Source organism: Drosophila ficusphila, unplaced genomic scaffold, assembly GCF_018152265.1.
Source record: "Drosophila ficusphila isolate 14025-0441.05 unplaced genomic scaffold, ASM1815226v1 contig_127, whole genome shotgun sequence".
NCBI lineage: Eukaryota > Metazoa > Arthropoda > Insecta > Diptera > Drosophilidae > Drosophila > Drosophila ficusphila.
In genome coordinates this window covers 2,017,914-2,162,092 of record NW_025064016.1, presented here as the reverse complement: position 1 = coordinate 2,162,092, position 144,179 = coordinate 2,017,914, and the positions used below count along the sequence as shown (strand labels likewise).

Genomic DNA, 144,179 nt, shown 5'->3' with positions numbered 1-144,179 from the left:
AGCGGCAACTGCGCCTTCCACTGCCTCGACTTCCTCCTCCTTGCCTTGTCTCAATTGCATTCCCTCGTGAATTTGACGCACACAACGGATGAAGGCGGCGTAATCATTCGTGTGACTCAGCGCCAGGATCAAAGGTTGTCTGAACAGGATGGGCACATAGTAAGCCCTGTTTTGCTCCATAATCTTAGCTGCATCGGCAATTTGATGGGTGACCAAGGCGGAGTAAACAGCCGAGGTGACAGCAGTGGAGTTGGGAACTCCAGCATCCCGCAAAGAGGTGACAACTCGCTCCCAGTTCTTCTCCTTCAAGTTGGGAATCACATAATCCCTGACCGTCTCGGAATTGGGGAAGACTGAGAACTCCTGCTGCATGCGACGCACAATTTCCAAAACCTGATTGGATTCAGCAGAACAGATCAGTGGCCAAAAGTAGTGCTGTCTGATGGGCAAGCCGGCGTTCTTCATCTCTTGCAGCAAAGGAAGGGCATTGTTCACCACTCCATTGGTCAGACCAGCCTCGGTGGCGATGGTCAAAGGCCTTGGGATTAAGACCCTCTGATTGCAGGGTTTTGCAGATGGAAAGGATCTTTTCCACTGGGCGATTGGCCTTAACCATTTGCCTGATGAAGAAGGCTCCCACATCCACAGGTTCACCATTTACACGACTGCTTCTTGGCATCACACGAAGGAGCTTGAGACCCACATCTTCGTGTCCCTTGTTCACCAGGCGAAGGATCACATTCACCGCATCCTGATTGAATCCGGGCGAGAGTCGCAGCTTGGGCAGAATCTCATCCACATGCTCTCCGTTGCCATTGATGGTGAGGGTGTACACGATGTCTAGCAGATCCTTGTCCAGCAAGATGATCTCCTTTTGCTCGCATTCGGCTAGGGTTCCCTTGAGAGCAGCCAGATCTCCGTGGCGAGCAAAGGCACAGAGGAGGGTCGTATAAGTGTCCGCACTGGGTTCCAATCCGGCCTGCTTCATTACTCCCAGGATGCCTTTAGCGGACTCCAAGTCGTTAGCCTAGAAAACCATTATTTATAATTGTTAATAATGCCTAATGCATGGTATACCGTATCCACTAACCTGCGAATGTCCCAGGATCAAGGAGTTGAAGACATTCTCATTGACCGGCAGACTCTTGGCCCTCATAAATTCCAGAATCCTGGTGGCTCCCTCGATGTCTCCCTGCTGGCAATAACGAGCAATCAACCGCTGGTAGGTCACCCTGTTGGGCTCAATGCCCTTGGCCTCGATCTCCGCCAGAAAATCAGTGGGAGCGAAGCCATGCTCGTTCTCCAAATAAACTCGCAGCAGGGCATTGTAATGGGAGATGTCCATGGGCACATTCAGGGCATTCAGGGTCTTCCAGATCTCCTGGACCAAAGCCGTTCTGACCTCCGGCAGTTCCTCGGGCACCAGGTTTCCGCAGCAGCGGATCACCAGCAGCGATTGCGAACTGGTGGCCGTCCTGTGCGTACGAATCTCATCGAGCACCTCCTCCAGATCCCGTCGAGAAATGCGTCCAACCCGGCGAACATCCTGGTCCAGTCGGCGAATCTGCTTGTCCAGACTCAGCTCCGCTTTTGCCGCCGCATTTGTGGCAAATCCACTAAAAGAAGAAAATCATTTTATTAGTCAAAGGAATGAATAATTTCAACAGATTAAACAAGTTCGTTTGAAATCGACTGGATAAATCTAAACTATTCCAAAAAAAAAGCCCTTCAATAAGGTTTCACCATAAATATTTGCTTTTGAATGTAATACTAAATTCTGTACTTCTAAACACATCTATTTAGCACCAAATTGGATGACTAAATAGATGGCTCCATGGGTCTCCCATCCTAATCCAGATGAGGTTATGTAAATATTTGAGACATTAGTTAGCCAAGATTGCTCTGAAACTGTGTGACATGGATCCTTTTCTTCGGATAACAATCAACTGAACATTTCTATATCCCCCACCATTTACATAAATACACGGATGCATTGCGTAATGCCGGTACTTTATATGGTTTTTACTCACTTCTGGAACTGCCCGCACATGCAGGGCGCATTGTTGAGCAGATTACTGGACTCGTTCTCACGCACAGAGTTTACGACCACGTTCCTCGTGAAGCCGGCGAAGTAACGCAGCAGTTTCCCCGTCCTTAGGATGGATGCCATTGCGGATTTGCTCTGTTTTAATTAATAAATTCAGTTTATTATTAAAAAAGATTCGTTCGCACGAGTGCGATAGAGGTGGAACAAAAACCGTCTTTGCTTCGATAGTATCGAAGTAACAGGTACTAACGCTTGAAAAAGAACGTGTTCTGGCTTATTAAATAGTCAATTTTATACCAAAAAAATATACCATGGCGCCACTTTGAAAATACAGGTTGGTTTTTATACATTTTAAACAAAAAAGACAAAATAAGTTCAAAAGCTGATAGTCCTGACCCTCTAACTTTTGCAATTTTTATCTGATCACAAAGTGACATATCTCAAAACGTTTGTGTTCGCATTTTTAAACGAACTGCATAAAATTTCCTGATTCTAGATGGTCGATATTTTGACCCCTGCTCATATCAGATTTTTCCAAGTTACCGATGATGTGCAGTCAAGTAAAGGTAAAAAATCGGCCACCGAGGGACAGAAAACTTTATATGCAGCTTGTTTAAAAATACGACCAAAAACGTTTAGAGGTATGCCACTTTAGTATCGGACTGAAATTAAAGATGTAATTCACTATTAAAGATCAGATTTGCGCCACCCAAACGCGCATAATGCAAAAATCTTTCTTGGAAAGAAACCTCTATGAATTTAAAAACGCAAATTTGACTAAATCGTTATAAGATAAAATCGTGTTACAAACTTCTTATTAAAATTAAAATGCTTTTTAAAAAGGTATAGAAAGAAAGGTTTTGTGTTTGGAACTGCAACTGCACACACACTCTTAAAATTGAGAGAGTCCCACACCCACACACACCTGGTAAAGAGAAACCGCGAGCTTTGGCGGCTCTCTTACGCCTTGCAACTTCTTTTTACTGCGTTTTGTTGTTGTTTTCGCTGAGCTGACGCTCAGCAGACGTCGGCGTCGGATTGTGGCGAAAATTGCACTCATTTGCAAAACTCTCGTTGCAAACGGCGGTTTAGAGTTTAAATAAAAAATATAAAAATTTACAAATACAAATATAATTAAAAATTGGTTCGATTTTAAATTCTTTAATTTTGAAGGGAGTGTTCACTGATTTTATTAACATTCTTCGGTCTAAAATACTAACTTATTCTTTATAAAAACTTCTCATATACACTTCCCAAGCCATTTTCTGTCGTTTTCAAGGAATATCAATATCAATAAATCGTTACAAAAACATGATCCATATTCGCGTGTGTGGGTGTACGCGTATTTCCGTATGTGTGTGCGTGCCTACACTGCAACTTGTGACGGATTTTTGTGGTTTTCAAAGAGAGAAAATTTTGTTGTATTGACAGGTGCTCGATCAAGTGCCCTGAAAAATCCGAATAAAGTGTGGGTGAATCGACGTTTTGCAGCACTGGTAAGCGAGAAAATTGATTAAAATACAGATTACTAAGGGGGAAATATATTTAAAAAATATATGTGCTTAAATCTTAAGTACTTGTGTGTGTGTTTTGTGTGAGAGAGACAGAGAGCGCGAGTGCAACCAGAAATTGCAATACACACAAACAAATTGCCACGCAAAAAGCGGCCGGCTTGCTCTCCGCCTCCTCTTTCCACTCTTCTTCCCCTTCCTCACCCTTTCTTCTGTTTCCCCTTCGTGTGTGTGCACTGGATGCACTTGGTGCGATTCATTTGCTTTTATTACCATTTTTGCCCGTCTCTGCACTCTTTTTTTCCCATTTTGTGGGGGCTTTCGGCTCGGAGGCAACCCTGGCAGCCAAATGCGTTGGTGAATAAGTTCTCTACCCTTTTGTCAGTGTGGGCCGCGACTTTGAAAAGCTTGGAGCTAGCGGTGATGCAGCGCAAAATTGCAATAATTGCATATACAAATACTCAGATTAACCCACAAAGAACCTAAAATAAATAAAAGCTACCAAAGAAGTGGTTGTTTTTCTCGGTTAAAGTGTGTATTTGTGGAAAAAAACATTTATTTTCAAAAAACTGTTAAAAAAATCGAAAGTGCCTATAACAACGACAAATAACATAAAATAATAAAAAACACTAACAACTTCAGTATAAAAGAGGAACCAGTGAAAAATTACTTATAAATTTTTGACGAGAATTTTACACAATAAATTCTCAATTAAAAATTTAATTATTATCCTTTTTTACATAAAACAATTTAAATCCGATTTCAAGCCTTTATACATAATTATTTTTGTCATGCATTTTGTTAATAATATTGAGTTCAAAAATAGAAACTTCTTATTTTTCAAAGATTCTTGTTTCTAGTATTTATATTTTTTAAAAATCAAACAAAAATGTTTTTTCCTAAAAAAAAACTTAAATAAAACATTTCTATGCTGCAACTTTCATTGTGAAAACCAATTGAAGACAATTAAAACGCATTTTCTCTGCAATTGATGATGACCTACGACAAAGGAAATGAAGTCATACCCATACACACATACGACTGACACGCACACATGCACAAACCGAAAGGCAAAGTGCAGGCCAAAAGCGAATAAGCAATAAAGAAGAACAAAAACAACAAGCAGGGGCCCTACGAATCGCAACAACAACAAATTGAAAATTGCACTGCGCATGCACATGCACACACAAACAAACTCAAAACACACAAATATACTCGAACTGAGCGATATTGCAGTGGTATCTGTGCGCTTTTGTTCGCTTGCATAAAGAAGAAGCAGCTGGAAAAAGTACTTAAAATATAATTAAAATTGGGAAATAAATTTATAGGTGGTTTTAAAATACGAATATACTTCGGGAGCTGGTTCCTGATTTAATTTTTCGCGTTTTCCACACTTCTTGTTTGTGGTATATTTTTATTTCATTAAAATGCGCGTCATGCCAACGGCAGTTGAATGCACTCGGCCTTTGCCTCGAATGGCTTCCATTTTTGACCGATAATGATAATGAACAGATTAAGCGCTTTTTCCAAAGCATAAATATAAAACAATCATTTAATATTTATTGTGGTTTAAACATTTTTATGCCAAAAAACTTTATTTGAAAGCCATTTTTAGAACTTGACATTGCAACCAAAAAATATCTCCGATTTTTTCAAAGCTTTTTTTTACTGTATTTAGCGTAATACCTAGACCAGCGTTTCTTTTCGACCTTGAGTGAAGTATTTAAAGTAGAATGAGCACTGCAATTATTAAATTCTCTGCAAGCCCCAAAGGCATTCCTTTGCACTTAGTGGCTGTCCCTCTCTCGTGCATTTCCTCATGTTGTGTATCTACAACTGGAATTACTCATCATCAGCATTTCCATAGAAATCAAAGCTCACAACAAAAATAGTGCGACTAAAGTACGAAATACTTAATAAAAGATTTTTAAGGAAAATAGCGAACTGGGAAGCTTTGGAGGAACGTTTAGAATGTAATCTTTTGAGTACATATCGAATCCCCACTGCTTTGAAAAAAACCAAGCATGATACTAAAATCGCAAAAGAAAACTTAAACTTAATACAGGAAAACTAAAATGCATAACAATAAATTTCTATAAAAACTGAAAAGAACTAGCAATGAAGCTTTTAAAATAACCATAAACCAAAATGTTTACAAAATTACAGACAGAAATCAAAGCAAATATGAATTTATAGAAACCTCTTAGGACTTGAAAACTTCGCGAACAAAAAGGCACAAAAAAACATATAGAAATGACAGTACTTTTTCCACTTCCTACTTCTTTCGTTCAATTCGAACTCCCTATATTTGTTGGGAATGCCAGAAAGTGATGGGTAGAGGTGCCAAAGGACAATGGTTCAAGTGCAAAGAGGATGCCAAACCGCATGCAACAATGGTAGCAACAACAAGGACCGGACGAACGCCGAAGGACATGCCGTGCAATTTCCTTTTCTGTGGTGAGTTGCAGCTATTGCGTATACGCCGTGTGGTCGGGTGTGGTGTGTAGAGCGAAAGAGAGAGGCGACGCTTCCGTCTCGCCAGACAGAGAGAGAGCAGCTATTTATAGCAGGGAGCTCCAAAACCGAGCTCAGCCTTGATACCGCCCTTGAACTAACATTGCTGGGGAACTATTCCTGTATCTCCGGTCCTGTTCCGTCCTGTCCCGTCCTGTCCTGTCCTGTCCTGTTTTCGTACCCTTCGATTCGAGACACACACACACAGTCACACACAACCATCACAGCTGGAAACCAGTTGGTGGAGTGGAGGGGGAGGGGGATCGTGAGCGAGGGGAATATGGAATGTATATGAAGGTCTGGGGACCGCCAGTGCATATGTCACCAGTCGAGCGGTGATTTTGTGTTTGCGGCTCGCTTCTTCACGGTGCCCCATGTCCTTGCCCCGCCATCTGAACTCAGCAGGCTTTGACATTGATTTTGTGCATCCTGCAGATGTACTGTGTATCTGTATCTGTGTCCCCCCTTCGCATTACAACCGAGAATAAAACTCCCACTCAACTGAACTCAACTCAGCTGTCGGCACTTTCTGATGTCATGGCGGTTTATTTATACAAATAATTTTATTGTTTAGCAAACACTTTGAAATACAAGCGGCTACAGCGGAAAATATGATATCTGATTTAGGTATGGAGTAATACGAGGAGTAAAAATCTATAACCTTGATTTGTTGCCATAAAAAATAAACGTTTGGGTTCCCAATTGGAGATATTGTCAATGTTCGGAGGGCAGTTAAAAAAAAAAAAGATTTCATAGAAAAATTTAACCGCAGTCAAGTTCAAATAAATATAAAATTGAAATGGAAATATTTTTATTGATAATATTTTTAGTATTCCAAATGTCTATGTTGAGTAAGTAAAATATTTTCAATAAATTATAATCTGGTACGAAGTAATTTGTTACCTCGTTACCCTAAATCACTTACCTTTAGTGCTTAAAATCAATTTCTCGTTGGCAGCCAACCTGAATGATTGATTGGCTGCAGAAATTCGATGCATTCCCTTTTCGCTATTTTTATAAATTATTCAAAACTGATGCGTAATAATGCAAAAATATATACAAGATAAAAAGAATGAGCTGCGAGATGTAAAAGAAATAAGAACTACAATTGAAACTTGAGCAAACAAAGGGCTACGTAAAATGTTTGCAAATTGAATTTCAAGTAAATATGAGCAATGCGATGTGAAAAGTAAATACACAGAGAGAAACGCACACACACAAAACGCCGAGAGACTGTCTCGCCAAAAACAGCGATGCATTCGGAGATAGAAGAACTGGCTGAGGAAAAGTCTCTCAGCTTGTATCTTTGCTCTGTGTGTATGCATGCATGTCTGTGAGCATCTTTGTATCTATCGGATGCAGTTTTACGCTTTAAAAGGAATTCTGTAGTTTATGCATGCGATGCGTTGTCTATATAAAGTTTTTTCCCCCTCCCCCCTTCTGCCGTCTCTTTCATTCGCCACGAGGCCCTCTCTTTCTATGACTGTACTCCGGCAGCCATGGAAACGACGTCATCGCATCATCGTCGTGCGTTGGGATGCCGAACCTAGTCAGCAATGGCGGCCTCTCCCAAACCCATAACCAAACTCAAAATTAAAAAAAATTCTAAGAACTTTAACAAAAATGGGGAAAAAATGGGAAAGAAGTAAATGATAAAACAAAATATTGAAATTGAATTGAAACACGCAAGCTTTTGAAAAAAATTACAAAGTTATCATAGATGGCAAAAAAGCATAACCAGTAATAAAGAGAAAAAGTAAAGAAAAAATCGAGGAAAAAAGGAAACTCAAAGAATAGTGAACGAGAAAAAATGCATTAAAAACTTGCAGCAACAACAATGCAAGTGCAAGTACTTCAAATTCCCCACCACCCGCCGCCCACTTGCCCATTTCGCATAGAGTCAAGTCATGTTCTTGGCTCTCTTTTGTGTATCTGTAGAATACGTTGTCTTCCTCTTGAACATTTTGCCAGCTGCATCTGCAAAACTACGAAAAAACACGATCTGAGGGGGCTCATAAGCAGCTTAGTTCACAATTAAAGCCCTTTTCCCTTTTTTCTTTTTTGATTTCAAGTCAGTGGCGTTGGCAAAGTATTTCAATTAGAGGCTAAAACATATTACGCATACGCCACGTTGCCTGCTAGTGAGATAAAAGCGGATTAAGTGGCGCGCTTTTGAGCTACGAATTCATCAGAGAAGTTTATGAGAGGTATATAGAAAAGATGGAGAAATCTTTTGAAATTTATTAGAATTTTCTTAAAACCAATTAAAGTTGTTAAATTTATTTTAAGTTTATGGATTTATTTGTAACTAATACAAAATTGCTTTAAAATTTTGCGCATTTTAAGTATTAAACGATATTGTAGTGGTGCCATAAAGCCATTGAAAGCTTGACAAACAACCTAATCCTCTAATCCCCCAGATATAGATTCTCAAGTGACATTGTTGCGGCCACAAATTGCTGGTCACAGTTGCGTATACGCCATGTTGACTGTCACAAACTGACACAGCAGATGCACCTGTTCAAAGCTCGCTGCTCTCCTGCTGTGTCATTAATAACTAACGACCATAATCCTGGTCACCGGTTGCCGTTTCTTCCCCCTTTTTCCCCTTTCATATACAAAGGAGCACAGCAAATGGCTTTTGGCTGCCAAACATTTGAAACGAAGATGAATTCAAAACGGTAGATTGACAGCAACGGAGGGTCGACAATAGATTAACCCTTGGCAAACTCCTTGGTTGACTTTTATGCGCATGTGCAGGAGGATCACCCTTTTCGAAAAAAAAGTTCCAAACTTGTCCTATAACTGTACTTGTTCAACGAGGAAAAAAAACCGTATTCAGAGCATGACCATCAAACAAAAGGGGGAATCCTCATCAGAAGAAAAGGGAAGTACAAAGAAGCGTAAAGGGAAATAAAGGGGGAGAGAGGGAGATTGCATTCCAGGTCGTACAAAGGGTTAGCTTTGTCTACATTGCAATTTGCAAATTGTACTTTTTTTCTGCTGCTGTCCCTGGTTTCGTTCAAATGCATCGTAATGAATGTCATCCGTTTCACTTTGAATTATGTCATCCACTGTGACACACATTTCCAAACACTGCCAGCTTAGACACACAAACCCAAGTGCATATATATAAACGTGTATACTATATATGTATATATATCAATCATATATGTAATGTAAACATGCATAGCCCAACCAACTGTTTGTCATTAGCCATAGAAAATGACCGCTTCCTTCGCCTGTTTTCCCCATTTGGTCTTCGGTTTCATTGAGGCCTTGTTTCCATTTTTGATATACAATACTTTACTTAAATATTTTCTAGTGAATGAAATCGAGACGGTTAGGATTACTGTTCAAAGAATTATAAAGTAAAATATGCTTTAATATTTTTAATTTAAATGTAACAAAGGGAAGAAATTTTTTTATTTCTACATTTAAATTCCAAGTAGTTGTAAAATATTTTTCAATTTGGCTGTATCTACTTCGACTCATTTGTTAATTGTGTAATCCAAGTTGACTCAACAATTTCCGCGAATTGCAATCAATTATAGCATGTATTGCTAGGTCGACCAGACACAATAGAAAAAAATTTTAATCGTAAAAAAATGCACTAGCCGACGTCTATAAATTAATTCTCACAACCCAATGTATAAATGATTAAAATTGAAATTTATGTGCACAGTAATGGTGTGAGTTAATACGTTCTGCCTTCCTATCTAATTTTTTAATATTTGTATTTTATTTTGAGAATGTTTCTTGGCTTGATATCAGCATTTTTGGTTACCTCAAAGTGCAAGCAATAATTTCGGTCTCAATATCATAAGATTTTATAGTAATCATCAACCAAAATGGCAGCCTTCATTCAACACCAGTAAAAAAATTCATTGTAAGAACACCATGCTTCGCTTGTTCGGAACTAAAATTACTCGAAAATTATATAGCTGGTGCTCTTAACCCTTTCTCCGATCTTCTGTTGCTGTCCAAGTCGCTGAATTTAACGGTACAACTAATTTATGCCGCCATCCGAAGGAGAAACTTCTAAAGAATTGGCCCGAAACAAAGTCAGAAAAACAGACAATGAACTCAAACTGAACAGAACTCGACTAAAGGCGGAAGTTCGCGAAAGAAGCCAATTGAATGCAACAAAGTTGAATCGAAAAAAAAGAAAGACACAACTCAAGTTAAAGAACAAGTGCAGTTCAACGAAGCTTTAAAGTTTTGGTGAAAGGGGCGAATCGAACAATTAAGGGGAATAACCTTCTTTAAATACTCTTAATAAATTAAAGCTCATTATTGTAAAGTGCAATTTTATTTAATATATACAGAAATGGAAGTCTCTTTATCAGCTTACTATCGGAACCCTTTGTATATATTTTAGATAAAACATTAGACCGTTATGAAAAAGCCAACTTTTCTTTTTGAAACCCTTTTTGATTAAAATAAAGAAGAGACATTTGAGAAAAGAGATTCGGGGAAATGATGGTGAAAAGAACTCCAGTTAATTGGCATCTGGTTGAGAAGTCCAAAAGAAGGACCAAGGAGTCCGAACAAGTAATGAAGAAGTGAAAGAACTGCAACCGGTTTGAAAACACTCTTTCCTCAGCTTCTTGGCTAAATTTTGTTTGTTTGGTCTACACGGCGTATGCGTAATTAGATCTGTGTGTTTGCACCAGCTTCGTTCGCTAATTGGACTAAAGGTGCCTAGCACATTGCTCTCGGAAGCTAACAAAAGACGCGGAATAAAGCTGGTAAAGCGCTATCTAACATAGATACACTGGGGATAATTATTTGTAACTTTCTAGATAATTTTAAAACACTTTCCAGACTGCTATTGCCAAACCAAGTGATTGTATTTCTGTTTAATAAATTAAAGCACTCTATGCTAACACTTTGTGGATTCAATTTAATTTTTTATTAGTTGGAAAATAAAGATCTGGAAATAAATGTCAAACGAAAACTTATATAACTTGCGAGCACGAAGTTTATTTCACTATTAAATATCTTAAAGATCTTGTTTGCTGATTTACGAGATCGTTTATTTTCCGGTAATTAAGATTTTTTAGTGCTTTACTATCGTCGTTTTATAATTTATACGCTGATTTTTTTCCAGTGCTTAACAGACATTGGCAATGCATTGATGTTGATAACGACGATGATGAAATTCAGGTTTTGGCTTTAAACGATCCTCGACCCTAGGGTGCTCGCCAGAATTTTTTTGCCTTCTCTTTGACTCTTCTAAACCCCGTTTTTTGCGCCTCTGCCCCTTTTCGCAGTGACGTTGTATTTATATTTTTTTGCAGCGGGTATAAAACGAGTTTTCGCCACTGTTCTTCCCGCTTTTTTTCGCCGCTTCCTTACCCCGTTCTTCTTCTTGTTATCCCCTCCACATATTCACATTCTTCTGGTACTCCCCGCATAGCCCCCTTCCCCCCATTTAACCCCCGTTCTTCTTCTTACCCCCTTCTGTACTCTCCTCTTCCGCGTGCCACGCTCTATTGGATTCTTGATGCGCCGCGACTTTGGTTCGTCTACCTTCTGGCTTTTGTTTAGTTGCCATGTTGCATAGGATTTTGAACCCGTTTCGCTTACCCCCTTTCCATCCCCCTTCTTGCCCACCGCCCATGGCCCATTGCATGTGGCGTCCCTAACCTAACCCAACTTTTTAGCGCAAAGCTTTTTGTTTCTCCCCTTTTCTGCTCTTTGTTGCGGCTTTTGTGTTTGTTGTGTTTGCTTTGCACGTTTTGTTTGTTGTCGTCACACACACACACAGTTACAAAAGGTATGAAAACCAGAAGGAAAATCAACAATATTTTATGGGTTTCATTGTAGAAATTGCATTTGTCGCTATCTCTCATCTGGTTTGTCGCATTGTGTTAATTGTTTAATTAACCCGATTTGCCCAGAGACTGTTGACATTTTGCCAGGGGCTTAACGATGGATAAAACACGGGTTAAACGTGGGATCTTTTTTGAATTAGGAGTTTCATATAAAATTTTATTATAATTTTTGAGAGAAGTAGCTTAAATCTTTTTAAAGCCCTTATTAATATGCATAATAATAAAAGTGTTTAGTTTAGGTTAAAAAAAAAAAACTTTAAACATTTCTTAAATCAAAAACCATTAATATTACTTCCTATTTAACCTACATTAGAAACTTTGAAAGTTCCGATCGAATTTCCCTTCCTTTTAATTTCATCAACGTCACTAAAACTAATTAAATATCCGTTGAAAACTTCGCTTGATTCCCCCACTTTGCCACCTTTTGTGGACTTCTTCAAGTTCTTGGAAACTTTCCTGCCTCCTTTTTATGGCCAAACTTTGGCCTGTCAACTGCGAGAAGACTGCTCCCACATGAGAAAGATCTCGTTTTAATGGAAATAATTGCAATTTTGTGCATAATTTATGGCTGGCACCCACACACACTCGCAGAAAAGCCGGGCAGAATCAAAGCCTCCTGCATTCACACTCATAACTCACTCAAGCCAAAGACAACGGATGCTCTTTCTCGCTTTTCTGGCGTATGAAAATGTGGAAAAGTAATTTGTGGCACATGTGGGTGGGCTGGCTCTGAATAAATGCCAGTTGAGGGTCTCAAAAGGGGGGCGTAAAACGGAATCAACTACAATGAGAAATTACGGCCACCAAAAGCCAAAAGGCAACAAACAAAAAAGACAACAACAAATGTGTGTAAGCTGCGCGTATTTCCTGTTTATCTGTGTGTTTGTACGCAAATATGCAAAATGAATGAAAACGTCAGCGGGCACCAAAAACCAAAATGCACTGTCAAAAAAGTTTTGCCGTTTCAAAATAACAGCAAAAATATCCCCGCTCTAAGTAAACTTTTTAGAGGTTGAATGCAAATAATAATCTAGTAATAAACCTTAAATCTAACATTTTGCAAATTTAGATAATTGCATTAAATATTAAATGTTGAATATCTCGAAAAACATTTATTTCTGAGTGTTACGATTTTGGATTGTGAATTCTGCAATGCAAATTTAGCGAGCGGATGAAAGAGAGTCGAAGAGCGCGCTGAAAGCTCACTCTCTTACTTTCTCTTTGCCGCGATACGCTGCTGTCGCTGCTGCTGCTGCGCTGCAAGTTGCGTGTCATTGACCTTTGGAGTTGCATGTTGCTGCTGTGCTGCCGGCGTCGCTTTTTCGCCTTTTCGCTTGTGTGCCGCTGCTCTCCTCCGACTACGTCATTCTACGCTAATTCGTAATGGAATATTGCCACTGCCACATTGAAGCTTTCCACATGGGGCATCCTGCTGTCTGGCCGCTCACGTGCGCCCTCTCTTTCTCTTCGCTCCGCTCCGCTTCGCCGGTCCCGCTCGCACTCGTTTCCCAGTGCGAAATTATATCAAGGAAGGAATACTTTGCCGCTTATCTTCCGCCTCCATTGTTGCTCCCGAAAGTTATTTCAATATCTCCGGGGTCCCTTACTCCACGGCTTCTTTCTTCCCTTTTTGTGAACTTTTTTGGCCAATATCTGGAGATTTCATTCGGTTTCAATTAGGTGCTTAATCTTGCACTAAGAAAAATGATAAGGCACTTCTGAACACAATTAAATACAATTTTTTTTTGAATTTATTGGTATCGATGTACAAATTTTAAATTTTATTAATACTAGATATTGGAAAGGGACAAATAAAATATACTTATTTTATAGAAGTTGTTTCGTTGGCGTTACGTTTTAACATCGAATTGAAATTGTTACAACCAAATAAAAAAAGTTAAGCCCAATAAACTTGCTCATTCCATTGCAATAAACCATTGACCATCCGGCCAATAATTCGCGACAAATTCCAAAAGCGAAGGCAAGTTGCAGGAAGGGAAAAAGTTTGCCAGCGATTGTCTACAGAGTCTTGTCTCAGAGTTTCAGTCGCAGAGTTTCCGAGTTCATTGAACGCCTTCGCCTGCGCCCAGACATAAAGCAAAGGCAAACTCAATAAGCGAACGCAGCGAGCAAATAAACAGCAGCCAATAAGAGATACGAGTGTGCAGATACAAATCGCAGCCGAAGATACTCTTCTTCTGCTGTCACAACAGGCCAAAAGAGGAGTCCAAGGCGGCTAAGAAAGATGGAAAAAACTGCAAAAAAAAAAACGTCAAGGGAACAGGTTGAGGTAAGCTCAGCTACCAAATCCAAAGCCCTTGGGGTCCATCGATCAGTAGAGATTTATATGGTGACTATTAGTTTGAAAAACACTGATCGATTTTATGGGGTTCTAAATCAAAAATTAAAATAGAAAATATTATTTATCTAAAAATATACAATATTTTGTTTTAAGTGTTATTTTAAATTTATAAAAAAAAATTTGGAACATTCTATTTATTTGACCTAAAGATATCAATAAAATTCCGAAATTAAAAACACTAAAAAGAGATACACGTCATCCGTTTTATGATTTAATTGGCGACAAAAATATTGCACAATTTTGTGCCTGCAGCCAACAGCCGAGCAGCGACAAAAGGCCAGTCAAAACACGGCAAGTGCGGCTGTCCCAGGCCCAGAAAAAAAGCCAGACCCAGACCCAGACTCGGCCATAAAAAGGAGCAGTCAACGTACCCGAAAACCAAATAAAAAAGCCCAGAGAAGCATAAAAAGAAATAAGGCAAAAACAAAGCGGAGTTAAGAGGAACCGTAGCATGACGCGGCAGCCATGACCCACACCAACAAACAGGAAGAGCGGAGCGAAAGGCCAAAACAACTTTTGGCCAAAAAGCGGCAACTGTAATAAAAATGCAAGCCGGGGTGCGAGTGAGATGGCAACGGCCAGTGGGAGCGAGAGGGGAAGTGTGCATAGAGAGCGAGCATTTACTCGCTTCAACGCCAAATTTCAATTACAATTACCAACACGAGCGAGAAGGAAGGAAAACGGCCAGGAAGACTAGGAAGTTTATATTTCGGGGATAAAGAGCAAACGGAGGTAAAAGAGGCACAGATAAGAGGTTTTTTTTTCGTTTAACCATTTTTAGAACGGATTTTCGTGGCTTTTGCTGAAACTAAATTCGTCAAAGGACTTTAAAAGTAAAGCTTTGTTACTGGTTTTTAAGAAAGTGCTGCATACTTCTTGGAGTAACGGATTTTACTTAGAAATCAAACCTTTTATTATTGGACTCCCCTAACAATAATAAAAGTTAATATTTTGGGCTCTTAAAACTATTTTTAAAAAATATTTTTTTAAACAATGATATTGTGGGATACTATAAAATCTATTAATAGTTCAATTTGTAACTTTATTTTATTTTTCTGAAAAGTAACTATACTTTTTCTCTATGTGTAAATGTTTATGCTTGGGGCTATAAGGAGTTTTTCGGCTTAGAGTGAATGGAGCATAAAGTGAACTGAACTGCTGATGGAGGTTCGTTCTCCGGATTCTCTCTCTGCTCCGCTGGATCCGTCCTATAGTCGTATATGGCCATTAAAAATGGCTGCTAACATGGCTGCGAACAACACTCTCGCGCACACACAAACAAAAAGAAGAGCAACAGACACTGCAAAAGGAGACACATAGCACGCACACAAACAAACGTGGCACACCAATACAATTGCCACATGGGGCAGCATTTAAATCGGAGCAGCTCCACGAATGAAGTTGCAAAACAGAACGCCCAAAGGTTAATCAACTCTGCAACTCTGCGACTCTCCCATCTGCAATATAGGGTTGCCATCGCGCAACTCCACGATTTGTTGTTGTCTGTGGCACGAAAAGGGGAGAAAAGGGGAAAGTGGGGGGGGGGGGATCCGGTGGAGTAAAAAGAGGGGTAAAGCAGTGGATCAGCGAAGGCCAAGCGGCAGAGTCTAATTGAATTGGTTGGTTGATGTTGACTCTGGTCCACTCTTTTTTTTGCTCCTCTTCTCCCTCCACCCTTTTTCCTCTTGTTATCCCCCTCTTACTCCCCCTTTATCGTCACGTTCGGCTCCCATGACAATGGCATTGAGTGAGAATCAACAAAACCCCAGAGGGCTCTCTTCAAAGAGCGCAAAAGAGTTAGAAGACCGCAAAGAGCTTCGCGTATTGCATAATTTTGTGCAACTCCTACACACATGGGTTATGTGTTCCGTGTGTGTGTGTAGGTTCCCCACTGTTCATGTGTGTGCGTGCGTGGCATTGGCTTTGCTTGTGTGTAGGTGCTTTGGCCTTGGTTTTTTACAAAACTTGATGCCTGGAATTAATGGGGAAAATTGTCAAATGGCACAGAATAAAGTTAAAAAACTTTTATCACGACAGATTTTAAAATCAGAATGTTATTTAAATGTGGACTCAAAAAAAGAACACCAATGTTAATTTATATCAATAATTAATCTGGGTAACATAAACATATTAAAAGTGTAGTACAATTTATTGAATATTAGCATACTTTTCTTAGGTGCTTAACAATTTTTAAACAAATTACATATTGCTCTCCTTCTGCTCTTATGAATATTATAAAAGATTTAATTTGTATGCACAAATAAATATTCCCTATTTACTTCCAGAATATAATCAATCGCAGCATATTACTATTGAAAATATTGCATTTTTAATTTAATTTTCAGCTGCCAGTGATAAATGAAAATTAATGGCAAAAATTCCGTTTGACAAGCAGCAAGTGAAAGAAAAGCAAACAGTTTCCAGATGATTGCATCCTGCAGACTGGACACAAATGAAAATGTATTTTTGATTAATGAGCCAAGGGCCAAAGGATGCCGCATAAGTGATTTTTCCCCATAAATAACGAAACTTTAATGTATTTGCAAAGGGAGGAAATTAATTTAAATATGAAAAGGAAACTCAAACTGGTAACACAGGGCGAATGTGTAATATTTATGATTAAATTTAATTTATATGATATAGCGAAGGTAAACAAAAAGAGAACAGAACGGAGAGGGTTAAGAGAGCTTAAGAGAGTTGAGAACGAGTTGCATAAAAAAGCATTGTGCAAAAATTTGCAGCGCTGCTCTGCCGCTGCTGCTGCGGACTGTTACCGGTTTTTAATAGGAAGGAAACCAGAAAGCAGCCCCTCTTGCTGGTGTTAGTGTGTGTCTGCGAGTGTGTGTGTATGTGAGTATGTGTGTGTGGAGCGTCTGTCTGCTGTGAATTTGTTGAGGCAGGTCCTGGCTGAAATACGCGAAAATAGGTACAGCCAACGAACTGCGCTCCAGACGGCTGTATCTGCTACCACCGAAAGAAGCATTGAAAACATGTGGAAAAGTGGCAGGGCCAATGGGTGAAGACGGCTAGAGAATCGCATCAGGCAGCAGCACCAGTATACCCAAGTACCCAGTACCGAGTTTCGCCTCCCCCCCTCTCCCTCTAGTACATATGTAGTGTAGTATGCTGCAACATAGAACTGGCAACTGGGAACTGCGAACTGCGAACTGGGAACAGGGAACAGGGAACTCGGGACAACAACACACATATAGCCAAAACACTCGATAGATACAGCCGCAGTCGCCGCTCTGCCGGCGCTCAGCCGAGCATAGTGGCATAGCTATAGCTTCAGGTTCAGCCTCAGTTTCGGTTCTGAGCTTCAGCTGCAGCAACGTTTCCTCACCCAACCGACCAACCAACAGTCCATCCATCCATCCATCCATCCATCCATACATAATATATATACTCGTACCCCCCTTGGCCATATAGTTTATACGGTTAGCTTTGAGTCGAACTATTTCTTATGGTTCGTTGTTTTTTTTCGGTGATTTTCCCGTCCGGGCAAAAAGATGAATATGTAATGCAATTTTTCCAACGATGGCTTTCCTTTGTTGCAAGCTGAATCGAACTGCAGCGAACTGGGCGATCGGCTTACGTGGCCAGAGAGACAAATCTATCGGGGATTAGGCCAAGTCAAGTGGAATTGTTTTTCCATAAAGCTCCTCTTGCAGTTCTTCTGCTGGCGAATGTGGATATGAAGAGGAACAAACGGTAAACAATAAACTCACATAACAGTTTAATAATAGTTTTATTATAAGGGATTCGGCCAAGTTGATTGATATTTTTGTTCATAGTTTTCTCTTTTTCTTTGAAGATTATTGGAACTATAAGGTCACAAAAAGGAAGCAATTGTAAGCTTAAATGTGTGGTAAGAATTATTTAATTTAACATTTATGAAGTTATGTTCTTCGCTTCTTAATCACTTTTTAATTGTGAGATACAAACTAAAAAACATATGACGAATTTATTGAAACAAGTAATGATTTGAGTTTTATTTCATTATTTATTTTTAGTAAAATTTAAACTTTTTAACAAGCTAATTAAAATAATAACTTTTGGATTTTGTTAGTTGGGATTATTTTTTATAAAATACTTTTGATGCTTATAATAATCAAAAACAATTCTTTTTTTATTATTTTGCAGATTGCGGCTTGACGAAAATAACTTGAAAATCGTAACTATAAAATCCCACAAATAAGTTGATATCTAATATTCGCTATCCATTTCAGATGACTCAGATCAACCCGGAACTCCTTCCAATTGTCCTTTTGGAATTTCACAACTTTATCAAATGGATTAAGCCGTTTACGCAGCCAGATGGGGTGGATTTTTGTTTCTCAAAAAAGAAAACAATTTCAAGCACCGACTAAACGATTTCTAATCCAACACGAAATGGTGCATACTTACATATGGACCATTAACAGAAACCCGTAAATCCGAACTTGTGCTGTTTTATATCTGTTACAAGACCGGCATTATGGGAGTCTGTCAATGCAAACAACTGGTTTTTGGCAGCAAAATCAAATGACAGATCAATTAAATGTAAAAATTGTGGAGTATGGATAACACGTGGGTTTAAAGCGCTATTAAACATACAAAATCACATAATGAAACAAAATAACTATAACAACGAATAATATAAAAAAATATATGCAGTGCAAAACAGGAACAAAAACACCAAATTAATTATAATAAAAATAAATTAATATAACTTTTTATATAAATAAAATGTGTGTACATCTGAAATAACTCAATACCAATAATTTATTTATAAGGAAAAATGTTTAAATCGTGTTGAAATGAACCTCAAAATATTAAAAAAATTAAATGCATTTAAAAAATTTTTAAGTAAGTCATGTATAAAATTTCAAAGACAGCATAGGTATCAAACTTTAATATGATTTCTCCCCATTATTATTGTTTTTGTTCGCCATCATCTTATCATCCAAAAACCTATAAAACGACCCAGAAAATCCTTTAAAAACCAAACCACCCAGCAAAAAGGACTACACCAAGGACCTTTTTCTCTCTGGCAAATTGAGGTAGTAGGTTGTATAGTAGTAACTACAAATCATACTATACAATGTGCTAGCTTTCTTTGCTTGACTACAAGCCGCAATTGATTAAAACTCCCAATCGAACTTCACCGCCAACCAAAACCCATTCCCAGCCATACAAAAGTTGGCGGTGCAAGAAAAGTTGATTGTGGACAACAAGAAAAGTGTTCTAAGCCAGACTTTCACTGAACTTCATTAAGAATGCCTCGGATATAGAAATTCAACACACGGCATATGTAAATATTGGCATTAGTGACATGTGCAAATGTTTGTATGGCTGATTCCCTGAGACCCTAACTTGTGACTTTTAATACCAGTTTCACAAGTTTTGATCTCCGGTATTGGACGCAAACTTGCTGATGTTAATAAAAAAAGGCAAAAACTATAGCTGATCGAGGGAAGTATTATCGGAACTACTAAACTATTCTTTAAAAGGTAAAAGCTTACGAACAATTATACAAGATCACAAGCTCTAAGATTCAAGTTTCTTTTACAGAAAGATGTGGTTCTGCTGGTTTTAAATGGTGAGAGGATCCTATTTTAACACCTTTGGAATAACATTTGGATTGGTTGGTACTCAAGACATTCACTGGATTATATAATTTTGTATTAAGCAAAAAAAAAAAAGGATTGTTTCAAGTATCAAATTTTTCCAAGATATTTTTGGAAAAATATTTCTTTTAATTTTGCATACGATTTTAGTATGATATTTCTTTATTATTTTTTTTAACTGATTTTAGTATGATATTTCTTTATTATTTTTTTTTTTTAACTGATTTTGTTTTTTCCCCAAATAACAAATAACGTTTAGATCAGTTGCCTATAAAAAATCTTTATTGTAAAGCCATTGACTTCAACAGAACTATTACTGAAACCACACATCATACATATACATACATAATTTTGATGTATTTAAGCTACAAACTACTCCTAAGTTCTAGAGATACAATGTGAGAGGATTGTGAATAAACTGATAAAAAGTATGATTTGGATCTGAACAATTTCATTGTCGAGAGAGTACAAAAAACATTCGAATATTCTATTGGACTGCATGGATGCATGGATGATTATGGTTCACTGATGCGTGCACTTGTCCTTGGACTTCTTTTTACGATCTTCACTTGAATTTGATCTTCGAGTACCCTGAATTGGCATGTAAGGCGGCGTGGGGCTGGCACTTTGATCTGCAATCGGAATACACATCAATATATAGCGAGGCAATTCAACGAAGGTGGGTTTTATACATATATACCGAAATTGCCGGACTTGGAGTATTTCATGTGGGGCGATATGTCCTGGCCACTAAGATGTGAACTATCATGCGATCCAGCCTCGGACCCATAATGTTCAGATCTAGAAAGAGTTTATATATATTTATATTATAGAGTATTTATCAATTTTTGCTTTAAATTAAGGTACAACTCACCTCGTCATGGAATTGTGGGCCTGAAGTTGCTGCACCGCCTCCGCCGCCATGTGAAGTGAAACAGGTCTTTGTCCTGGCCTGCAATTGTCCACCGGCAGCGTGTAGATCTCATCCTCTCCCCGAATGGGGGCCATGCTCCGCTGCTGCCGCTGCATGGAGCTGTGGTTGGAGCCCCCATCTCTGGTCAGGCTGCCGTTGGTCAAAGGTCCGTTGTGGGTCCGCTGCTCACGACTGTTGTTCAGCACATCGATGGGATTCGAGTAGGCCTCCACATCGATGTCGACCTGCGAGTGATTGGCGGCAGTGCTGGCCAGGCAATCGGGGGGCAGGGGCAGCAATGGACCGCACTGCGGATTGGTGCCACAGAGCAGACTCCCATTCCCATTCCCGTTGCCGTTGGCAGCTTCGGCGGCTTCCCTCTGCTGGGTTTTTCGCAAACGAGCTTTCTCCTTGGCCCGCTTGGCTTTGGCCTTCTCCTGGAAAGGCACAACGTATAAGTAATTTAGCATTTAATAATTTAGTGAAAGAAACTTTAAAAAAATTCATTAAAACCCAATAAATATTAAGCTCTGAAAAACAATTACTTTGGCTTGCAAATGGAATGCTTATGAGCCTAACAAATGTGAAAGTACAAGCAGCAAAATAAAGCCAATTTTCGAGGAAGCTGCTTTTAGAAATGATCTTATTTACTGAAGTATGATTAGTTAACATTAAACGAAACTTTATTCAACTTTTTTGCTTTCTGTTTACCTTTCTGATTCCTAAATAGTTGTATTTTGGGCAACAAGATTTTTGTGAATTCATCTTTAATTTTGGTAGCAGTCCAACAAATAATTGTTAAGATAAAAGTTAAATAGTTAAATTAAATATTATTTATCTCCCTTATATACAAAAGTGATTTGATAAATATTACAAGGTCATTAAAATACTCAGCAGAAAATAAGAAATTTATATTAATTTTAAGATAATATAATTCTGTTAAAACATAACAATTTCTCAGCTTGCTGATCTATTATCCTATAAAAATTTTTGTAGCCTAAAAAATTTTCTTACCCTGTCCTGCAGCATTTTGGCCAGCTCCTTATCCTGGGCCTCAATGGCCAGCAGTCGATCTCTGTGCTCCTGTCGCACGCAGTCCTTGGATTCAATGGCCTGCAACCGGCGAGCCAGCAACTGAATTGGAATATCATTATATAGCTTTGTAATTTTAAATAGTTTTTAAATGAAAGGTCACCTCATCCTTCTGCTCCTGTTTGAGCTTCTTGCTCATCTCCTGGATCTCCTCCAGTGGCAGTCCGATCTCCCGCAGGCTGGCATAATCGCAGGGATCCACATACAGCTCGATATCGTCGGCGTGCTGTTGCATGTGCCTCTCGGCTGCCTTCGCCGATCCCGAATTGGAACCCAGACCGAAATTACCCACCAACTGATCGTATTTCTCGGGTGACAGCTTCTGAAATTTCGGTTCGGTTCTTAGGAGATTTTCGTGTGACGGGGAGCGTTGTTTTTGAAGGGATGTTGCAGCTGCTGCATCGACAACACTGGCCGATGTTGCTGCTGCTGTGCCGCTGTTGGCAGCGATATTGTAGTCGCGTATGCTATCAGCAACATCGGCGTAGTCCACCAGCTCATCGATGTCAGCGTTGTCAGTGGTGTGTGCGTTGTGTGTTGTGGGTGGGTGCTGAGTAATGGATGAGGTGCTGTTCATGTTAGTTGTTGCCGATGCGGTGGCATTTGTTGCCGCTCGACGTGCCGGCGATGATGATTGATGTTGCTGCTGATGCTGATGCTGATGCTGCTTTTGCTGTTGTTGCTGTACAAGATGAAAACGTGAGTGATTTTGCTGTTGTTGTTGTTGTTGGTGTTGCTGCTGCGGTGATGATAAGACATCACTCACCAACAGCTGATTGTGTGCCTGTGCATTTCTACTGGGATTTGTGCTTGCTGTTGCTGCTGCTTGGCTTGCTGTTGCTGCTGGCATATCTACAATATTTGGTATAAGCGATAATCCTACATAGTTGTCTGTTTGTGAGAAGTGTTGCTGCTGCAGCAGCAATGGTTGCTGCTGCTGTTGACTGTGGTATCTAGCCTGCTGTGAGGTGCTCGGCTCTGCTTGATGTTGCTGCTGTGTCTGGTGTTGCTGCTGCTGTTGCTGTTGTTGTTGCAGGTGTATACTTGCTTTGGCAGGACGCGGCGGCGGTCGACTCCTGTCGCGTGTTGCTGGCGGCGGCACAGGCGGCAGATTAACGTAGATTTCCTGCAATCGGTTTAATTAGTCCAGGGATTTGATTATACTGTGAAATATTAATTGCTCACCTGCATTTGCTTGGCAATCAACTCGCTTTGTTGCAACTCCCGCTGCTGTTGCTCTCGCAAATCACGCTCCAGTTTGTCAGCTATTTCTTTGGCCACACTCTTGTCATGCTCCTCCCTGTTGAGAAATTTTGATTAGTTCTATTGAAAATCGAGAATAGTGATTGTATGACTCTTAAAAATGGCCTCTATGTATGTGAAGAATAGCAATCATTTGTGGAACCTCTTTTATCAATCAATGAATACAAAGTAGCTAATTAAGAGACTATTAATTTCTTTTTAGGGGTAAAAGTGAGAATAATGATTCAAAAAATAAATTTGAAAATCAACTATCAAGTCTTAATATTTATTTTCTCTTGGTATACTGGTTACTCTTGGTTACTGAATAAACTAGTAAAATGTGGAATTCTCTATATAATATCTTAACTATTTTAAATATTTTTTGAATAATTTTTAAATTTCTATGCAGTACTTACTGTTCAGTCAATCGTCTCCTGTAGGCATCCACCCTCCGCTGAGCCTGCTCCTTTTCCTTGATCTGTTCGTGGAGGGCGGTGGGAAAATCCTCGCGAACCACCGCATTCCTATAGCGATTTCCCTTGTAGAAGTCATTAACTGGGGGAAATAGTTTCAAGCATTATTCTGATGGCTCTGCATTAACCCACATCGGGTACTTACTTTCCTGGGACTGGAGTTTATAGGCCAGTGCACCGTCCTCACGCACGAGCCACTCCTTGCACACTGAAATGCGGAAACGATAGAAGAAATCGGTTGTGAGTAGCTTGAATCACCTTTTTTATGGCCCCCAACTGCAGTATCTAATGACATGTGATATTAAACGCTATGGGGTTACTGGTCAAATCTCTAATGAAGCCCTGCAAGATCGTTAAAATCTGTTTGCTGCACTTGATGCCCCGGTAAACCGATGAGTCATTTTTCGAGATGCAGTCTTTCGAATTGGGGACAAAACCGGGTTCGAACAAAGGAATTCCATTGAAGATGTAATGCAGCTTAAGTGGGGGATTATTTTAAGGAGTCGGGGCTGCAGTTTGATCGATTTAACCGAGCGTGTAGCGATTTCAGCTCGTTGATAAGCGAAAGCGTGGTAAAAACTTCCTCTTAATTGTGTGTGTAGAATTTCGTGTGGGGTTCGCTTGGGGTTATTTTTATGTTTTTGTTACTTTGCTTTGTGGTTCGAGTTCGGGCATGTGCTCATATGTTTACACAGAGAAAAATATTGGTTATTAGTTACTTTACTAGCAATTTAAATTAAATGAAATATATTTCGTAATTAACTTAAAGTTGTTTGGAAATGTTTCCAATTCCCTAAATTCCAATAAGTTTTGTATTAAATTCTAATACAGGTCATATTAAATTTTAATACATATTTTTTTCTCTGTACAAATACACGATCCACGCAATTGGAAGCGTCTGGTGTTCTGGTCTCTGTTTGAGTTGCTGTCATTTATCATTTCATTTAGTTAGGAGCCCCGACTTTCAGTCACTGTCTCTGGAAAGTGGAAGTGAGCAAAGCGAAAAAGTTGTTGGCCTGATGAGGTTTTCGGTTGTATCTTCAAGTACGTCTTGTTATCGGATTGATAGTTTGTTTCTAGGTAGATGTGAAAGTGGTCTTTTGATTGACAGAGACAGCGGGACTTATTTATAGGAAATTGAGAAAGCCTTTCTAATTAGTTTTGATTTTTATATTCTATGTTAATAGTATCATCTTGAGTTACGCTCCATATTTCCTTAATTTTCTGTTAATTTGTGGAACTGATTAGATCGTTTCACTTCCTTAAACACGTTTTTAAGTTCTCCACATTGATGTAATCATTCTTAATCACTTTTGACCCAACAATTTCCCCCGACCTCCCACATTATAGCTCCATTAGTTTCTTCCTTTCATTCTGTCATCTATTAACATGCAAGGCTTTCTTATCTTTATACTGCGATCTCCCCTCGGAGGCTCTAATTTAAAGGTTCTCTGACTTGAAACTGTCAACTGGCAATTAGCTGACCCCTGACCCTTGATTTCTACGCAGTCAGGGCGAGTGCAATTAGAACACTCCAGTTGAAAATGAATTATGGTTCAGACCCTCAGTGCAGCTAATGCGTTTAAAGGCGATTTCACTTAATTAACTGCAATTTGAAGAGAAATTGCATTTGCAGCAGGAAGAGCAGAAATGTTGGGGCGTCGCACTGGCAGACATAATCAATTTAGTTGTTTGATTTCTGACTGCACTAAAGCACTATATATACACATAAATATATAGCTAAGCGGATTCTATATATGCACGAGCATGCCGCTACGAAAAAAAGTATATTTTGTGCCGCTGCATAAACTGAAAAACAAAGCACTTTTTTGCAAGTTCGCGCTTTTCTTGGGCCGCTCGGTCTGCTGAGTGGTTCGGCCTGATTGCTCAGCTCAGGTTGCTTACCCCGCCTGGCCCCAAAACCCGTCCCCAACTTTGTTCTTACCACTCCCCCTAGAGCGGAATCAACACTATGCCTATACCCTAGAATAGAGAGGTAATTCTAGACAGTTGTTGGCGGTAATTACAAAATAGATATGGTAACACATGTTCGCATCTACAACAGAAATCTTAATATGATCTTGCTGACATGGCAAATATTTCGTATTTTTTTTAAAATTTATTTTTAATGAGGTTAAATTAACTATTCCACTTACCACCACAAGATAAACTTGTTTATCAAACAAAAAACTTTACTAATTTAAATTTTGTAAGACAAGATAATAAAAATTAATTATTTTTTTGTTTTCATTTTTGCAGATCATTGAAATTTATTATTATTTATCCATATGATAGAATAATTTTTTTTTTTAATAGGGTATGCAAATCTTTGCTTACTTCGAAATCCATTCCCAGTTTCTTGCTATTTCGCACTGGCAGCATATAACTTACAAAGTCTCGAATAAGTGCCAGTATGTGTATATGATTTTCCTGTTGTTCCTACGTCTCTGCGCTTTTGCTTTATAATTCTCCGGGTAAGCACGGCTTTTTTATATGCACAACGGGCAACGGGCAAAATACGAAAACAAATTATACAGCAACAAAAAAAAAAAAAAATAAATAACATATGGGGAGAAAAACAAAGAAAACCTGTGCTGAAATTAACTTACTGTACTCCGTACGCTGGCCGTTAAATAATGTTTCTTTTTTTTTGAGTGAGAGAGGAAATGACCGAGGCATAAAATTGTGCAGCATATAAGTCTAGGAAAATGATGGCTAGTGCCACTTGAATTCGCCAGTTGCTATAAAGTCACACGACAAATTTGGAATTCTTTCAATTTCCTGTTTCGACGTTGACAGCTGACTTATTGGGGCTCCATGTGGGGGAAGTGAAATATTTGAGTGGCCCTGAAACGGGTTTTGGCCAAAAAACCATAAAACGGTTAACCTTTGCTGGCCCGAAATTCACGCTACAATGGGTGGTGCAATGTGGGTCACCAAAAGCATTTTATTGACTTGACCAGAAAACAGCGAGTCGAGAACGGGTTAGTAAGTCAAAAAATGCATGAATCATTGGCTTGGTTTCCGAAGAATTCTTTTAAATGGGGGCGAAAACAGGTGGGCTGGGGGGAGATATTTCAAAAGAAAACCACTAAACGAGGTTTGCTAATTATTAAGCTTTTGGTAAACAAAGAATAAAAAAAATATATACTTTTTAGCAAGAAAACGGGTTGAAATTGTTATTCTTAATTATTCTATGTAGAAACCTTGGTGATAGGATTTTTTAATATTCTTTATTCATTAAAATAACAATTATTTCTTGGGTTGAAATTGTTATTCTTAATTATTCTATGTAGAAACCTTCTAGCTAGGATTTTTAAATACTCTTTTTTCATTAAAATAACAATTATTTATTGAGTGAATTAACAAGTTTACAATTTCTTCTTTTTGTAAAAATCCTTTTTATTTACGAATATATTTCTATTTTATTTCCTTTTTATTGCAAACTTTCCTGTTCGTAATTTGGTAAAGTAAAAGTAATTGAAAGTTGTTTCATTCCCCTTTCAATGAACCCGCTTAAATGGGGCACTTAATTATTTATGTGCAGCAACAATTGTTTAGCTGCCGTGGCTCTGCAATTTGGCCAAACTGTTTGCATTGCAACCTATACAAATTTACCTGCCACATTCAATTAACCTTGCCGGCCAGTCGATTTACAGTTCACAGCTTTTTGGTCTCGGCCTCTTGGCATTTGCAGGGCTTCGCCACCACCTTACTTTCAGGTCGGGTTTTCCCCCATTTCTCCGATTCATTCTCCCCGATTGGCAGCCAAGTTCAGTTGGCTGAACACGCATGAATGGCCCGCCGATCGCGTGAAGAGTTACACAACCCGAGATGGTAATGAATATATAAAGCTATGCATATGCATAAAAAAAAAGAAAAAAAAAAAAACTATAAACAAGTGTGGAAAGCCAAAATTAGAAAGCAGTTTGACGGGAAAATTTATGAGAGAGCCCCCGAACAAAATCCAGGAAAATATGTGTGGCGCGGTGGGGAAAAATGCTGTTGACGACGCTTGACGACTGCAACTGCAACTGCAGCGGCAGAGGCAGCAGCAGAGGTGGCAGCAGCAGAGGAGACGCGGCGCCGAAAGTGGAAAAACCTGACTCAAGGTTGTTGAACATGCCACTCTGCCACTGGACGAGAAATGCGGCCTGCAATGTCGACTATTTGAATTTTGTGTCCGACAGATACAGATACACACCCGCCGCAGCCGCGGCAGCAACAGCAGCAACAGCAGTATATTTAGCCAGCCTTACATTGACTTTAGCCATTCGTGCCTCATCTCGAATTTATTGCATTCAAATGGGCCCACAGTTCGGGTTCAGTTTCGGTTTTCGTTGATTGATTGAATTGCCTCTCAAACTCTCATAAATTACATTCATGCATATCCGAGGCAGAAAGGCCCATAATTGTCTATTCGAGTGTTGTGGCAACAAAGCGGAGCCCAGAAATTAGCTTAATTTTGTTTTCATGCCACGATACTTATGAATTAAGCCAGGCAAGCTTTCTCTGCTTTTTGAAAAGAGGAAGTTGGCTGATTGCCTGACAGCTTTTATTTGCCAATAGAGTGCAAATAAATTTGCTTTTCGATCAGGTTGAAAACGAGTCGTTAAAATATCTATAAAAAGCAGCTGCCATTAGTTACAAAAATGTGTGTAAATATTTACTGCTTTTTAATTGTATTTTAGTTAATTTGTAAGCTTTTCAAATGTTGACTTTCAGTTAAAAATGGATTGCAAATTTCAAGTAAGCTTACTTTTTAAGGGATCGACTGGCAATTCAATTCTTAAGTAGGCCTTCCCCAAATGTTTCTCCCAAATATGAGTGCAGTTTTTTGCATAAAGCTTTTCTTTCTAAAGACCAGCACTTTACGTGACTTGTCCAACTCCTTGGGATCCCCATTATTTTGGCTTCTCAAAATTCCGTTTTATAGGCCACCGCAAGTCAAGACAAAGAGTCAGAGAAACGGAAAGGAGAGAAGTGGGGCCTGAGTTTCCTTTAAGTGCTGTCCCCATAGAAATGCTAAGAGCCAAATCCAAATGGAGGAGACCTCTCTCCTGGCACTCGCACATCCTGTCATCGTGGCAAGTGAATCATTCCTGGCATGCAACAAAAAAAAAAAGGAAACTTAAAGGAAAGAAATAAACTGCATTCAGGCGGCTCGTCATGCAACTGCTGCTGTTTCTGTTGCTGCTGGGGCAACTCCACCCCTTAAAAGCCCCCCTTTCCTATCGCATTCCCCCCTAAAAAAAACCCCCTTCACTTGTCAGTCAGTCAGGCTGGCTGGATGGCTGGCAAAAAAAAAGAGGCCAGCAGTTGTGCGAGCTTCAGTCGGAGGCAGGGCTATTTCAAACCGAGGGCCGACTCTTTGTGGGGGTCTTTTGTCATGCGTGCTTGGGCGCAAATGAAGCGGCTGCAATCCCCTCGGCTAACCGTCAGCTGTTGCCTCTGCTGCACGCGCTGTATCTTTAAGATACAAATGCTCGGAACCAGCTTTTTTGCATCTCTGCACTACAAAAAAAATCTCAGCTAAATCGGTTATCAGTGGGGATTTTTCATAAATAGTTACCGCTTTCCAAAAACACCGTTTATGTCATAAAAAACCATTCATCCATCATTTCTTCTTTAAATACTTATAATTTAAAAAAATGTAAAAAATATTTTCACATATTATTCAAAACTTGTTGTTTTTTTGTGTTCTATCTAAATGATGTGTATTACTAATATTCTATTTCAAGAAAATAAAGATCTAACTAAACCACTCATAACCTTTTCCCAGTGTAACCATTAAATGGAAAGTGCTGGCGGCAATCATTTTTTTGCACCTCCAAAAAGAAAAATACAGTTTATATTTTCCCTTTCTGTAAAGCGGATCGCCTGGCTCCCCCTCGATTGCTCCAAAATAAAATTATAACATAGAAGAGCTCGGTGTTTGTTTATTTTTCAACTGAAATCTCTTCTTCACAACTTTGTCCGCTTTCGGTCGTTGGTCTTCAGTACACTGTGCGGTTTCTTTAGCTGCTGACTGGCAGTCTTTGTTTTTGTTTATCGTCTCATGAAGACTTTCAAAGCCCTCCCAAAAAAAAAAAAAAAAAAAATCAGGGAACTCGCCAACTTCTTGCCATTGTGACTGAGCGTCGAGAAAGTTTTTTTCTGCCCGTGTCTTCTGTGTATTATTTCTTCTGCTTTTGGGCAATCTTTTTCATTAGCATAACAACAAATACTACACAGTATCTTCAGCGATTTGCACAACAGCCATTTCTTTGTCATCGGGCATTTCATATTCGGATTTCAATTAATTGGGCTTATTCAATGTGGTGAATGAGCTTTTCATGTTGTAACATTTTCCTAAGCAAATGTTTTGATTATTATATAAGGTCAAGTCGTAAGCGATAAGGGGAAACGTGCTCCCAGGCGTTTGTTTACATCTGACTCAACAGAAATATAGCTTACATTTCAGCCCCAAGAACATACGATACTCGAGAAGTTCTGGGAAGTTGATTGTTTGTTTTGGCTGATGTTGGCATTCAACAATATCAGATCGGTGGAATTAGTGGGGGTTTTGGGAATGCTAGAAAAAAGTCTTCAAAGAGGATGAAAAAATATGTGAAGGGATGCAGAAATCTTTTGTGACCAAAAGGAAAGCCTTTTAAACACTCAGGCAAAAGATTGATATCAAATTCATACGTTTATGGATATACAATCTTGTTAAAAACAAACAAATAGGTATTGAAATACAATTTTTTGTTTAGATACTGCAATTCTTTTAAAGCTAGTCACAAGTCAGGTTTCTGTTTTGGAGGAAAGAATCTCAGCTTTTTGCAGGAATTTCAATGCAAAAGAATTCTAAAAAAATCCCTTAAAATACACATTTAATAGCAAACGATCGGTTTTTTGTCAGAGAGGCAGAGAGGAATTCTAAAATACCTAAATTAATCACTTCTATGTGGTGAATTGCCCTTGTTCCTCCGCTCAACTCGATAGCCCCACTCAAACCCAATCAATTTCCAATTATCCAGGGCCCCGTACAAAATTGTTCATGTTCAACCAATTTCGATGGGCTTTGGGTTCATTTTCAGTTCAGTTCGGTTCGGTTTGGTTCGGTTGGGCTCTTAACCCATGCTTACCCTCATTAACATGTCCTGATCGGGGCAGCGCTTCCTTTGGTGGTGCGGCTGCTGTTGTGGTTGTGAAATTGTTCATCTCTCTCGCTCGCTCGCCCTCTCTCTCTATCTCTTTCTAACCGGCTCTGGTTGCCTCTTTCGGCGGCTCAAATCGCAATTGAATATCTGCTTGGTTCTAAAACAGGTGTTTAATTTGGGAGCCCAAGGACGCGCCTTCCACTTCAGTGGTTTGTGTTTAATTTCGCTTTACTTGTTGAAGCGTGCTCGCGCACAAAAGATACAAAGATACGGTTTTGGAGCGTGTGTAAACTATATTTTCATCTAATTGCGTCGCTCTGGGCGCAACTATTTCACTTTCACACTTCCACACGAGAAATGATTGTTATAATTCCACAATATCCATCGGCAACACGCGCGCAACGACAGCTGCAATATAAATTCGATTCGATTTAATTGTTGTATCTCGAAGATACGCGACGCACCGGCGGCCGTTCCACGGAAACAGCAAAGCAGCTCATTCAACAGCGAAAGCCGCTCAGCGAATGGATGTTGTTTGACTTGGCCATCCAGTCCAGCGAGCTGGAAGCCACAATAACACTGCAAGCGGCGTTGGAACTGGAAGCAGATACAAAAGTATCTTAGAGTTAGCACTGCAATGGAAGCGAGCATAAGTGCGGGAAGAGAGAGAAGGCCAGAGAAGGAGAGAGAGAGAGAGAGAGAGGTTGGAACGATTGGAAGCGATGAGCGGGAAAAGTGCTGCCAAGTAATCGGGTAATTTAAAAATCTTTACAAGTTGGTTGAATCAAGCTTAATTTTTCGATTTATTTTTAAAATATACAAGAAGTGGTTTTATTCTTAATAAAAGATTCTTAAATCTGCTTGTTACAAAAAGGTTTTTATTTTTGAATTTAAAGTGCTGCCACACAATTAGCTAAGACATGAACCCAGTCATTATCGTGGCCTAAGTTGCATACCCACTTGAAATATACACTTAAAAAATATACACGTCGATACTGAGATGAAAAATAAAAAAACCTAAATGTGTTGTAATATTGTAAATAAAATTAACTTTAAAAAAAAAATAAATAATTCTTGCAGTTTACATGTGTTTCTTTGTTCTTTTAATTCACTTGTTCCTCAATAATTAACTGCTGAGTTAGTAATATTCAAAAACAACATTTGTTTGGGTTTCGCTCCCTCGCTGATCGGTATTATTATTTGTATAAGTATTGCCGAGATGAAGGAACTGAAGCCGGGTTCAAAGATTTCCGAAGTCGGTAAGAAATGGATTCAAAACAGACTCAAAATCAACAAACGATCGTGGATACACAAACACTAGAGTTACCTGCCACAGCATAGATATAGAGATACTTTCGCATCTACGATCGACGTGAAAAAAGGTAAACAAAAGTCAAGTCAGTCGGATGTGAGTGTATTGGATTCCAGTGGAGGTGTGTGAGTGCTGAGTGGTTGGTAACAGCGAGCGATCGACGCATTTTAGCCAGTAACGAGTTGAATGTGGCTCAAAACGCTTCGAAAATCGCTGGTCAACAACGTCCGTAATTTTAAAAAGGGAAAACAAATGTTTTATTTCGTGTAAAAGTTATAAAAATAAGTAAAATTATAAGGTTTTCAAAAATCTTTAAAGAAAAAGTATCAAAATGTGTCATAACTAAAAGAAAATTCTATAAATAAGCTGTGAAACTTGGCCAAGATAAACTCGTTTACACAAATACAGAAGTGTGTATGTGTAAGGGCAACAAAAAATACTCAGACTCCAGAAGCCAACAATCAAAAGAGAAGTTAGTTAGTCAGAAAGCCTCTGGGCCGCGTTATTGGCATATGATTCATACTGATACTTTGGATACGTCTAAAATAAACAAAACCTACTGAGGAGAAAAGCAGTTTTCACATTGCTTATGTAAACCGCGCAAAGCCAAAGCGGAAATTACACTCACAAAATCAAAGTGTAATTAACAAGATATAAAAACAATACCCCAAAATGTCGGTCAGAAAATTGGGAGCCCTGTCGCTCTCCATTAGCGGAGTTCCACTTTTGCCAAGTTTTTCCTTGGTGGCAGCGGCAAATGGAGACAGTAAGGACTGCCATGGAACGATCTGTCATCCGGTGGACGAATATTGCTCCGTTGCCTCGGAGGCCTGTCTGCCATGCGTTTCGATCTGCGATAACAAGACGCACAACTATGATGCCACACAGTGTGGCAGGGAATGTTCGGGTAAGTTTAATCCATTCATGACTAGTAAAGTAACTCCACGGGGTTAATTGGTAGGTTTAATACGGGTTTGGGTATTTCCAGCCGGATTCAATTGCCTGGAAATTACAATGGCTGTATCAAGTGATTAAATCATCTTTCATGAGTTGCTAAAAAAAGATGTTAGGTACCTTCAAAAGCTATAGTATACATATATTTTAATTGATTTGTTAGAATTCGCACTGCGTACTCAAGTTTCGCACTGAAATCAAGGAATATATTTTGTTTATATAAGTTTATATGTAGTACTATAAAATCAAGTGCACTACTGGAAGATAAGATCAGCTAATATATAATATATATTATTATAGTAGTATAAGAAGAGGTTAAGATAAGGTCAGCTAACATTAGACGCTAAATCTTAGAAAAAAATCTAGCTTTTATTTTGCATTTTTTATCAGCATGCAATTATCATTTAATTAAACACAACACAAAACACGCATTTTCACTCATCTTTGCGCCTTATTAGCTTGGCTTATATCTCTTCAAACCACAGCTTACAAGACGTTCGGTCCTCTGAAGGCGGAGATGATGGACATCCAGAACACCCAGCACCTGATCCTTCTGCTCCTGACGATCCTCCTCATCCTGATCGCCGCTCGCTGTGCCTTCCAGTGCCTCCGTTGGCTGATCGGCCGGCGATGCTTCCACAAAATGCTGCGCAGACTCCAGTCGAAGGCCTTTCCACAACCTGTGACTGCGAATGGAAAGGAGCTCAATGCCACCACCATACAGAACCTGAATGCCATCAATCGCATGGGCAGCGACCTTGAGCGGGCGCAGTCGCAGATCTACAGTGTGGCAGGTAAGTGTAAGGACCTACCTGTTCGGTTTTCTGTTTTCTGAATTTTCAAGCATATAAACTAATCCTGATTTATTGCAGGTGCAGCCGAGGGTTCGGTGGTGACCATGACCACCCCGGTGAGCACTCGCTATCCGGCGGAGAACAGCACCACGCCCACTACGGTTATGACGGATATCGCCTACGGATACGACAATCAGGCCATGGTCGTAACTCCGATTACCGAGAAACCATCAACAGCGCCTGCTTTCTAAAGCCATACACTCAAAAACAAAACCCTCAAACTGAAATGAGTCCAGCGAAAGCAAAATGTGCATCACATTGAACCTAGTGATATTTTCGTATTCGGTTAAGCTAAAAGTCCTTTTTTAATACTTAAGATCTAAGATTTAATAATAGGTATATACTTACTTGTATCTTCCCGAAGTAATCCAATGCGGTCTGATGTACTTACATAAACTTAAACTGTATAAAATGCACTTCTACTTTAAGTTAACATATAATTCGGATTTACTCAATGGATTCAAGATTGAAATATTTTCCTTATATTTTTGTGAGATCTTAATATTTAAATATATAAGTTATCTTTAAGTCTGGGAACATTATAAAAATCTGAAAGCGATTATTCACCCTTCCAAGTTCAAATTTTAAAATAAAACTCTGATGCTTCGCTTAAAAGTATTGTCATTTATTGTAAAAAGTATTCCATGTTGGCAAACACAATGCTAAGGCTAAGTTAAGTTGGCTTTTGAGTATAACTCTTCTTTTCGTTCTTACCACTAATCGTTTGTATATGACACGCCAGATATGTATGTACTTGTTGTCTACATACTAATATAAACTTTTTTTCCAGTGTATAAAATGCTGCACTTCCCCTAACGAATCTCATAAATCAGCCTTAAACGTAAGCTTAAACTTAAATAAATAATCTAGGACTACATCCGATCCGATTGGAAAAATCGTTTACCCAGTTAAAGGTGTATTGATCCCACTGATCCCACTGAGTATATATCTCGGATTCTATAACTCACACCCAATACTGATTCCGCCTCAGCAGAGGATTTGTGGGCGGGGCCGAGGGCGGTGAGCTGACCGAACCGGAAATACTCTGCGGAACGGAGGAGTAGCCGGCAAAATCATTCGCCATGTCGCAGGACGAACTCCAGGCATCGTGTTCCGGATGATAGGGATTGTATCTCTGCGGCAGCATCATCTGCTGCGGATCGCAGTGGTCCTCCGTCTCCTCCTCGTCGGGATCGTAGTCGGGAAACTCGTGCTTGTAGGACTCCACGGGTATGATTTTGCAATGGGGAATATTACTAAAACCAGGTAGTGGAGTAGAACTTCCCGTTGCAGGTGTGGAATCCGCCTCGGAACTGGCGTACTGGTGGTTCTGATGGTGGTGCAGGTGGTGCTGCGGACTCACCGAAGTCAAGTCCGGTGGACAGGGCAGCGCCGGCGGCTGATCCTTGGATATATCCGCCTTGTGCTTCCTCAGCTTACGGATTTTCAATATCAGAAGCACGATTAGCAGGCAGATCAGCACTATAAATATGGCACATCCTATGGCAAGGTAGTTTAGGGATAAACCAGCACTACCCAAGTGAACCGTTTCCGTTTCCTCGACTTTACTTCTATATTCAATCGATACTGTGGCCTGTGCAGGTTGCACTGTCTTTATGAGCAGCTGATAGTCGAAACTATCGCTATCCGCTTCCGTTTCTTCAACAGATTCATGGGGCACAAAGTAAACCACTCCACTTCGCAGCTCTTTGTAGGAAAATATATTGGTGGATCTCTCGTTCTGTCCATCGCTCATTAATCCCGTACTTCGGATTATCTTCCTGATTTGTCCAGTGGCTGGCATTCTTGTGATGACAAACTTCGGATTGAACTTGTTGAGTTTCAGGGAGAGAGGATTATCGTTGTCCAACGAGGTGAGTAGCTTTATTTTACCTCCTGCAGGATCGGCATCCTTCATCACTATATCGTTTATTTGTATTACAGGTTCCACTTCCATCACCACATCCACTTGAGCTGCATAATTTGTGCCCGGAACATAGGCACTCACCTGAAAAGTATCGTTCGATCGATTCAAGTCCGTTTGCATATAACTTATCTGCGAGGTTTCCAACTGCTGTTGGGTGAACCTCAAAGTTGGCTGATGTTTGTAAACAATAATTCCATAAAGAGGAGAATTGGTTATGTTGTAAGATAATCTCTCCATGTGAACATTTGTGGACACTCCTAAGTGATCCAGTTTCATGGGAGCACTGGTGGCTCCTTGTTGAACTCTCACTGGAATTTGCAATGCAGAAGGTTGCAGGATTATGGGAGCTATTTTTATGGTGAATATCTCGTAGGCAGCATTCGATTGGCCATCAGATACAGTGAAGCAAAATGTCGTGGACTGCGGCATGCCAAAGTGCACATATATTATCCGATCGTTATTAATATCCGCTTGAGTAAACTGATTTGAAAAGGCCAGCAGATCCTCGATTTGTCCATCGTTTGTGATCTTTTTAAGTACTCCTAATGTGGGTCCACTCATCACATCATATAGAATTTCTTCCGGTGGAGTATCCGCATCTTCGGTGAGCAAATCATTCCGGGTTATCGTACGATTCTGACCCTCAACTACAGTCATTTGTGGCAGGTGGGTGATCAAATGGAAGGGTTGGTCGTTGATGGGATTTATGCTCACTGGTATTGTCAGATTGCACAGGAAAATGTTTCTATAAATAAAAGTAAAGATATTGAATTACATGTTCTGTTTATTTAAATGATTTATGTATATTATCAACTCACCCTTGTGTTAGATAAACCGACATTAGTATGGTATCCTCCAAGGTATCCGAATGATCGTGTATGAAGTAGACTTTCTTGGTTAGAAAATCACTTGGGTGATATTTCTGCATATTTTTAAATTCCCGACCCAAGCCAACACTTCCATGTGTGGGTTTTTGTATGGCCTCTATAAACAGCTCTGGATTATTAATGCCAGCTTTGGTTTTTAGATACTCCAAAATCTTTGAAAAATCCAGTTTAATAGGCACCGAACCTCCCTCATCCACGTTTAGTTTGTTAACTGGCAAGAATCTTAGCAAACCACCTGATGAAACAGAGATCTCTATATTGAATTTCTGATCCAACAACCGATCGCTTCTTTCAGCCACCACATCAAAGTAGAATGAATCATTGATTCGAAACTCCATAATAACAGCTGTGTGCTCATAGAATATGTGACCATTATCCACATCGTTTTGGGTGAATTCACTGACTTCTTTAGTGAAACCATTATCGATAAACTCATTCACTATGCGACCCAAACTCGGAGGAACTGTAATGTTATAGCGAATCTCCCGCTCTTCATCCGAACATTTAAAGTGCAGATGATCACGTAGAATTTGTTTCTTGGTCAAAGGAAAAACATGCAGATTTTCATTGTGTTCAGCCAGGATTTCAATGGGCTTAATTTCGATGTTTAGCATTTGAGTGGTGGTGTTGAACAAACCATCTGTTACCACAAATGAAAGTTCGTTTCTCCTGGAATTGGAATCGTGCATGAAGTATATGTCCTCTCGATTTATTTGCGCCTGTGTGAATTTCTCGATTTTAAGCTGTGGTGCTGATTTTCTGGCTAAGTAACCACCGTATACGTGGTGCACCACAAAGGTGAGGTTTTCCGGAGGTGTGTCGTAATCTTGAGCCACTAATAAATATAAAAGAAATTGTTACGATAGGGTATAAATATTTATATTGAAACCTAAAATGTTTTTTTACAATTAAAAGAAGTATCTACTTACACAGATCAGTATTTTTGATAACATATCTTCCTCCGTTCCAGACTTGCAATCCCGTATTGGTGACCATCATGGGTTCCTCATCGTTAACTGGGATCACAGCAAATTCCAGTTCAAAGGGAACACTTTCCTTATTTCTGGCCATGGCAACCAAAGTAATACTGTCGGTGGCATTTTCACTGCCATTGTGCACATACTGTATATTTCCCTGTTCGAGTTGTTTTTGGGTAAACCTCTTGACTTTCGAATTACCAGCCAAAATGTGACCCGAATTCGGTGTTATGGTCACAATATACTCCAGTATCTTTCCTCTGTAGTATTCTGAATAAGGCTGTATATCCGTAGGATTCAGTTGCACAGTCTTTCCCTCAACCACTGAAATAATATTCGAGTGCATATAAAGTTTTTCTGGTATGATCACAATCTTCATTGTTAATTGTTTTAGCCAAGTGATGCCATTTGTTACATCGAACACAAAGTAATCCGTCGATTGGTTGACTCCCGCTTGGATATAGAAAAGTTTTTCAGTGTTTATGGATGATTGATCGAACACCTTGCAGTTGTATTCATCGTCGAATGACATGGATTGCATTTCCAAATAGCCATGCATTGGTGAGGATGTTACCAAGAAGGTAATGTCTCCGGGGGAAATGTTTGGATGAACCACCTGAGATAAAGTTGATATAGATAGAAATTAATATAAGGTTTAATTAATGTTTGATTTGAAATAATCTACCTCTAAGACATCTCTGGATATCAGCACACTTGTGGATTCTTCTACATAAAGTGTGTGGTTTTGTTTTACATTTAAGGGCTCCCAATAAGCAGAAGGATAAATTCGGAACATGACTTCTCCTTCAGCTGTAATGTTTTTGATGTGCACACGATATCTATAAGATTAAAGAATAGTAATTTTTTAAGAAATAATAATTAAAAATAAAACTTGACTTGATAAATCCTTACCTAACTTTATCCATTGAGGCGATTTCCGTATTCCAGTAAACCAATCTCTCCCTTTCAATATCCAAATGTGTAAAATTGCTCAGGGAAGTATAATTTGTGGCCTTATAGATGGTAGTACCATTCTCGCCCTCATTCGCCTTACTCAAATACATGAGAATGCCATACGAGGGTGGTTTGATAACTTCATAATATATCTCATCCAGTTTCATGTCCAAATTGGTCTCCAAAATGAAATCCTTGTTCTTGAGTACCACAAATTTTCCCTCTTGAACAATTGATGCATTTGTGGCCATCATGGAAACGAAAGGATCGGAGGCTCGGATCTCCAGCAAACCATTAACTTCGTGCTCGCGATCGGTGACTATAAACGATGCAGTTCCGGAATCAGCACCCGTATGCTGGAACATGATCCTCCGGTTGCCTATATCATCCTGGCTGAAACTGTCGACGTAGTGACCATTCCTGTAGAAAGCTCCATTGGTGCTGGAAATGTGAATATAGTGGATATCCGTGTGGTTGGTATTCACATCTGCATCCAGATATTGAAGCACTGTGGGATTTAGAGTTCTTATGCCATTCCTCACCACATGGAAAATTCTCTCCAAAGCACTGCGATAAGGTTCATTATCGTTTACTAGTTTGATGTGCACCTCCATATTGGAAACAAACTGAAGATCTGTTTCATCGCCAGAGAGAATGAGCAACTCAAAGGTATCTCTAGTGGATTCCGTATCATCATGGCAGTAGTATATGTCATTCCGAAAGAGTTGTTCCAGGGTAAAAAGTTCTATGGGGGTTGTGAGACCCATCTGCTCATCGTACTTGCATACAACACCATGTTCGGGACTCTTTGAAACCTGAAACTGCAGACTCTCGTAGATGTTGAAGCGAATCTCAAAGTGATTCTTTGTGATTAGAGCTCTTTCTCCCTCCTGAACCTGAAGAATCTCTCTAGTTTGATAGCTCAGCTTGTTGATTAGCTCCTCGGGAGGTCGGTAGTTAATCTCCAGAATTCCCACCACATCATCGCATTCTGCAACGGAGACCACAAACTCCAGATGATCTGTGAATCGGGAGTAACTCGTGTGATGCGTCTGATATCGGATCCTCCGCTTCTCGATGTCCTGTTGGGTGAAGGAGTCCAGTTCCTTGGCCGCCTTCCTGGATCCCTCCACGTAGATTCCCCCGTATCGAGTTGGCTTCGTTATTTTGTAGATCACGTTGCGCGGAAAGCTCCCGATGGGCGTGGTCTCGTAGGAAAGCACCTCGCTGGTCAGCAGAATCTCCCGGCTGCCATCGATCGAAATCTGCGAGGGTCGGCTGCTCGTTATTCGCAGCCGCGTAAAAGTGATGCGGAAGTCGAACGTTTGCGTGGTCACAAAGCCAAACGAGGCAATAAACTGTGAAAGTGAAATCAATGCAAATTTATTGGCTACACTGGACAGCAAGGAAATTGATAGGAATCGCAGCAAAGGAAAAGAAAACAGAGCAGTTGGGAGTGGAAAACTTGCTTACAAGATGGAAATAATTTCGATTTTTTTGTAAGAGGTTTACCAATTCAAGCAAAAGGTTATTTTAAAAAATTTATAGATTTTAATACGTGTTTTATTGGTTATCCAAAAGGAAACGAAAAATATTAATCTTAAAAATATGTTTTAACTTTATAAAAAAAGTTTCTCTTTAAGCAATTAAATCTTTTTGACACATAGAATTTTTTTAATTTTTCACACTGACATGTGATGGATTTCCGTGAAATTGGGAAACCCCAGAGAAAGCTTGAAATCTTTTTGAGCCTAGTGACTGTCGAAAATCTATTTCCCCCTAAAAAAAACAAGCAACTCAGTGTTGGCTGTCTGCCCATTTATGGCCAAACTCGTGTTTGGTTTGCCTTTTTTACGATACACACCTTGAATTCGTCTTGCCAAGGGAAATCGCTGCTGTGCAGATAGCGAATGTGGCCGAGGAGCAGTTGGCTATCGCTGAACCAGTCCACGTTCACCCAGGAGCCATCAATCTGCCGCAGCCGCTGGAGAACTCCGTGCTGCGGTGCCTTCACGATATCGTACCTAATGTCTATATGCTCGTCCACGGCATTAGTGCCGATCGAAAGATTGGCGGGACTGAGGAGCAGCGAGCTCTTGTGGATCATGATGAGACCCGTGTTGTTGACCAGCCGAAGTTCCAGCGGATGCACCGAAATGGGCAGATAGACCGTAGCACTCGTCTCGATGCCATCCGATACTTGCAACTGCAGCTGATAGCTGAACGATTCCGCGGTGGTCGAGTTGTACAGATACGATACTTTTCCCACATTCACATCCGCCTGCGAAAAGGTTGAGGTGGTCACAGCTCCCACAACAAAACAACCGAACTTCTCTTGGGGATTTTGTGCCGGCAATATGGTGTAGATCAAGTTTCCAGCTTCGCTATCGGGATCATCAATGTTGAACAGATCCACATCGAGTACCCTTTCGATTCCCTCGATCACTCGCAGGATTTTATGCGAATGCAGTTTCAACTGAGGCGGATCATTTATGGGTGTTATATTCGCGTGCAATAGGAACCTGTGTTTGCCCAATATATTCTCTGGTATCTTTTTCACATCCCCAAAGACCTGCATATCCAATGTGGCATGATCGTTGAAGTTCTCCTGCCCGTTGTGCACATACTTCAGTTTATCGGTGGCCAAATCAACGAGGTTGAATGTGCGACAGGGCACAAAGTTTTTATTCTCAGGCGAATATTGCAATAGTTGTCCAAACTTTGGCTGATGGACCACGTGGAAAATAATGGACTGTTCGTTGAGGCTGGGATAGCGTCGTAAGTCGAGTATGATGTCTATGAAATGGTGTGAGAGAAAGGCGGTGCCGCCTTCCAAAAGTTGCATGGGAGAAACGTACAGCAGTTCGATTTCGGGACTTGTTTCGGTGAAGATCTGATAGTTATAAATAAATAAAATAAAGGAACATTTTGTTTAAAATGATCATAGAACGAATAATATTAATAACTTAAATAAATAATGATTAATGCATTCCTAATTAATTAAATGTTTTCATTGTATTTAAAATGTGACCCACTTACCTTGAAGGGACCCTGAAAATCAGCCTTGATGCAGTAGGACTGATCGCAGTAGCAGATGAACCCGTCCACTCCATTCTGGCTGCACACTCCGCTCTTCAGACAGGGATTGTACTCCACACAGGGGTACTTCCACAGGCAGCTGAGGGCCAGACTCCGCGAAATGGTCATCTCGGCGAAGCCCAGAGGAAGATCGTTGACCCGGATGTCGCGCATGCAGCCCTTGAAGCTGATCTCGTTTATCCGCAGTCCCTTCCCGATGAGCCGGCGGCGCATCTCCTCCTGGACGCCGCCAAAGAAGACGCTCTTCTCGAGATTTATGCTCGCCTTGGTCTCATTAGCGTGCGCTCCCCGATAGCCGCCGGTGGCATTATCATCGAGGATTAGCTCCGCAATCGCGGCGTTGTAGCGCAACAGAACCTTGTGCCATTGGCCATCGGAGATGAGCTCGTTTGTCATGAACTGCACCAGACTGCCGGCCTTGTTGAAGGTGACCTTCAAGCGCTGGTCGTCTATTTCGAGGAGCACAAAGTCGTAGCCGCCGTTGAAGAAAACCACACCAGAACTGGCCATCGTTCGAAATTGCAGCGAGAGACTGCAAGAAATGGTTAAGAGCTGAATAGTTGAGGGGGATTTGTGGGAGGTTTGTGGCTCTGGAACTCACGTTTCCCCAATGGCATGCGATTCCTTGAGCATTAGTGCATAGGAATCATTCTTCATGAAGCTAATGCTGTCCTGCAGGGTTCCATCGAACTCAGTGCTGCAGGTCCAGGAGACTCCGGTACTTGTGGTGTGACTCGTGCGGTCCTTGGCCCGCTTGATGATGTTGATGTTGTTGTAAAAGACCTAAAAGGAAATATTTAACAAAATTATATAAAAAGGATTTTATGCAATCCATTAAAAATATATATAATTTAAAATAAAGTAATCTTTTTTTTCTTAATTTTGCAAACTATTGATATGTTATTGTGTTATTCGAAAGAATAATATAATATTATTATAATTGAAAATAAAATAATATTTTATTTAATAGATTTTAAATTTTTTACGCTATAAATTTCTTGTAGTTGAAAATTTAAGGATTTTTATTTTTGAGTATAAATAATATTTATTAATCTAAAATTAAATCTGAACTACCTCCTTAGTTTAATGTCAAGAAAATGTTATTTCATGTTTGTTTTTTATTATCTCAGATTTATAAATAACTTGAATATTATATTCCCTCGATTCAAATTACTCACATCCGAAATGCAGCCCCGAAATCCGATCACATCATCCAAGAACGCGGCCGTAAAGTCCCCGACTCCGCCGAGAAAAGTACCGAAATGGATATTGAGGGCGGTGAGGTCGCCCGGCAGCTGTTTTCGCATTATATAGCCGTCCACCTGCAAGGTGATGTTGTTCTCGAACCGCTGCACCGCCACATCGTGCCACTCCAAGTCGTTGAGCCTCTGCTTTTTGGGCGATCGCAGCTGTAACCGGAATGGCTGTAATCACACTCATATGTTAGGAGCATCCACTGCCGATGGCTCACCTGCACCACATCCCGTTCGATTTTATAGCTCAGGCTGACCAGGCCGCTCTCCAGGCGCAGCAGGCAGTAGTCCGTCCGTCCGGCGGCCAGAAAGAGGAACGCGTTCTCCTGCCTGGTGCGAAACTTGACGCGGATGTTCGTTGACATCTTGGCCTCCTGCAGCGGCATCGATACGTAGCCATCGCCGAAGAGGGACACTGTGGGTGGAGCGACACGGACAAATTGAAATCGCAAAGTTGGATACAGCAGAGATAAGTGGGTGAGTTGGGGATTTTATGAGAAAAAGAAATATTAAATACCTTTCATTCAGAAGAAAGTAGAAAAATCTTAAAAACTAGATCCTATAAACTCTCAAAAAAACTTAGCAGTTAAGATAGTTTATAGTTGTAGGCAGATTTGATTTATTGTCCCTCAAACTGATAGAAAAAGTCATAAAAAATTTCTTTGTTACTCTACGCCTTGACATAGAAAGCTTTTTAAAATATCGATGGCTATAAATATGGGGATATATAGTATAGTATAGTACGTAGGTACACTTGCAGCTGCTCTTGATGGAAACACTAAACAGGCCGCTGCTTATAATGTTGCAAGAGCTGCCGCCAATTTGATTGGCAATCGCCTTCTATTGCAGTCGGTATACAAATTTGTCCAGATCGGATCATTGGAGATCAGGCCATCAGCTGTCGGCCTGTCAGTCAATGTCTGTCGAGGTCATTCAGTCAGTCAGTCAGTCAGTCAGTCAGTCATTTATCTATATGGCTATCTATTGAGAGCCATCTTTTGTATCTTGATTTGCTTAATTAGAAACGAACGTGCTTCTCTTGGGAAAACGCTTGTACCTCAAATTACCGAAGAGTATGACAACTTCGAACGTTCTCTGAATAATTTCGAATTTCTCGTTCAGGTTTCGAGTCGATGCCACCTCGTAAAAATTGCATGATTAATGGTTTTCTATACTCTGCGGTGTACGCTTGTGCAATAAATTATTTTGGAAACATACATTTGTCAAAACATGGAACGCAACTTTCCGTGAGATATTTTAAGAATTTCTCCCACAGCTCGACGGCATTTGTTTATGTGTGTTTTGTTTTTTGCTGCTGCTACTTTTTCTGGGACGACATATTGACCTAACCCACATAGAAAACTTAGGATAAACACGAAACAGTTGCATACGAATGGCAGACAAACAGCAGACGGCCGGATAAACAGGCAAACAAAGCGAAATGGGCAACAAATAGTCAACCATTGATGCGTTGGCCGAACCATTTTGACGCCAATTAGCAGCAATCAGGCGTCAAAGGCGGCGGAAAACCCAACAAACACTTTCCCATCTGCGGGCCCCTGCATTTGACCCAAATTTGTACTCGGCTGCCGCTGAAATGCTACTTTTTCATCTTCATCCGATGCGCGTGCCTCAAACCAAAACAATGCCGCACAAAGATGTGGAGGCGTTATCGTTGGTTAAACAATAACACACAAAGTGGACCAGGGAATGGTCACCGAAAATTTGAATACCCTTTTAACATATTTGTTGTGGTAAAAGCTATTTGCAATAATAGATTCTAAAACTCATATCAAATTCTTTAAATGCAATAATAGATTCTTAAAGCTGAAACTCATGTTAAATTCTTTAAATGAGTAATAAAGAGATGAGTAATAAATATATTAAATAATAAACTAATAAACAAAAGTTTGCCTTTATTTTGTAATTATTTAAATTACGTATTCCCGCGTAACTTGCAATAAAATATATTTTAAAAAATTTAAGAAAATTAAAAGGTATATTTTGTATGAGTTATAATCAGCAGCGTCCAAAAATCAATCTGTCTATCTACAATTTCTTTGAAGAGTAGGCATTATAATAGATATACCAAATCTTAATGATAATCCTTTGGCTAAAAAGATTTAATGCCTTAACAGACAAGCGAAATGTCTCGTCATAAAAAGCTTTCCGCACTGCCAATCTCGGTCGAGGAAATTACCCTTTGTGAGGGCAAACACACGCCTTTCAGGAAGTTGAGCGCTTAACAATAAATGCAATTTGCATCAACAAAATGTGGTGCAGACGGAGCCGAGCAGCCCCGAGCATCAACATCAACATCAACATCAGCGTCAGAAGTCATTTCAAATGTCGGCCGGCAACAAATGAGACATCATCAGGAGAAGTCCGTCCAAAAATGGGGAAAAACATCAGAGGCGAGCACACGACACACACAGAAGACTTATGGCCACAGATGCCGGGCATCTCCACCTCTACCGCCATCTCCACCCACTCGGCAGCACCACCACTATGGTAGTGCACCGCCAAAAGGCCCCACCAAATGCAGCTCCCCTATCCAATGCTGAATTTATGTTTATCTTTTATGCAGCACCGAGGTGGAGCTGGCTAGGTAGCCAGCGAATATTTATGTTATGGCCAATGTTTGTTTTATTTGAGTTATATGTCGCCCGTTGTCTCCACGGCTCTTGGAGTTATTCGGTTTTTGCTTCTCTATAGATTTTATGGCCATGTTCCTCTTTTTCTTCGCTTCCCATTTTGGTCTTTAATTAATGCTCCTTTGGTGGCCCGCCGAAGTCGCTGTTCATTAAAACGTTATCTGACATTGGCAATTTATAAATTATTTTTTCATTTCACTAATAATGTCAAAGTTTATGAGTGGTGCTTGTGATTTGTGGACTTAATACGTGATCTTGAGTGCATTTTTGTTGCAACGTGCAGTTAAAATTTATGGATCTCCGAGTTCTGCTTATGGACGTTAATAGGCAAATTGATAGTCGAGCATGAGAAATGAGATTCCTGCTTTATTGGCTAAGAAATCGAGGTGATCGGTGTATTAAAACGGTTCCAATAAGTTGATCGAATTAAAGATTTCTCTTTAATGGAATATGCATTAAATTGTGCAGTTCATAACTCGTTTCAATGGAACCTTAAACAAATTTGTTATTCAAGTTTTCAAGTTGTTTCCCACGGAAGAAAAACATTAATATTTCGTTGCTTTCTCGAGAATCCCCAAATGTCTCCTTAAATTTCTTCGCTGGCCATAATCATTGCAGTAATTCCTGTGATCTTCCAAGTGCTCCATGAAAATAGTTTCCTCGCCCATTTACAATCGTTGCCACATTCTAAGGCCCCTTCCGACGGCTTAAGAGATCAATCTAAATCAAATAAAAACCGCTCTGAAGAACCCCTTTGAGTTGGCATTTCCCTGCCGCTTCCCTCGTTTTATGGCCTCCAATGGGCGCACATGTGTCGCCATGGCTAACGTCTTCACCCTAATTAGACTCCGGGGCCGCATAAAATTCAATTATATATCTGCGATATTACCCCTAAGCCATCGGCAATTGAGCATCGCATCGACAAGTCATAAAGACGAATTTTCTCATGACTCAGGGGGAAAAAAGGAGAAGAAGAGCACAATGTCGCCAAAATAAATTGTCGTATTTTTTATTTGCATGCAACCGTTTTTTACTGCGCCTGCAGTTAGCATTGAGCATGTGCTGATATTTATATTGCAAATGCGAATGAATAATCAAGAGGCGACACACAGTTCGGCAGATGGCGTGCACCAGATACAAATACGGATACAACCACGTAGATACATTTGTATCCACACACGTCTATGTTAAATTTGGCACAACGCTTTGCGCGTGTAAATGATTTACATTCACGTATAAATAAAAAACATATATTTAAAAGCACACGCAGGAAAAATTTAATTTCTTATGAGTTGATTGATATAAAATTTAAGTGGGTTATAAAATAAAGAGCAAACAATTATGGAAAAAAGGATTTCAAAAGAGCCGCCTATTTTTCTTGGCACAAAAATCAAAAAATTTAAATTTCTAAAATCATTTCGTAAATGGTTTAATTTGTAAAAATAATATTTATTTAAGTGCACATCCAAACCAAATAAAGCAGACTAAAAAATATAAGAAAAACAATTTGCGCCTACTGCGGATGATTCACGTTTGGCTTCTTAGCCCCCAAAGTGACGTCACATGCCAACTAAAAATATCATTAAAAATACATTTGCGCCAAGACCAAAATATCGTACATATTTCTGTGTGTCTCCTCGTGTAGATACAACGAAATTAAGAGCACGCCCGGCTTTGGATAGCTTTTGGTTGCGGTGCACCGCACAGATACTTCGAGTTTGAAATACTCAGCGTTTTCCTCGCTTTTTTTCCAACAACAAAGGAAGGCAGCGTAAGGCGACGACGACAACGAGAAAAGTGCGCCCCAAGTCAAATGTCAAGCGTGAAAAATGCGTTAAGTGCACTGCAGCGGCGCATTGTAGTTAAGTAGTTGGATTTTATGGGCCAGTCGGGGTTACCATGGAGCGTTGCGAATGCCAAACCGCTGAGCCGAACACGCTATGTATCTGGATAGATAGCGACAGGAAGGAAGCCCAAAGTGGAGGGCGACCAGTTGGTCAAATTAGTTGGAGAAATGGATTGACATAAATCTTTCAAAAGTTCAACAGGTCAAAATGAGATATTCGTGGGAAGAGTTACGAAAGAAGAAGGTTTTTTATAGCAGAAGTATACTAATGGAATTACATTGTATAAAATAATTTTTGAGTTAAATAATTCCACAAAATGCTTTTTTATATTTTATATGAGCTGATAAAGACATTGCAAATACATTTCATAAGTATTATATGAAAGTTGTATTAATCTGTCAAACAAAACTGGCCTTATTTCATTTTTTAATTAACAATCTGTAACCCAAATCTTTTTTTTTTACCATTTTTGAACCCATTTTAAGCACGATTTCTGCCTAAAAAGCCCACAGTGTCTGTTCTTTAGCGCACGCGAGTAACACCAAAATGTATGTGGCATTGCACCATTTGCAACTCTTTATTTTGACTTTTATTTATGTCCGCTTCGATGGCAGCCAAAGTAAATGCAATTTGGCTTCAGCTGCTTCTGCCTCTCTGGATCGCGTTATTCTGTTTCTTTTTTCGCTTGGCGGCCAATTCGTGGCTGGCCATATTTGTAATGAGCATAAATCGTGCGTTGATCATTTGCCATGATAAATCTCATGTTTATGCGCGGTATTAAGTTCTGGGGCGCGTATCTTTGGCTACCTGACTGTCGTAACATTTAATTAACTGTACGTCCCGTGTCGCAGCTTCTTGGTAACTCTTTTTTTTTATTAACATTTTTTTTACTCACCTTTCATGGCTGCGACAGATTGCAATTGCAGCATGGCCAGCAATAGCAGGCATCCTAATCCACGGAGGCGCGACATTCCGTTGCAGCTGCTTTGAAGTTATGTACGCCAGAAGTGTTGGGATGATCGGGAAAAGGATGATCCGATGATGGGGTGTTTGGGGTGATTGGGGGGAAAACGCACCGCACAGATCCCGGAACCCCAAGTAAAACTCGCGCTTCGTTCGTTCGCGTTCGCGTTTGCGTTCGAGTTCTCGTTTTTGTTTTTCGTCTTTAATAATTTTGCGTGTTAATTGATTTTTCATGGGGCCACGCATCCGTCGTCGTCGTAGTCTGGGGCCTCATAAAAATAGCATCATCGGGGGATCGGAACATCGGGGCTTCCTCTCTCTAACAGCGGCACAGCATCACGTCCTGGCCATCGGGCCACATAGACAGATGCCGCATGTCATTGCGTTGACAGAAGGGGAATCACCTCGAATATGGCTGACAGTCCAACTGGCTGACTGACTGACTGAGTGACAGTCGAACTGGCTTCCTTTGAAGCTCCCTGGGCTCCTCTGCTCCTCTTAATTTACCAGCCCGTTTATGTACGCACTTCGCCGGCGACGGGCAACTTTCGCCCGATTACGTTTCAATTTTGTTGGAGTTTTATCATAAACACATTGGCACTGACGACTGATGCGCCTAGCTTAGCCGTTTGTTTGTTATTTTTCTTGGCAATTGCACTTCACTGTAATTGGAAATAGATTTATGGCCATTACGTATTTGCTTTCCTTTTTTATTCAAATTTTTACCGGGATTTTATGGCGCGCTTTATGCATTTTTAATTGGTCAGTTGGGGAAATGTCTCTTTTAAAGGGGAATATTAAATTGTGTTTTTTTTGAAAGGCTTTTCTTAATCAATTTTTATGGCACTTTGATTTATTTTATACTATATTTATTATATATCCTGAAAAATACTTTAGTTGTTATTTATTTCTTCAATCATTTTTACAAGTTTTCATTTCACAAATGTTCTACACTATTTTCATGGTTTGTTTTGCCCGCTCAACCATGTTTATTTGCATTGGTTTCATGATCAATTTAATTTTATATTCCTCGATATTATATACATTCCCCACTTGAGTCATTCATTTGCTATTTTAATTGCCATAGATTTTAAGACAAACAAATCTCTAATAAATTCAAGTACCCGAGACCTCCGCAGCTTTGGGGTTAGATATGAGAATACATATATATCATTGATTAGCGTATCTGCAGATACTTTGTGGAGACTTAATTGAGTTGCTGCCGCAGCGAGTCCGAGATACGAGTGCGCTCCTCCACTTCAGTGGAAATTGCTGCACAGTTGAGTAAAATTTATTGTATTTTTTTTTCGGGCTGTCGAAGCGGGGGGATCGCCCATAAAAAGTTGCCTTAAGTGGTTGGACAGCTTAAGCTCTTCTTGCCCGGCAATTTGAGGGATTTTCGTCTTATAAAGTGAAATTTCTAGTTCGAGATTTTGCAACAGAAGTCAAAGTTCATGGGTAGCCGAAGAGATTCTTTGGCCCCAAAATAGTACACTTTCAAGTTTAGAATGCAAATCGAAAGGGACTTGCAGTCCCAAGGGAGAAATCCCCAAGGAAATGGGGGAAACTCGGGGCGATGCCAAAACGTCAACGACTGTGACTGGAAAATGAATTATTTACGCCGGCGGTATCTAAAAATACTGTCAGACATTCGGGCCTGCATAAGTCCTTTGCTTATGCTTTTACTTCTTGAGGGAAAATGCAGAACGAAACTGCGGCAGGTTCGACATCATGAGGTCAATTGCACACAGCCTCCAGGAATGGGAGTCGTCGTGTCTTGGTTTCTTGTTAAGTTCGCTCTGCTAATTCTGCTTGTTAATTTTTATATGCACCGCCCAGGTTCTTGTCGTTTCGAATATTTTTATAGCCCCGTCGCAGCAGTCAAAACACAATTTGAAACGCCTTGCCACTGCAGACGACACCGAAACCGAAAAAATAAAGTGACAATCGCCAGGGTGCATTTTATGACAGACGCGTGTTCTCCCCCCTCCCCCGATTTTCCCCCTCAACTTTTCACGATTTACATAAAAATTAATAAATGTATCTACCGGATAGTATAAGTCCGCCAGCTGCCGCTATCTGCCCTTTGGGAAAGTTCTTTCATTGAGACTAGTTTATATTTTTTATGGTAATTAAAAAATTGGTGGCACACAAGATTTTGGGGAAACAAAAGGCCAACAAAATACCGCTCTTTCAAATCGAAAATTGATTTGATAAGCCATTTTCATATGGAAAATTGGTAGGCGTCGCTGCCCACGCCGATTTGAACGCTTTCCTAACTCGAAGGCCTCCAAGGTGTGCGGAGTTTATTTCTTTTTTCTCCTACTCAGCTGCAGTCGATGATTTAGTCACACTCTTTTTAACCACTGTGATTTATGATCGCCGAGCACCGCGATTGATGAATGGAGTTGTGCTCCGTTGCGATTTCTACACCATATGTCACAAATATGATTTTTATTGGTGCATATATCCACGGGCGGGATGAACTCAGTACAGTTTGAACTTTGGGAAAGCTTTATCTGATTTACTATATGTGGTTAAAAAATTCTCTTAACCCAAAAACACTTTTTAAATTTATAAAATAAATAATATTGTTTTTATTTGGTGTCTTATAAATAATGAATAAATCTTTCACTTTTCTATAATTAATTATTATTTTTTTATGGTTCATTTGAATTCACTCTATAATTTGGCACAAAATTAAGTTTTTCACATTTCGGCAAATGCAAAAAAAAAAAATTTTCACACAATTTAATTCATTACCTAATTTTTTCGACTTTCTGCCAAATATTTCAGCACCCCATTTTTCACACTTCTTGTACCTCAAAGTGAAATGATTTATATTACATTTTCTTAGCTGCTTGCGCACACATCTCGCGTTTACTTCCGTTGAGATCACAGAATTTTCTTGTCTTAGCCCTTTAGCAATTTTCACAGAATTATCGGAATGAGCCGCATTCACGGTCAATTTGCAAAGTTCTGTATCTTTTGTGTTTTCCCCAATTAGATATTATCAAAAGGCCCAACAACAAACGCTTTCATTCACAACGAGTTTTTAGCCGGAATTCTTAGCGAAAAAGTGCCGACAGAATCCAAAGAGTATCGTTAGAATGGAAAGGGAGAAACGGAAACTTAAAAATAAATTAAATTTCTATTTTTTACACGCACACACTGTCCCACTCACGTTCGGAAAAACTATGATGGGGCGAGCAGAGTTTTCCGCGTTTTTCCGATTGCCGCCACCCGCAACAAAAAAGCAGCCGAATTTCCCGATTTTCCGAATTTCCAAATTTCCGATAAGCAAACGAACCGAACACGCCGACGATTTCTCACAGACTGAGCCGAGAGGAAAGAAAATTCCGCACGCAGTTGTGCGCTCGCTCGAAGTGCCCAGTGAGACCCAGACCCCAACGATTCCCTCGGAGGCCTGAAAGGCGCCGCAGATGCCTCCGATGTCGATTTCATGCCACCACTCCATGGCGCACCCGCGAGTCGCTTTCGTGCGCTCCGCTCCGCAAACGCGCGAACGCAAACGCAGAGGCAGAGGCAAAGGCGAACGCGAGCCCAATATGTATCTCTATCTAGATAGCAGTGATGAGCTGACCGCCGGCAGCCGAGGGATGCGAAAGGGATAGCCAGGAATCAACCAGTTAATGGGGAGATAAGTCATATAAAATAATCAAGAATTTTTTAAACTCTAGATAATTTATGGTTCTATGGAGTTAAAGACTAAGAAAGTCATTTTACTTATTAATATGTTGAAACTTAATTAAGGATTCATAAATCCGTTGTGGACACTATACAGAATTTTTGAACGAGTCCTAATTATTTTAAGATATTTATCAGTAATTGTGTAAGAATATCTCGTAATTGATTAAAAAGGTGTATGACTAAAAGGTTCAATTAGACATGGGCACTTAATATTGCTCTTTTTTAATGAGCCTTTGTTGTAGAGTACTCTTCACGAAAATTAAAAAATACGTTTTTTAATTAAATTAAATTTTTTCGAACCCAAGCCATAATATTCTAGGCTGACAATATTTAACTTTATGTTAAAAGCCAAATATGGTTTTGTGTTCTTTGTCATGCATTCCTGGTATTACAAAGTGAATCATACTTTAATGAGAAAATGTCTTCGTTTTCCATTCTTTCGACATCATTAATTCTATACTATATGATGATTGTCTGAAGATCCATTCACCCCTTCACCAAATTGAAATGGTTCCTTGCTCATCGCTGATGACACTCGGTAGTTCGGTTGTTCATTTTCTCGGTGCCGGGTGCTCTCAAAATTTTCCCCCTTTTTCCTTTTCATTTTCCTGTGCAGCCAGCACGCGAAAATACGCGGATTGAGCAATTGCGAGCGCAAAGAGGCTGAGGACTTGAAATTTTTCAATTTGTTTAGCGGTGCTTGGACGTTGCTGCGGTTGCTCTCTGATGATCTTCATCTTCATTGTGGATGGCAGGGGCTCTTACAGAGAGAAAAAATATCTTATTATCTAAAACAACAAGATGTTTTATACGTAAATCAGAAAATAATGCCAAGCCCCAGGAAAATAATATAAAATGAGAGGATAAACATCTGGAAAAGAGTTAGAAATTTGATTTCCAGCATTTGAGTACTTAAGAATTATTTTTAACAGATAGGATCAACTTTATTAATGATTTTTTTCCTGTGCACCCACACATGTGGCTGCAATTCGGCTGGGGCATCGCCTTTGCCTCCGACTCTGCCACATGTTGTTTGCCTTCCTCTGTCTGTCGCTGCATGTTGAGTGATAAAAATCTCTTAACCATTTTTCATCAGCCTATTAAGTTACATAAGTCACACGGTTCCTGGTTTGCCATCGCGCCCTTCGTCTGCTTTGTTGTGTAAATATGTCCTTTTGGCGTGCTAATGAACCCTTTGACACCCAAATGGAAGGACCCGCACCCAGAGATCGTTTGACCTCCCTGACAGCCATCAGAAATTCCTACCGAAGGCAAATGCCACATAAATCAGGCGCTGCAAATGAAGAATTCGCCGCGGTTAGCTCATTAATAAATTAAATGCACAAAATCACATAAAAACACCTAGGGAAGGTCTGGAGTTAAATGGGCGGGAGTTTAGTTATAGATGCTGAGACAAAAACTAGTAATTTTCATGGTAAAAATAGTTGTGCTAATATTAACATAGATCAAACAAATATATCATAACTTTAGATTTGAAAGTTGTTATTAATTGCTAGTGGAACTAAGAAAATAAAATTTATGATTGCCTTGCCTATTATAAATCATAAAATATTTTAAATAACTTATTTTGGTAAAGAACATTTTTCTTCTAATTTTAAAAGATAAAAAATGATAGATTGCACACTCCTCGTTTATATAATACATCTGAACCGTTTAAAACGCATAAAAAAATGGCTGTTTCTTTTTAGATATTGAATCTTAATAATCTATTTGTAAGGTATTGAGTTTTTTCTCTGTGTTCCTTCGATTACACGCCCCCTTTCAAGGCTGAACAACTGCAGCGCGAAGTGAAATCCTTAGGGGCTGTTCCCGATAACGGCGACAGCAACGACTCCATATCACGCACAATTTGTGTTCTCGAAAATTGTTCCGGAGGAGTGGCAGCGCGAACGTCCACGTAGATCTAGGTTAGGCCACACAGCTGTGGCATATGTAAAAATAAACACATAAAACTGCACTTTTACTAATTGCTCCAGGGAAGCAAGAGCACCACCATCGGAAACAGAATGGGAAATGCTGAAAATGCCTTGGGTGAAATCCGAAATAGCATTCGAAACCAAATTGACGATAAAGCCCCAGTGCGATAGACACGGAGTCAAATGCGTTTCGAAAGTATTATAGTATGTTTGGGGCAGGAAAACTTGAATAATGTACACGAGTTGTTTGCATTCAGCAGGGTTGTCAAGTGGCTCAGACATATTTCTGTGTATTTGCGCAGACTATCTTAGTCATACATTCAAATTTGTGTTCTTTATTTTTAGAGATAAAGAGCAACCCTCTCGGTGCCACTCAGCAAAATTCTACCCCAAAATGGGAGTATAAAATTGAAAACATTTGGTGATGGAATTATGTCCTTAAGCCATCATAAATTATAAAATAAAGGCAGATCAAAAAAGGGAAGTTCGCTTTACTATTTACTACTTCTTAACTTTACTGTCGTATTTAAGAAACCTTATAAAACTAAAGAACACCGTGACAATCTTAAAAATATTATTATTTCCGAAACCACTTTAGAAACACTAACAATGAGAAATATTTCTGTTTTAAACACAACTCCTCAAGGAATCAACTCAACCATGGAGGATCAGCAGTCTATAACCCACCGTGAAAACCCTGATAGCGCTATCTCGAAAGGAAGTGGTAAGTGCTCTTACCATTACTCCATATTCCTAAGGGCCTGGGCATCCTTTTACGCCTCAACAGTTTTTATAGTTGTTTGCCTATCGCGACGGAAAATGCCTAAAAATTCCCAGTAAATGTGGGGGAGTTCCACCGGCAGTGAATCACTTTGAGGGCGTGTCCTGTGTTCTGGTTGATAGTTTATGCTATGCGGAGGTAACGAACTTGGAATTTATAAGCCAAGACCATGTAATTTGCTCATTAACAAATTGGTCGAGGTTAAGGCTACCGAAATACAAGCAAATACTTGAGATTGCGGGGTTGGTCACTGAACCATCGGGAATTCCCAACAACCACTTGAGTTCTGTTTACAACCCCAGAAGTACCAGACATTTCGAGACCATCTCGTGTGTCACATTATAACTCAATTTTAAATTGTGCTGAATTCTGCTTTCGACATATTAAATTAATATTGACACATTGACAGCTGCCAAAACAAGATTCTCTCCCTTCGCGACTCTCAACAATTTTCTGCCATCGTCGGTACTTCGACCACCCGCTGACTGATGTGTGTTTGAGTTTTTCCGATGCGGGTTCGGATCGAAGTTCTCAAAATCATTGACTAATCATGCGCAACGTTTGCTATTTGGGTGAAATTTTTAATTGCCCCGCGCAACGCGAAGCGATCGAATTGAAAGGCCATCGTTCCGTGGAAATTGTCAGTGTCATCGTGGGGTTAGGTTTCCATTCGTTGTTCGATGTTCGATGGTGTCTTTATCTGGGAAAAGCGCACGTTGGCTTAATTGATTGATAGATAGAGACTAATGGCAGCATGAGATACAAAAGGTCTCGCTCCCATGCGCTTGTGTTTGATTTACCCTAATTTCTACGGGGACTGAAGTGCAAAGTCAACATAAAATTGGCGCAAACTAACAAATAGTGCTCATTCATTCCCATTTTAGTCAATTTTTATTTTGGGCTGGGCTTTTGCTGAATGGTTTATAGTTTCATTGATCAAAGCAATCTTATATGGGGCTTGGTGTTTTGGACAATTTGTCGTTTGCACCTCGTAAATGATTCAGAGTGAATCATACAATTAAGTCGTTAGGGGTTGATTTATTATATATTTTCTACTGTATATTAATTAAAAGTAATTATTTTATCTATATATTGCTCCCGGTTTTTATGTAATAGGATAACTGTTCAATTAGTTTTAATTCAAACTTAATTAATGACAATCCCAACAAATCTTTTTTAATCTTTCTAACTGGTTTTAATTTTCCCCCTTGGAAGATTGAATTATTCAATGTTTTATTTTATTTGCCTCTGCTTTAATGAGCTGTTTGTTCCCTCACCATTTTCTTATGGCTTTTTTCCTCCGACATTTTTGTTACAGGCCATTCATTTTCATTGTGGCATGTCCACTGCGATCTTGTGAATGAATATTTTCCTTTTGGTGGCCTCTCCTGGCGATCGTTTGCATCAAAAGTGCCGTTCTTGGCCATGACTTGAGTTGCCATCAAAACAGCGCCTTGGGCATTGCTCGTCCATCATCGTCGCTGGTTTGGGTGAACGCCCACGCCCACTCCCTGCCACGCCCCTCGCTCCCCACCCCCTCTTCCGAATGAGGTCCCAGCTTTTTTTCTGCCTCGCTCCATTGAAGCGTGCCAATTTTCAATGAAATGTTTCGGCATCTTGTGTTGTGAGCCCTTTTTTAGCCGATTTTGGAGTTTCTTCGGTTTGGTTTGGTTTCCTTTTTATTTCCATAATTTGTTGGATGTTCTCAGTGGGCTAAGTGACATTTGTGTTATCTTTGGATTTATTTATTTATTTCGTCTGCTTGCATTCCATAAAAAGTCAACAAACATAAATTGTCATTAAATGATACGACTTATCGTGAAGTGAACTTGACCGCTCCCAAGGTGAATGCACAAAAAACTACCAGTGTAATTTCCCCACGAAAAATGTCGGTTTTACTTTCCGTTTACAAATAAAACACGTTTTTGATAAACTCATTCAATGTGCAGGTTATTGTTTTGTTTCCGATGAACAAGGAAATGCGGCTAATAATTGGTTACGGAATTCCCACTGGCGAAGCATGTAGTTTTCTTAGATTGAAATTCGTGATTTGTTCAAAGTTATGTATCCTGCAGCAATTTCTAATGAAAATGCAAGTACTCATTCTGTTTAGTTGTCTTGATTTCCAAAACGAACAACATCTGGTGCTTACGATTGTAAACAACATTTATTATATTAAACTTCGAGTCAGCCTTCTTTGTTTTGGTTGATAAGACCAAATCTTGTTTACCTGGTTCGTTTTTGTTTGTTGTCAAAATTCCCTGTCTAATTAAATTATGAACCCAGTCGTTAAAAGTTCATTGGCCAAGTCTATTTCGCAGTACAGATTATATGTTTGCGATTGCTGATCTGTTGATCGACACGTGAGTGATTCATATATGGATAAAGGGTGATATTGACAGGTAATAATTATTTTGGCAACACTTGCAATCATCTGTAACCGTATTGTAATTATAACAGCGCACATTCGAGACAACCAAACAATAAGATTAAGGCAAACAATAAGCGTCGCTGGTTTTTTGCCAGGGCGGCATTAACACTCGATTCCCACAGATACAGCTAAGCTTTTTTTCTATATGTTTTCTCTGTCTGCTCACGTCGGCTGAGACTTCGACTTCGACTGCGACAGCGACTGCGACTGAGGCTAATGCTGATTAAGTTGAGGTGTTCGGCGCTTCGTACGCCGAATATCAGTGATAACCGCACTTTGGTGTCCAGCGGTCGCGTTTCGCTCTCAACTTCAGTTTGAATTCGGACGCGCTAATTTTGTTGAATTCCAATTGCAAATAATTCAAGTGCAATTTTTTGTGAAACAAAGTCGAGTCGATATAATAAAGGTTAATAAGTAAACCAGGAATATAATATAAATAAGGTCCGCACTGACGCAATCGATACAGAAAAAGATGTTTAGAAATTTAAATGTTCAACAAAATTTTAATTTAAACATAAAGAATAATTATTTACTGTAGGGATCTTTAAAAAAACGAAACATCGGTATCTAATTTAATTTAAAAAATTTCAAATTAAAAAGGATGTAACAACAACAGCTATTAAGTTTTAGATTGAACTTGCTTGAATCTAGTTCTCTACGATTTCATGCATCTCAATTCTAAAATCAAATTAAACTGTAAATCGATTAAACTATACAGTTTAATTGTGGCAGCCGTCCTATAAAACATTTCAATTTGTAACCAGTTTTTAGTGGATACATTATTTTTAGTAATGTTCAGAGTGTTAACAAAAATATATTTCTTTAAAATAAAAGAAAAATAGTAAATTCGTGCGCCAAACTACTTTCACTTCACCCCACACAAAAAAAAACACTTTTACTTTCAAAAACCATGTGCTTTGACTCTCCTCTCATCGATCATATCTTGTTATTTGTTACAAGATGGTGTTTTTTTACCCAACACTTAAAACTTAAGAAATAAAATATTTTAATTTCCAACAGAAAACCAATTAGTGGTGGCGAGTAATAAACAAATTACAAAGCAATTATGCCCTAACATCCAACCTTGGCCAAAGCCCATAAAAAACTAACTTTAGTTTGCGTTTCCACTTAAATTACATATATAGCAACAACTGAGAGCGGTAGCTACTATGAGGAAACACAATTTCACTATAAAAATATAACAGTAAAGTGCAATACGAGTTGTGATGACAAAATAATTTCCACATGCGATTTATCAGCACGGCTCAATGACGACAACTTGTAGCATGTTTACTTGCATTTCAGCCAGCTGTCTATTATAGAGCGTCAACCTAAGCAACAAGTTAAAAAAAAGAAATTAAGAAAAAGAAAATTTTCAGGCAGTATTGGAAATACCCTTAAGTTATAGTTAATTTTCAATGAAAATGAATAAAAAAATAACCCGAATGGCAATTAAATTACGATTGAGAACTTATCTATTACCTGGCCTCCAAGCAAATTAAATCTGATTAAAAGACAAAGCGGTAATTTAAATCCACTTAAACCAATTTTATAGCACGACCCTACTTTTTCAAGGGCAGATAAACAAAAGTAATCTTTATATAGTTTATGTATGTTATGCTGACCCATTTCCAGACAGCGATAAGGTAAAGTTAGGAAAGTCTAAACATAATAAAAAGAGCATGATTGGCAAGAAATCCACGCTGTCTGGAAATGAACACCCCTGTGATAAGCTGAAATTTGCCATAAAAGGCGTGTAAACAAGAATGCTGTCTAGCCCACTTTAAATATTAATTGCTAATTTGAAAATGATGAAATTAACCCGTTGCATTTCAATATCTGCCAATTCCCTGTCAGAAAGCCAAAGGTGTGTTCATTTAATAAACTAAATCTATAAAGCACTGAATAATCCCAATGGAAAAGGAAAAAAAAATCAGATCAGATATGATTCCCATATTAGTCGACTTATAATTTAAATATTTATTTATGCAGAGTAAACAAAGAACGTAAGGGAATATAAGCATTTATTGGAGGTGTTGACTGTAATTAATTATTCAGTTGTAACAGTTTCCCTTTCATCTTTGTGCAGCCGTTCATTTTCCATCTGGAAGATCCATCAAACCAGAAATCTCATTAATATCGCAATCTTTTGCAATCAGAATGTGTAAAAGCACTTTGCCTTATGCAAATAACGAAATCAAACACCGAACATAAACTGCAGCTAATGTTAATCTGTAAATCTGACAATTTAATTGCGGTTGTTAATTGTCAATGTTGATTTCGATTGATTTAAATTAGATGGAGTCGCAGCTGCAGTGGAAATGTTGGATGTTTATCTTCCTGATGGGACTGCCGGACTTTGGATCTGGCTATCGAATACTCTTCATGGGACCCTTTCCTGCTCCAAGTCATTGGCTCTGGCTGGAGCACTTCCAAAAGGATCTTCTGAAACAAGGACACCATGTGACCAGTGTGAATAATCATCCCACAAAGCAGCCTCATGAGAATTTAACGGAGATTATTATTAATCCTTCCTTTGATATACCCAAGCATTGTGAGTTAAATATTATAAACCTCCTTAAAATCCTAATTAAATTATGAATCCACTTCTAGTTCCCAAGGAAAACATCTTCACAATGCAATTTGTAAGCGACTTCAACAACTTGGAGCTTTGGTGGACCATTGGTCTCATGACCACGGAACATGCTTTCAAGGATCCCAAAGTTAAGAAACTGATTGAGGACAAGAATGATCATTATGACTTGGTCATTTTGGAGCAGTTCTTCCACGAGGCCTTCTTGATGTTCGGCAAGAGGTTTAATTGCCCGGTGGTTACAATTGGCACCATGGGTTATGCAGATAATATAGATCATGCAATGGGTATTCTAACTCCCTGGTCTCTGATTCCCCATCTACTGTTGTCCCATACAGACCGGATGACCTTCAGCCAGCGGGCTTATAATGCCTACTTATCTTTATATGATGCGGTTATGAGGCGTTGGGTTTACTTGCCCAAGATGCAGGCACTGGCTGAGAAGTATTTCAAGGGGTCCATTGAAGGTGAGTTTGTCTAATGATAATAAAAACATTAAATTAAAGTTGTATATTATTTGTAGGTCCTCTGCCTAATGTTCTGGATCTTGAGCGTAATATCTCCTTAGTGCTAATCAATGCCCATCGTAGTATTGATCTGCCAAGACCCAGTATGCCAGGACTTATAGATGTGGGTGGAGCTCACATTCAGAAACCTAAGAAGCTACCCGCTGATCTGCAGGACTTTCTGGACAAAGCCACCCATGGAGTGGTCTACTTCAGCATGGGTTCCTATGTGAAGAGCACCGATTTGCCGGCCGAGAAGACAGCTTTGATTCTCAAGGCCTTTGGCCAGCTGAAGCAGCAAGTGATTTGGAAGTTCGAGAACGATTCCATTGGTGATTTGCCCTCGAATGTGATGATCAAGAAGTGGATGCCCCAGAACGACATCTTGGCCCATCCGAACGTGAAGCTCTTCATCACCCATGGCGGTATTTTTGGAACCCAGGAGGGCATTTACTGGGGCGTGCCGATGCTCTGTATTCCGCTCTACGGAGATCAACACAGGAACACAATTAAATCGGTGCGAGAGGGCTATGCCCGATCCCTGGTCTTCTCGAAACTCACCACCGACGATCTGGTGCGGAATATCGAGACTCTGATCAACGATCCGCTGTACAAGCGCAGTGCTTTGGAGGTCTCACAGCGATTCCGCGATAATCCCATACATCCGCTGGACGAGGCCACCTTCTGGATCGAGTACATAATCCGGCATCGGGGGGCACGACATCTGAAGTCGCAGGGCGCCTTCATCCCCCTGCATCAGTATCTCCTGCTGGATGTCTTGGGATGTCTGTTGCTGGGCGCCTTCCTCGCCATCTGGCTTCCCTGGCGGATGATTCGAAGGGCCCACAAGTGGTGGCTCAAAGGGGAGGAGTCCTACAAACTAAACGAAGCCAAGAAGCGATTGTGAAGACGGCCTTCCACAAACTAGGCGCAGAAATAATTATTTGTGATATATTTTTAGATCACGGAGTGTACAGTTCACGAGGTTGATTGTTCAATATTGCTAGGAATTAAAATGTATATATTTAAAAAATCAGAGCAAATAAATTATGCTAATAAAAAATGTTAACTTTTAATAAAACACACAAAAACTACGTATTTTTGTCTAATTTTTATCAGATTTTGAAGTGGTACCTCTGAAAAAATAAATAGAGAAATCGTCATTACTTCGATTTTGTCTAGCCTTTATGCATTTTGCTCCACTCTTGTGTGACTGTAATGGTATATGAGTTTTGGCTCGCCGAAGTTAGCTTCCTTTTTTGTTTATAATTAAATGTTAATAGACAACTTCCCAACAATTATGAGTTGCTTAAACGGCTTACCCTAAAATATGCAACCCTTTTTTTTGTTGTCTGTGTTTCATTAAAATTTGTTGCTTACTTTTAAACGTACTCAAATTTTGTAAATTATAAATTTTTGTTGCGCGCTTTATGGCGCAACACAAAAATGATGAAGTCTAACTGCAAAGAACGAAGATACCTAACTATGTAATTTAAAATTACAATTTTATAATATTTTTTGTTTATGTGAAATAATTATTTATTGATTGATTAATTGAGAAAAAACAAAAAGCAATCTCCCTTTCTTTTCAAATATAAATTGTAAGTGTTAAAGGCATTTACTTAAACCACTTCCATAATCATCTCCGTTTTTAAAGCACAATTTATGTGTCTATTAAATAAGCCAGAATGGGAAATAGCTAAGGCATTAAAAGCAATGAAAAAATGCCAATAAATTCATCATAGTTAAAAGTGTTTTGTTTGTTGCCGGCTCAATCAACAATCACGAAACGTTAGACATTCTCAAATACCATAAAACTCCCACACAAAGCACGTTTGTTTTGATTATTTCAAATAAAATAAAATGATGCACCAATTGAAGTTAGAGTGAAGAACAAAAGCAGCAAAATAGCAAAATTAAAGATTTCGCAGAAGGACTTATTTTGCATTGATGGGTTGAATGAACAGCTGTATTGTTTACCTGCTACCGAAAATTATTTACCTATGGTTTTCAATACTTTCACTGCGTTTCCACCTTGAGGAGGTTAAAGTGCGAATTTTTTTTGCTGATAAAATCGAACCGGTTAAACTAAGTCTTCGCAATCTTCGTGGGCATCATGAATTGTGGCTGCTGCTGCTGTTTTTGTCCGCTGATCGACATTACATTTTAAATTTTAACTTTAACGATACATAAATTACCGACCAGCCCTTTCGCCCCATCTCTCAGTCATTGAAATTAGTTTGACATAACGTGAACAACACGTTCAACACTTGAACGACTTTTCGGAGGCAGCTTTTTCTTATTTTTATTTTTTTTTTTGACTAACGGAATTTTTTACACTTTTTTGTCCCATTTTGTGTATAAATTGTTTTCAAATATCATTAAATCGATATTTATTTATTTCTCTGTGTGCGTCTCTTTTACGTAATGCGTTAAACCGGACCTCGGGTCTTGAGTCTTGGCAGATCTTGACGCCATTTGAAGAGCAGTTAAAAAAATCGATTTAGTGCCAGGCACACGATATTCTCGAGGCTGAAGATTGTCCAACGACCGCTCTATGACATGAGAGGCTCTTCTGATACCGAAACCCATAAAAAAGAAGCCGACGAAAAACCCAGTTTCAAGTTCGTAACTTTGGCGCCAGATACCCAAAGAACCGGCTAAGAAATTTATCTTAACTTGATTTCTCGATGATATCGAACAAGGATTTTTAGGGGTCAAAAGCGTCATATAAGCGCCCAGCATCCGTGTTGACAATTAGCAAGTGTTTGCCCAAAATCGAAAATAATATGACTTATATGCGGATGACTCGCGATTGCATTTATTAAATATTGTTAGCCAACAAAAAAATTCGTCGTACAGATCACATGAGTATGGCCAAAAACAACAACGACTGACCAAAAAAACACAAAAAAAAGAAAAAAAACAAAGCAAGCAAACAACTTTTGTACAAGTTTTTGGTGTTTTCTTTAGTTAGAGCTTTGGGCTTGGTTCCTGTTACTACTACTATATCTATGTATATCTTGGGGCCAAGCTGCAGAGGGCAAGCCACGGAGTCGAAAACGTTAAAAAACCAAAATGGAGATTAGCATTAGGCACGTGATGAGATCTTGTGATGCCATTTTTTGTTAAAGAGAAATATCTTTGCGGCGATGCTTGAGATGATAGAGGTAGAGGTACAGATGCCTCTCTGTTTATTTCAGTTTTGGAATGGAAACATTTATTGTAATTAAGCGATCGGCCGCTGAAATGGTCGTTTAAATGTAATTTAAGCACAGCTTTTGTTTTGGTCAACTGAGGTGACAAATTAAGGCCCCATCGCAAGGTCATGTGAGGGGCGTCCATTAGCCATGAAGCGACATCAAAAGGTAAACAGCAGCAAAATAGCAGCCGAGAGATAGCAACAAACCAACGACACCGGCTGCAGATCTCTGAATCCGAAATAAATGCCGTGGCATTTGTCGCCGTGCATTCGGCTCCCGTGCGCTGATTGATTGGAAAGTTAAGGTTGTCTATCATCATCATCATCATTGAAATGAGGAAAACATAATGTCAGCTAATGTGAGATTATGCAAATCAAAGTGCTCATCTCCAGCTCTCGATAAATACATTGACCTGCAAGCCTCCGGCATAAATTTGCCTGAGCAAATTCAACACAACATTGTTTTCCTCATGTCTTTAATGACGAAATTATTCCGAAAACGAACACGAAAAGGTGGGGACTCATGTCAGAATGCACTTTCTACAAGGGAACATGTTGAGGATGTTCGAGATGTTAACGATTTTGGGAAGATACTTTACACATGTTCGTAGTTGGCTACAATTCAGGTTGGCTAGTGTGGGAACTTATTATTACCATATCAACTACAATAGCAATTACTGCAGTTATTTATATGGGTTAATTCTAGAAATATAAATGCCTGTTCTATGTTATTGCGGGGAATTTCTTAGTAGTAATATATAGCTCAACCGTTTAATATGTTAACGATTTTGGGAAGATACTTTACACATGTTCGCAGTTGGGTAAAATTCAGGTTGGCTAGTGTGGGAACTTATTATTACCATATCAACTTAATAATTAAAAATATATATTCCAGAGATTCATCAATCTTCAATAGCAATTACTGCGGGGAATTTCTTAGTAGTAATATAATATTATATATAGCTCAACCGTTTGAAATTTTAAACGGAATTATTTAAATTAGACTAAGCTATGACGCACTTGGAATTCTAGAGCAAAAATATCAGCTTTCGATAGATTTTCAGTAGTATATACGAGTAAAATTGCAAAATTTCTCCGTGCTGAAAAATATATCGAACAAAGGTCTAAATGCTTTTGGCTGATTTCAATTAGCAATTCAAGTGTCAGCCTCGTATTATTATTTATATTTCTTTACAGGGCGAAGCCTCCTTTTTGATGACATTTAGCTGTCCAAATTATGGCTGGCGGACATGCGCCACCTGTCGGCGGTGTTTGTTTGGCATTTTAGCACCTGGCCACTAACCGAAATGTTTGGCCAAACAATTAACTTGGCCAACTCAGCTTTTGTGTCTGGCCATCATCGCGGGGGATGCCCTATCGTGGCTGCATTCGATTTCGATTTCGATTTCTAAATGAGCCGGATTGCCCAACGGCAAGACCTTTGCAGTTGGCTCTTGGCTCAAATCTTAGACGGGATTTGGAACCCAGATTGAGACCGGGTCTGGGAATGTCTATATGGCGGGGTAATGGGGTCTTGGGTGCTTGGGTGCTTTGGGTGCTTACATCACAGCAGGAGATCCCAGACTCGAGACTCGTCCGTCCCACAATAAGATGAAACTTGTTTCCTCTCGACTCTTTGCCAGCAATAAATATTTGCCTCCTCACTCAGCTTTTTATTTCTTCTTACTTTTCATCTGGTGTTTTTATTTTTGTTTTTTTTTTTTTTGGGGGAACTTTTTTGTTTTTGCTTCTTGTGCAAATTACAAAGCGCGTGACTCCTTTCACAAGATGCGATTTGAAATCAAAAGTGCAGACAAAAGGTGTTAAAAAAAGAGCCTCTGACCGCAAACGAAACAAAAGCGTCAGTTTTTGGCCTGATTTTTGTGTATGGTATTTTGTCTGTTTTTTTATGTATTTTTTTTTTATTTTTGCTGGTCAGTATTGGTGGTATATTGGCCCTGTCTCATGCTGTGTAGTTGAGTGTACGCCAGTCGCATCATTTTACTTTCTCCCCTCAAAACTTCAAACTCAAGCTCAAGACGCCAAGAGAGAAAGAGAGAGAAAGAGAGAGAGAGCAACGAGAGAGGACAGAGAGAGAGAGAAGAGCTTCGGTGTCGGTGTTACCGGTTTCACTATGGGGTGAAGCTTGGCTTACAGCAGATCCGTTTTGGTGTCTGTGTGGAGTGCCTTTTAAGCCCGGCCACCGAAGCTGTCAGCTTTCAGATACGTTTTTGCCTCTGCCGCGTTCAGGCGTTCAGAGTCGGCTTTATCGTCTGGGTCTGGGTCTCTAATAAAGATCTTGGATCTTGGTCTCGGCTCTCGGTTACGTTTTCGTTTTCGTTTTCGATTTCCATATCGGTTTCAGTTTTAGTTCGTCGACGCGTTCGCACCGATCGAGTCGTGTGCACGGCTAAAAAGCACACAACTACAACAACAACAAAATATATATATATATTACCACAACTACAATCGATTTTGGTGGCCAAGATAGGCTCGTCGCTCTGCTATTCGGGTCAATGCTGTGCTCTGCATTGCCAACGTTATGCTAATTACCGAAAGGATACAAATCATAGCATACATCATCGGTTACAATCTCTTTGGCAAGACTCCGTCGCACCGCTGGTGACAAATTCCACGCCCGTTGCAAAACCCGCCAAATAAGCGCTAGAGATAAAAAAATAAACGAGAAGGAGATCCACAGCCAGGAGAATAGCTAGCAACACACACATATATATATTTATTTAATATATTCATCAACAAATTCGCAAAACGTGCCAAATATAAGTTAAATCTATTTATTTTGTATAACAAAGAGCTAATAAGTCTAAACTATATAAACTAGTAAGTCGTGTAATTTAAATCCTCATTAAAAACGCACAACAAATAAAGTTGCCGCAGGAGCAGCCATCGGCTTCAGCATGAAGAAGCCAGAAATGCTGATTAGTTTAATTTTATGGTGAGTTAAAAACTTCTAATTAAGTTATTATTGTTAAAAAGTGTTTAATGTGCGATGTGTGTGGTTCCTTTTAAATATTCTTTTCCTTTGCTGATTTAAAGATTGCAAACGTATTTGACTTTGCTTTTAGGTTCACAAGGACCAAACACTTAAACAAATGTCTCAAAATAACTTAAAAGTGTTTAAGTGCGTCCTCTAAACACCTAATTAGTATTGCATAACTCCCCCAGTTGCTAATTTAATTGCAAGAATATGTAAATCTTGGCTTAAATGCGTGACCTTAGAAACTAGTTTTTTGGCATATTTTTGAAGGCGGATTTCAGCTGCATTTATGACTTTATTTATGCATTAGCTCGGAGCATTAGCGCTCGGGCCAAATGGCCGGCCTACTACAACGAGCCACACAACTAAAACATAAAACGCAGATGGTCATTATAAGGCAAATTATAGTTTGTAAGGCATGCGAACGCAATTTGGCCGCTTTGTCGGAGGACCGAGCATCATTAATCATGAATTTTCTAAGCGTCAACGGAAGTCAGATATTGACAGAGTCAGTCATCTTATCACTGAGCGATTCGACTTCCCCGTTTTAATGGTCCTTGAGGCATTTCATTAACTCCACAGAAATCGACAACACTATTTTCAAGAATTTGCATGATGTGGATTCATTTTGATTATATCTGCATATAAATATTTATTTATTTATTGGAGGTGGTGGCGATCAAAGACAGGCGATCATGTAATATCGATTCGGATCGGATTTCTTTGCTCGGCGGTGAAAAATCAATTTGAAAAGTTTCACTTTCATTTTTCACTCTCTTGGCTGGGAAGATGCCAAGGTAAATCGAAGAGAAAAAGTTGTCAGCGGCAACAAAAGACTCTTTCGCTTTTTATGTTTGTGTGTCGTGCCAGGTGGTTTTTGGAACGGTTACACAATCATGACTTTATTTTCGTTTTCAGTCCGCGCTGCTCGCCTCTTTTTTCGGTTTTGTGTTAACCGCATTGACATAATTTCCAACGTAGGCATCCCAAATTTATATATATATATATAAAAAGAGAAACCGAAGCATAAAACTTTACATAATTTGCAGGCGTATCCAATTCATAGGCCTGCAATTAATCTGGCTTTATCGATGGAGAAGCACCGCGATGAAGCCTAGATTTAAATAACAGATTTTCATATATAGTTTTTGGTTGTTGTAAATTTAACAGGCTGCCGCTAAGTGTAGAAAGTTTTCTCCTAACTCCTATCTCCTATCTCCGGTCGCATTAATTTGGCGTCTTGTGTTAATCAGTGTGTGTAAGTTATGCAAATTGGAACGCGGCGTTAGCAGGCCACTTATTATGCAATGGATTGGATAATCCCCCGCCGACTGGCGACATTGGTGGCCAGACCAGGCTCAACAGATTTACTATTTTCGAGGCCTTGGCCAGTTGTGACTTCTTTGGCTTAGTCATGCGGCGACGCTCAGAATGCAGCCGAGCAACTTGATTGCTCAGGCAAATTAAGCACAAGTACTGCCGACTGCCGATCGCCGACTGCGCTGCCAGATGCTGACATTGTCTAGTTGACACACTTAAGTCACTTAAATGTCGTAGAATTCTTGCTAAAAGTTTTCTCGAGTGTTTTACACCATACGAGCATTTTTAAACACTTTTTGACATTTTTTTTATTGACTGCGGCGTCAAGGCTTGGCGCCCCCAACTGAGATGTCACCGGTCTTCCAAAAGCAACAAACTGTGGACACACATAGCTGTGATTTTTGCGAGCGAAATATTTGAAGTGAATTGGAGCATTAGCGTGGGTCGAAACGAAAGACTTAGGCAACGAACTTGAATTGACAATCATCCGCTAAAAGGTCAATGCGGATGTGGGTGAAAATTGTCGGGTGACACGTGCCTCTAAAGAGAATAGAAGGAGTTGCCGAGGATGTGGGAGTTTTTTGAAGGTCAAACTCAGTAAAGTAAGAGAGAACTAAAAAAAGTAAATATGATAAATGAGAATTCTGCTAATTCCTATAAGCAGAACATTTTTTATACCTAACAACTAGTATATTTTAAAAATAATCTTAGATCAGCAACTTAAAGTTTGAGTTTCATCCAAACATAAACTTAAGAATTCAAACAATTATTAATAGCCCAATTTATCACAGAATTTATGCATGGCTTTAAACAATTTCTCACCCGGCAATTCCGCATCTTCATAAAGCTATCATTTGAGTGTTTTGTCTGTGATTAATCTATTTCACAGACATCCATTAGCACCTGGGCCAAAAGAAAACTTAAACTCAGATTAAAACTGGCGCCGCCTCTTCGACTAACGCTTTTTAGTATTCAGAATTAGTCAAGATGTTGTCTTATTTTTTGTTTGCTAGAACTGCTTAAAAATCAATTAGCCAGCGTGTATATGATAAATAAGCAATTAACAGAACAAAAACAGAACGGCGGGTTCAAGGCTAAAACCGAATTCGAAATCTGAAACTGAAACCGAATTCTCTTAGTCGAGAATTCGTTTTTATGTGTTTTTGTAATTTAATTTGCAAGTTTCGCCCGTCTTTCGATGGTCCGTCATTTATCATATTTATATCATTCGCTGTTTGCCGTGTCTGAGACACGTTTTTTATTTAAGTCTAAGTCTAATATATTGGCTAATTAATCACCGTTTGTCTGGGCACCGAAAGTTTTGGCCAGTGAAAAGTTGAATAAACCTATTTGACATGAAGCCAACGGCAAGATGGCCGCAATTCCTTTTCTTCCTCGGGCTTCCTGGTGAAAGGCAATCAGAACTAGAGATCGGGGTACATAGTTGTTGACCCTGAGAAAATATTCCGAAAGTTAGGCCAGTGAAAAGATGAATAAACCTATTTGACATGAAGCCAACGGCAAGATGGCCGAAATCCCTTTTCTTCCTCGGGCTTCCTGGTGAAAGGCAATCAGAACTGGAGATCGGGGTACATAGTTGTTGACCCTGAGAGAACATGCATAACTCTGTCGTTGGCCAACTTCAAGTGTTTCCATAAATCAAGAAGCCGTTGCTCAACTTGTTTTCAGCTCCGCCAAGAATAATTCAAAGCCCACAAATATTTCTGCGAGTGTCCAACTCTGGCAGCGCCTGTCTGACCACTATTTATTTTTATTTATTTCTACATACGTGGGTCCAAAAAACGGGTTGACGCTAGCCCGAATAAAAAGGTATATAGATCCATATACACAGCAGCTGAAACCGAAAACGAAACCAGACAAAAATCTAAAAGGAACTGGCCGCCAATTGTCTTTTCCAATACAACTGGCAGTCATTCCCTTCGATTCCGAAAAAAAATGTGACACAATCAACCGCAAAACATATATAAAATGTCTACCCATACATCGTGTTTGCGACTGGTTTATTTGGGTTAAAAGAAATTTCGGATGCGGCTTGAGCTCCCCTCTTTAAAAAGATAACGGTACAAGGCATCTGGGGTAAAAAAAAATAAAAAGTCCAATAACAAAATCTGAAGCAAAATGCCAAACAGACGAAAGTGAAATTTTTGTTGTTGCCATCGCAAGACGTAATCAACTTCAACAGGATGAAGTGGCCAACAGGCTTGACTGGGCCTTATTTTATTTCGGGCTTTCAAGTAATTTTGCTGTCCGGCAACGGAACTAAATATTTGTTAATATGCCCAGCTCTTCAAATGGGGCTTAAAGAGCCTTTTGAGTTATTTTTTTGACACTTGCCTGCTGAGAGCAACCGGCATCTTCCGTCTTTTAAAGACGATGTGGCAGGTTGCCTTGTTACATAAGTGGGATGAAGATGGTTATGAAGTTGGTGATTTAAATGGGTTTGGAAACATAAACCTAAAAGAGTTATTTGAATGTTTAAAGGTCTTTTTATAGGTATTGGGTTTTAAGTATAATTATATTTGATTTGTTTAAATTACCATAAATTTCCCTAAACTCTGTGCCTATCATTTTAACTCACCTTATATGCATATCTGCTTCCCCAATTCCCCTTTATCAATTTTTATTTTAAATTCCATACCTAAAAGCTCATTTAACTTTCTCATATTTCACCTTAAATTGCCCGAAAAGATTTCACAGCTTTTGGGCCCACGAAAATTTTCACCAAACACACCTGGGTGCGTTGTCAATTTTGGTAAATTACACGACGATTATAGACGATCATATCGGTGTTGTCGCCCTAATGCGCCATTTAGGGAGTTCGAGGCCTATAATCGCTTTAAATGCCTTTTCCCTTTTGCCAAATGGATCGACTGTTGGCCAACGAGCCGCGACCTTGATGTCAGTGACCAACTGGCATTTGGTAGTAAATCATAGGAAAACTCCCCATCGATTTGCATGCAGGCAACACTCTATAACTCACACTGAGATACGGGGCCAAAAAGCAGCTCTTTTCGAATTGTTTACCAATATCAAGTTGTATGCACTTTCGCAATGAAAACGAAAGTTACGCCCCGCTATCCGCAGATTCGAATACCCATATAGCTATATAGTCGTATGGTTGTCTGCGGCGCGTGACTTTGCCAGCGTTTACACTTTCTTGCCATAAAAAGCAACGGCCCCATGGGGACACACACTGGCATAGAATTATGATCTTCACGCCTTATTGTTGGCGTTCACCAGCAGCAGCCACAGCAACATCTGCAACAACAGACTTGGCAATGTAACCAATATTTTTTTTGAAACCACATCGATGAACGTCACTGAAAAGAGAGGTAAACATGAAAATTGCATCATGCCCGCCTGCATTCAACTTTGATGTCGGATGATCATCAAAGTTGCAAATGATCATCGTTATGGTAATGAAGTGCACTTGAAAATTTCTGTATGCACATCTTCAGTTGAACCGTTGTATTGCCTCTTTTTTTTGTTTTTTCATTCATATTTCCTCATCGGTTCAAAGAAGAAGTGTATGAGGGCGTAATGAACAAGTATTCAATCACGAGTATTTTCCTAGCCTTTTGTCTGATTTTGGCCCGGTCTATAGTACTCCTACCCATTGTGCAATGTTCAGAGCCAAGAAACTGGCTGTGTAATAAACACGACAAAGAAACCACGACGTTCGAGTGAAACAAAGAGTGTTTGGGGAGTGTATAGCGCTGATCACATGATCAACACTTGATGGCAGGAAAACGCCAGACTTAAACGATGGGGAAACTGTTTGAGTTGATTTTGGCAGAAGTTTTTCATATTTTTGTACCACCATGTGCACCACCATATGTGAACCAACTGTTTAAAAATGTATTTTATTATTCTTAAACTTCGTCGGAAAATTAAAAAGACTTGTAATTGTCTAAAACCCATTTAGAAAACTTAATGAACTCTACTGACAAGCTTTTTAGCCAAACTATGAAATGTAATTTTAAAGACACATAAGTGGGTATTGGCAGTTTAGAATATGAGTTTAATTTATAAAAATTAAAAATTAAATAAATAAATATTTTTCTATATTTTTTACACATGTAACTGATGGTGACATTTAAGGTTATTTTTATAACATTTAGGGATAAAGAATAAAGTAGAAGAGTATTGAGTACTCGTATTTAATGGAAAATACTTTCGCTTTCTTGTTTCGAGCCATGTGCTTGTGGTAGTAGTTGCTGCTGTCGCTGGTGTTGCTGATTTTCCTTCGGCCTGTGTTGGTGGTAGGAAATCATGTGCAAAGTCACATGACGATGACGCTACGTGCCTTTGGAGTAATTGCAGCAAGACATGGATGCCCAGGGGGTGTTGCCAGTCGCCGACAGGCGTGCAAATACATACAAGTAAAGCTATAGCCATACGGATAGTGATGTCTATATATACATATAGTATACACGTATGTGTTTGGCATATTTGGCCAGCCGGCAACAGCTGCGGACTGTTGATAATGAAAACGACGTCAAACGGCCGTTGGCATGAGTAATGCGCATACCAAACACTCGATGGCTTCCGCAATTGTGTTGATTTGTTACTTTTGCTGGCTGCCACACTAACCCATTTGTGTAAGCCTTCTTCGGGTGCATAATTAATTTTTATATCGACTGAGGTGGCTGTTACTGTTGCTGCTGCTGCTGCTGCATGATTTGGCAATTGGCGGCGAGTCAAGTTTGTTGCCTAAGTCTTTTGTTTTCCCGCCGATTGCGCAAAAGCAATTGCGGGTGTTCGAAGATTTCGTTTCGTTTCTATTTCTAGGTATTCCCAAGTCTCTCGACTCTAGACTCTAGACTCTTATGCTGCGGCAAAGTTGTGTGGTACTGTGTGTGTGGGTTGTGCCTTATCTAAGGCCACTTAACTCATGATTTGCACAAACAATTAATTCGTGACTCTCAATTGCGCACAGCTACCGAACTATCAGCACTTGCAAATTGAACATAAATCGCTTATCGGCATCGCCGGGAATTTATGCAAATCGCAAAATAGCATAATTTGCCAGGCAGCCAATGCTTGTGCAATATTTATTAAATAAGCCACATTAACAATGATGTATCGTTTGCAATTGAGATGCGCTTATGCAAGTCGCTTGATTGCCAGACAAAAGTCAACTATTTTAGGATTGGCACGCGTTCATCAGTTTTTCACCGCAACTGGTTTGACTTGTTACATCTGCCATTTGGTATTTTTACAGTTCTTACTCACGTGTTTTGTAATTTCCAATGACTGACTACCGATTGTAAAGGTGCCGTAAACAAAATGCAAATACCACGGGTTGCCGTTCACAATGGAATTAAGCAGCTAAATAATAAGCGCCAATCAATATGAACACAATTACCCTGAAAGCTGTCGATCTGACCGATAATCGAGTGCGAGTTTTACGAGGAATTTGACTCAGGTTAAATTCTTATAAAATCATCATCTTTCGATGATTACCATACTGGCCGCCGTTTCCTCTTGCCGACCAGTCAGCTGAGAAAACCAAAAAAATGTCAAACAAATAAATAAATTTCGCCGAAAACAAGTTCAAGCAACCTCTACGCAAATCTTCTGATAATCAGCAAACTCAGTAAAAATCCCCACTTGAATGCAAAAGGCTTATGACAACTTAAAGCCGATCTCTGCTTCCGTTTGCCAAATGGACTGATTGATAAACCCAACACGAACTTTCCTTTTCAATATTTGATTTATTTAATTGTTGAACCAAGAGGGCTCGATAAAAATAAAAAAGAAATGCTAACTATTGATGTCATAATGCTGTTAAATAACGTATACGCCGCATGTGCCGTGCATTTCTATTTGCGGTTTTATATTTTTTTCTTCGACCGGAGTTTTGTTTGGCTTGTTTGTTTGCTTTATGGGTGCCATCAGTGGCGAGGCATGACACACATTTTTGCATTTCAGCTGGTGACATAAATACCAGACGACCCGCTCCGTGCCGCATAAAAGCCATAAACAAACAAATGTAAATTGCCAGCACTTCTGCTTTCGCTTTCAGCTCAGTTTCGACTATCTTATTTTTATATATTTCTGTTTTTTTTTTTGAGACTCGTGACGGCAGTCAAGTTCTGCACAAGCACAGCTTAACAACTAAAAGGGGATTACTCGTGCCCGGCAATAAATTAACTTATGTGTGCCAATTGCCTGCCGACTGCTGCATGCATATTGGCCAACGTATTATTCGACTGGCCCCAATGGGCAGCCACGACACCTGGCAAATGGGTAATCGCATTACGAATTATTTTCGGTAATCGTTACTTCACTTGGCATTTCTTTTTGCCAGAATCGCCATAATGAATTAACTTTTGCAATGGGTTTTTCGTTGATTGCGAATAAATGGGGGAGATTGGCTTACCAGCGAGTGACCCAAATTACCGCATAATAGCCAAGATGTTTTTGTGTTGAAGATGCCACGCCTAGTATTTCTTAGCCATGGGAAACTTTTCCATAATTAAGCCAGCCATTTCCTGCGGTTTGTTCATAAACAACACAGATTTATGTGGCTCTTGAACTCTGAACAAGTTCATACCGAAAGCACAGATATCTTAAATCATTAATATCGACTGGAATCTTTCAAAATAGACTTCATCAAGCGGTCACTTAAAAGTATCCGAAAAAAAACGAGCTAAAGCCTTGAAGATTCGTCTTAACAACTCGAACGAAATACCACAAATTACGTTCAACTTTGAAATGAGTGCTAAACAAAATATACGTGAGTATAACTCAATAAACTGAGCGAAGATAAAACCAATTAAACCGAAACCAGAAGGGTAACTTTGTTTGAATATCATTTCGTATCTCGAAGTTGGCCAAAAAATGTATGTAGGGGAAGGTGAGGACGTTTACCCAAACATTGAAATGAGCTCATTAGGCGGGTTCTAAAAGCGGATCTTCTACGCCCACATCCACAAGATTGCCGAGTGTTGCATAATCTCGGATCTTGACGTCAAGCGTAAATAAATTGCATATTGTTGCTGTTGACAAAAGACTTCAATTCGGAAATTAATGTCAATGCAACCACAAAAGAAACTCCGTCACGTGAGCCAAAGGCTGGCTGGCCGAAATCAATAGAATAACATAATGACAGGCGGACAAAGTGCGGGCTTAATAAGCTATTCACTCAGTTGTCAGTCAGTCAAAGCCTTTTGGGGGCAGTCGGTAAATCGGTAAACTTGGACAGGCGGCGTCATTGTTCATAATTCGAAATTGATTGGTTCGACAGACGCTTCTCATATCCGGTAAGCTAGAAAATCGCAGACCTACGCCTCCTCTATCATATACTTTTTTTCTATATGCTAAGTTTTCAGTTTGCGTTTGCGTTGTCTGGGCCTTGTTTAATTAACAGTGTGAGCAAACGACGTCGATGTGGGAAAACTTATAATTAAATGCCGGAAAATGCAATGCGAGCCCATGAATGAATGAAACGGAACCGATTCAGGGAAAATTAATGATACGTGGTCGGAGTTTTTGGGGTAAACCGATATGCTGATAACGAAATTGCAGGAAAAACCTTTCGAAATGTTTTGCATTTTTGGGGTAAAGCCAACAGGATGGCAATCATTTAATGACTAAGGGGATATTGATCAAGAAAGAATGTATAGTTGTTTCCGTGAGTCATTCATTAACTAAGGTCTAATTAACTAAAGATTTAATTGTGTTTTATTCCTAGGTTGTGTTGTTTTATGGGGATTTATTATAATGAATGAGAGAAATAAAATGGAAGTTTTTTTTATTAATGAAAACTTGTTTTTTGCTCTTCTATGTATAACTTAAAATCTAAATTTAAAGTCGGCTCTTTAAATAAATTATCCAAAGCCAGTGATAAAGACATTAAATATGGGATTGTTTGTTGAAATTTGAAATACTTGTTTTTAAAGGTCATAACAACATAACTTCAAAGCAAAATCTATAGAGTTTCATTTGGATTTAATTTTTTAGTAGAATTTATAGGGAATCATAAAACTTTCACATGATTTATTTGTTGCTTAAAGTGAAAGTAATATTTTTTGTTTTGTTCTCGCATTTATTTAAAAGTGTTTATTATTTTCCCTCCCGTTTAATTGATTGTTTTCTATTTCCTATATTTTCCAGGTGCCTTTGTGCTCCCAGTCTGACACTCCGCATCCCCGAGGACCTTGAGAACGCCGCCATTAATGCCCTGAGCTCCGAGCGTGCCCGCTCCCTGACCCAATGTGGATCCTCTGAGGAGGCGGAGGGCAGTGTGGCCGGTGACTATGACGTTTGCCCGCCGAGCAAGTACCGCCAGCCAACCGCCGAGTGCAACAACGTTTCCCACCGCAAGTGGGGAGCCCGTGGAGATATTTTCCAACGTTTGCTGGTTGCGGATTACGCCGATGGAGTTAGCCAGCCAAGGACCTCCAAGGGAACCCATGCTCTGCCCGATGCCGAATTGGTGATCGAGCAACTGCAGCGCCATGTGGAGGGTGAACTGCGCCACGCCCACATCACTGCCATGCTGCCCGCCTGGGGTCAACTCTTGGCCAATGACCTGGTGGAGGTCGGTCAGCTGCCCATCTCCGGAAAGTGCTGCGAGCGGGACTCCGCCGTCAAGGATCCCAGCGAGCTGCAGCAGTGCTTCGTGCGGGCAGGACCCGACTGCAAGGAGTACAAGCGATCCGCTCCAGGATTCGATGCCGAGGCGTGCCAGAAACGTAAGTAAAAACTATATTACTTAAAAAGGAAAAAACCTTAATTCAAAATATTTCAATATTTCTAAAAATGTTGATACGTTTTTTTTAAACACACAACTCTTTTTCTTCAATAGAAAAAGATTTATCGATTCGATTCAAAATCTTTCTTCTAAAGAATAAATCAAAACATTTTTAGAAAACATTTTATATTTATAATATATGAAATAAATTCTGTGATTATAAAAATATCTAAATTACTTTTTTATTATCTAGGAATTTATGCATATATAAATCACTTTAATATGTTTATAATAATCTCTCCTTTTTTGCAGACACTCGCCAGCAGATGAACATTGCCTCGGCGTACATCGATGGCTCCGGATTGTACGGCTCCACTCGCCACGAATTCGACCAGCTGCGCACCTACATCAGTGGCGGAGTCAAGGTGGAGTCCTGCAAGTACTGCCAGGTGGCTGGGGCCACTGGAGCCCTGCATCGGGCTCTGCTGCAGCAGCACAACAACATTGGCGAGCGGCTGGCGCACATCAATCCCGATTGGTCCGAGGAGGATGTGTTCCTGGAGGCCAGAAGGATCATCACGGCCACCATTCAGCACATCACCTACAACGAGTTCTTGCCCTTGGTTTTGGGCCAGGAGACCACGGCCAAGGAGGGATTGAGACTGACTGCCGAGAAGCATTCGAGCAACTATTCGAGCTCCGTGAGGGGGAGGAATCTACAATGAGTTTGCCACCGCCGCGATTCCCGCTTTTTGGAGCATGTATCCCCCCGAAATGCTGGCCAAGAAGATGTCCGCCCACGAACTGTTGTCCATTGCTGCCCTGCAAAAATCACTAGTTCCCAGTCAAACGAATGCCGAGGGCTGGTCCGAGTTGGCTTTGGCCGTTCATCGTGGTCGTGATCATGGAATTGCCTCGTATGTCCATGCCCTCGATCTCTGCGAGCGGAGATTTGCCGATCAGTCTGCCAATGTGAGCTTCGATACCCTGGCTCAGGTGTCCAAAATTCCCGAGGAGTACATCACCAATCTGCGTGACATTTACCAGTGAGTTTTTATGGCGCTCTTGGGTGATAAAACACCATTCTGGGGCGAACCTTTTAAATTCCGGTTTGCTTAATTGTTGGGCACTCAACTTTGTGTTTTTTACGAGATTACCTCAAAATTCAACTCCAAATTGGTTCATTTTTCTTTTATGGTCAGAATTAAGTTGAATACATAAATCATTAAGTGGTCAATACTTGTATCTTGTATTAATGTATTCCGCTTAAATATGATATGGCTTTATTTTACTTTGGAGTTTAATCTCTTAAGAATGTTGAGATCTTTATTGAGCTTAAAAATTATAATCTCCTGTTTTTTGTTAAAGGTTCTCTTACAAAGTGTTGAATATATTAAAACAACTAACATATAATTATTTATTAAATATTTTATCTTTTCTCTACTAGAAACGCTGAGGATATTGATTTGTTAGTCGGTGCTCTGCTTGAGGAGCCAGTGGTTGGAGCTCTTTTTGGACCCACAATCAGCTGCCTGTTGACCCTGCAGTTCGAGCAACTGAAGCAAACCGATCGCTTCTGGTATGAGAATGAGATTCCACCATCCTCCTTTACTTTGGAGCAACTGAAGAGCATTCGCCAGACTTCTTTATCTGGTCTCCTGTGTGGATCTCATCAAGTTAGCACCGCTCAGTCCAAGGCGTTCATTCTGGAGGATAATTACCTGTGAGTAAATAATTACTCCACTATTTTTTAGGAACATAAAATCTAGAGCATTTCTTTATTTTTAGGAACTCCGTTTTGGACTGCGATCAGCTGCCCAAGTTCGATCTGAAACCTTGGCAAGTGAGTCCCGAAGATGAGGTGCATGTGGAGCATGTAGAGGTGGAACCTGCCACCAAGGAAGCCATTGCTGAACTGAGTCCTGAATTGATCGAGGCTGCAGTTGAAAGAGCCAAGCAGGAACTGGAGGAACGCAAGCGTTTCGAGTACGAAGTGTGGCGAACCAGTAAGTTATAAACATGTTATATATTTATATGATATTAACTACATTTTTATTAATTTTTTTTACAGAGGGTGGCATCAGTGCCCGTTCTCCTGATGGCACAGCTGCTTCCTTCAGCAAGGCCAATCTAGCTGCTCTGAATCTGGCCAACTCCTCGCTGATTTTCGAGCTGACCTCCAATGAGATTGTGAAGACCCTGAACCACATCACTCGACGCAAGCGACAGATCTTCAATCCCAACCAGAATGCCTTCAATCGCAACGAACTCACCGATACCCTGCAAACGGTGGACATTAGTGGACTGCTTGGCGGTGCCCAGAAGCCATTGGATGAGTGCCCGGAACCCAATCAGCAGTGCGATGCCAACTCGCCATTCCGAACGATGTCCGGAAGGTGCAACAACCTGCGTAACCCCAATTGGGGCAAGTCACTGACCACTTTCTCCCGTTTGCTGCCCGCTCAGTATGAGGATGGCATCTCGGCTCCAAGGATCACTGGAGTGACTGGCACCCAGTTGCCCAATCCCAGAACTATTTCCACCACAATCCATCCTGATATTTCCAATCTGCACACTCGCTATTCCCTGATGGTGATGCAGTTTGCGCAGTTTGTGGATCACGATTTGACTTTGACGCCGATTCACAAGGGTTTCCACGAGTCGATTCCCAGTTGCAGACCCTGCAATTCCCGGCAGACGGTGCATCCCGAGTGCAATCCCTTCCCGGTGCCAGCCGGTGACTTCTACTATCCCGAGGTGAATGTGACCAGTGGCGAGAGGTTCTGCTTCCCCTCGATGAGATCGCTGCCCGGCCAGCAATCGCTGGGTCCCCGCGATCAGATCAATCAGAATACCCACTTCTTGGATGGCTCCATGGTTTATGGAGAGACCACCTGTCTGTCGAACAAACTGAGAGGATTCTCGGGTCGCATGAACAGCACTCAGGTGAGGGGCAAGGAGTTGCTGCCACTGGGTCCCCATCCCGAATGCAAATCCCGCAATGGCTTGTGCTTCCTGGGAGGCGATGATCGTGCCTCCGAGCAGCCAGGTCTCACTGCCATCCACACCGCCTTCCTGCGCGAACACAACCGGATTGTCGAGGGTCTGCGCGGAGTGAATCCCCACTGGAATGGCGAGCAGCTCTTCCATCATGCCAGGAAGATTGTCAGCGCCCAGGTGCAACACATTGTGTTCAACGAGTTCCTGCCCCGAATCCTCAGCTGGAATGCCGTGAATCTCTATGGCCTGAAGCTTCTGCCTCAGGGTTACTACAAGGATTACAATCCTTCCTGCTCTCCGATTGTCTTCAATGAGTTTGCTGCCGCTGCCTTCCGAATTGGTCACTCCCTGCTGCGTCCTCACATTCCTCGTTTGAGTGTCCAACATCAGCCGGTGGAACCTCCTCTACTCCTTCGCGATGGCTTCTTCCGCATGGATAACCTTCTGCAGCCCGGAATCATTGATGAAATCCTGCGTGGTCTGGTGGCCACTCCCATGGAGACTCTGGATCAATTTATCACTGGAGAGGTGACCAACCATCTGTTCGAGGACCGCAAGATTCCCTTCTCGGGCATTGATTTGATTGCTTTGAATATTCAGAGAGGTAAGTTTACCTTGTTTTACTTATATTTCTATAAATTATTTAAAATGTTAAAATATTCTTCAGCTCGTGATCATGGCATTCCCTCTTACAACAACTACCGCGCCCTTTGCAACCTGAAACGTGCCACCAACTGGAACGACTTGAGCCGCGAAATACCCACCGAGGTCATCAACCGATTCCAGAAGGTGTACGCCAGTGTGGATGACATTGATCTGTTCCCAGGAGCAATGACTGAACGTCCTCTTCAGGGAGGCTTAGTTGGACCCACGTTGGCCTGCATCATTGGCATCCAGTTCAGGCAGTTGCGCAAATGCGATCGCTTCTGGTATGAGAACCAGAACCCCGAGGTCAAGTTCACGGAGGCTCAGCTGGCTGAGGTCCGTAAGGTGACTTTGGCCAAGATTGTGTGCGAGAATCTCGAGATCACCGGTGATATGCAGCGTGCTGCCTTCGATTTGCCCAGCAATTTCCTGTAAGTTTAATGATTTATTTAAATTATGTTTTATTTTATTTATAAATTTTTAAATAATTTTTTTTAGCAACCCACGTGTGCCCTGCGCGTCAATGCCCCAGATTGACTTGAATGCCTGGCGTGAAAATGTTCAGGGCTGTCAAATTGGCAACCGAAATGTGCGTGTTGGCGAGTCTGCCTTCCCATCGCCTTGCACAAGTTGCGTTTGCTCCGCTGAAGGAGTAAGTTAACTAATAATATTTAAAATAAAATATTTACTAAATTTTAAATCTTAATTGTAGGCCCAATGTGCTTCTTTGCGCATCACCGACTGCGGCCAGTTGATTCGCCAGTGGCCCAAGGAGGCCATTCTGCGCGACGAGGTTTGCAACTCGCAGTGCGGCATTTACTTGACCGGCCAGCAGGCCAGTGGCTTCAATCCCCAGCAGCGACAGGGACAGGCTCAGCCCAGAGTGACCCGATCCCGCAACCAGAATCTCTTCAAGTTCCCCGACCTCACGCCCTTCATCGCTTCCCTGTAGAATCCTGCAAAAGCTATACAATTTTGAGTGCGGTGGATCAATCAATTATGACGCATTTTGTAAATAACTCTTGCATTGCGTTTGTACATAAGATTCTTTGTTGTTTGCTTACCTAAAGACTTGTCCAATGCAACGGCGGGATCAATATATAGTATACTCGCCAGTTCTGTACGTCATAAAATACAAAACACTCGGCCCCATCATCAAACACTCGCTTTTCGCAGTGTGCTAGCTATATCCTAATTAAAACTACACCATAACTATTAACAAATTATAATAAACACTTAATGTGAGTGAAATAATTAGTACTTGTTGTTTCTTCAGGTAATTGGGATTTAAGTTACTCAAAAGAGAGAGCTTTTAGTAAAGAATCCGCGTAATAAAACACATTCTGTAGATATTATGTTGCTTTATTTAGTTTTGCCTTATTGAACATGGTCCTTTACAGCAAATATTTTGTGTATTTTCGATAGGTTTCTCTATAATGCCGACAATAAATAACAAAACTCACAAAGTACAATTTAATCTAAAGAAGGATTACACGGATTTATATAGACGCATCTGCGAAATATGTACGAGCAGTAAATCCGAGCGAAAAACAGAGCGTTAAACGTGCTGATTTTCATTAGGAAAATGCTTTCATTTGATGCTCTGGGTTTTGCATAGTAGGCCAGCCCATTGAGACCATCGAGTACATATGTGGATACAAATACATTTCTTATTATCGCATAACATTACAATTATTTAAATTCGAAAAGAGCGCTGAGACGGGGGATTCAAAGCGCTTAGTGTTTGTTTTGTTTTCTTATTTCGGTTTCGGGATAAAGGGCGGTTATTATAATCTAGGTTCGCGATCGGATCGGTTTTTTCGTTACTCGACAGCTAACATCAGGGGCGGACGCAGGGGTGTTTGGGGGGTTCGGACCCCCCAAAATCGCAGACTTTTTCAAATTTCCTTACAGCACACGGCCTTTCAACCATATAAACTAAAAATTTTTTTGGCCGGACCCCCCCCAAAATTTTTTTCTGCGTCCGCCCCTGGCTAACATCATCACTAAGCGGTTGGTTAATGCTACTAAAGTTAGACTTTTGGTACCCATAGAGATAATTCAACTAACGGTTAAGTTACACATCGTTATCGTACTCGTATATGCACTATATGTGTGTTTTTCGGGACATTACAATACTTTTATATCCTTGCCGTGTTCCATAAAAGATGAGCGTTACTTGCAAGCAAACGACAATTGCAGAATCCACTTGCCACTCTGCCACAATATTTTTTTGGTACAATTTTTCGTTTTGTTTGTTTCGTTGGTGCTTAAACATCTAGAGAATTTGACTTCTTTGCTTTATCATTAACTAACGAACTAAAATTGTTTAACATACAAACACACACAGATCAAAGTATACACATACATAAGTATATATACGATTTACATACGTTTATAGGAATCTTTCTATTTAGTTTTAGTTGTAGGCTATCAAATTGCTGTGCCACAATTTGCTTATATGGTATGTGTTTTTTTTTCCTTCGTTCCTCACAATCCTACTTTCCTACTGCACTGCGATACTGTTGCTCAAAGTGGATGTTATATACAAGATGAGTGTTGCTATGTGGCGATTTGAGGTGAGATGAATAGAACTATGTACATATTGAAGATATGCTAATGTGATCCGGAACTCTTGCTACAGAGGGGTTTCTTTTTTTAAGGGGAAACCATATGGGAGCCTACGAGTATGTGGTACATGAAATAATTTCTTGCATACTTTCGGACATCGTAAATATGGTTCAAGAGTTTTGAGCTTAAGTTTTGATCCCTTGACTGCTTCTGAGCTTCTAGAAACACACTAGATTGGGATGTTTTTCTTATTCTTTGTGTTTTTTTTTTTTACTTTTCAGCTGCCACAGCGGTGGCCACATTGCTATTAGTCTCCGAATGACGACGCGCCAGCAAATGATGATGGTGATGATGATGATGCAAGCTGCCGAATGGCAGACCATGACCATTTGGGGTGCCACCAATGCCATTGGCAAAGGGCAGACCATCGAGATTTCCAATTTTGCCCACTATTTTTGGTATCCTATCACTGTCGGCCGCCAAAAGGGGCGTGGTCAGGCTAATTAGCCCACTGCCACCAATGCTGGCACTGCCAATTCCGATGCCATGCTGGCCATGATTGTGATGCGAGTGATGGTGATGATGATGATGGTGATGATGGTGCTGCTGGCTGTGATTGTGGCTGTGACTATGGCTGTGACTGTGACTGTGACTGTGACTATGCTGATGGCTGTGGTTGTTGATCACTGGCGTGCTTTTGCAGAGAGCAGCATTACTGCCATTTTTGGTTTCCAATTCCTGGGCTCCGCGCAGGGAACTCGTCTTGCGCACCTGCATGCCGCTCCTCGAATGATCACAGCTCTTGCAGCGCTGCTTCTGGCTGCCACTGCCACTCGGATTGGAGGACTGCCTCTGCAGGGCACTCAAATTGGCCACGACCAGCTTGGCCTGCAGCGTTTTCGAGGGTGAAACCGGTGTGCTGTCATCCTCGCCGGTTGGCGGTGGCGTCGACAGACGACTGGAGGCCGTTGAGGAGCTGCAACTGCTGTTCGAGCGATAGGACAACTCCTCCACTTCGGCATCGTGACCGTTCTCCTCGACGGTCTCTGCCCCATCATCATCTGCATCTGCATTTGCTTCAAGAACTCCATCTGCATCTCCATCTCCATCATCATCATCATCTTCACTGGGCTGGGTGCTGGTGGGATGAGAAGCGACGGCAAGGTTCTTATTAGTGGGACTGCTGCTGTTGTTGCCAACTTGGGGGCCATTTACGCTTGCTTGTTGGCCTTGCTGGTTGTCCGCCGCTGGCGATTCCGCTTTCGCTTCCGTTGCAGCCGCCGTTGCATCATCATCACTCATCGCCTTGCAGTCACCGTTCGATATCACATTTTTCTGCTGCTGCTCCTTCGGCTCCTCTGGCTCTCGATCCTGATCCTGACTAGCTTTGGTTTTCACCACATCGGCCAGATCGATCCAATGGCCGCGATTATCGCGCACGCCCTCGACAAGAGGCTCTAGCTTGTCGGAGAGGGTGGCAAAGGCCTATAAAATACATAAATATTATATCAACAAATCATGAAAAAGTATCCCATACAAACCTCATAAATAGGCAAGCAAATGGAGTCAATAAAGTTCACTTGCATCATGGGCAGCTCATCCTCCTTCTCGCGATTCATGATGTCCTGTTAAGGATATATTACCATTAACACTTTAATCGCCTAATAAATTTTGTTGAACTCACAATAGGAGTTATGTTGAGCTCCTGCTTCTCCATATCACCCTGCTCGAAGAACTCCGAGCTAACCAAGTCGGCCACACGCTTCTCAATCTCCCACGGCTTCGTGATGGCCGACAAATCACAGACAGTCATGCTCATGGCACGCAACAAGGCGCGCGGCTCCTCGGCCACCCAATGGCTCACTGGTTGGCTCACACTCTCCAAGAAGGGCCCTCGTTTCCTATAAAATAAATAGAGAACTTAAAAACCAACTCAACAAATGTTGCTTCAAGCTAAACTCACTTGAAATACACTGCCAAATCAGTGGATAGAATGGCATCTTCCAGCACCCTTATAACTCGACAATAATCATCGGAGGACAGATTAGCCAGGATTTGATTTCCGGGACTATTCAAGATCATCAGACACTGATCAAAGTGATGGTGCTCCATGGTGGAGGTGGAGTACAGCTGAGCCAAAGGCGATGAGGCTCTATAAAGCAAATAATTTATTAAGTATTTTAACCTTGTTTATAGTTATAATTACTCACTTAATCTGGAAGGAGTTGTTAGTCCCTCGATGATCGAGATCGTGACAAAGGCAGCCAATAATTAGCGCCAAGCATTCGATTTCACCAAAGATCTTCCACCATTGAGTGGTCTGTTAAACAAAATTATAATTATTATTTATACAATATTTTAATTAAATTGACTACTTACAGTTAGAATGGCAAACATCATTTGCGCCACATTGAAGGCATGCCGCCAATTGTGGTAGGTAACGTTGCGATAATTCTTCTTTACACTCAACAGCCAACGGCAAAGAACTTCATAGTCAATATGAAAGCGTTCCACAAAATCGAGATCCAAAAACATGCGCAGGCAGGCCTAAAAAATAAATTTTAGTTAAATAATATTGCTTTATTTTTGGTTTTTTGTTTTAGTTAATTACCTTTAAAGTATCGTCATCTTCAAAGTGTATGTCATCGAACTTAAAGTCGTGCAATCGGAAATGCACAGCTGAAGGTACTCGAAGACGCTAAAAATAAATTATTTATTTTAAATATGGCAAATAATATAAGACTTTGCTTAGCAATAAATCCTTAATAAGTATTTTAGTAGCCCTTAATTTATACGAACAAAAATAGAATCATCCAACCAATATTATAAAGAATTTTTATTGGCAAATTTTTTAATTAAATAATGGGGTATTTAAATTCATTGATTAATCTACCACATTAAATGCCCCTAATCCCACGAAATTTCCTTTAAACTTTTGACCAAGAGCCACTTATTTTGCACACCTCAAAATAAACCAGCACGTGCTCAACTGCTGAAAACCCAAGACGCCTCGAGAGCAGAAAGAAAAAATCTCCCACCGGACCTTCATCCGTTTGCTGTCAGCGAATGTAAATGGTGCTATATTAGCCACCAAAGCTGAGAAGTTTATCAAAATTTCTGACATTTTTCCCGCCAAGCCACGAAGGAAAACCCCTTGAGCAAAAAAGGAGGGGGGAAGGGCAGTTGCGGACCGGAAAAAAGGGTTTTCCAGCTTGATGCCATAATCGTATCTGCGTCCCGTTGCGTTGCGTTCGTTGTGCGAATAGAGCCTAGTATGGCATAATTTTAATTAAAATTAATAACCCAGCATCTTTGTCTGGCTGGGCAAGTCGACAGGCGGTCATAATTTTCCCAGCATAATTACAGAGAGAGTGTCCGGCGATGAAAAGCTGGCTGGCAAGAGTGTGGCGGAGGAGACCCACGGATTCAGTAGAAAAGTTTCTTTTTGTCATACTTGTGCGAACAAACTAATTACAACTGTCAACACGTTGAAGCTTTTTTGTTCAAGGGGCAAAGGGGAGAAAGTGGAGAAAGGGAAAGGGGGTGGGGGGTGGCCAAGAGCGACAGCTTGTTGCTGCTGTTTCTGTCACACTGGGAAATAATAAACGAATAAAAACCGTGAAGCTAACACATAGAAGACAATGCAACAGGGAGGCAGGACACATTAATTTATGGCCCTGCGTAAAAATTAAGCGAAAGAGAGAGAGAGAGAGTCTCAAACTAGTGGACGACCTCTTGGCCTCGGGCAAATTAAGTGAGTGCAAATAAAATTAAGCATTTCACTGGCCTCCGTAGAATGGCACCCGTGAGGGCAATTTAATCCGGTGAGGAATAGGAGTTCTGAATGGGAGAATGGAATAGGAGAACTCAGAACTTACCCTCAAACGATGGGCCTCGTCCATGGTGGCCGATGCGTGGTAGCTGAGCACCTCCAGGGTGACACTCTGCTTGGCCATCGCCACGATGGCCTTCTCGTACATGTGCGTGTTGTGGATGCCCATTCCGCAGAAGATGGCGAACGCCTCCACGAAGTTCTCGTCGTTCTTGGTGAAGTCCTGAGGGAGCAGATAAGGCCAACGATTAGTCCTTTTATGCTTATTGCGGCTTTTATTGCAAAATACTTCACAGGAGTTAAGGTATTTGAAGGTACTTAATAATCAAATAAACTGTTTACAAAGTGTGGCTTCTTATTAGGCATGCCACTAAAATATGTATACTAGTACTGAAATATTTAATTTAGTCTTTATTACAATTCTCATGGTCATGAAAATTTAAATAAAATATTTAAAGCAAAAGTATGTAAATATTTTAATAGATTTAAATGGATAATGAATGAATGTTAGAACCGACAAAATGTATGTTAATTAACACTTAGAATTATCCAATTGTATTTTGATTCAACTTTGTGGTATCTATCTAATGCATCCATTTTTTTATTATTTTTATTTATATTCTCAAATCAATTCCCCGCTCTTACCAACTCATTGAACTTGTTGATCAGCTGGATGACTCCGATGATCTGACCCAGCGAGTTCTTGATGGCCATGCACAAAATAGAGCGGTGCTTGAAGCAGGAGTTCTCATCCACACTGGCGTCGAATCGATCGTCCTCGTAGGCATTCGGCACATTGACCGTCTCCCCGGTGGTGGCCACATGTCCAGTGATCCCAATGTTGATGGGAAACCGCGACTCATAGGGACTGGTTCGCGAGGTGGCCTCCTCCTCACTCAGATCGTTCGCCTCGAAGTCGAAGACCCGCGAGAAGCTGCCTTTGTCCGCCTCGTGAACCAAAAGGATCTGAACCCGTTGGCACTGGATGAGACTCTGCATGTGGGTGAGGATGCGGAAGACCATGTGCTCGATGGTGCTCTGCTCCTCGAAGATCATGCGGGCCAAGTCCAGGAGCACTTGATTCCGCTTGATTTCCAGTTGAGATTTCTCGTACAGCTGGGCGTTTCGCAGTCCAATGCCACAGAACTGCAGATACGAGGCAAAGACCTGCAAAGGGGATTACCGCAAAAGATTAACATTACTCAAAAGCCAGGAAAAAGATAGAGGTTGCCACATAAAAAAAAAAGAAAAAAGAAATAAAATTATGAGAGAGTCGCAGGGGCAGGCGCACATATCGGATAATCCCTGATGGCATTTTGCCTGACATTCTGCTAAGCTTTCTTAACAAGTCCCCCCTTTGTTGAATAATGAATGCAATTTGCCACTGGGTGGGTGTGCAGCTCTTATGCGGCTTTATTCGGAACAAAAGAAACCATCCCTGACTGCCCCGTCATGCGATCTCCACATGGCTTTCCCGCTTTTCCTCCCCTCCGTTTTTCCGCGTTTCGAAACGCCACTATTCAACCCATCCAGAAGCACTCACCTTTTCATCGATTTCGGAGAAGCACTCGCCATTCATTTTGTTGATGACCTGCGCCACGCCAATCACATCCCCGGATGAATCCTTGATGGGCATGCAGAGCAAGGCCTTCGTCCGATAGCCGGTCAACGAGTCAATTTCACAATTGAAGCGCTCGTCCTGCGGGGGAAATTGGGAAATCGTTGGAAACGAAATTAATTTGTGCACGAATTAGTATCCCATTTAAATGAGTTTTCCTTGTTAACGTTATCTTTGTGTACGTTAGCCTTTATGCAGATTTGTTTATACTTCCCCATTCGATTTTTCTTTATATATTGTTTGAAATTAAATTGGTGGTTAAAGTTGGTACATTTAACTGAATTAAACAAGTTATCCATGCATTGAATAAATTGATAATAACCTTAATTTATTTATAACTGCAATATATATTTTCATATCAAGTCTATTTGATTATTGTTTTATTTTATCTCAAGTTCTCAAACAGTTTATCCATGAATTGATAATACACTTAATTTATTTATAACTACAGTATATATTTTCATATCAAGTCTATTTGATTATTGTTTTATTTTATCTTAAATTCTTAAACTGTTTGTTCACCTTTCTCCCCAAAATACATCTGATAATTGTGGCCAAACAAAGTCATGTTCTCTATCAATCTTACTTTTTCTTTATCCCAATCTATTTCAGTCCCACTTGGCACACATTCCCCATGATCCATACACTTTTCTCCCCTCAAAAATTCGGGAGGTTATCTGCTTTCAGACGCCACCGACTGTCGCTGCCTCTTGCCGGCTGACATTTGTTTGGCCAGCTAGTTAGCCGAGTCAAAAGTCCACTGGGATCGACCAAAGAGATCTGCACCCGAGCGTAACTGGTGTGTCTAACCATCATAATGCGGCTCATTCGCACCCAGACTTGGCTGACTTTCAGTGTATTTGGGCCCGGTTCTCTGTCTGCTGGTCGCGCTGTCTGGTACCGGCAAGTGTCAAATTTAGGCCTTGATTAATTGTGCCAACAATCAGGAGATCTACAAGGCACAAGCGATCTGTCTGTGCGTCACGTATTTGCGGGCATTTTATCTACACTCATTGGCTTAGTATGACTTTAGAGGGAAAACATTTCAAGAAGCCGCAATTGTTATCGTTAGCCGACCAGCTTTAAGCACAGAAAACAGAAAACACGAAAACGTATTAAGGCATTCGAAGTCCATATCTTGGTGATATAACATCCCTACTGTCTTTTCGTAAGATTAATTACGCTCCAATTGGCAGACAGGCCGAAAGAAAAACTGCCGAAAAAATTGGGCAAATGTGGGAGTGGCCAACGCCCAGGAAATGCTGGGAAATGTGAAAAGTGCTGGTGCCACCGAGTTCACTGAGCAATATTGAAAACTTAAAGAGCAAAACACATACATACACGTACACTCATACTCCCAAATGGTATCTGCTACCATAAATCTTGCAATCGAATGAATAATCTCCGAGTCCAACAGCTGAGGTTGATTTATGACCCAGTTGGCATTCAAATTTGTCAAATTTGCCCTCAAGATAGTACTTGTTTTTGGTACTTCCGACTGGTTGTTGTACGGTAGTCATACTGACCTGGTAAGCATCTGGTATGTTGACCGGCTCTCCGCTTTCGGCCACATGTCCGGCGATTCCGGTGCCCCAGGCCACCCGCACCTCGTCCTGCTGCTCCATCTCCTCCACGGTGCTGCGGGGGCACACATCGAACAGCTTCGAGACGAGGCATCTGCAACGGCAAAAAGGATTCAAAGTTGAAAATTATAAATTGTGTTGCAGGCGGCAACTATCGTCTATTGTCATCGGACACAATGCAAACTTTTTGCCGTTCCACTGGGGGAAACGTAGTCATTGAAAGTTGGAAATAATAATAATAATATTTTTTGCCATAAATAAAGAAAATATATAACGAAAGTCATTAAGTTCCAAAGGAATTTTTTAATTGGAGAAGGCTTTAAAATTCTACAAATAGAAATGATATCCCTTGAATATATTAAAAATATAATTTAATTGATTGTTATTGATTCCCCTTCCAAATCATTTGTTTCTCAGTGTCCTTTTTTTTTTGCTTTCCTGTTCCTTTTCCTTGGCTTTAAAAAGTTTTTGCCAACAGTATGCATTTGGCAAATGCGCGTGCAGACAATTGCAATTAGTGTTGGCAGCAAAATGGCGTCATACGATGCATACAAAATGGCTGACATGCCCCAATGCCCCCCCCCCTCTTCAGGTTCCTGCCGGGGTTATGGCATTTATGGAGCGAATTTCTGGGGGGACAAGGAGTCGCAGCAGCCACGCAACGCACTCATAAAATGCCAAAAATAAATGTCATAAAAATGTTGCTAAGACAAAGTTGAAGCTCAACTCAGCTGCATTTGCTGGGGAGCACTATCCACAATGTCCACAAAAATGCAGCTATATGAAGTCATCAACGAATTGCTGAGAATACTGCACAATAAGGGGCAACTTGGCTGATTGCTATATGCATCGGAGTTTCAGTCTTCTTTTGGACTAATAGAATGGGGCTGATTTATGATAAATGTGTGTCTGCATTGCAGTTCTATTTATAAACTGAGAAAGAAATTTATGGCAATGAGTTCCTTCAAAATGCTACTGTTGAATCTATTTTAAGAGCAATTTTGTAGAATCAGGACATTGATTTAAGTTTCAAAATCGCTAAACTTAGTAAACACCTTTGGTAAATAAAATGATAAGTCATCACAAGACACGTAAAATTCCATTCCCCAAATTGGCCATCATTTAGCATTATTTAGATACTTATTAAGCCCAAAATCACGAAATTGAGACAACTCATGATTGAATTTCACAATGATTCGTAGCCTTTCATATATACATCATTTTATACACTTACTTTTTGAGTCCGTCAGGTCCGTTGCATCGTCCTTGCACCAGGAAAAGAGATCCTCGATCGGCATTCAGGAGTATGGAAACATTCTGGAGGATCTTGTGGCACAAAGTGCGCACCTCGAGCTCGTTGCAAATGTCCTTTACCTGGAAACGATGACAGACATTGTATGATTATTTACACGGCTGATCAGCTTAAATAAGCAGTTACAATTGAGCGGAGAAATTGCTTTGGGGAAATACAGAGTGTGACTGACGTCTTTAGAGTGTTTGCCGATAACAACGTCAATGGGCCGACAACAAAGCCAAATGGGACCAGCAAACAACTAAGTTTGCGGAACTCAACAAATAGTCATTGACGAACTATCTGGATTCGCGCGAACAATCAATTTGATATCTAATGGTTATGCATTCTTGGGAAAATCTACTCATTCACATACTCAACAATCACTTCATACTTTTTTTTATAAAAAGGTGCTCGTCATCAAATTTGGATTGCAGTATATTTGCCAATGGTAATGTACATTTAAAACAGGTATAAAAAAAATTTTTGTAGGAATTCAATAACAAATGGGAATGTTACAGACTGGGAAAATTCCATATTACTTTGTTGTATAAATTAAATATTTCTTCTCTTACCAGTTCGAAAATCAACTCCTTCTCATCGAGCTGCTTGAGCTCGTTGCGCGACAACCGCTGCGGTCGCTGGTGGCAATGATAATATTGATATTGATGTCCATTTCCGGCTCCTCCAGTGCCACCCATTCCGGGGGCACTTCCCGCTCCTCCGCCGCCAGTGGAGCTGCCCAAGCTGCTGCTGCCAACGGCTCCGCCCGCCTGATAATGACTGTGCTGGCTGTGGTGCAGATGCGGATGGTTGTGGTGGTGCTGCTGGTGGTGATACTGATACTGTCCCGCCACGACGCCGCCGACGTTCTGCAGGTTGCCGCAGCTGCCGCCCACGCCCCCGTTGTCCAACGGCGGACCAATGCTCAAAAATGTGGGCGTGCCGTCGATGGTATTGACAATCGGCTTCAGCAAACCACCGCGCTCAAACTCGTGAGCAGAGATTTTTCTATAAGGAAAGGGAAATTATTTAAAACCAAGAACATTTCAATAGAGAAATTAAAAAATTTTAAATTACATATACATATTTCATATTTAATAGTAATAATTAATTGGAATTTAATATTAATATTAATATTATATTAATATTATTATTAATTTGTCTCAGGTTTATTATTTATTATAAATTTGTCGGTTTGTTTTTTTTTAATTGAATTTTTGTTCTTCTACTTTTTTTAAAAATTCGGAAAATAAACACAATCTTTCTTTTGTAGATTATGCTCGCATTAAACCAGACAAATTACTTTCAATATTAAATCGGATCAACCCCGATTTGACTGCTTACCGCACTGGTGTGGTGGCTCCGGATCCGCCCCTCGAGGAGGAGGTCTGCCCATTGGGGTGGGTGGGGGAGGTGCTGCTGACCACGTCGTTGCCCGCGGAGGTGGCATGTGAGACCAGCCAGGCGTCCACCGTCTGACGTGTGGCTTTCCTGCGGGAAGGGAAATAAGGCCAAAAATTCAGTTAGTAAACACATTAAAATCTTATTAAAAAATCGCAAATGAATCGCCGATGGTCGACTGACGCATTGGGCGACGCGTTCTATATGCATGTGCCGCATAAATTTCTCTAATAAAATGCCAACTCATAAATATTCAGGCGGCGAGGCTGCCCCACATCGGATGCTCCTGCTCTCTGCCACACCATGTGTCCTTATGGGGCACGCGCTTTTGGCATAAAACCAACAGCAAACCCCAACAAACAACGAGCAATCACAGCGCACAACTCTTTGGAAAGTCGAGTGGGGAAGAATAAAGGATAAAAGAGTCGAATATTTAAGCATTCTATCAGTGTATTTATTAAATTAATTAATAACAGGAACTGATAAAATAAAATGTTTAAGTTTAAAATCATAAATATGGTCAACACAATTTTCAATATATTTGTGATTATCAAGATTTTGATTTGATTGTCACATAAATTATAAGCAAATTATTATGTACATAAATTATGCTGCAAATTATGAATTTAACATTTAACTGACTAATCAGTTGAATTAATTTAAGTACAAAAAACAGAATGATTGCATTTAAATTTATTTTTAAAGCTTGCAGATTACATTTTGTTCTTTTGATGACACAGACTTGCAACTTTTTTTTTTTGAAAGGGAACATGAAAGACCGACGATATGGGCCAGTAAAATGGTTAAACTGTTTAGGACATGCGGCATATTCTTATGCAAAGTACAAACACACACTCACACACACACACAACGGAATGAAGCCTTTTTCAGCCTCGTTTAATGACCGCCCCGCAGGCGAAAAAAGCAGAGGAGCCATGAAGCCGAGGACGAAACGAAATGCGGACGTTGGCCTGCTCGACCATGAAAATAAAGCCCAATTTATGCTTTTAGTTGTTAGTGATTTTTATTATGTGTCATAGACAACGGACGTCCCTTTAACCCGCTTTTGCTGCCGGCCTGGCCTAGATGTCCTGCTGTGTGGCAAAGGCAATTTCCGGTTTATAGCGGAAACGAGCTGTCCCCGCCTATGGCCAAAAGCAAATCCCCGCAATCACCACACCCGCCCATAAATATGGCCGACTGTTTGCCATTCGACAGGGTCAACTGACAATGCAGTTTCAAATTTAAGAATTTATCCGCTCGATGGGCAAAATAGATTATTGGCTCGATGGGTTCATCGCAAACGCTTGTCGGCAGATGCAATTTATGTCTCTACAAGGATTCGGTTAGTTTCCAGCCTGTCTTGGCTAATAAGGGAGCTAGCTATTGATTGGCGATTCGGGATGGTGACGGGTTACCCCTTTCATTCGAAATGGTTGGGTTTAAAGTTGGGGTCGAAAATTATTTTATGGCAAAGAATTTAATAAGCAAAACAATTTGTTTATGGAACCCAAAAAGGAATCGTTTTTGCCCTATATTATTTTTATTATTATTATTTATTATTATTATTTATTATTATTATTTATTATTATTATTTTTTTGTTTTATTATTCAGTACATAAACCACATTCTTCGTAAAGTTTCCTGTTTCATTTTTTATCTGCCCACAGTTACTACAATCTTAGTTGGCAAAATCTGAACTCACCTTATAAAATAATCCTGTACAAATTCCTGATTCTCGTCCAGCCAGGCCTCCATCCTGGCGTGCTCCGGATCGTAGGGCCGGTGGTGCTGTGGCGACGTGGGCTGGTGGTGGTAGTGGTGCTGGTACTGGTACTGGTTGTACGGCTGTTGCACCTGATACTGCTGCTGCTGCTGCGTTTGCTGCGGATGCTGCGGCGGGAACACCGACTGCGACTGCAGTCCGCCGGCGGAGGAGGAGGATCCTCCGTTGGAGGAGGCGGAGGAGGAGGTGGCGGGGGCGGCGCCAATGTGGTTGGCCGTCTGATAGTGGGCGGGGAGTGGCTGCTGCTGGGCGAGGGGCAGGGGGACACCGGCGTGGCGCGTGGCGATGAGCAGCGAGTGCTCGCTGGTTCCGTAGCCGCCGTACCCCGTGCCCCCCCTGCTCCGCGTTCATCCTGCCAGCGGTCTGGAACTGGAGCGGCGTCGTCGCTGGCTCCTCGATGCTCCGCAGATGCAGGCCTGCAACGGGGAAGGAGTAATGGAAATATAAATATTTAATTCGTTTTGTGAGCATTTTAAATTCGCTGCGATTTACGAGTGTGTGCTTCTGACATGTTTTCTATTTTTACACAGGCGTAATAAAATTGTACATTTGAAGAAAGAATACTGGTAACAAAAGATTTATTTTAAGGATATATGTACATATTAAATACAAACAATTTATTAAAAGTTCTTGCATCAGTTAATAAATACAATACTTAAGAAAAGCTATTAAATGCCCATTTAAATGCAGAATGCTTTTTTCAAATAGTTCCTATGAACCTTAAATATTTAAACAGCATTTTTTTTTCCTTTAAACAAAAAACATTCTTATTTGTTGTGGCTTTAGCGCTTTTTTTAACATCAAATTGAAGCCAAGTGTGTAATTTGCCTGCTGCATGTGTTGACACTTTTATGAGCATTCTGCCATTTCTCTCGCGCTTCATGCAGCATTTACATTGCAAATGGGTCATATCCTTTAGGGGAAGTCACACTCGGCACGTGACCGTGACCACGCCCCCCGACAAAAGCCCCTCCCCAACGCCTCCTACATTCTGACATGGCTTTCTTTTTTGCAGCTTTTTCGCTCTCTTCTTTTCAATTTCCACAATTTGGTTGTGAGTGCAAATCACATAAATTTGTTCAATTGCTTTTTCAGCTCATCAATTCGCTGCTGTCTCGGTTCCTCCTTGAGCAATTAAGTGTCAAAAAGCGAGTTCTAAGGGAATTCGCAAAGACTTTAACACGCACACAGACACACACACACACACACACACAGACAGCTGCTGCAAGTGCTCACATGGCGAACGCGGCGTATACGCAACGCAATAAATAACATTGACAGTTGGAGGCCCCCAAAGTGTTTCAGTTAACATTAACCGGAAATATTGGCAATTTCCGTGAAATATTGACTCCGTATGTGCTTTCGAGGGAGTGGCTGGCGTCTCTAATGGCAGCATTGAGCGCCTGATTAAGTGCTAAAAATAGATATAAATACGACAACGAGTAACCCACTGACGAGTGTCTCAAGGATGCGAAAGAGGTCCTTTTTCCCCTCATCCTCTCCCCATTTTGCTGCTTTGTTGTTTGTATCTGACTTATTTATTCTGTAGAAAATATGATTTATGTGCTGCTTTTCGACTCACACAAAAGAAATAAACAAACAACTTGTTCCTGACGCTTGACAATTTGAGTTTCGGGTTAAGCCGGTATATAAAGGAATCCAAGGATATTCGGTTTGCTTGATTACGTTAAGAGTATTCAATTTCTAGGAAAAGTAAATAAGGAAGCATTTGTGCTGTGTTTGCTTTTAGGTTTAAAATAAAGAAATTCAAGTGCTAAACTTTAGTATACACATTTTTCATAAAGAGTTCTTTATAAGTTAAGTTTGCCTTAAAAGATATTTTCCATTATAAAATTTATTGGAGTTTATGGCAGTCAAAGTTTTATTGGAATTTATTTGATCATACTTTTCCCGCGGCCACTTTCGCTTTGCCATTTAATATTCACTCTAGTATTAATTTCAGCTTTTCCCCCATGATTTGTATCCTTAGCAATTTCCCTGTGCAGACATAAATTTCCATGTTAAGCATCTGGGAGGCTTCCCGCTCTCGAGTTCCAGATACTTTTCGTTGGTCTTTTGCTTTTAAGCTTGCCAATAAGTTTGAAGTCGTCTACTTAGTGTTGCAATGGGGAATTTATATAGCAAGGATAGAGTAGCACACACACACATGCCATGATGCCATGTTGTGCACCCTTTTGTGAGAGGGGGTGGGAATTTAATCTTTTAAGCTGCATTTGCCTTGCACACATCCAACATGCAACATGCTTAAGCTGCTGCAAAACATTTGGCACAGAGCACAGGCACTTTTCTTCTCACTCCACTCCACTGCCGCCCGCCACTCTTCTGAATTCCTTTGGCTATTTCCTGCACTCGAAGTCAAATGACAAGTTGACAGAGTCGTGTGGGAGGTGTTTGTGCCACCCACCACCCACTACCACCCACCAGTTTTCCCACTTTCCCCGCTGCCGCCAACACTTAGCTGCGGTTTGATGCGTCAGCTTTATGTAAGACATTCATATGGCCCCTCCAACCTACTTGTGCCCCTTCCAATTCCCTTTCCCCCCTGAAACCCCCCTCTTTCTTCTCCCCTTCATGTGAGTCAGGCGAATGGCAAATTTTTATACAACATTTGTAATGGAATTTTACTTTTAGCAGGCAAAGGCAAGGATCAAGAGTTGGCTGAGATACGATAACAAATTTAATACTCTTTGGGGTTGGCATTAATTTGATAAGCATTGTGCGCTGCGATTGTGAAGGATTTTTGTATTATATTTTGTTGGCTTAACTGAGGCGTTTTCATTTTATTTTCATAAGGGTTGATTTATGTTTATTTAATGTTCACAGTCAACAAGTGCTTAACATATTATATTGGATATAAAGTTAAGCAAGTATATAAAATAGGATTAAGATTATAAGTGATTGGTTTTCACTATTAATAATAACCACCAGAATTCAAATATTCGACAGCATCCCAATAAAATAGGGTATTATTCGGCCTTACAACACCATATATCTGCATTCACTCGCTTGCATACACGAAGCAGTGTGTAAATGGCATTGTTGCTTTTGAGTGCAGCCAAATGCAAATTGAAAGTTGGCAAATGTGCAAAAGAGAACCATTTTTTGCTGCCACTCGGATCGATGTTGTGTGCAGCTGAAAGGCGGAAAAACGGAAGTCGGTTGGGGAAAATAGGAAAAGAGGAAAAGCTTCTGGGTATGAAATAAGCACTGTTGTTCTTTCGATTCTTTCGGTTCCTTGGTCTCTTTGCTCTTTTCTGTTTTCTGTTGGTTTTGTTTGCCCTGAAGTTTGTGTGACAAAATATTTATGCAAATACCGAACAAAAACTTTTCTTTCTTGGCCACTTTTCTCACCTGTTGTAGCTGGTATTATCTCAGAATGATGTTGAATCTGAGGACTATGGGTGGGTGTTTGTTGTTGTTGTTGCTGATACTGTAGTTGTTGTTGTTGCTGTTGCTGTTGCTGTTGCTGCTGCTGATGTTGCTTGCTGCTTTTGGTTTTGTTTTTGTAGCGACAACCACGAAATCGACACATACTTGCCGCTTGGCCCATGGGGCCCGCCAGCAATGCAAATGTTAAACCCTCCGTTTTAATGAATTGAATTTTGTCAAACTTGAGCAACTCCGCTGCGTAACGTAAATTGTATTTCTTGGCTGCTGTTGAAGTTGTTGTTGCTGTTGTGGAATCAATTTTGTTGATTTTACTGCCGCCAAAAGGCCGCAGGTTGTTGTCAGCCAATTGAAATTGTCGAATTTTGGATTAATTTGCACACTTTGGTTGCGATCGCTCTTGCTTTTGTTTTCACTCTGTTTCACTTTCATAATAACTTATTTGCCTTGTCAATTATTTAGTTAGCGAGAGGGAAAAGTTTCGTCGAGACCTGTTGAAGTTTTGTTTTGAATATATTTATTTATGTTTATGCCCGTGCTCGGCGTAAACTTTGTAGACCAAAAGTTTTTGTGCCCAACTATTCCCGCAGAGTAACTCGAGAGCTTCCTGGCTACCCTTCAGTTTTATCTTATTTTCCCCTGGCAGTTATTAAAGCTTAACGCTGACGTTTTCCCATGTGTTGCGATGGAGAGAGGCAATTCAATTAACGCTTTCGGGGTCGCCAACAGTTGAGTGGCTGAGACGAGGGGAGGTCGACAGACAGGCCGCCAATTGGTGAACAAACAAGACTCCGAAATGTCACGGGAAATTCGAGATGCGAGGAAAAAGGGACGACGGTGCACCAACACCAAACACACGTAGGCCATAGTAAAATAACAGTAAAGTAAAATAAACATGACCAAAGCGCCTGCCATCGCTGAAAACGTCAACAATACTCAAAAGCCAATGGCAAACAATGGTAGGGGAAAATGCGACGAGAGTGGAGGATAAAGAGGATAAATGGCCGGGAATGCTCTGAAAGGATTGTTGTGGCCTGCGGTCAAGCAGATTTTAATTGCGAATAGGTATTTATTAAGTAATTGAAAAAAGCACTTTGGATTCCATTTAATTTGCGAGCGAAAATGTATTCATTATCCTTGCAATGTTTGTGTCAAAAGTACTTTTAATCACAAGTATTTGTACAAGGGGTGGAAATGAAATAAATTCATGCAGCTTGTCGGTTTGAATATTTCTTTAATATGCTAATAAAAAATATTTTATGTACCTTGAAACAAATGTTTTAAAATTGAAGAACGTTTCCACACAATTTTACATTTATATTTATTTATGAAAATGTTGTATTAAGTTGACATTGAATTCCATATTTGTCTACTTTTAGCCTCCCACTTTTCATTCGCTTTTCACCATCATTTTTCTATCATTTTCTCATATTGCAACTCTTCCTCCGTAAACATTCAATTTTAGATAGTTTGACAATTGTGGTGTTGCATTTTTGTGACAGCAACTTGCCACGAGAACTTGAGTATATCTTCACCGATTTGGTTTCAATCGCTCACGTAGTTTTCATGACTCTTTCATATGACAGCTGTTGCATGACAAGGGCCAGCGATAGTTGACAGCGGAAATGATTTAATTTCCGTTTTGCAACAATGAAAAACCATCATGATGCGTTTGGCAGCTGTGAAGTGAAGGGTGTGAAAGAACTGCAGCACTTGCAACTGAATACATAGTTTCACTTCTTCTTTTGTTGGCATTTGAATAGACAATGAAAAAAACTGCAAGTAAATTGCTGACAGGCCAAATTGCATTTGAGTGTTCAAACTGTTGATTTTCCTGACACTGCTTTGAGGATATTAGCATATACTGGGAAAAACATTTGTTAAAGAATAAATCATAAAAAGAAAAGAAATGATATTACAAAAATCCATTCCCAATAAATTTCATTGTAAGCATTGCTTTATTGCATACTATTGAAATCCTTTGATGCTTCAATAGTAAATTAAAGCTTGTTCTGATCAAATTCATAAGCTACATTGCTCATACGCAGTGTTGCCTCTCCATCAACCATACGCACCGTTGCGGCTTCTCCTTATTTTTCGCCATCCGTTTTGCATTTCTATCTTTGTACACCTAGCAACTGGTAGCCAAAGGAGAGAGAGAGGACTAAACAAAAAAAAAGTGACTAAAACTATTTTTATGCCAACGAGAGCAAGGGAGCGAATGGGAAACAAAAAGTACTCTCGCAGAAACAGACTTCGGTGGCTTACATTATGTCAATAGCATAGGTAAAGGCTTTCTGATGAAAAGAGGGGGGAGGGGAATTGTGGGGGTCAGTCTGGATAAGCAAACGATGTTCATTAACGGCGCACGCCATACACACAAAAAAAAATAACACAACATTTTCCATTTATTAGAAGGTTGGTTTGTTTTCAAAAATAAAATTGACTTAGTTAGAGTTAGTTGAATAATGTTTAGATTTCTGTTAATATAAGTTTTAAATAAATAATCATTTTTATCTTTAAGTAATACACAATCTACAAATATTATAAGTTATAAATATAAATGTACAAAATAACACTAACATCAAATTTCTTTAATTTTTTTGAATATCATTTTGATTTAATTTTTTTTAGGTGCACCATTTGTGCGAAACTCAATTCGGCTTGGTCTGCATTTGGCTGACACCGTTGATAGTGGCACAAAAGGCGGGCCAGATAACAGATAACAAAGCCATATACTATATATATCTACGTGTTTATCGGTGTCTGTGTACCCGTCGCCGGCTATCTGTATTTTCCCCGTTTCCATTTGTGTTCGTGTTTTCTGTTCGTGTTGGTTGTTGGTGCAAATAAGAGCGGGGCAAGATGGCGTAAGCCATCGAGGGGCGGAAAAGCTGGATGAGGCGGGAAAAACTACCATTAGGCGGCGGCGGTGGCGGCGGCGTTGGCGCGTCATGAAATAGCCAACGTCGATTAGTGAAGGACCGGACTTGGGCAAAAAGGACCAACCGAAATGCTATTTGCATTCAGCTTAAATTGCCAGCCTGGATCAATAACCTGTTGCTGACCAAAGAAATGGATAAACACCATAGCAGGGGGAAATGCTAAAATATTATTCTTTTTAGCATTTGCCTGTGAATTATGTTACTTGTCCCACATAACGCGAAAAACAAAGAGTGCGAGAGCGCAAAGAGTGAGCCCTGGCATTTTAAATTGAATAAATAAATAAATCTCATTATCACATGTGGCTCGTGTATTCAATTATATTATCAGCTTGGTAAGCAGCGAACGAGTAGGGGGAAAATCGAGGGGGGAGGAAGCCACCCCCACGCACTTGGTGAGCTCAAGTTTCACACATGTTTGATAACTTATCAACAAAATAGGCAGCTAACTGATAAACTTAAATTTTTGCTACCTCACTTAGATTAAAATTAAGGGATACGAATTTAAAGGAAACAGAATTCAACTGTAGAGCAATTGAAACTCGCAAAAATATAAAGTATATATAGTATATATGACCACATATGCGCTTTATTGCTCAATTTATTATTGGCAGTCAATATTTTAATATACGCAGTTTATTTGTATATGAACGTATGCATATTGTAACTACGCGTATTCATGCATGGACTCAAGGTCACCGAGAGGAAAAAAGTTATCCAAATGGCAGCCATAAACGATTTTCATTTGTCTGCCGGCAAAAGGCAAGCTTTGAGGGGCGAATATGGCAAGGCATTAATATTATACAACTGGTGGGATCAACTATTACGCCGCAGTCAAATAAAATAGTTAGCATTCACGAAAAGAGCATGGAAATAGTTAAAAACATATTTAACATATCACAATTTAATTGCAAACAACTGGGAAATGTTTAATTCAATTTTATTGCTATGACTTTATAATGAGATATAAAGTTATACAATTTTCATGGAATTTCAATGGTAAAACACAAACTATTTGCGAAGGAAATTTACCAAAATCATATTAAAGCCAACTCAATTTGAAAACTTGTTTTCCTCTTTTTATTGATTTCCGAACTGAATTTTGTGCGGTGTTAAAGCAATTTATTAAGCCACACGTATTTTCGATGGCAAATGGGAGAAATGTGGGAGTTACTATCTAATTGCATGCTGTTCGAGCGAATGACTTTAATTAAAGTCAGCTTTTATGACGCGAATGCAAGTGTTATTTATTTGCCACTCGCGTTTAATGGCTAAGCGAAACATTAAAGACCAGCCGACCACGGGGCGTATGAGCGACTTTCTATTCTCTCGTGCCGTGCCAACTCCCCAAGCTTTTTGCTGCGTATCGCATTTCCAATTTGAACGCATCCGCAGACACAAAAAAAAAAAAAAAAAGGGAAACGAAGCAGGAGAAGCCAGCTACAAAATGCTGTCAGCTACTTGAGCAAGATTTTCAATTTACTTCCACTGGCTAAGAGAAACCCCAGACGCCTTTTCCTCCTTCACTTTGTTAAGACTGATGAAGAAATATTGAAATTGTATGCGCGAGCAAAAGGCGTCGCCAGTTAGTTCCCATCATAAATCTCTTTTGCGGCTAACTTATTACACAGCCTCGTCTTTCTGCTTCTGCTTTTACCCCTTGGAACTGGAGCGGATTATGTAAGATTTTTTAATAAAAATATATTGCTGAACGGTGTATGACAATTTGTTGGCCGAACGGCACCACTTCAAAGTTACTTTTCCAGGAATTTAATTTCATTTTCCGGCCACAGCCCGAGGAATTGTTTTTTGCCGACTGGTGGCGGTGGCTCCTCCTTTTATTTTTCCCCATCGGTTTTCCTTTTATCAATTACTTGAAGTGAGCTACGTGAGGCTAAGGACTTGCACAGGTCTTAGCCTAATAGCTGAGTTCGCTGGAAGAGGTCAGGACTTTTGGTCTAAAAATAAATTATAAACAAACATTTGGCTCTTTGCATCTCCTTCTGCCTTCACCCCATACTCGTGCATATGTTGGCCCGTTTGTTTGAGTTATCATTATGACATGCTCGAAATTACCAATGACAAACGTGCCTTGACTATCCAAGCGACCGCATCCAGTCTCAACCCCTAAATGAACGCTACACGGAGAGAAATTACTAACAAGCTTTAGAGTTATTCAGGAAAAGGTATAGAATTTTCTAGAGAGTTAAAGGTTCTTTTAAAATATGTTTTCTTTAATAACTTTATTTTGAATTTCTTCTAGAAATTCTCTTCTAGAAATTCTCTATTTCTTGAAATTCTCTAGAGTGTTCAACCTTTTTCAGAATAGGGTTTTCCGTAAATGGCTTTTATTTTCTTTTAAAAGTATCCTATAAATTCCCGCAGTGCATCCCTCAATGAAGGTCAAATATCCGGAGCCTGCCAGCGACTGCCTTGTTCTTCTGCTTGTGCTCCAGTGCTATTGCGCTGATTGCGCTTGTCGCCGGAATGTTCCCAATTCCACAGCCACTCGACTGCCTCCTGGCCAGGCCAAAAGCCCACTCCCAAATTCCCAGGGAGCCAGAGAGCCATGTCCAGTCCAGTACAACATGGTGCAGCATGACTAAGCGGGGCGAAATTAGTTTGTTTGTTTGTCAGTCTATCGAAAGGGGCGGGTGTGTTTTTCGGTGGCCAAAAAGGGGCGGGGTCGTGAAGGGACGAGGTGGCCAATCTCTGCGTGCTCTGCCATGCAGCAGGAAGTCAAAGCTTTGCCAAGAATTTAAATGCTCCATTTGAGATTTTGATGAAACTATTTTCATCTGCCAAGCAGTCAAATGGCGAGGAAAAAATGAGAAAAAGGAAAATCAAGTATACGCCATGGGGATTATAGTTGTCCTCGAATATGAGAATATTATTTGTGGAAGAAAAAAATATTCTCTGCTTTTGCATAAAAGAAAACCTGCATTATTGCAAATTTAATTTGCACTGAAAAAGATACGACTTCCTCTACAAGTTTAATCATATTTGCAAACTCACTTCAAGTGTCAGTACCCTAAATGTATCTATATAATTTATATAGACCCCCATAGCTACACCCCTAATCTCATGACACATCACTTCCTTATGGTGGCACTCCACCATTATCTTTCGTTCGCAACCACTTGAAATATCCACCATATAATTTTGCCTGTTTCCAGCCACGCATTCATTGATCAAATATTTGAACAATTTCAACTGGAAAATCATTAATTAATTTACCTGACAATAAATAACTAAAAATAAAAACTTTATGAGACACAACCCGAAACCTTGCTAAATTATGAATGGGGCAAAAACACACCAAACCAAATAAACTGAAATCAAGTGGATGGAAAGGTCTTAAGTCCGACGACTGTTTCCTGTGGTTGGACTTCTTTTTTTGGCCATGGTCAATTAGTCAACTTGGTTAGAGCTAAGTAAACACTCTATTTTCGGTGTGGAAATTTACCAACTTGCCACCGAGGAAACAAAGCAAGTTCAACGCTTTTGTTTGTCGGCTAAAATTAGCCGAAACAATAATGGTTGACCACAGGGAAAATCTGGTTTTTGCTGCTGTTGCTGCTGTTGATGTTGCTGTTGCATTTGCATTTGCATGACGTCAAGAGGAAAGTCCGTAGAACTGGTAGAAGTGACGGCAGTTCTAATTAAGACAAAATAGTTTTGCACCAGTCAAGGTTGGAAGATAAAGTGGAGGCTGCTGTTGATCTGATGCTGCTGTTGCTGCTGGAGGTTTTCTGGCCCGTTGCCTTCTGTTGCCTGCTCTCCGCACTTTTGGCCATCGCTCAGCAAACGTTGCATACCGTGCGGCAAAAGCACAAGCACACACGGCTGCATGCCTCCGAAGAGGCGGCAAGTGGATGCACCTGAAGCGGCGACTCGAGTTGGCCAGGCCGAGAGGACTTAAAGCTGTCTTCGGTCGCACTTTTTGCCAGCAATTAAACGTGACTTGGACTGCAAGAGGAGCAGCAGCGACAAAACCGCACGACTAAAACAGTTGCAATGGCCAAAATCAGCACTGACCACAGTACTTTGAAACATGACAAGAAAAATATTGGTTTACACACACACACACACACAGGTAACGAAAATAACATCAGCCACATATGCAAATAAACACAGAACAGCTGCAACAACAGCAATAGTTGCTTTAACCACAAAAGCAACAACAGCAATTAAAGTTGTTACTGCAAAAATGTACGTAAGGGCAATTTCAATTTCGAATTTCATTTTCGGAAGCGAAATTCTAAGAAAGTTGTTATTTGAACAGAATTGGCCGTTCAAGGGACCACTTTTACCTGTTCAGTTCGGGGAAATTGTTTTCCCTTTTTATTACACAGAACAAGAGGGAAAAATCAACAACATTTCCTTGAAAATTATGAAATCCTATTCAACCTTTCAGTTCCCTTTACAGACTATTAAGTGAAAACAGTAAAAGCAAAACTAAAGCAGTGAATAGTGAAATCACAACCAGGGTATGCAAAATATTACAAGGGATGTTAAAGTATGTTAATACAATTTAATCTCATTCATGAGAGTGAATAGCAACAACATTGCTTGCTAACTACATTTATTTCCAAGACGTAAAGCCTTAGTCCTGTATTAAATTAAATTATTTCTTCAAATTAGAAATTAAATACTTTTGTACGATATGGAAGAAGAAAAGAACACGATTCGCAAGAATCAGCAGGAACATTAACCCTACCAGAAACATTAACCCCACCAGCTGGCGATGGCGCTTTCGCCTGCACTAAATGCGAGTTGATGCCATGCACATACATTAGATTTTCCAGCAATCCGACCATAAAAATCAACAAAACAGTCAATGAACCCCTCGCGCGTCAATGGGACAGAAATGAAACGGCGAAAGACAAAACGGCCAATGGAAATGCGAAATGCGAAAAGAAACTAAACGTAAAAATCGACGCACCGAGCAAAGAGTGTTGGCAAAAGTCAAAGACTATCAGGAGTTTCTGCTGCTTTTGCTGTTGCTGCTGCTGCTGTTTGATTATCGTGTCATTTCTTTGGACTTTTTTTCAAATACTCATTCATTCAGTTAGTCGTTCGCTCAGTCAGTCGTTCATTCATTCGGCGTTCAGTGCTGCCAGCGCCAAGACAATAACAAGAAAATAATATGTTTTCTAGCAGCAGCTATTGTTGCTGCCGCTGTCTTAGTTGTTGCTGTTATTGTAGTTGTTGTTGCACTTATAATTGCCAAACAGCAACAACAGTGCGACGCCAGCTGAGGCAATTTCTGTGACTGACTCTTGGACCTGGTCTCGTCCCGCCTTCACAGGCAAACGAGTCGCCAGCGAGGAGCCGTCAAAATGCCGTGCAAAAAGGTACTACAACTTTACACAAAAGTTGGCAACAAAGGGCTTATAATTGGTATTAATAAGGCAGCACAATTAAAATATATAATAAACATTTTCTATACTCAAAGGAGAATAAATTAATATTTGTCACAGCATTGAACTTGGCAATTTATCAAACGATAGTTGGCTAGCATGCCAAATCTAGCTGAAATCAAAAAGCATTTTGCTAGGCAATCAAAGAATATTATTCAAGCAAAATGTTCTTAAGATGAATATGTTTAATAATATTAATACTATATATTACAATTATCAACTAAATTTATTAATTTTTACCATTTTATATAGCTTAAAGAGTATATAAGTCTGGTCTGTTTGAACCTCGGCTTCTTTACTCGTTTTTATTTCAGCTTGCGCCCCTCCTCAATTGCATTTGCCTTCGAGGAGTGTGTGCTTATTGTGTGTACGAGTGTCTGAGCTCGACTGGGTGCAGTTCAATTAACCGGCTGATTGCACACACACTCACGCACAGCCGTTAACTCCCACACCCCACCTCCATTCCCCTCCCCCTTTGGCAATCAACTCCTCCCTCGCAGCGAAGATTTTTAATTAATCTGTCAAATTAATTGCTAATTTTTTTTTTGCTATTTCTGCAGTCTGCATACATGAATTATGAATCTCATTTTAATAGGTGCAAATTCTGCAGATGTCAAGTCGTAAAATGCACAAAATCTTTGCAAGGCACGCAAAACAATGAACCAGAAAATCAATCATGCGAAAATAATTTCTCATTAAAGTACAACAATTATGAACGTGATTTATTAATCTAGATGGGAACATGTTCGCAGTCCAATTAGCGCAAAAGAATTAATATTTAAAACTGAGCGACATTTTAAATGAGATTTTAATTATACGCGGCGTATACGCAATATGGCTTATGAGATTTTGAATAAATTGGTTTTTTCTTTAAAGAAAATGTTAAAATAAATGTTCTTTAAAGCCTTTGTATTCTTTTCCTTTTATTTTCTAGTACCTAAAAATAACCTTGAGGTAAAAGCAACTAAACTTAAGTTCAGCCACTTTACAACTACTTACAACCTCTCACTTGTTTCGATTCAGTGAAACCTAAGCACATCTGAAGCAATTTTCCCAGGAAATTCTCTATGGTTTTCCTTGACCGCAGTGGCCATTTTGGCCACACCTCGACGTCCTGCTGACTTCGCTGGCCATCAGCGCGTGCAATCAACCCAACCAAAACCGAAGACCTCAGAACCCATCAGCAGAGGTGAGCGGACAGACAGTTAAAGGTTGAAGTCGTTTTCGAAAACAAAAACCGAACCGGCCGTCAATGAAAATCTGTCAAAAGCAATCATCAATGGAAAAGGCAAGAAAAATAAAATACTAATTACCCAGGTAAACAATAACATGAGTGGAAGTTACTCATGCTGCTAAATTTGTGTCATCGGTGACAAATTGTTTTTGCTTGAATGTATGAATGATTCGGATTATGACCAATGGCTTTCACTATATACAAACGTCATCGATTCTAACAAAATTGACGTCAATATCAATCAAAAACGAGTAAAAATCACGCTGCATAATCGAATTCAACAATTAGCAATATGTGAAAATTGTTAGCAACGCTTTTTCACCAAAGTGTGAGAATCTAATCACTTTGCACACGATCTTCTCTCGTCTCTCATTTTGGCTTTTAACTTTGGCCCAAAGCTAAATACAGTTGAAATAAATTGAAAAACTTTTCGGATGATTTTTTTATGATTTGTAAAAAATGTTATCTGCAGCGAAGTAATTAATTTTATAAATGGAAATTTTGTTGGGCAATTTTGAACGTTTGCCAGCTGGCGAGCATCGAGAAACGGAGGCCGAATTCTTATGAGTGGGTAAGGTAAGTTCTGGGCCAAAAGATAATTTGGCTAAGTATTGGTTTGAAACAGTATCAGATAACAAAGGGGGAAAGTGATGGAAATTCGAGGAGAATCTATTTTTTTAAGTCGCAAATGTGTCCATTAAAATGTACTACGCCATAAAAAGTTAAAAGGTTTTTTCCACTCATCATATAAGCATTTAGCACGGGGGTAGGTAAATAGTATATTAAATTCCTTTGACCTTTAAAGCAAACCTGAACCTATGCCAACACTCAAAGTATCTCTTTATTAAAAATGAGATATATATGTACATATATGATTTCCCTTTGATCCACGATATGACAACTGTCCAATAGTGTTAATCAAGTGTTAATTAGCAGCTGATCAGACATTACGTAGCGTCTGCGACATTGTTTGTTTACTCGCATTTATCGCTTGACTTTGATCTGAAAATGTCCGAGGATGACATACCGAAAATAAACAAAAGTATCTTTACAAATATTATTCATTAATGGAAACTTTTTTACAAACGAATTTCGGAATTGTCACGGAGTCTAATTCAAGGAAATGAAGCGAGCAAATAAATAATACGGAATCGCCGGTGCTCGATGCCCCGTTACCATAAACCAAACAAAAATATATAGACGATATCTATTTGATATTTTGTTGATTTAGTGCGGGGAATCCGTTGACTGGAAAAGTTTCAGAATATATAAGTTCCACTTGTTTGTTTGGTTTGCGCCAGATATCAAATAAATAGAATCGCCTACGGAGGATCAATATCAGTTGGGTCAACAGTTTCGAAGGAACTTTCTCAACTCTTTGGCCGGTTCAACAAAGAAACCCTCTGAAAATAAACACGGGCACGAGTATGTATCTTCGATATTAATTTCAAGGCAGAATGACAAGTCAATACCGGCTTGGTTTGAGTTGGTTATTAACCCATCAGCAGCATAAATTGTAAGTCGATGCCTGGCTGTGTCTGAGCCCTGGGCGGATCGAAGAAAAAAATGGTATACCATAATGAAAATATTGCACGACATTGCACATTAATAAGTAAACAGAAACAGGAACGGCAACAGCACAAATTGGCAACTCCGGCGAACTTTTGCGACTTCTTGGAAATCGGGAAACTCGAAACGATATTCAATGTAAGCCCTTTGCAAGCTGACTGAACAGCTGACATCGGTGGAAAGGTTGGTTCTTTTTCTTTTGAAGTCCGAAAAGCCTGCACAACTGCAAATGCTCTTGACGTCTTTTTTTGATAAGGGTAATAAGCTGGCTAACGAGATCATAAAGAATTTTTGTTTGTTTGAAAGATGCTTTTGTCTCTATGTTGCAAAATGTTTTTGACAGACAAAAGGAGCTTTGTTTTATATACAAGTACTTTAAACGATAACAAATAAACAAGTTATTTTAATTAGCATTGTTTATTATCCTCAATTATTAAAGTTATTACGAATTTTAGGTATTTCCCTGTAAAATAACATTTGCTTTTCCCACCATTTAATTGAGTAATCCGAATCAAACTAGTATCTCGTCTATTGCACATTAGACAACCTCATTTGCGGCTTTGTAATTTCTATGATTTCCAGCAAGCTTAGAGGTCTGATTGCCGACCACAAACCCTTAGATCTGCGGTCGGACAACAATTGCAAATTGCCCCTTTGGGTAATTAAAAAAAAAAAAGGCAATATAGAAAAGATACACAAACGGAGAAAAATGCAATTGACTAGAACAACAAAAGCGTTTAAGCTGGCGCCAACCCCACCTGCAGTGATATGCCTCCCCCCTTTCTAGCGGTTTTAGAATCAATTTTAATTCCATACACTTACCGAGCGTTGGGAAATTTTCCACCAGCACGCTCGCCACGAAAACAACAAAAAAGACAAACAAAAACATACATAGGTAAACAAAACAAACAGGGGAGAGCCGCCGAGCATATGCCTGATATAAATTAATTAAATCTGTTTGATTTGTATAAACACAACGAAGATTAATTGCGGCTAAGCGAAGAAAAATATACGTTATTAAAGCATATTAATTAATGTGCTGCGGAAAAGCTCCTTCTTCTTTGACCTCTTAAACTCCGAAAGAGAGGAGAGGAGAGTTCGAAGCCGAAAGAGACAGGGAGAGAAGGAATATGGGGAGCCGCTGAGAATCGAGTGATAAGCGTGGGGGAAATGAGCAAAAGCTGCGCGTCTCACTTTGCGGCGAATTGGCGAAGAGAGCGGTGAATATATTTAAACACCGGCAAAAATACAGTAGACAAATCTACAGTAATAACAAAATGAATTGTAAGTATGCGATCTTAAATTACTTAATATAAATGCCAAACAAAGAAAAGCTCCGAACATAATTTTAAAAAATTATTTTATTTTTTGAAACAATTTACTTTTCAAGTGTACCTTTGAGAGAACGCAAATATGACGACAGTTTACCCCCTTACCTTCGCCCCCCTCTCGCAGAAATTGCGTGTGTGGGCAGCTGCCTCGATTCCTCCCGATCGTATTTTATATACGCAAGTGTGTATATACATACGAATTTTAAATCGTTCAATTGGCACACATTTTCTTTTGTCCATCGAATTGTGACGCAAGCACACACCCCCTCCCAGATGAAATGCCTATGAAATGAGTCAATTCCAAATGGGTTTCCCAAAAACACATTTTCCCTGCATATGTAAATTGGGAATTTCTTTTCGAAGAAACAGTAAGATATGCATTCAACTGAGTCACATTAATTAATAGAAAATGCTGTCAAACGTGGAAAAACTCTTGTTAAATATGTTTACATATGTTTTCAGGTCTAGCCTTGAGGCATCGAACTGCGAATGAGCTATATATGCGCATATGTATAAACAGAAGTACGGGTGAAATGCTTTTGTAGAGAAAAGTCGGGCAATATTTTCGACATTTTACGAGTTGCGGGAATTGTGTAAGATAAAATAAAATCTTTTCCTCGTCATAGTCCCATGATTTTTTATCATATGAGCGACATAAATAAGGAACACAAAAAATAAACATACAATTAAAGCGCAAATTAAAATAATGCTTTCGGGAAAATTCCGTTTGATAAATGGAATAATAATTCGTTGCTACGAATCTGAGTGTTTTCAAAAACAATTTATAAAGACAGCCGCTGTGCAAAAATTTAATAGCAAGCCAATTACCAATTTTACTTTGCCAAACATTAAATTTATTTAAACCAATCTCTACAGCTTAAATCACATAAATTCTTGCTAAATTGTGTACCATTATAATGCATTTTTTAGATAAACCAAAACAAATCACTTTTTTTACCATTCACAAAAACAAGGAATTGGAATTTTGCCATCGAAAGAACGAAGGCATTTGAATATTTAAATAATTAATTTGAAAATACTGCACATGATTTAAATTTGGAGGGTTTCAAACGAGTTTGGCAAGCAAACTACCTACTGAAAAAAACCCCACTCGAGCTCAGAGCCTTTGACGAACCATAAACGAGATGCGAATTAAATAAATCAACAGCCACACGAAGCGAATAAAAGAAAATAAAATGTATCCGCAAGATCAAAAACGGAAGATACAACTAGAATTCATCCAGCTGACACGTGCCAGATTCCAGAGCCAGCGACTCAAACAATCGAAAAGTGAGCGAAACAGCTGTTTGGCATTCCCCGATAAAAAAACAATAACACCAATAAAAATTAAACAAAACAAATGCTGAGACAGCAACAACCACATGGAAAATAAAGTGAAGCGGACAACAAAAGGTGCCAAACAAAAAGCGAACCAAGAAAAGGTTCAAAGACTCGACAAAGAAGCGATAAATAAACATAAAATGCCCATAAAGAAGTCTTCATATCAACACATACAAGTCGAATGCAATTATTGATTTCATTATTTTAAAGAACTGAAAAAAATACATGATAAGCTTTTTTATACTTTATGGTGAAATTAACATAATTTTTGGCATAGAATTCTTAAGTTAATATAAATTTAAGCCCCGAAACATTTATGTATAATATATACTTTTCGTTTAGCCTAAATTTGCATTTTAAATGTGCATATTTCAGACCTTATTTATTTGGGTTTTAATGAGGAAGAACCTCTTTCTATATTTATTCAATTTCACAAATTCTTATTTATTTTATTAATATTTATTAGTCTTCAAATATATCGAATATATTTGAACATTTGACCAAACTTTTAAATTTTATAAGTTATTGATTTGAGTGAATAGCAAACGTAGGAGGTAAAAAAGTGTCTTTCCTTGTCTTTTGTTCGATTTTATTGGAATTCCTCCAAGAACGGTTAACCCACATAGAAGAAGGCCTCCAAGCCAGTACGGCATTAGGCCCAATCCGACCAAATGTGGGCAGCAGGAAGCCAGCCACATGCAGCTAAAAGTGCCAGACGAATAACCAAGCCAAGAGCCAAGCCGGGCCAAACCAGCTAGCAACCTCCATGGACCACCTTCTGCATTTGGCCATAATAATCCGGGCGTAATTACCATATATGTGTGTAACTTTTGCCATTGCAATCAACTTGAGATCTTTTATATTGTACTCGTATATACCATACTTATATTGGGTCAATTTCACCGCCTCCTCTCTCCTCTTCCATGCAAGACTTGAGTTGGAGGAGGTGGAGAACCTATTTGGCCAGCACGGCGAATACTTGATATTGTATCATATACTCAATTGTATATTCGCACACACGCTCATTGGCTTGTATAATATCGTGGATAACTGGTCGCAAGTGCGTCAAGGAAACGTCATTAAAAAACTTGATATTGGTAGAGTATTCATTAGGTCAGAGCTTAAAGTTCAAAGTAAATAATCAACTCCCAAAATTAGCTTTATATCTTTCGAAGAATACCCGACCTTTCTTGGAAGTATTTATGACGTCTTTATGATGGTTATTATAATTTTATGTTTAGTTTTAACCGTTGATCATTTTTTTGGGGGAATCACATAAAGTTTGATTTTGAAATTTTGTAATACCAACTGGTTTTTCTAGTGATTGGGTAAAGAACTGTGTAATTATTAAAGAAGGCTTATAAATCAAGTTTTTGGAGGTAACCTTCGGAGATTTCTCTGACTATTGTTTAGTCATTTCACGGCGTGAGGATTTTCTTTTTTAGAGTAGTATTAAATAGGTTGAAAAGGAAACCTTTTATTGAAAGTTCCTTAAATCCGTAAGGTACTCATTACCAGCTGTCCTTTATTGCATAATCCTGACTAAAATGTTTCGCAAGATACTCCCACTTTTCCATCATGAAATTCCCCCCGAATGGTCAACAACAAGGACCAGTCAATGATTATTTTGGCCAAGTGACGGCACCGTTTCAATGTGACTGATAGGCCGCCGACCCACTGGAACAGGTAAGCCAAGTCGGTCCGTATTATCAGCATCAAAAGCACGAGTCGCTCGCCCACTGATAAGGTTGCCGTAGATGTGAGCGAGAGGGAAAGACGCGTGAGTGAGTAATGACTAGATTTAGCTGGATAACAATGGTAATTCCTTCTGATAATGACATTCATAAACAACCGAGTCGTGTGGGAAACGCGGAGCAGCGGACGCTGAGCGGAGGCGATACCCAATTCGTCTGTGTGTGTGCAGCTGGTTAGCATGATTCGGTTTTTCGGGGAACAAGACGTACTCAATTTGGGTCCCAAATAAATTACGAATCCGAATCGAAGCAATCTTTAATGGTGGGGTCGGTTAAAGCCTTTAGTTCCGGTACACAAATTTTTTCAGTGGCAAACTCTTTTTAAAGAGAAACATACAAATATAAAAATAAGAAATAATTATGAGATAAAAGGTACATTTTATACGAATTTTTATTTGAAACTAAAAATGTTCACCTTTCCTTCATAAAATCAAAAAACTTCTTAAAATTGAGCTCCCGAAACTGTCAAAAAGGCAACAACTACATAGGAGCGACAAAAGCCACTTCCGTTACAGCAAAACCAACAACTACGGGCAAAAGACTTTAATGACTAAACTTGCCAAGCACCCATACACTCGCAAAGGGAAACATATGCGACCGTGTGCGTATTGTTCTCTTGATAAAAGAGCGAGAAGAACAACAATAAAAGCAAAGTGACAACAAAAGCGAATTGAACTCGGTGAACGCACCTGTCTGTCGGTGAGGGGGTGTTGGGGTAACAGGGGGTGGGGGTAAAGGGCTGCCCAGACAGCTTATCGCCTATAAAACTGCGCACTCTCCTCTCTCTTTCTCCCGCTCTCTCTTCGTTCTGAATTCTTTATCTCAACGGCCAAAAAACGCGCAGTTTCCGCCAAATAAAAACAATTTAAGACCCAACTGGCCAACACAAATCAAAATTGTTAAATTCAAACATTATATTGAACCATAAATAAGTCTAATAATTTTTATAGAGGAACATAAACAAAACAAAGGAAAAACCCCTGTAGACATTTGGAAATGACAAGAATTATTTGTACGGCTGGATAATATTGGTAATATTTTTTATAAAAAATTTAAGGATTTGACAGCTAAGAATATGTTTCTTCAAATTTATTATAACTTTTTTGGTTCAAAAAGAGAAAATGTTACAATGTTTTGTTTTATTAAATTACTTTAATTTAAATGTGTTTTTTTATATTAATTAAACAGAGAGCCACTACATTTTTTTTATTTTCAAAAAACCACAAGAACTTAAGTGAGAGGCCCACGAGCACAATTCAATTACAAATAACTATACATAAATGGGACCTCGAAAATTGTTTAAATTTCGTCGAGGGTAGCGTTTTTAATTTTTTTTGCATGCTTGGACGCTTTGCAAATTCGCCGCAATAATATGAAATAATAAACATAGCGAAACACATACACTGGGCGATAAGCACACTGGGATAATATTTCGTGAGGCTGGCAACACTAGCATGGTAAGAAGAGATCGAGAGAGCCGCTGATCAGCTGCAAAAAAATAAAATGCATCTTTTTTTCTCACTTCCCACTTTGAGATACTCTGCGGAAAAAAAAATCGTTGGATCACAAAATTCATTTAGTTTACTCAGCCACTTAGCGGACGATCTAGAAATTCAAATTGCTGTGCTTAATTTTACGCCTTTTATTTGGCTTGCGTTAATTGTAGCACCGCTATTATGCAGTTGTGTATATAGATACTTTTTCGTTGTATCGCTTGAGATATATCTGTATAAGCACATATGTATATTTTCACACCTTGGCGACACACAGACACGAGCACACAAACACACACGCGCGAATTGAGCACGCGACCGTTGATCGCGTATAAAAAACGTTTCATTGGCTCATCTCAAAAAGAATACTTTTGTACTTTTTATTCTGGGATTTTCTTGGGGGGTTTTCTTATTTTACAAGCACATACACACACACGCACAAAACTCTGCCCGATTTTTATATATGGTTTTCAGATCGATTTCCTATTTTTCTGGGTTGCCAGTGGGCAGTATTTGAATGTAATTTATTTTCGGGCCGCTTTTGTCGCGCGTTCTCTTTCCGAGCGAACCGAACGGTTTGAATATCTGAGCGATACTAAGGCGAAAAGCGAACGCCGAACGGCGAACGTAGCTGCCAGATACGCCAGATGCGGCGAAAAACGAGTGCGGCGAGTTCGCCTAAAATAAACAAAGCCAAGGCGCTCAAAACGCTTGCGAGTGTGCGTGTGAATCTGAGTGATTTTCTTTGTTTTTTGCTTTTTATTTACATTTGCCGTTTTTAGTTTATCGCGAGCGACTAATGAACTTTTGCTATTCTCTCTCTGTTTCTCCTTCTACGGTTCTCGCTCTCCACCTCTCGTTTAGCGTTTATTCACTTTGCGGTGCGTTCGCATTCAACTTGTTGATAGCGCTAAATTTTTCCTTTTTTCAGATTTCTTATCAGCAAAAACAAATTGTATCTGTGTTCTGTGACCTGGGAAATGTGCGACTTTTTTATATATTTTCCTTTTTTTTTGTGTTAACGTTCAAACGGCCATGGCCGTAATTGATTGGCGCTGCCTGCAGATAGAATATGTAATTAATTATAGGCAAGAACCCTAAAAACCTGAACAAATGAAAAAAAATTTAATTTTTTTGTATGCTAGAACTGTTAAAAAGTTTCCTAATAGTTGGTAGATTTTTTTAACCTGAGTTTCCCTTTTAAAACACAAAAGTTGGTAAAATATTTGCTTACCTAATTATGTCACCTTAAAACTTTTGCCAACTCGTGGGGAAGTTTTCTGTTTCATAATGGAATCTTTTGTATTACCCAACTTGTTTATGTCAGATAAGCACGACTGAGCTCAAATTAATTAAGAAGACTAAGAGAACAAGCTAATCAAAAACAGCCAAAAAAGGAAACAAAACATTTATTATCTGCAGCGGGAGTTAATAAAAAATTGTTTCTTTCTCTGGATTCTCTGGTGGCATTAAATCGAACAAAGACAACAGCTGTTTCCCCCCAGAAAAAATCCACTTATGAGACATGACTCAAAATCCGATGCGAATCGAATCGAGTTGTATTATATCCAAAAATGCACCGTTAGTTGGACAAGGAAAGTAACATAAGGCCCACAAATATACAAATATCGCGCATCTGTGTGCACTCCGTCAGTTGGCCAAAAGAACCGGCTTTGAGCCAACCAGAAACAGAAAAAAGAGCCGAGTAACCGCAAAAAAGGGGGGAAATATTAACCAAAACTCACTCAAAGTTCGCTTTTGACTGCAGCTATTCACGATAAACTTTCGATAAACTTCACCGCAGCTTTAACTCCGTCGAGTTAAAAGCTCCAACCCCTCCGGACTCAAAACTTACGATATTGGGGGTCGTTTGAGTCGGGAACTAAACTTTTGCTCATCGCCAAGTTGCCGGCTAACGGAGCTGGAGTGGAGTGAAAATATCGTGAATCAAAACAAAGTAAAGTAAACGCAAAGTCCAAATAAAGCCGGTAAAAAAATGACAAAAGCTACTCAGATGTACTCTATGAAGATAAGCCTCGAAAAATCGGTCATATTTTTTAATACCAAAGAAAGATAAATAAAAAGCAAAGAACTCAGTAGTGTAAAGTATTTTTATTGATTTGTTTTTATAACTAATTTTTTTTCTTTGTTTTTTTTTTACACCAAGCTTAACATTTCACTAATAAATAACATAAAATATTTTGAAAGAGTATCTAAATTCGTATTGGCCTGACCAGCTCCTCTTTCTATTTTTCCTCATAACTTAAGTTCATTTTGCACTCATTTTGTTTTGGCCTTTGTTTGCCAGTGTTTTTTTGTGGCAACGGAAACGGAAATGACGGCACCCGAGCTTGTCTATGTGTTTGTGTGTGAATGAGAGAGCGTCCCTATAAACCACATGGAGCGTGACAGCGACGACATCAGCGACTTTCGCTTCCTGAAAAGTGTTGACAAAGCGTGCAAAAGCCTTCTGCTTCTCCCTCTTCTCCTACTTGTTACCATTACAAAGGCAAACAGATTCCGCGTAGTGGATCTACTGTACCAATCCAGGGGGCGGGGCGGCAAACAGAGGGGCGTGGTGGTAGCCACGCGACAACGACCATAAATTGTGCAAAGTTCTCTAGTTCTGTCGGTTGGCTTTGTTTGTTTGGCCGGCCCGCTGTTTGTTTGGCCGTTTGTTTGAAATTAATTAAAACTTTATGTGATTGTTTTCCGCCCGGCAGAAGTTCGGTTCACTAATATCCAATCCCCACTTGACCCCAAATATCTCGTCAGTCTGGCAAATGCAAATCGGATTGGCATTGATTTTTGTTTTAATCCAAAATTCATTTACTAATTGCAGACACACTCAGCCTTTCAAAAATTCATAACCTCCCTTTGAATTCGAGTTTTCAATTTAACGCTACTTAAAATCTTGCCTTGTCTCGTTAATATTTGATGGCTCGAACACAAAGACAGATTTTAAGCCCATCCTCCGGTTTTACGAAGGCAGGATAATAAACGATTTAGCATGCAAAAATGGCATTGAACCTTGACCTTTTTTTTGGTCTTATATTTAGCACATAAATCTGGTCGCAATTAAATGTCGGATTTGAAAAAACTTACCAATTTTACGTCTCGCCCGCCACAAAACAGGCGGTGCCGCATTGTTCGGAGATGATGCCATTCCAGTTAAATCTGCAATGGAAGAAATTAAACATTATTTCATATTTTTCAAGAGGATTTACCGAGAAACTCGTTTATAATTTCCTACATAATTTAATTGCCTGATTGATTGCGGCTCCGTTTCAAATGGTTCGTTGGAGAAACCCTCGAGCCACGAATCCGGCAAAACTTTTCATGAGGGCCGTGAAATTGCCCACCAAAATAAAAAAAACCAAGAAACCAAAAAAAAAAAAAAAAGAATGCGAAACAAACCTTAAGATAACATTGAACACCCAGATACAAGATACATCCGCCAGCAAAAAGCAGTGAATGAATGCCGGCTGAATGGGTGAATGACTGAGTGACAAGCTTTGATTAATGGAGTCAGCAGTCAAAGCAACATCATTAGACTATTTACGAAAAATTTGCAAAAGTTTGGAAGCAAAAACACAATTTGTACCGTCGTCTGGCGAAGTTTTCGGTCATAAATAATTTTGAGACATATTTCTTAGAAGACACAATTTATAGTTGTTAGTGAAGCTCGAGTTGATAACAACAAATGCTTTAAGTTTTTAAGAACTCATTAAAGTTATACAAATCTAATATTTCAGTTATATATAAATCAAACAACAGTAAACAATTGTGAACACCGTTTATATCCCCATTAAATATACAAATCATTTTAAATATTCCATAGAACAAAATTCCTTTAATCCGATTTAAATATTGTTCCCAAAAGTATTGATCAACTTTAAACAACAACATCTAAGAGCTTTGCATAAATTATCAACATGTTTGAACTCACTTTAACAATGGCAGAAATTATAGAAATATTCATTAGGTCAACAAAAGGCTTTTATGACGAACAGGTTCAAAAGAGCCAACTCAAATAAAGAACTGAGTAAGCATTTGTTAAGACAACAATGCTTGCTCTTGGCCATAATTTGATCAGCTATAAAGTGATATTGCCAAAAAATTTTTGAATGGAATTCCCTGCTTGTAGAGGAACTTTCCTCCCTTTTATAAACATGCTTTTGCTGATTACTCTACTTTATGGCTTTTCTCTGCGCATTTCTGTTGGCTCATGTTTGGTTTTTCTTATCGCGACACATTGCTGACTTCGCCTTATCAGCTGAAAACAGAAACGGGCCGACCTTGACTTTATATCTCACTGTTAGTACGCCGCTCTTCAATCTGCACCGCCACTCAAACAGTCGCCCAAGGCGTGGAAAAGTCAATGAACCGACCGCCTCACGATCGCCTCTGAATACTGGAAGGTTTTTTTATTCATTTCGATTCCATTCGATTCGATTCTACTTGACTTCGTTCGGCTTAGGTTCTTGCCCATTAAACAGCAGAAAAATCAATAAAAAAGATTCGTGGCTTTCCATTTCCTGATAAGCAATCAAATGTAGACGCCACCGTAAAATTCGAAGAAATAAAACATTAAAATAATAATAAAAATGCACGTGCGTGCACCCAAGAAAATAATTTCTGAAATTTTAATATAATTATAATAAATTCTTCATAAGTTCTCTATTAAAAATTTTAAATTAAAGTAAATATTCATAAATAAATTTGCACCTTAGAAAAAATGAAATATATTTTTTGCTAGGTATTAATATTGAATGAATGTTTTTTTTTTTTTTGTAGTTAGGATGTAATATTTTTCCAGCTGCTTCTTGTTGCTTATTTTGAAGTTAATTTTTCGTAGTGCATTTCTTATACTTTATTTATTGGGCTGTCAATTTATTTGTATGAAATTCATTGTCAGTTGGCGCCACTTGTCGATCAGCGTGCTAAAGATTAATCGTCAGGGGCGGAACAGATAGTGTCGAGGGGGGAAAACGGGGGGTTGGGCCAGGGCCTGTTTCCCCAGATTATAACTGCGCACAATTTATTTGCAATTAGTGGTTGCAAAACACAAAAAACATTGCCAAGACAATGGCGAAACAAAATGAAATGCAAACAGTTAGAACGGCACGGAAAAAAGTCATTAGATAACCCTCCGGAGAGCACTATAATTAGGTAACAGGCTTACAAGCGATTCCACTATTTTGGGTTCAATAGTTGGCCGAAACAGTGATGCCAAAAAGTTTAGCATCAGTGTATTTTTTGTGTGATTTTATACTATACAAATTAACATTAAATTCGTCAACGATTAAACCATTTTTTTAGAGTCACAAAATAATTTTTATTTATTTATAAGCTTATTTACCAACTCTATGTTTATGTAAATTAACCTTTCCGAAACCTATGAATACATCAACTAAACCCTAATTAAAAATGCCCTCGTAATCGTCATTGAACTACTTTAACACTTGCCCAATCAGTTTGTTGTTCACAACAACCCTCTCAAAAAACCATCAAAAATTACCAAAAAATACAACAAAAAAAAAATTGGTCAAGTACAGGGAATAATAATTCATAATTAATACGAAACGCATATCACGCAAAAGTTGACCGTTTTGCGACTATAAAATGCGTAATCATCTAAATAATAACAATCCACGTTCGTTGTGGCACCATAAACCGTAAACAAAAATTATTGTTGCAAATCAAACAGCAGCTGACGATGGGTAAACAACAGGCAGCCAGAGAGCCCGGTAAACAATAAAACACGAGCGGAGCAACTTGGCAAACAGAGCCCTGGAATTGGCCGGGCCAAAATACAAAATGCGAAATAAATATAAAAAAAATAAAAAGGAGAGCGCAGCGAATCTAGGTGAGATCTGCGGGGTGAACCATCGTTATATGGCCAACACCCACACCCAAAAAAAAAAAAAAAAAATGGAGCTGTGGGTGGAGCGGCCAAGGCGACAGGCAACAAATCAATCAGCCAAAAAATACACAGAAGAAGTCGAGACCTGTTTGGCATTTTTAATATTTCTGCGCTGCCAACTAAGATGATGCTTTGCAATCTAATTTATTTCGTTTGTCTTTCCTCTCTGTATATACACTATACTATATAAGGCATTTGATATAGTAGAGTTGCTGTAGGGCCATGTCCATATTAAAAAAATTGGTTGAGTCAGTTAAATGAGATCTTAATCGCAAGTTTGCATGTTAATAAAGCTTGTCAGAAGCTGAGCTCCATATTTGAATAAGTGACTAAACAAATTCTTTTGGCTTTATAAAGCTTTAGATAAAAGGTGTAAGGCTAATCAAATTCTTAAAGAGCTTTTAACTTTATTTATTGAAAGGATCTTAAAAGTTGATGCAACTTCTAATATACTTAATTTGATATTGTATATCTTCAGGAATTATTTAATAATAGGCTGATTACACCCCAAGACCTCTTTATATTTACCATGTTAAGATTTTATAAATCAATTTTCAGAGCATAAATAGGCATCCTTGATAAGATTTTGTAAAGATTTCTTTTGTTTAAGTTTGGGTAATTGTTTGGCATACAAAGCAAACTAATCCTAAACATGTACGAGAGGGTTTGTTTGCATTTTCACTGCCTCTGTGCGACATGAAAAACACTTTTCTTTTCGGCCTCCACTTTTTAGAGGCTTGATAGAGCAAAGTGCATGGAGTTGCCTTATGGCTTATGGCCTAAGGTTTGTGGCTAATGCGTCGTTTAAAGGCTGACATGCATGTCACGAAGAGATAAGATACCCCTTGCCATAAAGCACATACTACAGATTATACAGTATACTATATACTACGATGTGTGCTTGGCACATATTTGCTATTTGGGCAGATTTGTTGGCGCTGATAAAAGCGTTGATATCAGAGTGGCAGGAAAGGGAAGCCGAACAGTCACAATGCTAAAAGCCACGCGTATTTCGAATTAACATTATCGTGCTGATTAAGCGAGTCAATTTCATTCGCGCCCATCACCTTTTCGACACATTTTTATTTTATTTTAATTCTCCCAATGTGGTACTCCTTTTGTTGCCAGCCGCTGGAAAAATGCAGTGATTCACTTGGCGACATCGCCGTGGCTCAGATCTTTCAGTCGAACCAGTTAATTAACAATTTCATGCAAAAATCAAAAATCTTTCCACAATCTGGTTTAGTGACGTGCAGTCAAGTGACGCAAACGTCCAAACCTCTGACGTCTTTGATTTTAAAGTCGAGTTATTTCTGGTCTTTTATGGTCTTTCTGGTTAATTGAGGAGGAAAAGGCGATGGAGTGCACTTGATGCAATCCCCAGAAAAAGGGGGAGTGATAATAAAATTCGGCCCACACACCTGACAATTGAGTCACCTGGCATTTGCCGCGGAATAAATTTATCTCTGTAGTTGGAAAAAGCCCTGCCAGTTAATGAATATGCAAAGTTTAATTAGTCGCTGATAAGTGCCTGAGTCACATGATTAAATTTGATTTATTTAGCAGGAGTCCAGAAGTTTGTGAAATTTAAGGAAATTTCCTGTGTTTAATTGGATTTGTAACTTGAACTCAAACAATGAATCTAATTAGATTTAAGTAAATTAATTTTAAAGGTGTTTTTTTACGACAATGCATAATTATTATACAGCTAAACATGATAATTAAATTTTTGGATTGTCATATTAATTTCACTAATTCAATGAACACATAAAAGATTTGATGAACAAAATATCAAACCTGTTTCCAAATTTATCTATATCTATACTAATATTATAAAGAGGTAAAATTTGTTTGTTTGTTTGTTTGTTTGTTTGTTTGTTTGTTTGTTTGTTTGTTTGCAAGGAATAGGCTCCGGAACTACTGGTCCGATTTAAAAAATTCTTTCGCCGATAGAAAGCTATATTATCGTGGAGTTAAATAGGCTATAATTTATTTTGAAAAAAATTAGGGATCCGTAAGAAAATTACAATATTGTCGCATATAAAGTGAGTTGCTACCTCATCACACTGACAAACACGCTCCCATAGCATTTTAACTCAATTTTTGAGTTCACTGTGAAATTGTGAAAAAAAAGAATTTTTATTCAATTTAAGTTGAACTGTGAAAATTATGTGGATCGTGCATTTGAGGATAAATTCACCACTCTGTCCATAGTCCAAAATGCTTAGAGGACGACGTGCAAACATTGGCCGCAGACATCCAAGCCAGCATCAAGTATATTCACAAAACTTAAGCGAAGAAAGACAAATGAGCACATGGAGATCATTGGCATCATTCAATCGCTTGGCATTCCAATATGACCCCACTGCGAACTACAGTGATAATGAAAATTTAGATATTGGACCAATGGCGACTATATACCGATATTGCAGTGCGTTAAAGTTTAAAAGAGAAACGGCTGGATTGTGCTGCGCAAGTGGAAAAGTCAAACTGGAAAAGTGTTAAATCACCATCTTTCTATACTTCCATATATTTGAAAAATTTTGCAACATTGACTTTTATGTTGTTAAATTGTGTTGACCAGCGAAGCGGACACAGGACCTCTAGTATTTAATAATTTAATAGCTTTAAAGTAATATTTTCCGAATGTTAAGTATCAAGGGAATACTTTTTAAAGCCGGTAAAATTTTTTGTTACCATCCCATGTGGTCATTGCCTGGAAATTTGATAAACAAATAGTGAGCCGCACAAAGTGGTAACGAATATTTACGCTTATCTGATTCACGTGGCCAATGGAGCTGCTCCACTTTTCTGACAGCTAGACAAATGCTCGTTCTCACCGCTCCGGAGAGCCCACACACGTTCATAACAATAATCATCATCATCTGTATCTCCCACCTGGGTTAATTACACGCTTCTATGTGCGAGCGACCGAGAGAACAGTAATGAAACACGGCGGTTAATATGATAGTTAAAATGCGAAACACATTCAAACTGAGGAAAAATGTCAGCCGGAGACCTTAACGACGTGATTGATATGGAACAGGAAGAGCCAGCGGAGCGAAATTTCGATGGGGAAGTCATCGCACGATTTATTGTGTGTTCAGGGTGCACGCACACTTGTCGACGCCACTGTGTCCGATTGCAACACTTTTTTTAATGAAGAAATCAGAAGAAGATCAACAATAGTTCTTGTACAGAGAAAAATACATTGAAGGTACTATTATATCGGGAACACTTTTTACATGTTCTTCAAATTGAAATATTTATAGATAGTATGGTATATTAATAAAACAAATTGTAATATTAATGGTTTATTGAGTGGCTTATTTTCTGTTTAAAAGATTTTAGAGATACTATAGATACAGAAGATTAGCACTTTGTCAAAGATCTGAATATACTCTTAACTCTTTTGGGAGATAAAGAAAATGCCACTTCAGTAAAAAAGCCTGCAATTAAAGACATTCTTTTTTTTAGGCAATTAAAACTTTAGGATGGAAGTGAACACGGACCGTTAATTAGCTAACTGTAAAGCTAGATGATCTGCCAGCAGTGCTTGTCATTCACCGAACGTAAAGATATTTGGACCAGGGGGCGGGGCAAAAAGGGGGCTGGCTCAAAGAGGGCGGGAGAAGAAGAGGAAGCAGGAGGCAGGCCATAAACATCAAGTGCTGTCTGAAGTGTCTTATCTCATGACCATATAACATGGTAAACTCTCTACCTCTCTCGACCGTTATTCGGCCGGCTAACGAGCTCGCAAAAATCTCTTCGTGCCTTATTGTATTTAACATTGTTTTTATTTATTTTTTGACAGTCTCAAGCGGGCACTTCATGGCACAAGCGAAATGCTCAAGTAAGCATAAAATGCAATTAAACGAAGGATCGCAAAGAGAAAGAAATTAGAGCAAGTGTACGAGTACTAAAAAAGAAATGGACAAGGAAAAACGTGTGAGCCAAGTCAAGAAAGTCACGAATTACAAAAACTTCAATCTAAAAGATTATATCTCAAAGTTTATTTTGCATCTTCAAAGCATTTAAATAAATTATAGAAACTTACAATATCTATCCACTTTGGAAGATTTTCCAGTTAATCCAAATTGATGGGGGTGTATTATGATATTCCTCAAGTTGTTAACTTATTTATCGGCTGGCCTTTTTCCGCCGACTTAACAATTGAAATAAATTTGATTTTATTGGAGCGTTATTTAATATATCACAAAAAATATACTCGTATATATTTCATTAATTCACTCAACACGCTTCGACTTTCGTTTGAAACATTCGCGTGTTTAATTTGTATTTTGTATTTTTTTATTTTTTTATTTTTCGTTTGGTTTCTTTTTTATTTCTCCCTTTCCCTTTGTTTCTCGGCCAGTCTCTTTCCCAGCGAACCGGGGCAGACAGCAAAATGAAGAAAAAACACTGTCACTGCTTATAATAAATTAAAAGATGTATGGAACTGCGACGGCGGCAAATAATTTGTTGCCTCTTTTTAGTACGGCCGTTGTCATTAGAAACTGATTATAAATCTCGGCCAAAAAAGCTGTATTCTTTTGGTCAGCGATTTTAAATATATTTTGTTAGCATATATTAGGATGGCTTTTTGCGGATGATGCCTTTATGTTTTAGCCCGGCCCGAATCGCGAATCGTGAGCACACCAACGCAGCTATAAATCAGACTCTGGATTGGTAAATTCTGCTTCTGTTTTTCGCCTCTTTTGCTCAGCTCTTTCGCTTTGCTTTGCTCGATGCTTCGTTTTCTTTTCTTTTACTTTTTTTTTTTGTTAAACAATACAAGACACTTCACTGTTATTTGGAAAGGGGGAACTTCTGGGGGCCTTTGAAATTTCCCTCGATTCCCGATCCACACAATATGTGTATATGATGTACATATACGATTTCGAATATTCTGGCCGCAGTAAAAAAGCGAAACACTCGCGCAACACGTTCAGCCCGATCGGATCAGCATTATCTTGATCCCAAAAATATAATCCGCATCCAGGCTGGTTGTACATTTATTTCTTTTCGCTTTAGCCTCTGCCTCCACTTTCGGCGAGAATTGGATTCAGAATCGGAGTCCTCCACGACCGGCAATCCGGTGATTTGAGAACTGGCAACTGAGCACGACGAGCGGTGAGCGCTAACTGACTGAACTCAGCTGAACGGAAAGCTGAAAGCGGAAAGCGGCCCAGCGATCGTGGAGCAGCGCTGCCGACGCTTTCGTCGACGGAGCATTCGCCGTTGGCGCTCCCCAGTGATGGCGCGCTAGACATTTAGTCGCCAGAAAGCCAAAAATATTTGTGGGGCAAAAATATATTAGTATTTTTAAAAATTATTAGGTAGTTCAGCAATTTAACTTTTTATAAATATACAGGAATTGTTTCCTGTTAAAAATATGTTAACATACCTTTTGGTAACCAAAGCAGATTTGTATGCACAGTAGTTGTAAATATTCATTCTTTAGAGACTTAAAATTATGTTTTACTAAATAAAGAATATCACAATAGATTGGGAAAATTGTGTGAATTATATGCTTTTTCAAACTATGAATAAGTAGATGCGGAATTCAGGTCAAAATTTCAGATAACATGAAGGGATGAAAAAATCCAGCCTTATATAGTTTGCCTTTCAAATTGATACAACTCGAAATGAAGTCTTATCAAAAAAGCTGTCGAATGGAAAACATTTAAGTAAGTTAATCTTGTGTTTACTTATTCAGAAAAATAGTTTTATATTATATTATTTATTTAAATATGAATAATTTGAAAACGCTATTGGCTTATTATATTTCTAATCAGAGGGTAAAAACCTAAAAATATGTCATCACTCACGATCTGCTTCATTTGGCAGAGGGAAACTGCAACAGCTGCAAAGAGAGAGAGCGAAATGGAGCTGGAGCGTTTGGATCCCACGTTGTAAAATGTTCTTTTTTTTGGCCTAACCCCTTCCCTTCGAATCTCTTCTCTTTTTGGCAGCTAACGGGTGCAAAGTCCATGTCCAAGAGCGAGTGCATCCGAAAGGTATTCGCATTCGGGACTGCATCCAGTTTTCAGATTTCTGTTTGCCGTCTGCTGTTTGCCTTCACACCTTCCGCTTTAGTCCCCCTTTCCGCCGCCACTGTGCCTCCCCTTCTCAAAGGCCCCCTCCTCGGAAACCCCCTTCTTCAAACCCCCCTTCTCACACCCCCTTTACGCCTCTGTTTGACTAGTTTGCCGAGATCAGCGGTGCTAACTGAAACTAATTCTCGCACTGCGCTTTCTGTTTTGCATTACCATTCCCATTCCCCGACGATCGCTGGAGGGTATTACGCCGGCGAGATTTCAAATGACACTATTAGTGGAGTCACGGGATTAGGGAAAACACAACTAAAAGAAAGATCAATGTACTGTCACTCACCTGGAAGCGGATTAACTTCATTATAAGATATTGCGAATGTAATAAGACTTAATTTAAATGGTTTGCTACTACTTTTCTTATAAAATCTTAAAATAAGTTTCGAAATAAATAACCATTCTATTATCTAGTATGAATATGCATACCAAATATATCTTTATTATCTCACTAAACAAATAATAAACACGTCAGACCCCCAAAAGTTCACCCGCACAATCCCCTCCATATTTTTATCTTTTTTGTTTAAGATTTCCTTGAGCTCTTAACCTTTACCGACTCAGCTGTGTCGACATATTTTATTTTGGGTCAAGAAACCAACCAAAACCAAAGCCAACCGAAAATTGCAGCGATTGCAAAACACGAAAAAAGTATGTTTCTAAATCCAAACCGCAACTCAATATTTCCAAAGTGCTCGCGTGATTTGATTAGTTGGAATTGTGTTTGTTTACACAGATATACAAATACCCTGATACTTAAGAGCTCCGAAAACATATGGTGGATGTGCTCACAGCCGATCGGTGATATTAGTTGATACTACCAATTAGCGTGGCCACAACACTTGGGGGCGATTAGTCACAGACGATTTGGCAATCGAAGGTGGCGATTTGCTAAGCTTTTGTATCTCTATTTGCATTCTGTAAAATGGCAGAAAAATAAAGAAGGCAAACACCTTGCCGACACTTTTTGGTTGTCAGGTTAGCGGGGCCACCACATGTGATGTGTACATACACCCATACCTGTTTACCTACGGTGGTCTATATAATGGCCAAAACAAAAAAAAAAGCGAGGAGAAAAAAACAAAACAAATTCAGACAACACAAGTGGTTGAAGCTGCTCCCGCCAGACGGAAAGCCAAACACAAACGGCGAAAGAAAGCCCCCAAAAAACGAGACAATTGTCACTAAGTGAAACAGAACAAATCAAGAACAAATAACTTAAATTCTCGACCAAATCAGGCAACAAGCTCGTGTTCGCCAAAAGACAACCTATCAAGTACAACACGGGAAAATTACTTTGAAAACTTCACAGGGGAAGATAAATCTTCGCCCTACGGCTGTTGGTCTTCTGCAATGCCAGCCCTTGACATTTCAATATTTATGTTGAATAAATGTGCTTTTACGAATAAATTTCCTCGCCTGCCCATCAGCATAATGGGCCTGGTTTTCGAATCTCAATTGCATTCGAATTGCATATTTCCATGCTTAAACGGAAGCCAAGTGTCAAGGGGAATCAACTGGTCGAATCTTAAATACACTTTCATTCATTTAAAATAATTGTTAAGCTCGTTATCCACATACCAAAAAATGTAATAATTAAAAACAAAAAATAATAATTATATCATAAACTAAAGAAAATAAATCATAACCCAAAGAAATCTTTTCAAAAATAAACTAAGTTGCACACCATTAGGCAGACCAAAACAAGCCCACAAACTGGACACGCCCCTTTCAATTTACGTCACAGTTGGTAATTTATCAGCCCCCTCGTTTCCCCTTTCAAACCATCATAATAAACATCAACATCATCAGCATTAAAAATAAAGCAGTCACTGAAAGGCAACGTGCGCCAATTGTCGGAAATGCAAAAGAATTGTGAAAATTTCCACTGAAAAGAGGAAAATCAAAAAACTTGTTCGCTTGATTGCCGCTCAGAGGTGAAAAAAGGGGGAAGCGGTTGATCAAATAAACATTTTCGACTGGAACGTACCGGCCTTTGTTTCGTTTGCCAAAAAATTGTGAATGAATGCATGTTCGATATTCCGAGAACTAAGTTAACCGGGCCCATTTTTCTTTTGCAACTATTTTAAGGCTTTTCACAAAAAATCGTATTTATTTTCATTTACATTTCTTGTCAAACAGCCGCGACTAAAAAATCTGTCAATATCGGTCACGTTTCGCATTTTCAGCCAAACAAAACTGCATTGTAATGGCGAATGCTATCTAAGTGTTGTATCAACAATGGCCTAACAATTGCCTTTAAAACACACACAGACCAGCTCGTAGGAAGCAGCAAATTAAAGCCAAGATAATCAAGATTGAGAAAACGGTAAACAGCAGGAGAAAAAATGAAGAAAAACAAAATAAAGCGAGACTTTTGTGATGCAAAACGATTCCACAATGAGTAGTAGGAATAATTCAATAAAGAAGAAGCAGCTGCAGCAGGTAAATAAGCGAGTTGAGGTGTTAATCGAATGCGCAACGTGCGACATAAGGAATTAAACAGAGGCACGACCATAAACACACTAACCGTTTCATAGGTGTAAGACAATTGTCTTAATTAGATATTTATAATTATTCCATAAAAAAAGAATACCGATTGTATGCAAATTTAATTTAATTAAAATATTTATTGGTTTACTAGTAAGTAAGGAAAAAAGCAATGCTCCCTTATTAAACTTTAATGCCTACTGGAATCTTTCCTACCAGTGAGTTACACTTATGAACCCTACTGCACATGCAAAAAAACAACAGCAATGCAAAGTTAAAAGCGGCGCAAAAAACAAAGGAAGCCACTTATGAGACGGCCAGTTTATTTTTTAAAGGGTCAGTGTGTCTGGCCTTTGGGAAACCTTTTAACGCCTTAAGGGATCATCGAACGGTGAGCGAAAAGCGCGACCAGCATTGAACTGCAGCATGCAAATTTCTAAAGCAAAGAAAAGCGAGGCAAGCGCTTAATTGAGCCGTAAATGACGGAAATCGCTTGCGACGCAAATCAACGCCAAACACGAATGCAACAAGCGCTGACAACTGAACAAGTTAAAGTCATTAAAATAACTCTAAGACAAATGTGGTAGCGAGTACATGTCAAGTGAGCACTGTTTGTTATGCTCCATCAGGAAATTCTCGAGATGCCGATGCTGAGTCATTCGACAACTTGTTTAGCGATATATTACTATATTTGATTTTAGTACTCTTTGATCCTACGCTAACTACCGACTTATTTGCATTACTCATACGCACTGTTAACATCACTCATACGCATTGTTTACCGTTTTTGTGGTTGGTGTTCGTTTCACTCAGGGAAAGCTTTCTCCGTTACGTGGTTAGCCAAGACACCAACCACAACGTAACGGCAATCACGTAAGTTTGGAAAGCTTAACATTTTATGGTTTTCATAAACTATAATTTTCTTAAAAACTATTATAAATTTGATGTATTTTTGCTCTTATTAAAAATTCAAATTTAATTTTTATACAATATTTTATAAACATCTATATACTCTAAGTTCACAAGAATTTTTTAAATTATCCCTTCTATTTCTTAGCAAAAAAATACAAGGGTAAAGCATATAAATAACCTCTTAGTAACATAAATTTCACCACTTCTAAACATGTTCAATCTAAAATCCTATTCAGCACTTTACATTTACAAATTTAATGCATAGCTAAAAATTTCATAACTGCACAAGCACACGGCTTCAATATCCTCCTTTTATGTTTGCATTTATGCAAATCCAATATTCACGTTTTCCGAGTCCTTCACACACACGCGGTGAGGAGTCATTCAACTTCCAGTGTTCCGCTGCCAAAAACCCCCCAAAAACGTGGCTTTGGCTACGTGACCATAAAGCCAAAAAGTGAACCCGGCTGATGACCGAATCGACTGCACACTCCGGGCCAGGATTTCCACCTGTGGCCATCGTGATGGGCATCCCAAAGCGAGGAAAGTCAAAAGCCCAGATAATGGCCATAAAAGAGCAACAAATTTTTGGGGGCCAGATCCAAATAAATGCCGCGCATAAAGTTAAATACATTCTTAACTGTTCGGCAAATGTTTATTGTCTCATTTTGTTACATCGTCTCGCCGAGAGATTCAATTTGAAATTTTTTGATCTCGCTGCTGTAAAATGCTAAATGGCCAATTATTTTGCACCTTCCACGAGGCACTTGAGATTCACTCGCTTCTGCTCCGTTTTTCCCCCACTTCACGCCGATTCCTTTCGGCCACAAAGGACGAAGCCAAGGACCTATTGAGGGGCCATTGAACTGCGCCTGAATGCCGCAACTTGTTGCAGAAGGTGTCTGCCGGGCTCTTCAACAGCCTCCATTTTCAGCCGGGCCAACATCAAACGCTCGCCAAGGCCAAATTGCGTCAAAAACTTTGGCAAACAACTAATTAATATGCATATTACAGGCGATGAAAAACAAGCCAGAGGGCGATTTTTAATGGCCCCGAAATTAGCATAAATTAACAAAAATAAGCAAAAACTAAGAATCATTTGAAAATGGTTTTATGTCATTTCGTTTTTGGGGTCAGGCTTTTAACATTTAATGTTGGTTATGTGATAAGAGTACTTTTTAAATAACTGAAGCTTTAAATGACTGCGAAATGTCAGAAGAGTATAGAAACAATTAAAAGAATTTTTATTTCATGTTTGGGAACATACTAAAGATAAAGAAATTATCTGTTGAACAAAATCTAAATCAGCCAGTACATATACATAAACCTAATTCAGTCCGAGGAAACGCTCATTTTTTTCGTACAACTTGTTTCTAAGTTTCACAGCTCTTTCCTCCTTTCTCTTCTTTATTTCATTTGGCTGTCAGCCACTCGGCAGCAGAATCTCTAGAAAAAACAAAAGCACTTTAAGCTGCTTTTGTTATATTTGGGTCCGAACTTTTCTTTTCTCCATGTTATCAACACTTCGGGGAACACAAGCACACACACACATATATACACATAGAAAACTGGCCAACAGCTGCAGTTGCCTTCTAGAGGCGGAAAATTCAATAAAGCCGTTGACCACATGCGGGAAATGGGAGGAAAATGGAGGGAAAGGGGAAGGCGCAGAATAGGCGTGGTTATGCCAAATTAATTCTATCAGCACACACACACTGGCAGCGACTCACATGGAAAATAATTTCAATTAGACCAACTTGGGCGAGTTTCTTGGCCTTGGCTAATTAAGCGATTGAAAATCTTCGAACATGTAGGAACTTCATTAGTGTGGCAAGTGCTAATTGCAAGGCGTCCGTTGATTTAACAGAAAGCCTGTTTGATTTCGATTACCAAGACGCCTACAATTAAATTATGCTCAGTTGTCGGACGTGCGTTTTCCGATGCCATCGCCCGCATAAGTAGGCTATGGGAAATTCTGGGAAACTCGTTGTGTAACAACCTCGTGCACTTGGTTATTAAGTGGCATTAGCAGGCACTCAACTAGAGCTTAATTAAAGATTGGACTTTGTTTGATTTAATTGGTAAAAGTTAGGAGGTAGAAACTTCATTGGTTTCTTAGAAAATTGTACTCAGTAATATTGTTGAACATAATAAATGAAAAACTCTGCAAAATGTTAGGTAACTAGAAATATTCTATAAATTAAAGCAATGTTTGCTAATGTTTTTTTCTATTAATCTCACAAACATATTTCAAAACTCTTTAAAACTCTAGTAAATCTGCATATCATGCTGAATTTCCAGCCAGCTTAACCAACTCCAGTTGATGGAATTTTCAATTTGCGAACATTAAATATGAATATGTTGCTGTATCACTGCAAAACCAATTTCAAGAGTCTCCCGTTTCAGCCTGAATACCTCCGGCAAACAACTCGCTATCGCTCAGCCACACAAACAAACACGACCTTCAGTGTTTGCCATCCTATGGGTTTTTCATATGAGCAACTCTCTGGCAACAGGGCCATAAAAGCAAATGGAAGCGGGCGGATTGAGACCACCCACCCAGCAGAACCCTGCTCGAGCTTAATGCGCTATTAACCAACTTTATTCGGACCATGTTGTTCGCCGGGCAGCCCAATGCGGTTATTTGTTATGCTACAAATTAGCCTGGTCAATTAGCGAGGAGCTGATTCAATTTCAGCTGGGCCCCTTGGCGCACAGAACTTTGCTTTTATGGCAAGGACTACAGGACTTTTAATTCAATTTTCACAGCGTGTATATGGATTTATGTGAAGATAATGCGCTGCCGCAAGCTGAAAGCCACTAAATGAATTCCATAAATGGAAACTGTTGCAAAGTAATTTTCACTAAGTTACTTAATTTCATTGCGGTTTATTTAATACATAAAAACAACATTTTTTCAAAGGCTTGATAATGTTTTTTCGTTTATATCACGAAAATATTTGCACTAAGCCCATGAAATAAAGTTTCCAATAACAAACAAAGATTAAAGAAAAACCATTTAATCGGATTTTATTCATTGCCAGCATTCGATTTCAATTATGTTTTTCTCTCTGCTTTCTTTTTCGCTATTAAAAAATCGAAATCAGTTAAGTGTATCAATAATTCATCAAAAAGAATATCGTAAAAAAACGAATTTATAAATTCTCATTAAAACTTTTAGTATTATGGCCATTTCATCTTCAGCTCTTTCTCTGCCACGCTCATTTCCATATTTTTTTTTTTTTGGCTGCCTGACAACAGTGAACATGGAAAAACTTTTATGTCAAAGCTGCCAAAGAGCGTTGGTTGTAACCCAGGACAACTGACCAGGACAAATGACAGGACATTCGATAGCCCAGGCTGAAAAGTCATAGGAACATAAATCACGGAAGAGGATTGAAACCAGAGGAAATGTGGCCAGAAGGATTTGCAATGCGTTGACCGAAAAGTTGCATAATTTTGAGCTCATCGATTTAATATTCTATGGCCAAATCGAACAACAAGTATATTAAGACAAAAAGCAGCCATGAAAATATAAAACTTTGCCAAAGTTCACTGACCGTTAAATTGAGAAATAAAATCAAATGAGTCATTGGAAAAGTTTTGCCTTTGGAATCCCGAAAAAACTGAAGACTTGGAGGAAAAGTCAGTGAACTTTTGTGTGGATGTTATATAACAATCAAAGTATTTCGATGAATATTAATATTGTTTTACGCCTAATATACTTTGAAGCAATTAAAATGTACCCTTGAAAATTCTTTTATTAAATAAAATAATTGAACAGGACAATAATAATAGCTTTGTTTCCCAAATCAATCAACCAAAAACTTAAACACGCAAAAACATTTCCAATTCAATAAATACAAGTCGATTAAGCCATCGAGTATGAAATTTATGGATGCTAGACGATGGATCCATTTAATTCCATAAGCGAACACAATTTACTGGCCGACATGCAAATGACAGGCCTTCAATAACTCAGCTGAAAAGCCTTGACCAATAAAACCGATGTTTTCCCTTCGACCACGAAGTTTTTGAATTAATTGATCAGCCCAGCTGCCTCCAAGGCAGCTCAATAAACAAATTGCCACGAAAAATGGAGGCTAAGAAGGAAGTTCATAAATTGTATGTCCATTGGGGGCAACATGGACTCGTCTTTCTGTTTTCGGGATTGTAAAGTAAAAAGTTAAGTTTGGGACCAGAGAAGCTCCCCTGTTGCATTCGATTTATTCGATCCCGCATTGGCAATCGAAACTTCCACTCAATTTATCTGCCAGCCAACTTGGCAGCAACTTGTTCCTTTGTGGTTTTAAGTAGCCACTGGAAAATTGGCCACGACTTGCAAGGGGAGTGGAGAATGGGGAAAAGTCCGAGAAAAGTGGTCAAGCAAGGGAAAAACTTTTTATGTTCAAATTGAATTAAGCTGTAGGAAATTGGAGGAGAAGCTATCGATTAGCTGGACGGAATGCTGAGTACGTTTCGGTTAGGTGTTTGGAATAAATTAAGCCGGCTTTTCTAGAAAGTAGTTATTCAATCGTCATCATCATAAATATTTGGCTTCTGAATTAGCAATTAAATAAAAACATTTTTATATATATTCTTATTCTTAAAACATTTGACTTCTAAAAATATAAAAAAATTTTATGAGATTAAAATAAAAATTTTTAAAGACCCAATCAAATTAATACACCTTTCACCACCAAAACCCAATTTGCTATCTACCAAATTAACCAATTTCTAAATCAACACCTTCAGCTCAGTTTAAGGATGAAAATTGGCCCAAACCGAACCGACCTCAACCTGAACTGACATGGAAAATCACTTACAAGCCGCTTTTCCAGGAACAGGGAACAGAAAATAACCGAAAAAGGTCCAGGTTAATTTATTGATGATGGCGCGGCTCCCGAGGATGTTTATGAGCCCTAACCGCAGAGCCCATAAATTTGCGGCAAGGCAACAAATCATCTTCATTATCGTGCTTTGCAGCATCTACCTCATCATTGCCGTCATCATCCCAGTTTTTATCAGGCAAGAGAACAGGTGAGTGGAGTTCGTGGGGGATCACATTATCCCGGCATCAGTGGCCCATGAAAGTGCCTGTTGTGTGTGGATGATCCCTGCCTCCACCACTGATTTTTTGCTTCATGTGCAACCGACTTAATCGCAAACATATTGAATATGCCATTGGGTTCGAGGGAAGAGGCAACTGAAGTGGAGGCACGAGCCGCTTATCAATAAATTACCAGCCGCCGGCAGCCACAGAAAAAAAGTAGGTAAACATTATTATGTAAATGCAGTGTTGATAAAAAGTCATGACTATGCGCATAAATCACATAAGTCATGTGGAGGGAATAAGGGGAACCACAAATAAAACGCTGAAAAATATGCAATGGCAAACATATGTGAAGTGCTCACTTATGCGGAAACTCAAAAATAGTAGATGAAAAAAAATTGGGAGAAATTTTGGAAAAAAATTAATATTGGTAAAACATAATAAATGGGTTACATTTCTTTTAACAAACAGCTTAACCACACAAAAATTATAGAATATAAACAGATAACAACACTTGCCCATAAAGTACCCAAAAAAACCAAAGAGGAAAAGTAATTCATATCTCTTTTCCAACTCAAAAGTTTATTTCTTATCCGCCTTAAAAACATTAAGTTCTTCAGTTCATTATAAGCTTTCAGCCGCTCTCCTTTCATAAACCCCATAAGTCCCACCTCGCATAACGCACCCACCAAGTCCCCTCAAATCCTGAATGCAAAATAATATTTTTTTCTGTTCAGCCACCGCGGAAACGCTCGCAAAAACTGAAAAGAACAAACGCAATTCATTTTCCCCAACCTCCAAATGGATTTCCCATGCAAATGGCCGAGTGAAGCGGCAATATTTAAGCTCGACCAGGAAAAAAAGTGTGCGAAGAACAAAAGGGAAATGGCGAAAAAAAATGGTCCAAAAGTCACGTTAATTTTTACCACTTGAAAAGCGCTGCGAAGAAAGGCGGCGAGAGGAAAAGCATTTGGCACATCATTTCGAAACAAGAAAATTTGTAATGCAAAGTTGTCCAAAACAGTGTTAAAATAACTCTACGCGTGTGAAGTGGCAAGGGGAAAAGGCAACCACAAAATGAAATTCAAATACATAAATTCACACACGCGCCGGCAAAACGAAATAGGAGATAAGTATTGTAAATTTTGGGGTAAAAGGCAAAACAATTTCATTTCGTTGAGTGGAGGGAGGGAGGCGGGAAAACGGGAAAAGCAGATACTGCCTTTGTCAGCCACAAACACATCAATGAAATTGAAAATTGCCAGAAGCAATCCTGTCGAGGTACATTTCAACGACCCACAAATTGTGGTTAGAAAACATACTTGTATGGATTTCCAAAACAGATACTAAAAAAAAACTTTGTATGATTAAATAAAAAATTTATTTAATAAAATTAAACATGAGGAAACCTAGAACAAATACAGTAGGCTAAATAAAAAAAATTGTACTTAAATCTAAAAAATTCAATCATTAATCTAAGGTGTTTTATCAATTGCGATCTTATCAATACTGAATAAAATCAATGTAATAATCGATAGATAATGGCTTAATACAATTATCGATGTGGGTTATCTGTAAAACTAATTGATGATAAACCATTTTAGCATTTCACCATCACTTAACCAAATTGAATTAAAGGTTTACTCAATTCGAAATGAATTTGCAATTTGTATTACACAAAATATTTCATCTTTACATCAGGAACCAAATAAAGTATAGAATTTGGAGGAAACTTTGCCGACGCAAAGTAACCAAACTTTTGTGAGAAACTTTACCTACATATTTGCTTAGCAGGAAAATCCCACTCACATTCCCCTCTGCCTTTTGGCGCATAGTTTTCCCGATTTTCCGATCGAAGGCAAAGCAAACTACAAACACGGGACAAACTAAAGGAATGGCATATTTGGCTTTAGGCCAGATGTCAAGGATATCAATGGTCGTTCGCTCGTCCTGGGCTGAGTAATCTCGTGTGTGGCATTTGTAAACAGGTCTCCGAGCTCCGCTTTTCCACTTTAAGGATATGGCTTTCCTTCTCGTTATGCAAAAGCAATTGTCTCTGGCATTTTTCTTGTCGATTTCTGGCAGGCAACCGCCTCCTTCTCGATTGCCCTGCAGCGCGTGTGGGCCATTTTGATTTTAACACAAAATTATACGCCGTAAAAGTGACGGCTTAAAAGGATTGTGGGCATAATTTACAAGTAATCCCAAAGGATTTTATCCGAAACTTTTTCGAGGGAAAGTTTCCTGCGATTTGGTGCGTGAAATCATCATTTTTCGCTGCCAGAAGAGAAGAGAGAATCTTCTCTCTTTGAGTTGCCGCCTAATTGTTGGTAAAAACTTTCGAGCTCCGCATTAAAAAGCAATTAGCATTAAAAATACAGCACATTTTATGAAAGCCAGTCGCGGCTAATTACAAATCTCATTTGAGAGCGTGTGTTGGTGCAGCATTGAAAAACTTTGACAGCAAACCCGGCCAAAAGGATAATGTCAAAAAGTTGTCTAATGACAAATAAAAGACACAAAATGTGTCAGCCTAAGTATACTAATTTTCTTTACTCTTTTTCCCTTCCCCATCTATTTAATTTCAATTTTCTGTATCCCCGCATGTGACACTCTTTTAATTGCGCTTTGAGTGTCTACAAATGGAATTTCCTACTTGGGAGAATAATTAAACTTTTATGTAAATCTTAAATTTTTACAAAACCCTGCATTAGCCAGCTGAAATCACAAAGATTTTGAACCCCCTTTCAAAAGACAAATGAGCTGCCATCATGTTGGATGTCACCTAAAAGTGTGTGCAACACATTTTTGTAATAAAGTTAAATTATGCATCAAAATGAACAAAATTCCACAGGATGCTCTTTGCGTTGTATCTCGCCAGAATGATTAATTATAATGGCCAGCACCTTGGCATCAACACACAGTCACAGGAAAAAGGAAATGCGATACACCCGAGCACCACCATTCATTTTTGTTGACTCTTGTGGGTGGGTGCACTGAAAAAAAGGGGTCAATATGAACCGAATAAGTTGGTCCTTACTAAATCCGTTTAAGCTTTGATGGGTTATAAATGCTAACATAACATTATAACATTTATTTTGGTGTTTTGTTGTATATCTCAATTTCGATATTTTTCTAGAAATATTATCTTATTATGAAAATTTCTATTATGTTTCTTTCTGTGCAATGTGGGTGTGTGAACTTTTATGGCGCACTTCCAGCGTCAGTCAAGGCAAACAAATAAACTCAGAACGATAGATAAAATACGCAGAAAAACAAAAGAACGCCAAGGAAATCAAAGTCGCAGTCGTTGTGGTAGCCAACGACTAAAAAAGATTAGCCCAACTAATTGGAAGAAGTGATTTTTTATCGTCCAGCCAAATCAAGGTTGGCAATGTGTAAAAATAAAGAAGAGAAAATAGAAGGAGAAACTTTCCCAGCAGCACTCGGAAATTGATATAAAATCTATCCCCAATCGGTGTCCGTTTCCTTTCAGTCGAGCACCCAGATGTTGGTTTTGGGTCCTGGATGTCCTTGCGAGTTCAATGGCTACGATGACGTGGCAGCTGATGCATGAAATATGAGGTGCAGCAATAGTTGTCCGATGGCCAACACAAACTATGATTAATGCCCAGCACATGGCGCAAGTTGAAAATGTCACTGACAATGGAATTCTTCTCTTCCTTCTGTCACTCGACAATTGCATTCCATTCGGTCTGTTTCTGTTCCCCACTCGCATCGCAATTCAGTATGCAAATCAAACAGAATCTTCGCATATTTCATGTACTATCAACTAAGCCACATTCTGCACAGGACACGTACTAAGACAGGAGGAAAAGTCGGACGTGGATTCCTATATATACGACCAGTGGTCACAATAAATCAGTGTTTAATGTAATGAACTTAATGTGTTACATTGAGCACTTGACTGGACCGGCTTAAGTCGAGCGACTTGAAGTTGAATAAACAGATTATAGAGTAAAGGCAGACGATGTTTAAATGCAAATTTATCAACTTGATTGGATGATGGCTAAATGCGTTTTAGCAGTTACTTTGTTTAGCAGTGGGAAAATATGAAAATTATGAATGTAAAATGAAAAATGTACATCTTAAAATTAAATTAACACGGATAATCAACATAAACTTAAACTATAAAACTTATTAACTACCTTACTTGGTTTTCTGTATAATGGAAATTCATGGAACTTCCTCAACACTTAACTTTTCGCAAACTTTAACGCTTTTCCAGTCAAGCGAACTTGCCACGCTCGACACGTGTTTTAAACAGTTGCCACCTGGCACTTTTCCCCAGATGAAAAACCGAGAACACACAGCCACTAAATGCAACTCCAGAAAAAAGATGAGTTCCACAGATTGTCAAGGAGCTGGGAGCCCTTCTTCAAACAATCGTTGGCGGGGGATTCTAAGGAAATGCGGCACTAGAGCGCTATTAAAATAAAACGTGCTGAACGCGCCGAGTCTGACGAGTCCTGCCAATCGAACAGGAGCAGGATCCAGGGATCCTACGACTTGGCTATTGTACGCACTCGAAAGTCAACAGTGGCGGCAAAAAAGCGTCGCGACAACAATGGCGAGAATAAGGAAAAGCCAAGGCAAACAGACAACAGAGGGAGTGTGGGAAAAAAGAAAAGCAAGTCAGCTACACAGAAAGAAAAACAATAATATTAATTATAACAAAAAACAACTTTCACCCAAAAATGCTACAACCTTAATTTTACAAAATTTGTAGAGGGAAAGATACATCAGAAATCAAAAACATGTATCTTATTACAACAAAACATATATTATTCTTGTATATCAAAGACTTCTGAGATCTTATTGTTTACCATATCAATACAACTTACAATATCATATCACAAAGTTGTGTTGATATGATAAACATGATTTTCATAGCATTAAATATACACAAAACTTAACAATACAATATTGTTCTGCCTTAAGTGTAGCTCCCTTAACAAAGCCAGTATCGGAATGGAACATTATGAAGCCACGTGTAACATGATTCTGGCGTTCAAATCACGTAGCAGACATTTTCGTTGCAGGTTGCGTATACGCCGCGTGGGACAAGAGCACACAACAGAACGCTTATTAACTGAACGTAACGATTGAAGAGGAGCGTGTATGGCTAGCAGAGCCTTGAGAGTAAGCCCATTTTTCAGCTAATGCCTTTTTAAGCGTCATTCGGGTTTTTTCCATTTTCAATTTGTGTGCCAGTATGCGGTTAACAATTTCCCTCACTCTCGATGCCATTTTTGTTGTCATGCGAATCATTAACGCTGAGCGCTCAATTAGCTAATTATGCAAGCCAAGCGATGCCACGTGGTGAGTTGTAAGGGGGCGGCTACCGAGTGGGCGTGGCCATGGCGATGAATTACCAGAACAATGCTGCTGATGACTTGCGGAATAAATGAAAGCTGGCTCATTACCTCGCCGGAGGAAGCGAAAAACAAGCAACAAGATGTATGAATGTATTTTATCTTGTTGCATGTTGGACAAAGTAAGTTTATCATGGACCTATTTAAACGAATAAGAATTTAACAAAGTTAAATGTGTAAGAAATATTAAAGTGGCGATTTATTTACTTCCATTTATTAAATGAAGTATATCATTGCTCGTTGCGCAAACTAATCTTTTAATTGATTAAAAAACAACTGACAAGAACTACTTAGTTTATTAATAAAATTCCTTTAAAAGGTAACACCAACCACCATGGTTTCTTAACCTTTCCTAAAGTGCTTGCGATTAATAAGTCATGTGACACATTATGTTGTCCCTCGTTTTTTTCCACTCATTGCGTTTACTTTATCTGAGGGGAAAAAGTAAATTGTCATATATCATAAATGAGCAGAGCCATGTTGACTTATTAAGTGCCAGCCACGGTAGCTTTCTCATCATCCACGGGAGCGTATCCTTGCTCCTTTTCTCATATCCTGCCCTGCATGTCCTTTGTCATTCTGTCACCGAATGCGTGTGTGTTTTTTTGTTGGTTGTGCGACCCTGCGGGTTGTCGTCCTCGCCTATGTATGCAAATGAAAGAGGAGGGCACCCAAAGTGGCTTCTGACTCTTTCCGTGGCTCTTGGATTGCGTGTGGGTTGTGCGGCACAATTGCCCGGATGAGAAGCTCTTGGCCATCCATCATGTGTCCTGGTAAGCGATGCATTCAATTCGTCATTTCTGCCGCAGCCACCTAAGTTAATGCACCTGAATGAAGAACTTTCTGGCTATCCATTGGTTCTGTACAAAAGCACTTACATTTTGAATTTAAAATATAATAAATGTACAAGTAATTTTACGGAAATATGGCGAAAAATATGGAATTTACATATATTTACTATTTCAACAAATCAATATCTTTTAAAACCATTTTTCGTAAATGTGAACCAAATTGAATTGTACTTTAAATGTTTTTCTTCTTATACTAAGTAATAACTATAGTTCAAGGTAAATATCATAGAAAATAGCCAAAGAATGACTAATAAAAACGTCAATTTACACCCACATTTTATTAGCTACGAAATGACTAACACTAACTTAATCCTGAGCCATCGAACTTATTTAAACCCCGGGACTTGTTTACGTCGTTTTCTGTGTTTTGCCCCCAGAAGCGTGGGCTGCTCTTGGCCCAATGACGTCGATCTCCGCCAACACAGGTTGATGGCAACCATTTGAAATTTATTTCACTCTTTACCCATTTTTCCCATTTTTTGGGGAATGCAAATGTAAATGTCTGATTGAGCATATGAATATCGACTTATCATTAGTTACAATTTCAGGGCAGTGGGAAAATTGAAATTAAATTTTACCGGAAGTAAATGAAACTGCGACACAGTCTGTGGAAAAGTGAGGAAAACGCCAAAGGGAAACTCAGTCCTGCGAACGAGCAGCTAATTGACAAACGCCAGTGAGTATGTGAGGGTGTATGTGTGTGTGTCTAAGGACGAAGGTCCTTGCTAGCGGGAAATCAGGTTACAGGAGTGGAAAACCCAACGCTTTTCAAATGCGCGATGTTGTCGTCGGAATTGCCTTCTAATTAGTGTTTATTGTTTCTCGTTGCGCCAAAGGTGTGGGCTAATTGTGATTATCGTTGAGCTTGTGTGGGTGTTACAGGAAGCTGTGTAACGAACAGACACTTAAAGCTCAGGAAAATGGCATCAAAAGGCAAAGGATTGCCAGGAAATAAGCTGGCTAAATACTGAGTTTATCAACAAAGAATTTAATTGAAAAATGGGTACAAAGAATTTCAGTTTTACGATTTGAAAGACTTAACAATTAAATTGTGACTTTTTAAATTGTTATATACCATACAGTAGGTACTATAATTATTTTCAATTAAGTAATTTTACCTACCTTATTTGTCACTATTGCTGCTCTCTTACCGCTTCCTTTATTTACTTCCTTTTAGACGCACTTTAAGCCACTCGAAATTCCGTTCTAGTTTATCTAATTTTTTTTATTGAGCTCCGGACACAATCAAAACGAAAGTCCTTGAAGGAAGAGCAGCAATTGAAGCGTAATTATTTGCTACGGCGCATTTCCTTGGCCGTGTGGCGTCGCTGGTCAAATGGCCAGAACCGAAACCGAGAACCGGAGAGAAAGGGAGGAAGGCACCGACGAACTTGGCACTGGGTCAGTGGCGCAGCATGGGATTTGCTGTCGTTGTTGTCTAGTTGTTGTTGTTGTGACTGTGATTGGTGTCCTGTCTGTGAATCTGAGCCAAGTAATCAGAATAATTACATGGCCCTAATGGCAGAAAATGTAAAAAAAAAAAGTTGCTCATTTTACAGTTGGCAAGTGATTCGCTGGGGAATACTGAAACTGCCCAGAAAAAAATTGTTGGTTGGGAAAACCTACTTCCTGTAGTATTTTTTTTTACAGTTTTGCTCATCGCTATTTACAAGTTATTTTGGGTTTTCAATTTTGCATAGGAAATGAGAACATTCTTAAGTTCCAAAACAACAGCTGCTTCAAAAATGTATGCAGGATAAATATGTGTTTACTTTAACGAAATAAAACTAACAATAATAATGGAAAATAAACAAAATTTAGGTAATTTATGTGGGGAAAATCCAAAAGCTCTTAGCTGTCATAAAAAGGCCCAAGGACACAGGCTGTTGTTTTATCGGTTTTAGTTTTGTTTATTCGTAATCAGATCCCGCAGATCCATGGCAAATATTCAGTGTTTTTCCTAGACACCCTCTTTCCACCAAAATAATATCCTTACTTTTTGATTAGTTTTTGTTGCTCACCCATCCAACCGAAATAAAATAAAGCAACAACCAAATCAAAACAAACGCAGGCGGTGGAACATAAAGTGATGTAATCGTGACACGCTTTAATAAATAACCACGCACAACCTAAGGCACACTTGTTGCTAGCTCATGCGGAAAATCATTTGGTTAACAAAAACCGTAATTTTTCATAGCCGGCATCAATTTTTAAATTGTCTTCCTCTCATTAACATTTTTTTTATAGTTTCTATCTTTATTCTATTTATAAAATATTTTATTTCTTAATTTAAGTTTGGGTAAATTATTAACCTTCACTAGTTCATCTTTAATCAGGACACCATATGCCGGCAACTTAAGAAATGAACAACAACAACAATCAACAAATCTCATTCGCATTTAGACACAAACTGTTATCAATAAATTAAAGCCAACACAAACGTTCACCATACCGGCAAAATTACGAGAACTGCGATAAGGTTTGGATAATCAAAACAGTATTCGAAGCATCCGCGTCCGAATCCTTTCAGGATAAATTATGAAGCACTCCGAGCTGGCTTATATAGGTTTGGCTCTCCCAAAAAGC

At 39.4% G+C, this 144,179-nt stretch overlaps 7 protein-coding genes and 1 long non-coding RNA gene across 16 annotated transcripts in view; 4 read left to right on the top strand and 4 right to left on the bottom strand.

The window, feature by feature from the left end:
* The window catches only part of LOC108096072 (leucine-rich PPR motif-containing protein, mitochondrial), a 5,044-nt gene extending 2,792 nt beyond the window's left edge, over positions 1–2,252 (bottom strand). Inside the window, 4 exon segments of the mRNA XM_017197433.2 lie at positions 1–534; positions 536–1,027; positions 1,091–1,616; positions 2,031–2,252. The exon segment at positions 1–534 is cut by the window's left edge and continues 283 nt beyond it. Of these exon segments, the coding sequence (XP_017052922.2) occupies positions 1–534; positions 536–1,027; positions 1,091–1,616; positions 2,031–2,170 (1,692 nt within the window). The 5' untranslated portion in view covers positions 2,171–2,252.
* A 16,083-nt stretch (positions 2,253–18,335) lies between these two features.
* LOC108096059 lies at positions 18,336–20,314 on the top strand. 2 transcript variants are annotated; one of them, XR_001771692.2, is made up of 3 exons: positions 18,336–18,448; positions 18,504–19,766; positions 19,828–20,314. It is a non-coding gene; the product is annotated as an uncharacterized LOC108096059 (long non-coding RNA). The 2 variants fall into 2 exon arrangements; XR_001771691.2 differs by having other exon boundaries at positions 18,504–20,314.
* LOC108096057 (putative uncharacterized protein DDB_G0271606) lies at positions 20,144–31,306 on the bottom strand. Of its 4 annotated transcripts, none has more exons than XM_017197414.2 (10): positions 30,734–31,306; positions 23,749–23,811; positions 23,547–23,685; positions 23,074–23,188; positions 22,655–23,014; positions 21,992–22,210; positions 21,811–21,930; positions 20,758–21,233; positions 20,576–20,684; positions 20,144–20,515 (listed from the first exon to the last, which is right to left on the bottom strand). In XM_017197414.2, the coding sequence occupies exons 1-10, from the start codon at positions 30,807–30,809 to the stop codon at positions 20,399–20,401; spliced, it is 1,794 nt and encodes a 597-aa protein (XP_017052903.1). In that variant the 5' UTR covers positions 30,810–31,306; the 3' UTR covers positions 20,144–20,398. The 4 variants fall into 4 exon arrangements, with proteins under 4 accessions (XP_017052903.1, XP_017052902.1, XP_017052900.1 ...); XM_017197413.2 differs by having other exon boundaries at positions 21,992–22,570; positions 30,734–31,305; XM_017197411.2 differs by having other exon boundaries at positions 21,992–23,014; positions 30,734–31,303.
* Positions 31,307–32,195: 889 nt separating this feature from the next.
* LOC108096058 (protein grindelwald) lies at positions 32,196–34,483 on the top strand. Of its 2 annotated transcripts, none has more exons than XM_017197416.2 (3): positions 32,196–32,967; positions 33,473–33,808; positions 33,887–34,483. In XM_017197416.2, exons 1-3 carry the CDS (start codon positions 32,733–32,735, stop codon positions 34,057–34,059), a joined length of 744 nt encoding a protein of 247 aa, XP_017052905.1. In that variant the 5' UTR covers positions 32,196–32,732; the 3' UTR covers positions 34,060–34,483. The 2 variants fall into 2 exon arrangements, with proteins under 2 accessions (XP_017052905.1, XP_017052906.1); XM_017197417.2 differs by having other exon boundaries at positions 32,208–32,967; positions 33,500–33,808.
* Positions 34,473–51,782, bottom strand: LOC108096056 (chondroitin sulfate proteoglycan 4). 2 transcript variants are annotated; one of them, XM_017197407.2, is made up of 12 exons: positions 51,598–51,782; positions 48,362–49,091; positions 43,184–43,380; positions 42,891–43,121; positions 42,314–42,495; positions 41,653–42,244; positions 40,478–41,506; positions 38,572–39,971; positions 38,345–38,498; positions 37,612–38,275; positions 36,614–37,517; positions 34,473–36,540 (listed from the first exon to the last, which is right to left on the bottom strand). In XM_017197407.2, exons 2-12 carry the CDS (start codon positions 48,435–48,437, stop codon positions 34,833–34,835), a joined length of 7,137 nt encoding a protein of 2,378 aa, XP_017052896.1. In that variant the 5' UTR covers positions 48,438–49,091; positions 51,598–51,782; the 3' UTR covers positions 34,473–34,832. The 2 variants fall into 2 exon arrangements, with proteins under 2 accessions (XP_017052896.1, XP_017052897.1); XM_017197408.2 differs by having other exon boundaries at positions 51,614–51,782.
* A 5,461-nt stretch (positions 51,783–57,243) lies between these two features.
* LOC108096094 (UDP-glucosyltransferase 2) lies at positions 57,244–61,473 on the top strand. 3 transcript variants are annotated; one of them, XM_043209454.1, is made up of 4 exons: positions 57,244–57,260; positions 59,588–59,843; positions 59,903–60,349; positions 60,406–61,473. In XM_043209454.1, the coding sequence occupies exons 2-4, from the start codon at positions 59,588–59,590 to the stop codon at positions 61,293–61,295; spliced, it is 1,593 nt and encodes a 530-aa protein (XP_043065389.1). In that variant the 5' UTR covers positions 57,244–57,260; the 3' UTR covers positions 61,296–61,473. The 3 variants fall into 3 exon arrangements, with proteins under 3 accessions (XP_043065389.1, XP_017052951.2, XP_017052950.2); XM_017197462.2 differs by lacking the exon at positions 57,244–57,260 and adding an exon at positions 57,565–57,695; XM_017197461.2 differs by lacking the exon at positions 57,244–57,260 and adding an exon at positions 57,565–57,730.
* Positions 61,474–65,803: 4,330 nt separating this feature from the next.
* Positions 65,804–81,529, top strand: LOC108096054. Its single transcript, XM_017197404.2, is given in 10 exon segments — positions 65,804–66,546; positions 76,051–76,631; positions 76,943–77,337; positions 77,339–77,676; positions 78,078–78,353; positions 78,419–78,636; positions 78,702–80,234; positions 80,298–80,706; positions 80,774–80,927; positions 80,988–81,529. Coding segments are annotated over 10 exon segments (4,182 nt in total). The 5' UTR covers positions 65,804–66,508; the 3' UTR covers positions 81,228–81,529.
* Positions 81,530–81,621: 92 nt separating this feature from the next.
* On the bottom strand, positions 81,622–116,066 carry LOC108096053 (dual 3',5'-cyclic-AMP and -GMP phosphodiesterase 11). The gene is given in 18 exon segments (XM_017197399.2): positions 81,622–84,331; positions 84,388–84,471; positions 84,531–84,747; positions 84,810–84,998; positions 85,057–85,166; positions 85,226–85,393; positions 85,458–85,544; positions 86,725–86,901; positions 87,324–87,845; positions 88,222–88,377; positions 89,823–89,973; positions 91,114–91,253; positions 91,746–92,181; positions 92,518–92,664; positions 94,280–94,695; positions 94,697–94,776; positions 97,733–98,259; positions 115,061–116,066. Coding segments are annotated over 17 exon segments (4,494 nt in total). The 5' UTR covers positions 97,932–98,259; positions 115,061–116,066; the 3' UTR covers positions 81,622–83,116.
* Between the last annotated feature and the right edge of the window lie 28,113 nt (positions 116,067–144,179).

What these genes read in the sequence shown, in the direction of transcription:
- LOC108096056 (XM_017197407.2), bottom strand. Translation starts at nt 48,437, where the DNA reads ATGTCGCGCCTCCGTGGATTAGGATGCCTGCTATTGCTGGCCATGCTG. An exon ending in TTCGGGGCTGCATTTCGGAT is followed by an intron (nt 42,496 to 42,890) that starts GTGAGTAATTTG and finishes ATTTCCTTTTAG; the next exon opens with GTCTTTTACAACAACATCAA. An exon ending in TCGCATGCCATTGGGGAAAC is followed by an intron (nt 42,245 to 42,313) that starts GTGAGTTCCAGA and finishes CATTTCTTGCAG; the next exon opens with TCTCTCGCTGCAATTTCGAA.
- LOC108096094 (XM_043209454.1), top strand. Translation starts at nt 59,588, where the DNA reads ATGGAGTCGCAGCTGCAGTGGAAATGTTGGATGTTTATCTTCCTGATG. An exon ending in CTTTGATATACCCAAGCATT is followed by an intron (nt 59,844 to 59,902) that starts GTGAGTTAAATA and finishes ATCCACTTCTAG; the next exon opens with TTCCCAAGGAAAACATCTTC. An exon ending in TTTCAAGGGGTCCATTGAAG is followed by an intron (nt 60,350 to 60,405) that starts GTGAGTTTGTCT and finishes TATTATTTGTAG; the next exon opens with GTCCTCTGCCTAATGTTCTG.
- LOC108096057 (XM_017197411.2), bottom strand. Translation starts at nt 30,809, where the DNA reads ATGAACAATTTCACAACCACAACAGCAGCCGCACCACCAAAGGAAGCG. An exon ending in CCAAAATGCTGCAGGACAGG is followed by an intron (nt 21,234 to 21,810) that starts GTAAGAAAATTT and finishes GTGCCTTTCCAG; the next exon opens with GAGAAGGCCAAAGCCAAGCG. An exon ending in GCCCACAATTCCATGACGAG is followed by an intron (nt 20,685 to 20,757) that starts GTGAGTTGTACC and finishes AACTCTTTCTAG; the next exon opens with ATCTGAACATTATGGGTCCG.
- LOC108096058 (XM_017197416.2), top strand. Translation starts at nt 32,733, where the DNA reads ATGTCGGTCAGAAAATTGGGAGCCCTGTCGCTCTCCATTAGCGGAGTT. An exon ending in GTGTGGCAGGGAATGTTCGG is followed by an intron (nt 32,968 to 33,472) that starts GTAAGTTTAATC and finishes GCGCCTTATTAG; the next exon opens with CTTGGCTTATATCTCTTCAA. An exon ending in GCAGATCTACAGTGTGGCAG is followed by an intron (nt 33,809 to 33,886) that starts GTAAGTGTAAGG and finishes GATTTATTGCAG; the next exon opens with GTGCAGCCGAGGGTTCGGTG.